The sequence below is a fragment of the Sander lucioperca genome, chromosome 2 (assembly GCF_008315115.2).
Source record: "Sander lucioperca isolate FBNREF2018 chromosome 2, SLUC_FBN_1.2, whole genome shotgun sequence".
NCBI classification, from domain to species: domain Eukaryota; kingdom Metazoa; phylum Chordata; class Actinopteri; order Perciformes; family Percidae; genus Sander; species Sander lucioperca.
Genome location: NC_050174.1, coordinates 43,434,761 through 43,578,939, shown reverse-complemented (window position 1 = coordinate 43,578,939; position 144,179 = coordinate 43,434,761). Strand labels below are relative to the sequence as shown.

The 144,179-nt window shown below is 40.5% G+C and overlaps 4 protein-coding genes across 6 annotated transcripts; 3 read left to right on the top strand and 1 right to left on the bottom strand.

Moving 5' to 3' along the window:
- The first annotated feature begins 3,360 nt into the window (after positions 1-3,360).
- olfml2a (olfactomedin-like 2A) lies at positions 3,361-38,090 on the top strand. The gene is made up of 8 exons (XM_031300848.2): positions 3,361-3,429; positions 16,850-17,113; positions 17,814-17,921; positions 19,341-19,517; positions 21,510-21,756; positions 27,994-28,284; positions 29,957-30,142; positions 34,837-38,090. Exons 1-8 carry the CDS (start codon positions 3,361-3,363, stop codon positions 35,439-35,441), a joined length of 1,947 nt encoding a protein of 648 aa, XP_031156708.1. The 3' UTR covers positions 35,442-38,090.
- A 16,146-nt stretch (positions 38,091-54,236) lies between these two features.
- LOC116050696 lies at positions 54,237-84,704 on the top strand. 3 transcript variants are annotated; one of them, XM_031300933.2, is made up of 6 exons: positions 54,237-54,356; positions 64,311-64,314; positions 75,780-75,916; positions 78,390-78,632; positions 79,724-79,865; positions 84,499-84,704. In XM_031300933.2, exons 3-6 carry the CDS (start codon positions 75,781-75,783, stop codon positions 84,614-84,616), a joined length of 639 nt encoding a protein of 212 aa, XP_031156793.1. In that variant the 5' UTR covers positions 54,237-54,356; positions 64,311-64,314; position 75,780; the 3' UTR covers positions 84,617-84,704. The 3 variants fall into 3 exon arrangements, with proteins under 3 accessions (XP_031156793.1, XP_035854273.1, XP_031156792.1); XM_035998380.1 differs by lacking the exons at positions 54,237-54,356; positions 64,311-64,314 and adding an exon at positions 72,061-72,237 and having other exon boundaries at positions 75,744-75,916; XM_031300932.2 differs by lacking the exons at positions 54,237-54,356; positions 64,311-64,314 and adding an exon at positions 72,067-72,237 and having other exon boundaries at positions 75,713-75,916.
- Positions 84,705-85,788: 1,084 nt separating this feature from the next.
- On the bottom strand, positions 85,789-91,806 carry LOC116050403. Its single transcript, XM_031300418.2, has 4 exons — positions 91,481-91,806; positions 89,123-89,232; positions 88,813-89,031; positions 85,789-86,330 (listed from the first exon to the last, which is right to left on the bottom strand). The coding sequence occupies exons 1-4, from the start codon at positions 91,804-91,806 to the stop codon at positions 86,194-86,196; spliced, it is 792 nt and encodes a 263-aa protein (XP_031156278.2). The 3' UTR covers positions 85,789-86,193.
- Positions 91,807-106,373: 14,567 nt separating this feature from the next.
- Positions 106,374-114,667, top strand: atad1a (ATPase family AAA domain containing 1a). The gene is made up of 10 exons (XM_031300846.2): positions 106,374-106,475; positions 108,385-108,585; positions 108,806-108,904; positions 109,006-109,126; positions 110,525-110,725; positions 111,262-111,368; positions 112,644-112,733; positions 113,195-113,245; positions 113,375-113,547; positions 114,303-114,667. The coding sequence occupies exons 2-10, from the start codon at positions 108,412-108,414 to the stop codon at positions 114,430-114,432; spliced, it is 1,146 nt and encodes a 381-aa protein (XP_031156706.1). The 5' UTR covers positions 106,374-106,475; positions 108,385-108,411; the 3' UTR covers positions 114,433-114,667.
- The last annotated feature ends 29,512 nt before the right edge of the window (positions 114,668-144,179 follow it).

The window sequence follows — 144,179 nt, the reverse complement described above, 5'->3', positions numbered from 1 at the left end:
TTTCGTCTACTTCTACTGGATAGTCGCCTCGCGTTCAACGGGTTCATTTGCATAAAGATGGGCATCGGCGAGCTTCTTGATGCGCAACATTTTCTCAAATGCAGCACCGCCTTCCCGGAATGCTTTGCGTGCACGTTGAAGTCGCTTGACGTCATCCATAGGAATAGAGTGGAGCGCGGCGCGACAGAAGCGTAGCACGACCAGGTGGATCTGCACCGATAGAGTGGAGCGCGGCGCGACAGAAGCGTCGCACGTCCAGGTGGATCTGCACCGTTACGGTACAGATCCATATGTCCGACACGACTGAAGCGTGGTGTCGCGACGTCATACATCCATGGTTGATGCTCCACGCCCTTGACCGGCAGCTGATTGGACGAACGCCTGACGTGGGTTTGGCTTCTCGAGAATTTCAACAGAGTGTCATGGCGGCTCGTTGAGAATATGATCTCGTATTTTACGAAAATAGTTCACCGAAACGTGTTTCTGAAAACAGTTTAAGCGAGAAATAGGCCATGCAGTTGCTGAATCTGTCTTTATTTCAGATCGACAAAGGTCAGTTTAAAAGTTTTTCGTCTACTCCTACTGGATAGTCGCATCACGTTCAACGGATTCATTTGCATAAAGATGGGCATCAGCCATGGATGTATTAAGAGAACTGGATACAGTGTTCGGCGGGAAGCTCCGTACGTTCCAATGAGAGTGCTCAAAAGCGCATAAAGCAAACATGGAGCTCGGCTCTTCCGCATTGTTGGCCCATAACGCTGGTTGGCTCACGATGGGCATGCGCACTAGCAACAATTTGTTTGCGTTGTCGTAGCAACCGGTAGCAACATGCGCGTTCATGAGCTTCTCTGTCGTGTCTCTTACAAGTAGCGAACTCATGAACTCGCCGTTTTCATTGTCTAAAATATTCACTAACGTTAAACACTGTGTTTTCGTTGTTCCCTATCGTTTACATGCTTAGCTAAATAAACGATAGATGTATTTAGCTAGACAACCAAGGAGATTTAATAATTATGTTGTGCTACTAGCTAGCTACCTACTAACTAGCGCTAGCTAGCTGTTAGCCTGCAGTTTCGTGAACAAAGCTCATCCATGGCTTCAGCTCTCATCCACGTTACAAGCTTTACAGCATACAGCCCTCGGATGTATCATAAGAGAGAACCAAGGCGATGTAATCACTATGTCTGTAGTAACGTTATGTAGGCATATAGCTAGCTATGTATAGATCTTAATACAGCCATGCTAGCTACCCCTGATGTTAGCAACCAGCTAGCTAGCCGATAGCCCGCCAGTTTAGGAAACGCTAATGACGTTACATCCACGTAGCTAACAGGCTTTACAGCAGCTACATACACCCCTGGGATGTATGTATCATGACTTCATAAGATAATACCATTGACGTATTAATAGAACACATGGTGAATTACAACCATTAGCTATATCCATTATTACAGCTAGCTACATGAGCTAGGGAGAACAGTTCTCTTAATACATCCATGGAACAGTCATGTGAGCGGGCGTCCCGCGGCTCTGCTCGCGTCCACTATGCGCGTTCATCATGCCAAATTTAATAATTCTGGATTCGCTTCTAGTGAATGTTAAAAATGTTAAAAACGTAACGTTTTAAACAAGGACCCTTTCAGTGTTCGGGATGGTAAGTTGATATACCCAGAAACAAATTATCCGCTGAAATACAGACGTTTCTTTCGCCATGCAAAGTCTATGTGAAAAGTCTTTCTGGGCCATGGGGTGCAGTACCACCGTTATCCGCTAAGCCCATGGTGGCTTTTAGACTCGGCGCTCTTCCTGGGGGCTTGGCATCGGCCAGCTTTTGGACTCGCAGCATTTTTTCAAATGCAGCGCCGCCTTCCCGGAATGCTTTGCGTGCACGTTGAAGTCGCTTGACGTCACCCATAGGAATAGAGTGGAGCGCGGCGCGACAGAAGCGTCGCACGGCCAGGTGGATCTGCACCGTTATGCAAATGAATCCGTTGAATGCGACTCGACTATCCAGTAGAAGTAGACGAAAATCTCTTAAACTGACCTTTGTCGATCTGAAATAAAGACAGATTAAGCAACTGCATGGCCTATTTCTCACTTAAAATGTTTTCAGAAACACGTTTCGGTGAACTATTTTCGTAAAATACTAGATCGTACACTCAACGAGCCGCCATGACACTCTGTTGAAATTCTCGAGAAGGGAGTGTCGGTACACGATCCGTTCTGCCTGCACGATCCGTTCTGCACATGCGCAAGATAATACTGTTTTACGTATCCATACGACCTGCACGATCTGTTCCACGCTAGCCTATGGCTAGCCTCCACCGTGAAGCTAACGTTAGTTTAGCTAACAGCTAATTCGGCTAACCGCTAGCTGACAGCTAGATTCAGTCTAAAATAACGTTAACTCAAACGTAATGGGAAAAGCAGGCTACAGCTAAATTAAGACTTCACAGTAATAACAATAAAGACAAGTATTGAGTGATTGTATTTGTCGTGACTTTGCCTGGAACGCTACCAAGTCAAAGAGTCGTGACTTAAAGTCGTAACTTAACGGGCTAAAAATTGTGTCTGGAACGCAGCATTTGTCCGGTAATTAAAAACTGTATAAAAATAAAAAATGTTATGTGTAGCTACAGTTAAAATACAGAAGATTTTTACTGTTATTTAAAATTTCCTCATAGAAAGCTGCTCAGTTAGTACATTTCTGAAATGAAGTCAGTTCTTTTATTATTAAAAACCTTTTTCAACACTTTTTTTTGTTCTTTTTGGTGCTTTTCAACTCTCACTAATCCAGTTAACAATTTACGATAATGGCGTTGTGAACAGCTCACTACGTTAGTTGTCGGAGCACAGATAAAGGTCCCATAATGCAAGTCGAAATGTAAATAAACAGAAATACAACCGTGAATACGTTCTACGGACAATATATGTCTGTTAAAATATACAGTCATACAACTGTAAATACAGGATATTTCTCAGAGTGGGGGTTCAGAGTGGAGTTTAAATGGGTGATTATGATTATGATAATCAAATATAAATATCCAAACTCCGCCGTCCTGTACAGACTGGGTATGTTTGTGTTTAAACCCCTCCCATCGGTGGAGGACAGCGGAGGACAGATGATGCGCGAGCTGTAAAACGGAGCGCGCGGTACAGACAGGGGCGCACTCCACAGCACGCACACAGACACACGCACACTGACATCCACAGACAGACGGACACATGATCCTCCCTGTGTGCAAAAGGAAATGGAGTTATTAAAATAGGCGCACTCCCTTACCTCATGGACTGAATGCATTGACGACTGTCGCTTTGGATTTGTGAACTTTACGCCCAGACACTCAGGAGAGAAAAATGTGGAGATACACGAACTTGTTCGCCTGTCTGCTGGTTTTGTGTAAGGATGCGTCTTCACACAGCAAGGTAAGACAATACACAACACAGGCGGGTTTTAGATATGTATTATTTTATTTTACTTTGGAGGATCCCAATACATTATTGCATTGTGTTACTATTGTATTGAAACAAGGGCTGTTCAGAGTCAGTAATGGTCACTATAGGACCCCATAATCACTGAAGATCTATCATTACAACGTCACCTCTTCCATGTCATGGTGCCTCTGCCTCAGACAAATAAGTGACTTGACCAACATTTTCCCAAAACCAGACTTTTTTAGGCTATACATTTTCTGTCCAAAGCCTGCAGATGGTTCAGGGATGTGCCATTTTTCTGATTCGGGGTAATCCTCCCAATGAGGGCTTTTGTGTGACATGAGTAACAATGGGTTTATGTAATGATACCTCCGGTCTGTGCCAGCATAGTGTGGGAGAGATGGCAGTCAGTGGGGTAAAAGTAATAGCTGGCTGCCCTTGTTTGCACAGCTGCTGGACTCCAGTAACCCCTTGCTCTCTCCCTCAGCCTAATCCAGATCCACACACACACACACACACACACACACACACACACACACACACACACACACACACACACACACACACACACACACACACACACACACTGCTAAAAGACAGAATACATGTACAGTACATGTTGTAATACCAGAGGCTCTGTTGCATGTGTATGGCCATGTATGGTGTGTGAGTGTCAACAATTGCCTGCTCTGGATACAATCAGAGGCCAAATCAGCAGCAATGGATCAGTGCAGAGTAAACCCCCATTATAGTAGGTTAGTAGCAGTAGTAGTGATAGGAAGTGGTATTCATAGTAGTAATAGCAGCAGCAGCAGCAGCAGTGCTACTAATTATAACAGTGATAGAAGCAGCATGTGCTAGAGTTAATGGTAGTAAAAGTCTTTGTAGTATATTATGCTGTCAAATGTCTGTTTTGGTCCAGGCCCCTTAGTTCCAATGAAGGGAAATCTTAATTAAATCCAGCTTACAATCACATTTTAGATTGTGTTCTTCTAACTGTGTGGCAACAGTTGAAGTTTGTCCCTTTTCTGTTTCAACATGACGAGCACACACAGCTCCATAAAGAAATGATTTCCCAGTTTGGTGTGGAAGAACTTGACCGAACCCCACCCAACACCTTTGGGATGAACTGAAACACTGAGTGTGAGGCAGACCTGGGGCCCGTTTCAGAAAGCAGGTTTAGTGAAAACTCAGAAAGGGAGGTTATTTAAACCTGAGAAGGAGGGGTTACTCCAGCTCGTTTCAGAAAGAGAGGTAACTTAACTTCAGAGTCAGTTACTATGGTAACTGAGTCTGTGAACCTAACCTGGTCGGGAGCAGGTTTTCTTCAATAAACCTCAAGTTTCTCTCAGTCTCCTCCCTCTGACACAGCGCTCTTTCATTTCCTCATTCATTCATTCAGTCTGTATCAGGCGCATTTTAGCGCAGTTTGTTATCTGCATGAATAAAAAAACGTGTTGGTTTATTAACTATGTTAGGCAGATTATAAAACGTTTTTTTCTGAACATGGCATGTCCTTTTGTTGACGATCCCGTTGATGAAGAAGCTGTATTACTTCGCAGGGAGTTAAACATACGTCGGGAGATGATATTGAGGCCCAACTAGATGTATTTTTATTTCCAGATACCTATTTGAGAGTAGGCCTGCAGCGACGCGTCGATTACGTTGACGCATCGACGTCAAAATTACGTATTTTTGCGTCGACGCTTCGCCACACACACATGTGGGAGACCAAAACATTGCAGGAAACAGCAACCTCCTCACAGAATTCCCAACAAAGCCCTGCAAAAAGCCCCATGAAAAGAAGAAGTCATAAAAAAACAGCTCGCCCTTAATCATCGAGGGTATGGGAATACTTAAAATATAGTCCCAAGTACTAACGTTAGCTAAATTAATTTCATGTTTGTGTAGTGTGTTGTGTAGCCTGCGCACTTAGGTGGTGCTAGCTAACTATCTTAGCTCTCCGTGCAGTTTGTTCGTGCTAGGTTAGTAGCTAACGTTAACGTTAGCTAGCTACTGGCGCCTAGGCAGCTGTGTTTAGCTAACGTTAGTTATCATCTAATGTTGGCTTGAATGGTAGCTAGCTTACAGCTGCAGAACACAGCTATCTATAGTAGCTAACGTTAGCTAACGTGAACGTTAGCTACTAACCTAGCACGAACAAACTGCACAGAGAGCTAAGATGCGTTGGTTAGCCTAGCACCACCAAAGTGCACAGCTGCATTAGCATGTAAACCTACAGAATAGCAGTTAAGAGAGTCAGTTTGATTATGCATCAGGTTTTATGTTGGGACTGTTATGTTGCGTTAAACAATCCAAGGAATGTCTGTACTGTGCACTGCACAGTGTTTTTCTTTTTTGCACTACAACTTGATTTTTTTGAACAAGAGAGTTATGTTGGTACTGTAAAAGAGTAAACAGGCTGGCCTTTCATTTTGTATAACAGTAAAATAATTATTTTATTTTGTGTAAAGCAGAAGATTTTTTGCTGTGCAAAATTGTTTAATAAAATATATTATTAAGAATTTTTTGGTATATTTTTGAGATGCATTATGGTTTTTATTAATCGAGCAACAGAAAAATAATCGTTATATTAATCGTCCAATTAGTCGTTAGATTAGTCGACTAATCGATAAAATAATCGCCCGATTAATCGTTTAATAAATAATCGTTTACCCCCAGCTCTATTTGAGAGGTATCGTTTTTCTTCACAGTTGATCAGATATGTAGATACTAGGGTTGGGCGGTAATACGGTAATACGGTATACCGCAAGGTCTTAAAAATAGCAACGGTATCAGTTTCAATACTGTCATTAAAACAAATGCAATGCAGTTTTTATAGGAGACAAGGATTAAATATTAAATATAATTTATGTAATTATGTGTGGTTGTCATCACATGACAGTGTGGAGGAGAAAGTAGTTTTTTGTAAGTTGTTATGTTATTATTGTTTCAGTATTAGTGTTTGGTATTCAGTTTCTAAACGGTGCACAAGCCAACAGTTTGGTGACGCCGTCTGAGCTTTACGTCATCATTTTTAATTAGTCACGGTAATACCGTATACCGCGGTAAAATAGGGAGGAGGTTTGACGGTATCAAAATTTGGATACCGCCCAACCCTAGTAGATACCTTATCCGTCCTAATATCACTAACATCCACCATCGTGGACATGCTTTTACATCCCAGCAGATTATTTGTGTCACATTATGTTTTTTGCAAATGGCAGTTTTCTTTACAACATCGGTGATGCGGAGTAAAGCCACTGTATGCAGAGCCGTCAGAAAAGTGTACCTTGCTCTGAAACGTTTTTCAAACGTTTTTGTAGTGTTCCCTGGACACAAACCAGTGAGAGCCATTAAAGATAGATAGATAACGGTCGTTAAGGCACCGGTGCCGTATTAGCACTGGGTCTCGGACAAATAAAAAACTCTTCGGATCTACACCATTTACGTGGATGACATTTTCCCATTCAAAACGGCGATTTTCGCCGAAAAGCGACTAGTTTGCAGGTATGTACTACTCTTTGGCCGGCTCGCAAGCCCAAACAAGCGTGTCTGTTGTTTTGTTTCCGGTCTAGCTAGATCCGGTGTGGTGTTGTAGTTTTTCTAACGTTACTAGTTGTTGCAACAGCATGTGAAAAAAACTACAAAGTTTGCTAGGCCAAAAAGAACGTTAATCTCGCGATAAAAAAATTGACGGTGTTAAAATGGGTTTGCATTAATGCCGTTAATAACACGTTTAACTGACAGCACTACAAAATATATATTCAAACTCGCTGGTGGAACCCTGTTAGAGTCCATCCACGCACCTTTGTTGTTGTTCCCCATCTCTCACTCTAAATTATAATTGGTTCAGATGAAGAGTTTTCCTAAGGGAACTGAAAGTTTTAGATTAAATCCATTTAGGGCTGGGTAGCGAATTCAATACTTATAAGGCACCGACTGAATTGCCTCCTTAGTATCGAGTATCGAAAAATGCCTCGTCATCAATTACCAAATTTCAATACCTAAAGAGCAAATGTCATCAGCGTCAGTAAGCCAATAAGCATGCAGCATGCTTCTACCAAGATCTAATAATGTTATAATGTATGTAATGTATAATGTAATAATGTGTCTGACATTACACGTCGTAGAGGCAGGCAGGAAAAACTCTACATTACACACAGAGACTGGGCTCATGTAGTAGGAGCTGAAAAATAAATGACAAGATTTTTGCTGTACTGTGTAATGTTTTTAAGCTTTACCCTACATCATGACACAGCACTATTCCTCATCATGTAGTAGTGTCACAGCTCCAGTCCTGTGGCCACTGGAGATGCCCAGTCGTGGTCTCTGTTGCCAAACTGGTGGCGCTGGCATTGATGAGAGACAAAGCTCGTTTATACATGGAGGGCACCAGAGAGTGACGTGGAAACCAACACATGCACCTGCTTCGTGTTGTGGTTGTTAATAAACCTGAGGATAGTCGGTGCAAGGTCTGCAGGGTGCTAGAGAGAAGGAAACTGCAGACTGGGATGACCACAGCAGCAGAGACAGGGTTCGATAATTAACTAAATTCACTTGCAGCACAGTGGCCCAAAGGTTAGCACTGTGGCCTCACAGCAAGAAGCTTCCGAGCCTTTCTGTGTGGAGTTTGCATGTTCTCCCCGTGTCTGCGTGGGTTTTCTCCTGGGTGCTCCGGTTTCCCGCACCACTAAAAACATCTTCCCCTCCCTCTCTACCGAGCTGATGTGTGATGAAGTGTCATAAAGCTGCCGTGCATCACCCAGGTGGGTGCTACACATTGGTGGTGGTAGAGAGTAGACCCCACCCCCTGAAGTGCTTTGGGTGTCTATGATAAAGCGCTATATAGATGCAATGAATTCTTATTATTAATATTATTACTTACAGGTGCGCTAAGTTGCCTTTAAGCCATAGATGATTGCCACAATTTACTTGAAACAACATTTTATCATGCCATGTTATGCCAACATGATTTCATTTAACTGCGGATGTCACATGGGGCTTGATGAAGAGTCAACATCATCAGTCTGCAGAGAGTCTCTCTGTTTGTGGTTGAAACAAAGCTGCAAGCTGTTGGAAATTAGACACTACTACTTCATTTACACTGAGCCAATGACCCGGAAAAAAACTGCTTTTGGTGTCAGTGTGAATGGATCCACCATACGACCCAGGTGCACACGGCCCTGCACATGACCAGGGATTTACACAGGGCTGATGTTGCTTGGCTTTGGTACAAAATGGCCAACATGGTCATTATATTATAGGTTGTTTGTCCTGTATAGATTGTGGGGATGACTTCCAGCTCCTTTACACATGATTTTGACTGTTCTTGATCCATCACCATTACATTAACTAATTCAAAGTTCCACCATTAAATCTGCATGTATGTCAAAGTGTGTTGCATAACAATTCCTTGAAATAAAGCCAGGGGTCCATTGTAAATTATAGTTAGAAGTAAAAGACAAATGGATGGCCATGCAGGTCCATTGTCACCAGAATCTTATCACAAGCCAATCCAACACAGCCTTGTTTTTATCACAGCCTTATTTACAAATCACATGTTCCCAATTTGTGCATTTGAAAGCATCGTTGGCCTTTCTTTTTCTCAGGCCGTTTTCTCCCACTGTGGAGATCCCTTAATCCTTGAGAGCAAAATTTATGATCACAGATACGTTTCAAATGTAGTTTGTCTCTTATCTGGAGTATATGTCCTAATTCTTGTATGGTCTATGTGAAGTCTCATGAAATCCCTCTCAGGCACCATCACCCTGTAGAGCTTAACCTCATACAGACCTGGGCCCTTGGGCCCTGTTGTGTTCTACTTGCAAACATGGATGAATAAATGCGTGGCATTCATGGTGAGTTATTAAAAATAGACAACTTTAAACCCTCAAGTAGCCTTTGTGCACATACAGTGAACAACTATAATCTCTTGCAAAAATGTGTTCTTCTCAATCCTTCAAAGCAGCATAGCAGTATAAGAGACTTGGAGCTCTCTTTGTGCAGAACGCATTCTCATGAATATGTTGATATGATATTTTACGAAAATGTATGCACACCAATTCGTATGACATCCTACGAAATTACAGCGACTGCCAGCTGGTCACGTGACCACCGGTCAGTTTAGCGGTCTTTACAGTTAAATTTAGCCGAAAAAAGGTGACTGTGAGCCGGGTACAGAGCACCGTGAGGTGCCGGTCCTTTCAGAGGCCATTGCAGTAGAGTTTAGCCAACAAAAAGGTGAGCATCATGCGGCGACAAGTTAAGTGTAAGTGTAGACACTAGTTAAGATTAGAAAAAAGACTGTGGTTTAGGTTAAAACACTGGTCCCCTTAAGTAGTACTCCTTGGACATGAACACCCATTTCCAGGGTGAAAATCTTGTGTTTTCTCATTAACTTCTTCCAGGACATGAACTTCGCTTCCCAGCTTTAAGCCCTGTGTTTAAGGACCCATCCATCCACCCCAACCTTTTTCCTATGTGGATCTTTGAGCTCTAAAACAGCGGCAGTCAATGTGGTGCTAGTCTATATCCATGATGTTCCACTTCCGGGATTGCTCCGGTGCCAGATGTCGCTTTTTTTGCCCGGATGTCGGCTTCCTTCCGCTTTCTTTGTGTTGGAATTTTAAACAAGTTCCTTCCCGAGGCTATTTTGCAGCGCCACCGTAGCTCCGTCCGGCGCTTAGCACCGCTCATGACAATTGTGATTGGTTTAAAGAAATGCCAATAAACCACAGGACGTTTTCTCCCATCCTAGAATGCTGTGTGGACTAGCCAGACCCTCCTCCGCAGCTCTGTGGAGGAAGGTCAAAAACAACAACAGAGCCATATTGTGTTTTTCAGATATCGCCATGGCTATCTCATCTGGCCTTGCATTGCATGCGTTGGTGTTGATGGCCGGGGTCATGTTGGAGGTCCCAGCCTAGTATGCCCAGAAATTACTTCCATATTATTTCTGCACAGTACAATTCAGGTGCAAATTCTAACTTTCAGTTTTGAAGATTGTATTATAAATATGAAGTATACAGCCAGCAGCTTATCACAAAGACTGGAAACAGTGAGCATGCAACAACAAGAAAACAAAGTGTTCAAACAAGACTGTGGCGTTATGGGGGCTTATGACTGACACTATTGTTTAACCAAGAAATAACCTCCCATAAAACCGCAATATGTCCTTTTTTATACTTTCATTTTTATGTCTTTGTACTATATATATGTGTATATTGAATTGACAAGATACACAGTGTTAATTTGTGAGCTTTAGAGGTGCTGGTAGTTAGGTTTTGTTATAGGGACGGAGCCTGTGCTGTTTCCCCGTTTCCAGTCTTTGTGGTGTAGATCAGATAATGTACTGTAGCTGCAGTGAAAACTAAATATGTGGTCATTTTTTAAGCATGCTTTTATTGTATCAGAGTGTGCATTTCCGTCTCCTTCCTCTAACACAAATTCAATGTAACATTGTTATAAATACCAAATGATTAATGGATTTATGAGCAGCTGTCATGCTGAACAATGAGCATTTCTATTATTAGCATATAAATGGCTACGATTAGCGTCTGCACAGTAATAGCAAAACACCGACCAGCAGGTTGAATTTGTAATTCAAAATGTTTTTTTTGTTTTTTTTGCTCAAGTAATGAAACATAGTATCTTTCACTGAGCTTTGATCGACTCTGCCGCTTTTTAACATCTCCCATAAACATCTGCTGTAACTAATTCATCTGGGGGAAACGCATTGGCAACATCTATCATTCCACTCGTTGTTGAGGTCACCAGGCGCACACTAATAATTAGTGTCTCTTTGTGGTTGTGAATGAATTACTACAGCATGTGGATTTTATTAGGGAGCCATATTGACAACTTGATTTGTATCTGTGTGTTTGATGATTTAACTGTTAGGAAATGAAGCAAATGTGGAAATGTGTAACTGAAATCATGTTTAAAGGCTTTCCACAGTCTGTAATGTTGCTGTGGCAAGAGAGGAACTTTCACATAAGTAATTTATTCATTAATTTTAGTATTACAGTACTTAACAAAGAACGATATGTATTATGTTATTATTCTTTTCCTCATTTTTGTTTCATGATGTTCTGTGAAGACTGAAAAGTCAAAGTTCAGAGAGTGTCCGGACACACAAACAGACCCAGCAGGAATGTAGATATGTACCCGCAAAAGCAGCGAGTGCTTGATACACTTTGTGTTCAGCTAATTAACATCCCTGTGCTAATGCCAGTGATGTTGTTTATATAGTCTGTGCCACCGACCCTCATGGTTCATCTCCAGACTGGAGGCCTTAATGGAATCCCCTCTTTGTACCAAGTTGACCTTTACAGTGACACAGTAAGACTGTTTATCATAAGCACCGCTAATTAGATTAAAATCCGGCGGACTCTTTGGACTGGAATGTTGTTCCCGGTTTTGGTCTTGAGTACCCTTGACAGGAGATGATGTGGATTTTAAAGAGATAGTCCGTCCTTTGAAATTACAAGCTTGATGGGTTTAAGACTGATTGGAATTGTTATTCTCGGTGCCTTTTGTGCATTTGTGGGAAAATAGTTCCAAAAGCAAATTGGCTGCAGGTCATAAGAGTTTTGTGTTTGAAGGTTGGAAAACATGCAGCTGAACATTTAAACTTTGCCACAGGATACCTGCACCGCCTGTCTTTTTGGCCCAGTGATTACCCGAGCTGGCAAAGCACTAAGAGGAGAGGATATCCTTGTTTATATGAACAAGGCTGCAGATACAACAGGCCAGTGCTACTGAAACATTGACTTTAACTCTGAGGCTAACAAATACAGCTGCCATTGTGTGACACATCTTGTGTTTTTAGCAATCCGGAGCACAATTGGGGTTTCACTTCATCACTGTCAGGGTGTGTTAGCTGTTAAAGGCTGCAGCGGTTGATCTAATAGAGCTCTCTGCGGCTCTTTTGCTCCCATTGTGCAGACATGAGTTCATGTTTGAGCCGTGTTCTTTTTGACCTGAAACTTGACTGCACTTGAGAGGTCAAAGCCAAAGACTCAAAGCTCAAAGCATGCGTTAAATACTCTGTACTCTTAATTATTAGCATTGTTAATTGTGTTGCCTGTTCTCATGCTGGTAGGTCAGCTTGGCATGAGATGCTGGACAGTCGGTTAGGCATATCAGCACACATGATTTGACAGGAGGAGGCAGCTGCTCTGATTGGCACAATTATTCAGATTTTTTCATGATGAGATGCTGATAAATCTTTGTCCTGCAGTAAAACCTGCGAGGTAGTGATTTAGTCCTTCTTGACTAGACAAAATGTGAAGTGCCAAAGTAAATCTGGCTGGAATTTCTCTGACTTCTCCAACTTAAAGCAACTTAAGCTGATGTTGCTATGCAGCAGTCCGTCTTTGGCTGGGGTTGAACAATGCAGCTCAGCAGGGCCGTAGGCATAGCCTCTGCTAAATAAGTTTAATCTGCTAATCCACTCTGTTTTCATGTGGCTGTAGGATTTGTCAACCTGCTGCCTTTTCGCTTGACATGGGTCAGGATTGGCCCGGCTTTGCACACAGGAGTCCTGCCCCATATCAGACCCCCTCCCAGTATGTCTGCAGTAATGGAGGGGGAAAGTACACACTCCTCCACATCTTCCCCCATCACTCAGCGTGCATTCCTTCACTAATGAGCAACCACCACCTCCACCTCTACCACTTCCCCATATACCTTCAGCCTGCAGCTATCCTAAAAGACTTCCTAAATTGGTCAAACTACAGAAAGCCATTACATAATAAACATGACCAAATTGCAAAAGCCATAATTGTAACTTCCTACGCCACCCGACTTACAATTGCTATATATGTCAGAGTGCCTCTGGAGCAACTAGGGGTTAAGTGTCTTACTCAGGGTCACATTGGTGGATGTATTGCAGTGGGATTCGAACCCAGGTCTCCCACACCAAAGGTATGTGTCATATCCACTGCGCCATCCCCACCCACTTGTCACTTGAGTCAGCGTCGGTCGGGACTAAAGAACATACGTTTTAAAATGATTGTTTTCATTTTAAAACTTATGTTCTTTAGTTCTTGAAGTCTGGAGGTGTGGAGTTAGAAAAAAGTGAGCTCATAGACCTCTGATGCCCACTCTTCATCTGTGCTGCACATGGAGTGTAAAAATAAAACGGATGACACAGGACTTCCTCCCGCTGTACAAAAGGGAAGCAAAAATATTCCGGACATGGGTAACGCCATCTTCTAATTTTGGAGCCAGAGTCTGCGCAGTAGTGATCGTGCGGTGGAGCCTTAGCCTATACATCCGCCCGACCAATCACGAGTCAATCACAGCTGTCAATCGTGATTTTTCACCCCGTTTTTACAACATCAAATTACTAACCAAAACCAAACTTTTTAGAAAAATGAACACTTCAACAAACATCAGCATGATAAGAACTACCTAAAATGACAGAAATCATTTTTGGGAAACATTTATTTGCTGTGTACTTTGACTTTTAAGTTTGGCCCATTTTCCATCTGCTAACATGGAGGGGGTGGGATTTATGATATATACTGCAGCCAGTCACCAGGGGGCGATGCAAATGTTTTGGCTTCACTTATACAGTCTATCAACCCCTGGTGCTGCAGGCTAGAGGCTCCAGTTCGGATTTATGCAAACATTGTGGCACAAGTGGCATTTCAACTAATGATGAATATCCACAACAAACTTCATGGAAATCTAGCCACTGTATTACATTTTTTACCCTCTTGGCCATCCTTAGGTTTTGCTACTAGTGGGACAAAAATGCTGCAGGCTGCACTATGAGTAATGACTGACGTGGTCACAGCTCTCATTTTGGTGCTACAGCATACAGTATTCACATGCATTTCAACATTGGTGCATGCCTTCTTATCAACAGGTATTCAGTATCAAGATGGATAGGATCAAAGCACAAAGCTCATTTTAACCCAGTTATTTGTGTAAATTTGACCACTCGAGTGCATTTGCCAGTCTATGTTTATTGGGCCCAAACAGCTAGCCAGCAACATAGAAAACTACAGATAGACCATATGTGTTTGCGCAGTGTGCCTGTGATGTGTTTGTGCTACAGCTCAGAGTCTGACTGATGTTGACACTTAGCTAGTCTTGACGCCGCTTCATTTCCCGGTTGCTCCGATACCACCTGAAAATTCTCCGGATGTCCCTCATTTAGGCCGGATGTCCATCACCTTCCTCTTTCTTTGTGTTGGCATTCTAAACTCCAGTCGATTCATGAGGACTATGGTTAACTGCTCCTCAGATCTCTGCAGGGTAAATCCAGTAGCTTCAGTAGCTAGACTATCTGTCCAATCTGAGTTTTCTGTTGCACGACTAAAACAACTTTTGAACGTACACGTTCCCCGAAAACAAGTTCCTTCCCGAGGCTATTTTGCAGAGGCAGCGTTGTTCCGTCCAGCGCTCAGCAAGACGATTGTGATTGGTTTAAAGAAATGCCAATAAACCAGAGCATGTTATTCTCCCATCCAGGAATGCTGTGTGGACTAACCAGACCTTCCTCCGTAGCGCTGTGGAGGAAGGTCTGGCAATGCGAGACTACCACTCAGCAGATCAAACTCCAGTGCTATCTATGTCCCTCCTGATTCTGTCCTTTTCCCTCTTGAACTGGAGTCATAAAGCCTTTCGACTCCATGCGCATTGTCTAGGACACGTTTGCGTCCCATTGTGTCTTTGCATTGACATCATATGCCGTCTAAGATTTTGTTTTGCTTCCAGTCTTAACACATTATTATTTAGATCAGCTAACAACAAGGCAGCCATAAGGGACAATTTGAAAGGACACAGCTATTGCAAAACCTATTTAGAAATCTAACCTACAAGGTTTCAGTCTCTTATAGCCCACCCTCCACTGTGAAATAGCTAGGGCCACCCCCTCTTATAGTCAATTAGTCGACTAATCAGTCGTTTGGTCTTAGTTGACTAACATTTATTTAGTTTTTTAATGCTTTTTCATGCTGAATGACTTATTTCCAAGACACTTATGAGCACATCTCTGGTAAACACAAGATTATAGTGGTGCTTATGCACCTTATTCTTTGTGGAGAAACTCGGTTTTACAGATCTGTCATTTAAATGAACTAATCGATTAGTCGACAAAATCATAAGAATTTTCTTTAATCAAGGACAGCCCTAGAAATGAGGAAAGATGGATTTAGATAGACAAAGTGGATACATTCACAGAGTTCTCAGCAGACCTCAGTCTGCCTACTGACCATCATTACCTGAATATTTACAATATGAACGTGAACAAATATGCAGTAAATCTGTGTAGTTGAATTTTTGAATGCAAGCCATCTCCACTGTATGCTAGCTTGCACTTGTCTCACATAGGGCGGGTGAGGAATGTGTGCTCTGGCTGCAATGCATTGCTTTCTGTTTATTAAGTAAGCCATGAGCATGGCCTGCCAAACCTCTGTCATTATACATGGCAGCCAAAGGCCAGCTAGGTATGAAAAGTAATTTATGTTTGTCTCTGAGGCTTTCGTCTGAGTCCCACCTGCTAACGTTCAAAATACGGGAAGCTTGTGGTTATTTTTCTGGAACTCTTTCCTTGCCTTGCTTTTGTTTTGCCGGCAAAAATGGCACTTACCCACTGCTAGTACCAGCTCTACTCGGCTCGGCTCGATGGATAAATATCCAGTGCAATCCAGGTCATCCATGTCTGATGCGTTAAATTCTTACTCAGCCCTGAATAGTACCACGATAAAGATACATTTACACTACATGCAACTAAGAGATACTTATGTATAAAAATGAAAGGAAGATTATATTGACAACACAAAAAAAGGACCGAAAATATTTTCTTTGGATTTGACATTTGTTTAACAGATGTTGTTTGCACATCCTGCACTAATCCATACAGCCTCTTTTTTTTCTTCTTTTTTAATATTCTAAGTGTCCAACAACCAAGGCAAATTCCTTGTAAGTGTTACTTACATAAAGCACTGGGGCCAAAATACATCTGCTGCTACATTATGAACCCCCCCAGACCACTCAGGTCATCTGGGACACGTCTGCTTTCTGTCCCCAGAGTCAGAACTAAACAGGGAGAAGCAGCGTTCAGTTTTTATGCACCACAAATCTGGAACAAACTCCCAGAAAACTGCAGGCCTGCTGCAACTCTGTTCTTTTAAATCAAAGCTGAAGACTTATCTTTTTGTTGCTGCCTTTCTTTAAATAATTGTTTATTTCTCATACTGCACTATGACTTTTATTCTCGCATTTTGATCTGTTTTTTATATTGTTAACTTTAATGTTTTATGTAAAGCAAATTGCCTTGATGCTGATGTGCTATACAAATAAAGCTGCCTTTCTTTGCCTTGCCTTACATGGCAATAAATCCCTTCCTGATTCTGATTCTGACAAATGGGACAATTCACATTCTGTCTTCCAGATCTTTGGGGAGACAGAGCCTGTTCGGATGACGTCAGAAGGCTCAGACTGCCGCTGTAAGTGCATCATGCGGCCTCTAAGTAAGGATGCCTGCCTGCGGCTGCGGAGCGGCACTGTACGAGTGGAGGACTTCTACACGGTGGAGACGGTCAGCTCCGGATCCGACTGTAAGTGCTCGTGCACGGCCCCGCCGTCCTCCCTAAACCCCTGTGAGAATGAGTGGAAGATGGAGAAGCTGAAGAAACAGGCCCCCGAGTTACTAAAGGTGAGGAGCTGAGCTGCTAAATGTCGACTATTTTTCTGAGAATAGCATCTTTCAAAGGATTCTGATGGCATCAGTTATTGTTTGTACACAAATTAGACAATTACATCTCATATATATTTCCATAGTTCAGGATTATAAGGTTTAGGCGCAGCACCAAAGCTGTTTTAAAGCTGAATTAATGTAAAATCAGTGTCAGCACTCAGGCTGTAAAATGGAACTAAAAGAGTAGCAATCAGTGAAAGCAAAATTCCCGTTCAGTTTAAAAGCATAAAAGGTCATTTTTGAACTCTCTGTGACCTGGCTATAGTTGTATGTCATTGAACATCTTTTGTGAACACGTCAGCATACCCCTGCACATTTTTCACAGGCAGGAGAAGCACGCTATGTAGCCTATAAAACAAAAGGCAGTTCCAGATGTCTGACTCCACTTTAAACTTTACATTAAGCCAATACATCTCTGAAGGAAATGATTACATTGAAAAGGGAAGGTCTCAAATAATTAAGCTGGACTTTGAATGAACCCCAAGACTGTGAGCACTCAGTGTGGATGTCAATAGTGGTAATCAGAGCAAATGTTTTGGGAGGGCACTTAGGCTATTACTGCATTTGAACAGAGGCACATAAAGCTGTCAGGTTTTGTGTTCAGGAGATGGTGAATAATAACGCTAGTTTCTTCTCCTTTTATGGCACGAATGACCAGCTCCAATCCATGGTGGACCTACTGGAGGGAACACTTTACAGCATGGATCTGATGAAAGTCCACTCCTACATCAACAAGGTGGTGTCTCAAATGAACACCCTAGAAGAGGTAGGCAAACAACCAAACTCACGCACTTACTCATATGTATATCGTTATAATCGAAGAACCATTATCGAAAGGTGGTTTATAAGACTTTGCATTATGGGCTTTTGGTCCAGGGTTTCTGCAGGTTTCAACAAGTCAAATTTAAGACTCTTCAAAGGGTAACTACCGTTTTTTTCAACCCTATTTTCCTATGTTTTTGTGTCTAAGTGACTGATGGGAACAACAATCTTTGACATCGGTCCAGTATTAAACAAAATCGCTGCAGTCAGCAGCGGCGAAACAAGCTACAATGTAAGTTATTGGGCAATTGTGCAGCTTGTATTTACCTTCACAAAAGTGCTCATTTTGCCAATGACAGGCTCAGATTAATATTCTAAATGTCTGACAACATTATGGAAATGATCCCTTCAGAGATAGACCTTTAAAACCTCTTTAAGTCCTTAATGTTGAACCAGAAACAGCAATGAAGTCACTAGCGTTAAACCCACCAGACTCCATTTAAAAAAGCAATACTTTTAGCATGTATGGAGCCAACATATTTTCACATGTTAAACTATGTGTTTATTTCAAACAAAACTAGAGTTGTGATAGTTGGAATAGTGGAAAGACATCCCATAACGGCGTTTTATTTTGTTTCTGTTTTAGCGAATGTAATTTCACGGCTGTTTTTATGTTTTAAAAAAGGGATCTTACTGTTTAACAGAAAGGTCGACCTCCTTAGAAATCCTTTCAATAATGTTGTCAGACACTTAGGATATTAATCTGAGCCTGTCAGTGGCAAAACGAGCACTTTTGTGAAGGTAAATACAAACTGGACAACTGCCCTATTAACTTACATTGTAGCTTGTTTCGCCGCTGCCGACTGCAGCGATCTCGCTTAATACTGGACCAATGTCAAAGATTGTCGTTCCCATCAGTCACTTAAACACAAAAACATAGGAAAATAGGGTTGAAAAGAAAACGTGAGTTACCCTTTAAGACCTTTTTAAGACCTTTATGAATGAAATTTAAGACCTATATCACAACATAAAAGTACAACGAAATGCAGAGCCACAAAAGTACTTGCAAAGTAAATAAAATTATTAAAATTGAATAAAAGCAACATGGAGTAATAATCTGTACATATACAGCAAATTATATTCAGACTAGCGAAAAAAAGAAGTACAACACCACAGAATTAAAAAAAACAAAACATTGTAATGAGCATTAGAGGTAGTGCTACATGGACGTAGGAAAATTTAAGACCTGTTTAAAATTATTAAAGACCTAGAACACAATACTTTTGCAAATTTAAGAGTGTTTAAGGCCTAAAATTTCTATTTTCAAATTTGAGACTTTTTTAGACTTTTTAAGACCCCACTGAAACCCTGATGTCATTCAACGGATCGTGATTACTGTGATAATAGTGACATTCTCTTGCAGACAATCAAGACAAACCTCACGCGAGACAATGAATTTGTCCGAGACAGCATGACGAGCCTCACCAACCAGTTTAAGAGGTATGAGAACTACTCCAACATCATGATGAGCATCAAGAAGGAGATCTCCAGCCTCAGCCTGCAGCTGCTGCAGAAAGACTCCGCGGAGAGCAAAGCACAGGTTCGAAGAAACACTTTGGGTGCTGTTGTACAAACACGTTAGCATTACAGCAACTACTAACTGGTAGAATTGTAGCACTTCTACTAGTAGTTGTACTAGAAGCAGGGCTGGGCCGTATGGAGAAAATCAAATATCGCGATATTTTTGACCAAATACCTGGATAACAATATTGCGACAATATTGTAGGGTTGACTATCTGTGCTTTCACAAAATATTTTCACAATGAGATTTGTGATGAATAATAATCAGTAATGTGGATATAAGGACTAAGTGGGTAAAGGCAAATATTAGAACAACGAGATCAATCTGGAAAGTTCCAAAAATTACATCACTTCACTGTAATGCAGCCTTTAAAACCAAGAAGAGTAAGTTTATTTGTATAGCAATTATCACAGAGTCACTAAGTGCTTCACAGGCAAAATAAATACATACATTAAAACAGATCAATAGTCATAAAAAGCACAATAAATCATGATAAATCGTAGTAAAGCACAAAAGCATAAATACAAAATAATACAGTCAGCAATGTGGCTAAATGAACGCCTGACTAAAAAGATGCATCTTTAGCTGTTTTTTAAAAATATTTCAACAGCTGCAAGACAACCCTCATGTCATATTACGAAATCCCAAATCTAAGACGATATCTAGTCTCATGTCACAATTTTGATTTGTATTGATATATTGCCCAGCCCTAACTAGAAGTAATAGTAGTTGTAAGATTAGCAGGACATCACAGGTGGGTGTTTTGCTCTCAGTCACTGGCCTCACATATCACAGTCTTTGGTCTTAGCTTTTAGCATTGTGCAAGAATATTTTGCCTATAATATCTTTTATTTTATATCTGTTTATTTAAGAAGGGACAATGCACATTAATTAACATGAGCACTTGAGTCCAACACGTAAACGTGCCAGATTTAGCCATACAGGCTAATTTTCATCTGCAGTCCGTTGTAGGTGGATGCCATCAAAAGAAAACATACAAGAGCACATTAACCTATAAGCACACCCACACACACACACACACACACACACACACACACACACACACACACACACACATATGCACATAAACAACATTAGCAGTAAGCACAGACCCGTAAGCACATACAAGCTTTAAAGTTGTAATCACAACTTTAGCAAATAATGGAACATTTAAGCACATTTACTGTAAGCTGTGTCCTGGCCTGTCCCAATCACATTTCAAACGTTTCTCAATCCAAAGGACTGTACTGAGGGATCGCAGTTGCAACGCAGCTCAATCTCAAAACTGTTGGTACTTTGTCCTGTCTCTGACTCCAGTTAAGTAGTCTTAACTACAGCCCTTCTTTTAGTGCAGCTAGAACAGATGTCTACATTAATATATTACACTCTAAGAAATATCTGTGTATTAACAGTTATATGACTGTATATTTTAACAGAAATTGTCCATAGAACGTTCTTCACAGTTGTATTTTAGTTTTTTACATTTCAAATTGCATAATTTGTCCTTCAATAACTTTTGTCTGCCACGGAGGTTGGTTTTTTCACTTTTCTTGAAATTCTGGACCTTTTTTTCGAGGTTTTTGTCGCTTGCCACTTTTTCCGATGTTTTTGTGGCTTTTCCGGCGTTCGTTTCTTTTTTACGCATTTCTAAAAATGTGTGTATCTACATTTTAACTGTAGGTACACACATCATTTCCATTTTTTTATTACGTGGCAAAGTCCCATTAATGAGCTGCCAGTACCTTTTCTGTTAATTTACCGATTTATTTCTTAGAGTGTATATTAAGTAGTAGTAATAGTAGTATAAGCCTATGCATCATTTGTATGATAATATATATTCTGTTAACACACTGTGAGAAATCATCAGTAGATATATCGCATGTCACTTTTAAAGATCTTTTACACAGAAAGTACACTAGCAAAACACGCTCTTTCATTAGCATCGTCAACATATAAACCACAAGCCAATATTACCAGTTGTCCCGACATAACATAATGTCATGTTTACAGAACACTAATGATGAGAAAACCAAGGAGGCTGTAAAGGCACCCAACAAAAAGCCCCCTGCTGCCAAACTTGCACCAAAACAGCCCAAAGAAAAGGTCGTAAAGCCCAAGAAAGAGGTCATTAAACCTGGGAAGCCGGCCAAGCCTGACCCTACGGCCAAAGCCAAGGTGGTTGGCCACCAGCCTGGCGTGGTGAGGGGCATCACATACTACAAGGCTGCCAAGAACGACGAGGATGAGCACAGAGGAGGTGAGAGTCTTCAGCTTGGCCGGGACACACTGCATACTCTCCCTGCATAGTGGTGGGTTCGTAGAAAGCCACCCTCTGTAACCTAAAGTGAACAATGTGCTTGTACTTTAGCTGAGTTTGCACTCCCATCTGTGTGCGATCATCTGTGAGTGATCCACTGTGAGTGTTGAAAATTATCCACATTTGTTTCTTCAGCAACCTAATCTAACCCCGCATGACACTGGATCAGGATCAGCCAGCAGCCATAGAGTCATAAAGCCAGAGTCAAGATCTTTATAAACTGGATTTAGTTTCCAATAGAGGACAATGCAACGCTTTCCTGAGAATGTTGTTTTACGCAAGTGTAAGATAAGGCTGTGATTGTGTTGCAGACTTGACACTTAAGTGCAAGGCAATAAAAGAGGGAATCCATCGCTGTGTGTAGGGCTGAACGATTAATCATTTTCAAATCGAAAGATAGAAAGATCAAATAGATTTCCCCCCCAAATCTTTCAGCCCTAGCTGTGTGGCACACAAGGTCACCTCAATATAAGATATATTCCGGTGTTGTTTTTAGCAAAGCTGGCGCAGGATTGGATTGATGGTGTGCATTCAGCATGCAGGAAATCCAAATCTTTTATTGACAAAATACATGGAGCTGATGGAATGCTATCTCAATGGAGCGCTGCCATGTCCATGACATGCCTCAGCTTCACTCCTCACAACAATGAATGGGGACCCTTACCAATGCAGAGAAAACATTTCCTGCCTCCTTCCAATCCTCTTTAAATCTAGTTGAGTGAATAGGCATGCTGCGTTTGCACACGGCACACGCACATAATGCTGTCAGACCGTGTGTTCTGCCATGTATGTGAACCTCAGCGAGACCAGCCACCCTTGTCAAATCACTGAAACCAGTCGGCTGCATTTCCATAATCTCTGGCAAAGAGCAGGATGCAGGAACTTTTAATTCATCCTGCGAAGGTTGATACACCTTCCCGCTTTTTCCTAAAATGCCTCTTCAAATTTAGTGACAGTGACACACATTTTACAGGGAGCTGCCCAGTGTAACCACAGTTCTTTACTGTTGGCCACTTGCTGAATGGCACCTTGGCGCAAGTTGTAGGACAAGAGGAAATTGTTGAACACTCACTTAACCTGGCTACTTTTGCCAGCCTGCAAACTTGAGCAGAGGTCCTTGCAAAGTCTGAAAAAGTTGCCTTACCACTGCATGATAACACTGCAATAAGTGCAGAGTGGTTTGAAAAGTCTGCCCTGCATTACCATGCAACTAGAATGCAACGTTGACAATGATAAAAAGCAAACAATGTATTGTATATGTAAAAACCTAAAGAACCATTGTATTGTTTGGAAACTTGTTAGTTGTACTTGGTAATATAGCATAAATGATTTGACATATGGACTATAGTAGGCAAAAGAAACTATCATGGCACTTCAAAAACTAATCTTCATCACAGCATCACAATCTTTTAAAGGGGTCTTTGATCTGTGTAAAAGTAAAGTAACAAAAGTAATACAATATGTGTCCCATCTGCTTTACAGAACACAGATGGATGTCACTTATATTAACAATGATTTCATGTCCTCTTTCATGTAGTGTCCACGTAGAGTCATTAGCTACACTCAACCAGAGATAACAGATTTGTGTCTTTAGCTTTTATGGAAATAAGTGTTGCATTTAATTCCAGGTACAATTTAAAGCACCTTAATCAAAGACTTGATGGCTCTCTGAAACCTCCTACTGTCAATTGTGAAAAGAAAAAAAACAACTCTCAGAATATTGTTTCTACTCCCTCATCAGGTCCACGTGTTTAGTGTATGTGTTTTGGAAAGATGCACTGCTTATCTACCACTGCTGTGATCTCCCCACATCTGTCTGGCAGCACAGGAAATCAGAGTATGTGGACCAGAAGGAGAGCAGACTCTCTCTCTGCTAGGATTATATTTGATTTAGCCTGCTGTCTTTTTTTCTTCTTCTTTTTTTATTTTTTTTATTTTTTACAGCAGACCAAGTGACTAAGCCTAAAAACAAGCCTGAAACAAAACAAAAAAGAAGCAAGCGTTTAACCAATATGGGTTTATGATTTAAAATAAAGAATTATGCACATTTTCCAGTTTTCAGTTTTACTGAATGTTATCCTAAGCCTCTGCAACAGTGTTTAGAACATCAAAGGACACTAAAGGCTTCAGTATGATTAAAACAAACACAATACAACATATTGTCCAACCACGTCTAAAGGCAAAACTGGTTACCTGTGGCCCCACTCAAAGGCAGGGTGAAAAGAGGTGAGATACAGTTAATCGAGCAAATGGAGATAACGTAGCTCTCAGACAGTCTCTCCTCAAAGGCATTGACGGTGTTGCACTTGATTGTACAACACAGTCACATTCCCAACTCGTCATATACTAACACTTGGTCAGGACCCCTTTGGCGTCACCTTTAACACTCTGGGTACTCTTTAGCATCATTTTTTAACGCGCCTGTCAGGACCCTTTAGCGTCACTTTTTGACACTCTTGACCAATCACTGCATTAAAATTCAAGAGTCGCCAATTTTTAACCCTTGTGAATCGAGTTATCCGGCGGGTAGTCACGGACCTCTGGGTACTGGCACCATGCATGTACAGCAGTACAGAAAATCGGCAGACTTTCCCTTAAAAGTCTCATATGGTGACATTTATACTTAAATCTGTACCGTTTATATGTGTCTATTAAACACTTAAGCCCGGTTCACACGGGACGATTTTAAAATTGTCGGCCGATTTTCCAATCCTGAGAGACCCCACACACGGCGATAAAAAATCACGGGTCCAACAGTTTTGGTCGTACAGTGTGTGGTGCGCAGCACACGGCAAAATCAACACATCACACACAAACTGATTTGACTCCCGAGCATTCCCAGGTCAGACGGGAAATCTCGCAAAATCCCTCGAGATCAAACGTGACTTCAAGTAAACAATCATGGCGGACGAAGAGGATGCAGTGGCGATAGTTTGTAGTTGGTTTGCAGCGATGGTCGAAGAAGTGGAGACAACGCGAGCATGGACTATACTTGCTATACTTATCTCCGACGTCCACCGGACTTTCTGGTGCGCCATGCCGCCGGCTGTTTTGATTTTGTTTCCCGGTGCTTTCCTCGCCGCCTCGTCACCTCGCTTTCTGATTGGCTACACGCCACAGTCCACAGGCTGCGTGCTCGTTTGTCCCCGGGGGACACCACACACGAGGAGAAATCGGGCCAAATAAATCCAACATGTTGGATATCCCCGATTTGAGATCGGAGCGTTCCCGACGTCCTTCCGAGCAGACGAGAGCAGTCTTAACACACCACACACGGCAGGAATATCTGATCAGATTATTTTACGATAATCGGAGCATCCTTTAAGATTGTCGGAAGGGGTGAATCGGGGCTAAAATCGGCCTAATTATCCTGCCGTGTGAACCAGGCTTTAGATAATGGAGTTACCAAAAACAAAAGAGTTGAGTTGATTTTCCCACCCTTTTCTGAGTCTTTTTTCTCCCCTCCCACAAATGCTCGGATTCGCTGCTAGACGGAATGTTCAGCCCACTACTAATTCATATTCATGAGCAGAACAGTCTGATTGGCTAACGCTAGCGGTAGCTAGCAAGCTTCGGTTGGCAAGGTGAAAGCTTTATCGTCTATTATATATTATATAAATTGGACTATAATTTGATAAAAAACAAAACAAAATCAACATCATGCTGTGTTGAAGAAGACTTAAACCTAACAATTAAGGCCATGAACTCATTAGGAAAACATTTATTGAGGTAATAAATAAAGTGAGAAGTAGGGTCATTTTCTCATATATAGAAACAGACTTCTATTTGCAACCAGTGGAGTCGCCCACTCCTGGAAATTAGATAGAATGCAGGTTTAAGGGACTTCCGCATTGGCTTGACTTTTCAGGCCCGGAAATTGCTGCTTGGAACGGTCACAGATTCCTACGGTTATTCCACCTTTAAGTAGGTAATTGTTGGATTGTCAGCTTCAGAAATTGTCAAGAGAGAGATAGTCAAGTTGTTATAAATGTTGGTGTTGTTTTGTTGCCACTTTTCAATGGGATTGTAGATGCATTTAGTTTACAAATCTGTAGGTCTCAGCCTTTTTATTGTGAAAAATGATTTTAATGAACATTGTTTCTCCATTAAGAAAGTTGTTACAGCTAATAGACAGCAGAGCAGCCTGGGTTAGGAAGGAAAGAGGAGAAAGAAGATCAGAGAAGAGGAAGGAAGTTAGTGTTCTCTTTGTTCTGCACACAGCACACTATAATGTCTCCTGCTGTCAAGGAGCCATATATGGTGAATGAAATGTTTAAAAGAAATAATTTTAAGACAATTTTGAAACATTATCCCCCCACACCACTGGATCAACATGCCCTAAAGTGTAACATCGTCCTAACAAGAAGTAGCATATGCATTTTGAATGAAAACTAGCTTTATAGAATCGTATTATCAGTAGTGGAAAGTAACTAAGTACATTTACTCCAGTACTGCACTTAAGTAAAAATGTTGAGGTACTTTTACTTTATTTGTGTCTTTTCTTTTCATGCCACTTTTCTACTTTTCTGAGAGAAATATTGTACATTTTACTCCACTACATTCATATGACAGCTTTAGTTACTAGTTACTTTACAGATTAAGATTTTTGCACACAAAACAAATGTAGTTTATGAAATATGATGTTTTATTATAAACTAAACCCAACAATACAACAACCTACAAGTCCAGCTGAAATGATTAGATGATTAACCACTTAGTTGATTTGCAGAACTGTTTTAATCGTTTCCAGTTTCTAAAATGGGAGGATTTTTCTGCATTGAATACTTTTACGTTTAATATTTTAAGTACATTTTCCTGATGATACTTACATACTTTTACTTAAGTAACATTTTCAATGCAGGACTTTTACTTGTAATAGAGTATTTTTTACAGTATCAGAATTAGAATCAGAAAAGCCACAGTTTTGCCACAGTAAGTTACACGTACGTGGAATTGCCTTGGTATTTGGTGCATACATAAACATTAATAAGAATAAACAATAAATACCGAAACATAAACAAATATATACAAAATAGCTGTTTAGCATAGAAAAAGGAGGCCAAATAGGTTGAGTGCTTAATGTAAAAAAATATATAGTAACGGCAGTGGCGCCGGCAAGATTCTATTTCATAGTACCAGAAATGAGCTGTTCTTAAAATATTTAATGTGTATGAGAGCGTGCTTTTATCACATCATAATGAACAGATCATAATAATATTTCACTGAAGTGTTTTGAAAGAGAGAGAGAGAGAGAGAGAGAGAGAGAGAGAGGTGGATGCGCTCAGAGCAGACAGCTGACGGTGAGCCTGTATGGAGATATGAATAACATGATTTTTCTGTGTGCCATGTAAACATCATATCCTGGAAATTATCAGAAAACTTGATAAGCCTCTTAAAGGTGCCGTAGGTAGGATTGTGAAGATCCAGGACTTAGCCAAAAAAACATCGACAACTTCTCAGACCCTCAGTCTCTTAAGCCCCTCCCCCCACAAGGGAGAATGAATACGTGTGCGTGAGCAGTGATTGTCATGCAGTTAGACACCCCCCCCCCCCCCTGGCCCTGACTGGTGCATCTGAACAGGGAGCTGTGGATTTTTGCAAATCGCACTACAGGCTGTAGGTGGTGCCAGAGGAGCCAGATTTTTTTTTAATTACCTGCTTCATGTAGTTCTACTCGAACAACGGGTCAGTTTCAGCAAATATGACAGAAAGTTAGTTTTATAAGGCTTACCTACTGCACCTTTAACCGCAATATTCATGTCCATGTTAACACACATGATTCAAACAACAACAACATGCTATAGCTCCGTCCGTGGGTTCAGCGATACTCAGCATCCAGCAACCAGTTTATCTATGGATCGAGTCATAAAAATGAACATTCTGATTAATAGTAGATGGGTTGTTGGAGAAAATCAATACTGTTAACAGAGCAGAAAGCAGAACAGAGCTGCTGTCGGCTGCTGTTCCTCTGTCCATTTACACATTGTTATTAGATGCGTTGCACGTCTCACAGAAAAGAATGTACGCTCAGTGCGTACAGGATTATGGCTTCCGGCGCCACTGAGTACTGGTATTAGTAATTTTACTTGACGTTAAGGATCTGAATACTTCTTCCATCACTGCTTATTCTTCTCAATAGTCTGGCCTAACTCTGTATGTCTCTCTCCCCCCCCCCAGACCATTCTGCCAAAACGTACACAGTCCATCACATCACGGAAAACCAGTCAGAGGATGGAGGAGCTGAAATGGTTCTGGAAACCATGGAGGCCACTGTGGCCAAACCCATTGCCACCACTGCTGTTCCCACCACCACTACAACTACTACTACCACCACCACAACTACCACCACTACTACACCCACTACCATCACTACACTAAGTACACCAGCATCTGAAAGACCAGCTCCGACCATTGTGCTGGTGCTGGACAACTCCAACAACAACAGTCGGCCCACCCTCCACAGAGCAGGTATGCGCTAAATACTAGTATAGTCATGACCACCTAACTTGAGAGTGTATGGAGACACTTTAGAGAGACTTTTTGGGGATGAGATCAAGGCAAGACCAAGACCAAGGCGAGGCCAAGTCAAGACCAAGACCCAAACCATTGCCCACACTGCATGACACACTTCAAAATCAAAGGCCTTCCTCAAATTGATCTGAAAGATCCACATTCCCATAAAAACACTCACAGAAAACAAATGAAGATTTCTCCTCACTACCTCTTTTTTTGCTGTGTGTGTGTGTGTGTGTGTGTGTGTGTGTGTGTGTGTGTACCATGTTAAATGCCTTGTTAAAGGTGCTCTAAGCGATGTTGGGTGATGTTGACGATCGAAGTATTGTCAAACAAAACTGAGGCTAGCTCGCCCCTCCCTCCTGATCACGTCCCCCACCCCTAAATCCTTCTTGTCGGTTATTGGCTGGAACACTGGAACACTGTTTGTTATGTTTCGTGGGTGCAGGTTGGCGCAGTTTGTTTTTGTTGCCGTTTGTGGAGCCTGGGCTGTCCACAGAGACCGCGTTTTTTTTACAGTGTGTTCAGGGGACAGGCAGCTAGCGGATAGTGAGGAGATGTTTGCTGTATGTGACAACAAACGTGATATGCCTAAAAAACGCATGACATCACTTAGAGCACCTTTAAAATAACCAAAATGCATTGCAGAGGTAATTTTATGTGTGGAAATGTTCCTTTGTTTTATGCAACACGCCTTTTCTTTGTTTTACCATCCACCTAACTTTAGGTATCCACAATTTTTTAACCGTAGATTTGACTGACATCTCCTCCCAGACAGCCACAGCTTCTTCTCCTCCTGTCTCCCGCGTTTACTTTCTTGGAGGGTGTGTGAATGGGGGGCAGGGGAGGGGTGACAGCAGTTGACAGCTTGTGACAACAGTTACAAAAATGACTTCAAATTATTTCTAACTAGAAATGGGTAAAGTTATTGGTTGCATTTGTTGCAGGAAATTTTACATTAAGTCACAATAATGATGTTAACACATAAATCAGAAAAATATGCACAGGCAATGTCCCCGCAGTTGTGGGCTTGACCGGACATGACACACACACGCACGCACGCACGCACGCACGCACGCACGCACACACACACACACACACACACGTAATACAATCCTGAGTATTCTTTAGATAGATAGATAGATAGATTTTTATTGATCCCAAAAATGGGAAATTACAGTGTTACAGCAGCAAAATATCAGACACACAGCACACATACAGAATATACATGAAATAATAGGATACAATATACATGAAATAATAAATAGGATAAAATACAAGAACAAATATTTAAAATGTATACAAGTTGGGAATAAAAAAGGAACTACTTCTTTGTCTGAGTCTGAGACAAGACCGAATAAAAATGTGGTCATTATGAGACAGAGACCTTCAAAAAGTGGTCTTGAGACCAAGACCGAGCTTGAGTACTACAACACCGCTAAATACCCCTCTGTGATTAAGCTCAGTATTGTGTTGCAGGCTGCGACTGCAGTGACAGAGGCCAATTTAGCAGCAGAAAAGCGTGTAGGTTCACTCTGCCAAGAAATGTATCTGCGTGAAATCGATTTAAGCCCATGTTAATTCTCTCCCATGCATACACATTGAATGTGCTGCTTGTTTCTTCCAGGGAAGATCCTTAACTGTGAAGGGACTCTAGCATCCATTGACCAGCCAGAGAAGCAGCACAGTTATGGGCGCAACGAGGGAGCCTGGATGAAGGATCCCCTGGCTAAAGACTCCAAGATCTACGTCACTAACTATTACTATGGCAACAACTTGGTGGAGTTCCGCAACCTGGAAAACTTCAAGCAAGGTGTGCTTATTGTACCAACAAAATGTGACAAATGTATTGTACATGATCAAACAGTGTCTTGCTTTATTTTAACACAGCAAATGCCCCATTACTGAATAGACCACTCCAGTACAATGGTCATTATACACTATGACCAGTCTATTCTTAGGCAGTTGTAGTCCTGACGTGTTACAATTTTGAGGAGGCGGACAACAGCTATGATATGGCCTATAGCAGATGTTTTTTAATTGTGAGGCAAGGCTCCCTAAGGGTGGTGCAGTAAAGTTGAAGGGAGGGGAGGCCCAGACGGAGAATCGTGAGGCAAAGATACTGCATGAGATCAGCAGTGGTTGTGATACACAACTCCTGGAGGCAAGTACAGTACTTTAAGTAGCAAAATGAAATGTTTGAGCAATGAAATGAAATGAGCAAGGGAGGAGGCTTTCTTGATTCAGTTTGAGGGGTTTTACAGTATCAGACTTTGAAAACTCTGGTCTACACCATAGCTTTGAAGCCTAAGCACGTGCTCTAGTCTCGCATTGCCAGACCTTACTCCACAGCGCTGCAAAGGAAGGTCTGGCTAGTTCACACAGCATTCCGGGATGGGAGAAAAATGTGCTCTGGTTTATTGGCATTTCTTTAAACCAATCACAATCGTCTTGGGCGGCGCTAAGCCCTGGACACAATGACGATGCCTCTTCAAAATAGCCTCGGGAAGGAACTTGTTTTGGTGGAACGTGTACGTTCCAAAGTTGTTTTAATCGTGCAACAGAAAACTCAGATTGGACAGATAGTCTAGCTAGCTGTCTGGATTTACCCTGCAGAGATCTGAGGAGCAGTTAACCATAGTCCTTATGAATCGACCAAAGTTTAGAATGCCAACATAAAGAAAGCAGAAGGTGTGGGACATGCATGCGAAATGAGGGACATCCGGCAGAATTTCCTGCGGCACCTGAACAATTCTGGAAGTGGAACGTCGTCGATATAGACTATACGTGCTTTAACCCCTCAGCCCACAACCAAACCTTCTCAGTCTGAAGCGCACATTATCCTTTCCTTGTCCGAATAGCAAATGGGATCTGGGTTGCATGTGCGTTCACTGTCTGCATCCGCATCCTATTTGGTGTTTATTTGGGCCTTTTGAAAATGAAATATACTTACAGGTACATTTTCTTCTTGGTCAAAAGTTAAGAATAACCTTATTAATAGCCGTAGCTAAACAGCCAAAATGTTAACTCCCACACCCTTAAATATAATTTACACAATACACTTTTGTCTCTCAAACAGCAATTATCCATCAGCCCACAGTCTGTATCATGACATCCTTGAACTTTTACAGAGACCTAGTTGGACAACTAAAATAAAAATGTGGCCCCTCTGGCCGGCTCTTTTTCTTGCACACAAACCTGTATGGATTCATTTGTACTCATATTACTGTACAAACTCAAACACTCCTGTGTAACCACATCTAATCCACTTAGAACAACACACTGAGGCCATTACTAAGCAATGGCACAGTTGTCCAATCAAACAACCATATCTGTCCTTAACTGGAGACGTACTGTAAGCCTGGGTTAATCTCCCTTAGAGATGGGGTGAGAAGCTCAGTCATCCGTGAGGAACTCGGAGTAGAGCCGCTACTCCTTTGCGTCGAAAGGAGCCAGTTGAGGTGGTTTGGGCATCTGGTAAGGATGCCCCCTGGGCGCCTCCCTAGGGAGGTGTTCCAGCCACGTCCAGCTGGGAGGAGGCCTCGGAGAAGACCCAGGACTAGGTGGAGGTATTATATCTCCAACCTGGCCTGGGAACGCCTCGGGATCCCCCAGTCGGAGCTGGTTAATGTGGCTCGGGAAAGGGAAGTTTGGGGTCCCCTGCTGGAGCTGCTGCCCCCGCGACCCGACTCCGGATAAGCAGAAGATGGATGGATGATGGATGAAGTAGCACAACATGAAGCTATCTCTGTTTAGCTAGCTCAAGATTTAGGGCTAAGAAATGACCGTTATATAGAGACAGGAAGCATCATGAGGCCGGAATAATAATCAATGATCATAATAGACATTAATAATAGACATTTTGACATGATTTTTTATGATTTTGGGTGGGTCAGCAGCTTCATAAGAGGTTTTATTTCAGTGTTTACAGACTGACCCATATCTTCCCTTGAACATCTTTCGCATCACCTAACTCAAAACACCATTATTGTCCCAACACACTGGTCTAACTCTAGTATCACCCTGTTTTAATGCATAGCTGTGTTTTCACTAATACCATTGATGACATTGATTCATGTTGATTATCCGATGAGCTCTGTGAGACTGATGAGATCTGTGGAATGCAGGTCGTAGTTGTTTCATGGCTCCAGTGGGTGGGAAAATCAACTTCTTTCACATCCAAATCAACTGAGGAATTGGATTACACTCTCTAAGAGAGTCAAGATTATCTCCCCTTGTAGGATTTAGCTTGTTGATCTAGATGTGTTTGGACAATGGGCTTTCTAAATGCACTTACATGTGATGCATCCTGCAGTGTGGTGAGCTCACAGCTGTGTGCGGATGACTAGATTTTTGGAGTGCTGGTGATGCCTGCTGTTCCCTGTGCTCTGGCCTTTCCTTTGAACTGGGCACAGCGGAGAGGGATTACGAGTGTGGGCTGGCCTTATAGATGGGGATAGTGGCGGTGGGGTGGGAGTGTACTATTGCACGTTGTTTTTGTCCTTCACTGGGCTTTCCATTTATTATCATTATCTAAATCGCACTTCCTGAGGTTGGAAGGTTAGAATAGCAGATAGGATGTGATTAGAAAATTACACCTACAGTACACAGAGTGTTTGTTCAGGAAGGAACTACTAAACAAACTGTTTCACTGTCACATGAAGCATGTGTGTGTGCACAGTCTGGCATTGTAAAAACATTTTTCATTTCTACACAAATAGCTAGCTACCAAGCTACATGCATGAAAAAGAAAGTATGGATGAGCTTGACACAGCTGTACAGGCTGTTGAAAGTTAACTTACAGAAATAACAAATCTTAAATCAGCATAGTTTTGTATTGTCTTGGAAAGCATTTAGTTAACTCCAAGCAACTACAAATGGTGATGACTGAAAATGGCATTGGTGGGATGAATATGCTACTCGCTACTGATCAACTAGGGCAACACTGACTACACCGCCTACCATGATTTACTATGATCACAAATAAGGACGAAGTGAACGCAGCCGTATGGGTACGTTGAGCATTGACATGAACCCAAAAGACAACCCAAACCAAAAACAAACCCTATTGGCTGTGAAGACAAAGAGCTAGCACTGCAACTCCAGCCATCTTAAAAAGGAATCACAAGGCAATCATGCAGACTGGATTCAGGTGTGGCTGATTCTCCTGCTACACCTTGCCATTCGGACTGCCTCCTAAACAGCTGCAGGGAAAAATACCCGAGAGCCACACACAGAGTGGGAGGGTCATCACAAGCATAAATGAGCCTTTACCAATTGTTAAATGTATTCAGAGCATGGATTTAACTACCATTAACCAAGAAGCAATTGAACACATAGCTAGCTAGTTGACCTGAATCTAACAACCTCCCGACTTGACTTCCTTAATGGAGCATCGTGGCCAAGACATTTTTCAGAGTAAGGGTGTTGTGTGCTAGCGAGCTAACTATAAAATAAATAAAGCCAACAATGCTGACTCTAATATTGAAATCTTCTGACTGTGGTGAACTTTACAGAAACACCATGTCACAAAACCTAAACCTGTCCTGTGTTTAAGTATGAATATGTGTGTTTCTAGAGATTGAGGGAGTCTAGGCTGCTTCATGATAAGGGAATGTTGTGTCTCCTTTTGAAGGTCGACGGAAACAGGGTAAAGGGGGGACTCACACACACCTTAGCCTATTTCCCAGAGAGAGATAGACTGAACTTGCAAAGCAACAAGATTTGTGTGAGCATCTGTGTTTGCGGTGTTTATGTTATGGTGCCATCATTATTTTTTGGAAAACCCAAACCTGACAGCTTCAGCAGGAGATACAGTGTATGCCTCTTTGAAAGACACAGACATTCAAGAGTTGGGATGGCACTACATGAGACACTGTGGTTAAACTGTACTGCTTAATCCTAAAGAGAGAGTTCATTAAATGCTTCTGTGTAAGTCATCAAAGTCTCCCGAAACCTTCTTCACGTATCCAGAGTCGAGCTGCTCCTGATTTTTCCACAACACTGACTAGCTAATTAGCTAGGTATCAGAAGTGTTTATCAGTGTTTTAAGCCCCCAACATCTCCTTCCAGGCAGCGCTGCCTGGAAGGCACTAGGATTAGGCAATGGTTAGGGTTGGGGTTAGGGTTAGGTGCCTTGAAGTCAACGGTCGCAGTGCTGCCTTGAAGGAGACGTTGGGGGGCTTAAAACACCATCGAGCATCAGAAGTTGATGTGACATTTTTAGCAGAAGTGGGATTACAAAGGTGGAAGATAGAAACTATTAAAAGAAGGTGGGGCAGAATAAAGTGAATACATTCTGACTTTTTTTGGAGCCACAATGGAGCAGCCACTGGTGATCACAGACACTTTCACATTGGCAGTTATTGTCCTTAATGTAGGCAGTTGCATCTGAGGTGAAACAGTGGTCCATAGAGAATGTGTTCATTGGTGAATGAGAACAGTGTATTCACCCATGCTTTATAATAAATAATAATAAAGCTAATGTAATATTCTTGTTTATCGTAGGCCGATGGAGCAACCTCTTCAAACTGCCTTACAACTGGATAGGCACAGGCCATGTGGTTTATAATGGAGCCTTCTACTACAATAGAGCCTTCACCAAGAACATCATCAAGTATGATCTGAGGATGCGATATGTGGCGGCCTGGACACTGCTGCATGACGTGGTTTACGAGGACACCACCCCCTGGAAATGGAGGGGCCACTCGGACATTGACTTTGCAGTGGACGAAAGTGGCCTGTGGGTGATCTACCCTTCCATTGACTACGACTACAACCAGCAAGAGATGATCATCATCAGTAAACTGGATCCTGGAGACCTGTCGTTGAAAAAGGAAACAACCTGGAGAACAGGCCTCAAGCGAAACTCCTACGGAAACTGCTTCATCATCTGTGGTGTCTTGTACGCCGTCAATGTGTACAACCAAAAGGAAGGTGAGGTGAACTATGCTTATGACACCCACACCAACACTGAAGCCATCCCACGCCTGCCATTCACCAATGAGTACTCCTTCACCACCCAGATTGACTACAACCCCAAAGAGAAGGTTTTGTATGCCTGGGACAATGGCCATCAGCTCACATATCGGGTAAACTTTGTCGACCAGTGAGCACAGCTAGTTTGTGCTACAGATCAGGTCATTGTATGCCTGCCAGTATGGCACCTAAATAAAAAGATACTCAGTATTTGACAGTCTAGAAGCAGCCATATTGGACTCAGGATGACAGATAAACCTACACCAGCCTTCCAGAACTAATGCACACTATTCAAACACCTGACCTCACAGTGTACCAAAAATACATATCTCAAATGTGTACTGGGATGTGACTGTACAATATGTCAATAGAATGGAAAATGAACAGTGAAAATAATCTCACAGGTTGAGTTAAGACTCATCGGGCAGATTTTAGGAAAGCAAAGAGATTTCTTTATATTTCATTTATGAAATGTCAGCAGGCTGGCTAACTAGCAGACAGATATAGCTATAAATGGTTAGTTTTAAATTGACATAGCATGTGTTACATCATCTGTTACGGTGGATTTTGTGTCCAATTTGTTTTACAGTGGAGTCACTTAACGACCACTATAGACAGAAGACATGATTACAGTGTCCAATAACTCTTTAAACGTATATTTGGACTTCTGAGTGTTGTATTAAAAGAGACAGGAACATCAGCTAATGAGACAATATTTATTTTTTTAAATTGCTACCAAGACGCATATTGAAGAAGTGAAATAGTCAAGAGTCATTGAGACTATATCGTCCTGTGGAAAGAGAAAAGAAGAGAGTTCAGTCAGAGACACTTAAGAATGTCGAGAAATTGACCATACAGTATGTGCAATTGGGTTAGATATGGCGGAAAAGGCTCTGCTCTTTGAAGGAACTCTTAAAGCATCCAAGCAACAATTAGGACAATACTGGGAGAACTAATCTCCCCTGACATACCCCCACATAGATGAACTTTAAATCACAGTGAAGTCAGTGAAACGTCATTAAATGAAGTTAACTGTTCACACAATACAGTAACGTGAGCTATTTAAATAAGCTGGACACATGGTTAAACGTAATTAGCTCTTACCAGTGGATCGCTGTGTGTACTTCGTCCATAGCAATCGCGCCGATTGGTCTTAAAACGTACCAGTTAGAGAGCAAATGTCGTAAACATTTTCTTTGTAAATCTTCACAATCATTCCCTGAAAGAACTAAGCATGCTTGCCTTATTGCACGATCCAAAATGTCTTCAAAACTTGCCATTTTCAGCGTGTAGCTTGCTAGCTTGAAGTTTGTTGTTGTTTCCCGATACAAACTGAGTTTGAGAACGGCAGCACACAGAGAGTGGAAGGGGATTGACATCTGGCGCATGAGTCACGCGCGGGATGTCAGGCCATTATCCTGGAGAAGTACTTACATTAATCCAGACTAACCAGTGGCAAACCGCCTTGACAGCGCTGATTTTTGAGGACAGGAGAGTCCAAAACGGAGGAAGCTATCTAATGTATTAAGCTGTGTTTCATCAACTTTTATTACCCTCCTCTTCCAGAGTATAAACTGCTCCCCGAAACAGACAATTATGAGACAAGAGTTGATGGTACAATGTATTGGTCTGTTAGCGGCTAAGAGCTATTGTGACAATAATATAAGCAAGTTAAACAGCAAAGCTACACAGTCTTGTGAATAGTCACTATTTCAGCAAGCTTCTAGCTCTGACGATTTCATGAGGACATGTGGAGGAACTTCCCTTCCCAGTTATTGAAGGAAATGCAGTGTAAGACATTTGTATTTACCTTCAATATTCAGCCACGTTTGCTGTCACTAAGTTTGAACTCTTCAGTTTTAAGTTAGGATAACCTAACTAGCTATAAGTAGCTAACCTGTTAGCTAACGTAGCGTGGCTAGATTTAGCAACCATCATCAGGCTTCCTAATGTTAGATATCCCGTGTTTTATGGCTTCAAATATTTTTACACAGCGAGTTTTACTTGGCTCCAACCCCCATCATTTAACTCAATCAATGAGATTATTTCTGCCTCCAGAGTAGTTCTCCTTCTGGGAAATGTTTGTATAACTAAACTATCAACTATTTTTTTTTCATTTGCCCATCTACTCCATCCTATCACCAAGCACTTTGATCATTGATTATTATTCCGGCCTCATGCTTCCTGTCTCTTTACCATTGATGTTGTTTTGAGGGATGTGTTGAATATATTATGAACCCCAAAAACAAAACAATGTACACAATTGTCTAAGCTTAAGATTTTTTTTTAAATATTTACATGAATTCATTTGACAATATAATACCACTTTTTTTTCTAATTTCCATGCATCTTGTTGAATTTCTATGTTGTTGTATTCAAATATGCAGCTTTCATCATTAATAGCAATTGCCTAACCACTACATTTGTCGTAATTGAGTATTTGAACATTATTACCTGAATGGAAAATAACAAACGTGATCATGCTTATACGAAAGGTGCACTGTACCATTAGCTGTGCCATCTTCAGTAATGAACACCATAAACCATGAAAGTTTTTTATTTGTGATAATGACTGACCGTACCGTGTGAGCACATAATGAAGTGGTGAAGTTGCTTTAAAACCAATGAGGTAACTCTTACAGCACTTCGTAGTGTTGTTTTGGTCTTCTACACCATTAACGATTCACAACCACATTAGCTTGTTCTTTAATTATCAGGAGTGTTTTGTTAAGTTTATTCATAAAAAGGCATGCTGATTGCAATAAAGTATTTTTTTTCAATTGCAAGGTCTTCATACAGTATATAAATAATAATGTCATAAAATGCAACACTTGAAACCAGCTGTTTGTGTGTCCGTGCTATGAGAAGAAAATTCCATAAAAGTCTGTTGCAAGTCTTACAGTATAAGTCAATCCGCAGTGACTCGCCTTGCCCAGCTCGTGTTGAAGGGATGATGACTCAGATCTTCTGATTTCTGGATTACAAAGCTCTTATGAGCTGGTTTTTCTGGGGTAAAGGTCACCATGCTCTGCTTGATCTCAATCCCAAAATACACTCAAAGGAGCTGCATTTGGACATGGCTGCCTCATTTGTTGGCTGGGAATTTTAAAATCTTGAACTTTAGTTGCAAGTAATGCAATTCTGGATGGAGACATTGAAATATACCAAGAGCTAAATAGTGGGTGTGGTAGGTCCATGCATGTGGTCCTCAATTAAGAAGATCTTAGTGCACTGTTCTTTTTTGCACACACATAATGAGGTTCATTAATGAGTGCAAGGCGAGGCTGTAGGTTTGATGAGCACAGCACTAATGGTGTGTCCAATCATGAACTCTGTCACGAAATGTTGACATGTAGTTGTAATGGAACAATGATGTCCACCCTAGCCATGGTGATGAATACTGACAACTCACATGACCTATGCTCCTTCAGTCCCTGTGCCTCATGGCAAACACAAAGGCTATCCTGTTGCTAAACCAGGACTCAACTTGATCCTGCTCACATCAGCAGGGCCTCTTGTTCCTCACCATCACATACTCATCATGTACGATCGTGTGCTCATAGTGGCTGGGATGTAAAGCCTTTGTCCCCATGTTTCATGCCACTGTGAAGCCAGAAACTCCACTATTGAGCCACATAATTCATGTTTAAGAAGTAATTGGGTTAAAGAGGCTCTCCTTGACTCCCTCACAGGCCTCTGCTAGACCTTCTGTTACACAGTCCCTCCAGAAAACACGATTATGCAATCGCATAATTCAGTGCATAATCAGCCAGTCATGGCTGATTATTTTTCAAATACGCCGCACTTTCCGCCAAAATATTTCCGTATTTTTCGTTGCAAAAAAGTCACATATATCTTAGCAGAAAGTTGAAAAATGTTGCGTTTACTTTACACAAGAGCAGCCATTTTCCCCTGTTGTCATGGTAACGTTATGAAGTGACGTAATTAGGTGACGTGAACATCATTGAAAAGCTGCAAACCCCGCGATGAAGCCATGATGAAACTGCAGTTTTTGCAAGTTCCCGCAATTTTTGCAAGTTCCCGGAAGGAATGGTTACATAATCGACTCACATTTACAGATCAAACCGTTCTCATTCACAACTCGTAAGATACTGACGTTTGGTTAGTGGCTCTCAGCGCCAGATACCGACGCAAAAATCACCCTTTAGCGTCTGTATGGAACGCACCGGGCAGAGCAGCAGCTCAACTGCGGTGCTTTAAGATGACGTAGTATTAAGAGAGACAACGGTAGAGAGCAGTGTTGGGAGTAACGCGTTACAAAAGTAACGCAATTACAGTAATGTATTCCTTTTTGCTGTAACGCAGTAATATAACGCATTACTAATTAAATTTCGGTAATATTATACTCGTTACAATCTCAGTAACGCGAGTTACAACGGATTTTAACGCAACATTTAGTGGTGCATTGTTTTTTTTAAAGAATTCACCAACACCGCATATTTCTTCACAGAAAAAAAAAAGCCGTATTATTTTCCTGTTGCTGTATTCGATGGTTGAGATGACTGCAGAGACAGATACATTTGCGAGATGGATATTATTTTCAGGAGTTATTACGCTGCGTTGAAGTGAGCTGTCCTGTTTCTGTTCCCGTGGTCAGAGCCAGAACGAGAGACGGTACGGACAGCATGTATGTCCCAACAGGTGACGGTACGTCAGCGGCTGACAGATATAAACATGTCGGGAATTAATGTTGAGGCTTGCTACACGTAAATATCATTGCATTTTTATCAGCCGTGGAGAGTAACTCTGCCTGTAGTGGAATGGCTTCGAATGACGACCAAAAACGCTTGTCTTTTACTGTGACCATTTACTGTTCAATATGTTGCAGTTTTACAAACAAGAAAGTGAACAACTGGAGCCTGACGGACATGTTGCATCTCAGTAAGCTAGCAAGAGTAGGCTACACAACAGACAACGTCCGTGTAACCTACTTCAAAATAAAAGCACTTCCTGTGACGTTTCGCAGTAAAACTAAATTACTGTTAAATAAGGTTGTGTAGGCTACCTTTTCACAAATCAGCTGTAAATCAAGTACTGTAAATAATGTAAATAGTGAGTTTTAATCACACTATAATTGAACATTTCCTTTAGAGTGTTTTAAACTAAACAACATGAATTTCTTATTCAAGTGCTATAAACAAACATTTTACAACAATGTCGTACTTTTAATTGAGTATTTTAATTTTCTCCTACTTGCCTGTTATACGTTTTACTTATCTATTTTTTATAGCTTTAGTTACTTTGCATATTTATATTGATCATACAAAATATGAATAATCTATGATGTATTAAAGTGGATAAAGAGGAGACTTTATTGATCCGGTGGTGAAATTCACAAGCTAGCTGCCAAATCAAATTTCCCCTGTTATTTTGGTGAAAGTAATTCAAAAGTAATGCAAAAGTAGTGTAACGCATTACAATTCAGAGACAGTAATATTGTAATATAACTAATTACTCTCAAATGACAGTAACTAGTAATCTATAATGTATTACATTTTGGAAGTAACTTGCCCAACACTGGTAGAGAGTAGTATGAAAGACCGGAAATCCATGTACGGAGTTAGGTTGGGGTGGTGGATTGGTCAAACAAAACAGGACGTTTACCCAGGTGACCGGGGTTTGTGTCCTGCTCTTGTCCCACGTGTCACTGAGCCGTACATTTTGTACCCCCACCCACGATCTTTTCCTAAACCTAACCGTCTCATGCCACATGTCGGTTAAATGTACGTCAGTAACAAACGCCTTACCAAGCGTCCTGACCAAGTGTCACTTTTTGACATGCTGGAAGTGAGAATGTGTTGTACAGATACACACCCAGCACTGCAACAATTCATCAAGACCTCTGCGTATTAGTCTCATAAAGAAAAGCCTACACATCCAGCCAAGAATATGCTAGAGTCTTGAGTTGTGGAGTTGAGTCGCATGACCCATGACTTCAGACTTGACAAAATCCTAAAAGACTTCCAGCTCAACTCTGACTTATCACAAATGACTTGTGACTTCCTGCCTTTTGACGTAGAATGACTTGATATTCTCACCAAGCCCAAAAATGAGAAATTTTGTTGTAAAAAATGGATTATATCGCGAATCGCTCCTGACTACAGATACTTTGAATCAATCTGAACACAGTTGCACAAGCAGGAGGAAAGGGGCTGTTTGGCAATGCAGTCCAGCACATTATCACATTCATTCAATTAAGCATTCCGTTAATCAGACTACTACTTTGTATCTTTCCTTAATTAAAATTACAAACTTCTCCAACAGCAGATCATTTCAGCTGTGGCTAATTCATTTTGATAGCGTAATTTACTTTTAGCTGTTGTCTTGTTAATGCTCTTTGTACTGCCCAAAGATCATTTGTGAAGTAAAAGAAGCATCACAACCTTTGTGGATTCAATGAGGGATTCATACCTAAATTAATTTATTGAATCCCACCCTTAGTCCAAAGTATAACACACCAAAATACACCTGATCATTTTGCATTTAATTATCCTTATATGTACATGAAAGTAATAAATACAAATTTCAAAAAGCAATCATTATTTCTGTAAATGTACTCATTCTTACACTGTATTTTCTGTAACATTGTATCTGGTGAGGGGGGCATAGTGACTTGTTTAGGACTCAAAACACAATATTTAGGACTTGGGACTTGAATTGGTGCTTCATGGTGCTGACTTGGGACTTCATAGTTCCGAATTGAGAATTCGTAACTCACAAAACACTGGCTTTGTCCCACCTCTGCCAGAATCATTCTAAGGGATTGAAACACCAGACGAGAAATGACGTGATGATTTGATGATTGACGTGGCATCAATCACAAGCTTTCAAAAAAAGTGTAAAGCACTGCAGTGTGATGAATTTTTCACATGGATCGAATAGAAATTTGCAGGATCCCTTAAGGCACATGTGTCAAACTCAAGGCCCGCGGGCCAAATCCGGCCCCTCCCAGATTATGATCCGGCCCGCATATCAATTTAGGTTCACAATACATTTTGGCCCACCTAGTTTTTGTCGCTTTTTCTGACGTCATTTTTTTTGACGATTTCTAACTTTTTCCGACGTTGTTGTCACTTTTGCCTAAGTTTTTGTCACTTTTTCTGACGTTTTTGCCACTTTTCCCAATGTTTTTGGGCGCTTTTTTTCTATGATGGCTGAGGAACTTTTTCCTGACTTCTTTAGGACTTTATGTCGACCAAACTGTAAGTGAGAAGACTATATGACACATGCAATAATACAGTCAAAGATATTTACCTTTTTCGATTAAATAAAAGCATATCAGTAAACTAAACATGTCTGGCCCTTGATGTGATTCTTATTTTCCAGTGTGGCCCTTAGTGAAGTTGAGTTTGACACCCCTGCCTTAAGGTTTACATTTTGAGCTCTCCTTAATAACATATTGCAAGCACATTATTGCATGCATTAAAGTATGTGTAAACGGAAATGGGGCTTCTGACAGCTCAAGTGTTGTGCTCGACAGAATGTAGAAAGAACTTCAACGTGACTTTAATTAAGACCCTTTGGGCTATTTCTTCAGCAGTCACTGAAGAGAAAGAGTTGGCTGAACAGGATCCTTTTCAAAGCTGCATGGAAACTTATACTTGGTCAACCTTCTGTCAATCCCCTAAGCTTTATGGAATCTCATATGTAAAATAAAGCCCGGGGGGGGGGGGTCTAATACTCAATTACAATCCAATAATGAAGTGCTTTTCTCTGCGCTCGTCTATTGTAGCTGACACACACTTAATAATGTCTCATACTCTTTGCAGAGGGGGCTTTCCTGCCGTTTAGGCTTGCGACCAAGCAGCACACCAAAGAAGGCCATTGTACGAGATACAATGGAGGCCTTTGGAAATCATGGAGGAGTGGTGTGTGTAAGGACCTCACAACATTTTGTAGCAGAGGCGCAGACAAAGATGCCCCAAAACACCCACAGATCTTTGGCAAAAACACTGAAAGGCATAGACAAATCTCAACAAAGACTATTTATAAAGGGAAACTATTCTTCTAAATACATCTATAAGTCACCTTGATGAAGTGTTGAACTCTTGCCCCTGCTTCACTATGATCTTAATATATTAGTCTTTCAGATGAGATGATGAGATAACAGGTCGGGCAAATATACAGAGCCTTAAATAAAACACCAAATGGAATCTATGTCTTTCCAAAATCTGTTTTAATATCTTGGCAAGGAAAGGAAGCTCCATCTGTTCACTGGGTGACAGAAAAACAAATCTGTCAACCAACAGGAACAATAGAGCTGCTGCAGCTGGACCAATACGCTTTAGTGTTTTATCTTGTAAAGATAAAAAAAAATAATAAATACATATATGGGAGGAAAAATTGAGCATAAAGCAACATTTTTCTTCACAGTCATACGGTCAATTCATTCAAATAAGGCTGCTTCACAGTGTTAACTACATTCAGTGCACTGCCAGAGCCTGGCTCATAGGAGCTGATAGAAGGAGAGGGCATGTGTCCAGTCCTTTACTGGAGATATCAACATTCTGGCTCTTGTCTGTCATGTTTTGTTTTGTTGTTTTCCATATAATCCTATGGTTTTCATTAGTTTTTATTCAGCCATGCACCCCCTTACATCAATCCGATGTCTCGCCAACATCTCATGTCCGAATAAGCACTCAAGACATTTTTACGTTAAAGTCCCGACAACAATCTTACTACTGTAGAAGAAGTTAACTACAAATAACCAGGATCTAAAATTAGCACCATTTACTAGCCAAGTGGACAAAAAAGTTAATCTTGGACCCTGCTTCTAACATACTTTAGTAATCCCGCAAGGGGAGATTACATTTTAGTTTGGACCAAGTATAAAAACACTTTCAACACAGCACAAGTGTGAATTATGCCATCAGATGTATGTAAAGACAGATGTATGTATGCAGCAGGACATGGAGAGAAATTAAATCCATGTCCTGTTCTCCGGATTAAGATCACTGCAATACGTTTGTTACATAAGTAGCCCTATCATGTCCTATGCTCCAAGAAAACATAATCACTCATAAGCAATGAAACACTGTGAATGAGACTATTTTACATTGTTGGGGAGATTCTTATCATGTCGGTTAACATATATTTTTGCCCCATGCAGTGCAGCGCAAAAGAGGTTAAAAATAAAATTTTATCTTTTACCCTTGTCCCAATTTTCAGCAAGATGCTTGAGATACAGCATATGACCAAAAATACATTACCACTGTCCCATGGGACTTATTAAGTCCCAAATCAATGTATTTTTATTCTCTGCCTGTGAACTGTCTGGCTTCAAAAAGTAGGCAGCATTCTCTATCTGATCAATTATGAGATTGTTGAGAAAATGTATGCATTGTAATGTTTGAAGGCCTTAGTGCATTCTTTGCTCTAACAATGGTCATTAATTCAGTCAAGGCCTGGCCGGGCCTCCAGCTGTTTCCCTTGTGTTTCCCTCTTCTTCTCTGTCTTCTGTTTCCCCCCCTCGTCTGTCTCTGCTGTATGTGGTGTGGGCGTGGCTCCCTTCCTGGCGCTCCCCCCGACTCCTGATTACGGCTCATTTGCCTCACCTGTCCAGTCTGCACAGCTGCCTTCCATCAACTCATCAGTTCCTCAGTACTGTATATCTACTCCGGTTCTCCATCCCTCGTGGCCAGATCATTACTGCAACTACAGTGGTAGTTTGTCATTCTTGGCCGCTTTCGTTTGTGTAATCAGAGTTATTTTTTCATGCTGTTGGCTTTACCTGAACAAGCTGTTTTTTCTTTTGTCTTCAGGATCAGTACCCTCCACTTCCCCTGCCTGCCTGCCTGCCTCGCCTGATCCAATGGAAGTCACAATTGTCAGATTGACTGAACTCTAGCCCAGTGGATTGGGGGGTGGCATCGGGGGGGGAAATTGTATTTCAGGAGGGGCCTGTGCCACCCCGTGCCCCCCTTCTAGCCCCTCCCCTGACCATGACCCTGAGCTCTCTCACCAATCTCGCTCTCACCGTTTATCAGCTTGCCGTACTCTTGTCCTCCACAGCCTTTCACCATCTTCATCACCCTTTGTCACCACAATACATCCTTCATTTAGGTCTGCATACACTCTTTGTCTGTGTCTGGGTCCACCAATTACTGATCGTAACAGTCTTCAATGCCAAAGAAAAGTTCGCTGCTGTTCTCAGAATCAGAATCACAAAAGGAAGTAAGTAGCACTTACAAGGAATTTGCCTTGGTTGTTGGTGCATACATAAACATTAATATGAAATAAACAAACAATAACTGAAGAAACAAATAATACATACATGTAACTATTTAACATTAAGGAAAAACTAGGCTGTATGGATTAGTGCAGGAAGTGCAAAAATGTTGCAGGATGTGCAAAAGTTCAGGATATATAGAATGTGCAGAGGACAGGTATATAGTCCAGGATGTAGGATTAAGAGTCTGTCAGTGGGGGTCTGGGGCCTTGTTAATAAGGCTGACTGCAAAGGGGAAGAAACTGTTTTTATGGCGTGAGGTTTTGGTCCTGATAAACAGTTTGTGTCTAGGGTGAGAGGGATCGGCTACAATCTTTCCTTCTCAGCAGAGTGGATGATACGCTGCAGTCTGCCCTTGTCCTTGGCGGTGGCAGCAGCGCACCAGATGGTGATGGAGCAGGAGAAGATGGCAGTGTGTGAACCATCATTATTTTGGCAGTTTGAACTTCTTCAGCTGCCACAGGAAGTAAATTGTTATACCCCATTAGTCTCGTGCACTAAGTTCCAAATATCATGCAAGGCTCTTACTGTGAACATGCTGTCATGTCTTCATACATCTTCAAAAAATCATAATGTATAACGTAAAAGTCACGTTTCTGAATTGTAAAAGCCATCCATTTGAAAGGTATATAAAGCCAGCAGTTATGTATTCCATGCCTGAAAAAGGGATTCAGTTGAGCATCAACGCACATTCCTGGAAATACTAGTTTGTCTGTCCAGTCATGAGCTTGTTCTGGAGCTTTCAACCACATTTCACAGTGTTCATCAGCAAAAGGAGTTTGGTCAGTTGCCATCCACTGATGGAGATCATGAGATGTGGTTGAAAGTTCCAGAACAAGCTAGTTTGTAAAGTTGCACTTTATTATGAATATTATTTTCCTCACAATTTTTTTCACATACTGTACAAACGTACACTACATTATTTAAAAAAAAATCCTTTAGTATATTATATCACATCATCTGACTCCTTCAGGACTTCTCCCTCCAAATGAACTGAAGCAACACAAGTCAGGCCCAGACCGAGAAAGAAACATGACGTTCATCAGAGAGAAATACCCTTGAAAGAAATCTACAAATTACTTCCAGACCACATTCATACTGGCAACACCGTATATCCTTATTTTTGACAAAAGAACAAATAGATCGAAATCTATCAATATGCATTTCTCCTGGATCAGCATGAGAGGGGAGAGAGAACTGGAATATGTCGGGATGGGAAACCTGATGACGAGTGTTGTGGAGGGGGCAGGGGTGTCCTGGTCTTGCTTTTAGGCCAATAACAAAGTTTTTAGGCCAACAACAATGTACTGCAGGGTTCTGAGACACACCACCCACCAGAAAGCCTAATGCAATCCACATAGCCACACAGTCTATCCCAACAGCTGCCCTTGGCTGGAACTACAGCACCAAAGTGACTTCAGCCTCAGTCAACCCTGCCATCCGTCACACTGCCCCACCCAACACCAGACGCCAGCTCCAATGAGGCCGAATAGGAACACCACTTTGCAGCTGTTGGGGGGGTGAAGGAGTGTTGAGGTGTCGCCTCATCGGAAACAGGATTGATTTGTTCTAAATGTCAGAAAATTCTTTACAGCTGTTGAAGAACTGACTCTGGTAAACATGGGGGTATCCCAGAAACAAGGCACACTAATTAAAGCTGGCGTTATTGAGCCTTACTTCACTTACTATACTTTAACAGCTGATTTCGGTTCAAGCCATTCCACAAAAATAACTCAGTCGTACAGTAACACGATCCTTCTAATGCAGGCCTGTTTATAAGACTCAAGACTGCAAAACTTTAAATTACAAACCTAATCACATTAACTCACAGAGGAGGTGATTTAAAGACTGAGCTGTCATGTTCAGCTACAGCTCATGTACTGTGAAGAATGAAAATATTGTAAAAGAAAAAAGAAAAGAAAAGAAAAACATCACAAACAAAATCAGAGTGATTGTTTTTTTATGTTGTATTGTAGATCAACATGTGTGGACATAATGAAACCAAGAGAGCTATTGCTTGTGTTGATGCACTTCTCTATCAGTGCTGCCATCTGAGGTTTGAGAAGTCATACAAGTATCAGTATCATTGAAATCACTTTCTTCAGCTCAGTGCAAATATACTTAATCACTGATTATGTAGTTTGTTCACTTTTCTTCCTAAGCTAAGTGGTCGCATCACTCTCCAAATGTACTTCGGTATGTTTGTCGGTAAGAGAACGCATCACCGTTCAAATGAACTATGGTCACCGAGAGATAACCCTCTTTGGCGGAAAGGTACCTCAAAAGTGTTTGAGCCGGGATGTGAGAATGTAGTGCAGTCAGTGGTTTCCGGGACATAAGAAATACTTTCAAAATACCCATGTTTAAAAATACAAAGACAGCTAAAATACACAGACCGTGATACGGTTCATACATAAGTTAACAATTTTATTTTCTTGAGAAGAAAAATCAAGTCCTATTTAAATGTAATCTCTCAGCAGTGTCATTGGCCATGCCATGTTGTAAATTCAGATGTATTTTGATTGGCTGTCAGTGTTTCTATCGTTCATCAAATTGCTCTGAAAGTGATCCCAACAATATCGTTTGCCACTGTTGTTATAGCTGTGGTGTGGACTCCGACATCCACTTGAGTTAGAACGATTTTTAAAACTATATATTTATAGTAATCGTTATAGTTATCGTTCTGTGACAGCCCTTTAGAGAGGAAAGTTTACTGCACCGAAGGCATGCAACCCCCTGTTATGAAATGATGCATGCAAATGCTCATCCTAAGAAAACCCATCAAGCTGCTATGAGACAATGGTGCCCCACAGTTCCTGCAGTGGCCAGGGCACCAATTTCAAATCAGCCATGTTCCAAGTGATATGTGGACTGCTCGGGGGTGCACTTAGTACCAAGGCCGGAAGAATCATAAAGGATTCAAGGCATCTGAACAATGGCCTCTTTGAATAGTTGCGATCATAGAAGTGATACTGTGGTCATAGGACCCAAACGGAGATGCTCACGAGGAGCTACTTCCCTCAAACCATCCAAATCCTGAACGAGGACACTACCATGGCTCCAGATAGACTACCACATCTCTGATGTTCCCTGTTACCTCTAATGTCTGCATCATATTTAATATTATATACTGCACCTTATAGAAATTTATCTGAACCACTTGCAATTACTCTGTTTATGTTTTATTTTTTGTTGTATGTATTGCAATTTTCAAATTTGATATCTTATTGTTATTTATGTCAAGCACAGTATCATAGGGGGCAACAAAGCGTTTCAGTGCACAATGTAGAGATATCTTCAGTATTTGACATATAAGACTGTACATGACAGAACGAAAATGAGTCTAGGCTGCACAGAATTTCACCTCTGACATCACAAGGAAAACATAGAGGTGGCTGAGCCCAAATTGTGATGGCTAGCACTTTTACACACGCTAACAGCGCAAACAATGGCAGCAGTGCTCCCACTGGCCAGCTAATCCCCGAAGCTCTGCACTGCGCACTACCTGGGCCGGGCTCCCATAGCAGAGTGGTGCTCATAAGGCGGTTACCAATAATAACGCCATCCCAGTCAGAATGGTTACCCTTGACCTCCATATGAGCACCCGTGTAGTGCTGGGGGAGTGGAAGAAACGGGGACCACTAACAGCGCTAAGAACAGCAACAGTGCTTACAGTGTCAATGCGGGATAGCTCACATGGCGGCATGTCGGGATGTCATTATCCGTACGGTAGTCTCGCATTGTCAGGCCTTCCTCCACAGTGCTGTGGAGGAGGGTTTGGCTAGTCCACACAGCATTCCGGGATGGGAGAAAAATATGCTCTGGTTTATTGGCTTTTCTTGAAACCAATCACAATAGTCTTGGGCGGCGCTAAGCGCCGGACAGAGCAACGGTGCCTCTGCATAATAGCCTCGGGAAGGAACTTGTTTTGGTGGAACATGTGTACGTTCAAAAGTTGTTTTAGTCGTGCACTAGAAAACTCAGATTGGACAGATAGTCTAGCTAGCTGTCTGGATTTACCCTGCAGAGATTTGAGGAGTAGTTAACTATAGTCGTCATAAATCGACCGGAGTTTAAAATGCCAACACAAACAAAGTGGAAGGTGATGGACATCTGGCCGAAATGAGGGACATCTGACGGAATTTCCGGCGGCACCTGAAGAATCCCGGAAATTAAACGTTGTTGCGCGGTAACTGCCCCAACCGGGACACTGGCGTCATCAACAGTAACACCGTATGAGTACTGCTCTTACACGGCAGCCAAGTCATCCCGGTGATTGTAAGCTACCACCCATTAACACTGTTAGAACACTGTCCGGTAGTGCACAGTGCAGAGCGGCGGGGATTAGGTAGCCAGCGGGACATGAACACAAAGGGAGGTAGAAACGGGGAGGGCCAACAGTTTCAAATGTAGAGACTAGCATACACTCACACAGATGGAGAATGACTTCATTCTCTATTCAGGATGCCATTACTCCACTATATCTAAACATAGCAAATATTTGTTTGCTGCTTTATCAATGTTCTGAATATCGAGTAAAGCCTCTAACCCTAACGCTAGCTAAAGCTGACGCCTCCCATATTATACCAAACTATAATTCATAAACTCGTAAACTCAGTTTACTGTACACTATATTACGTATAGATTGATAAATGCACTTTTGACACTTTTGATACAATGTGCTTTTGTGGTGCTGGATATTGTCGGCCAGCTACAGATTGGAAACTGCCATCAGTCCTTGTGTATTTCAACTCTAACACTATCTAATCATATTTGTATTTTTAGATAGTTTTTCATGTGTGTAAATCAATTGTTTGTGTGCAAAATCTAGCTTGCCTCAGATTACACCAAGTGTTTGGAATTGAATCTAATTAAATTGAGTAGTTTGCACTGAACTATATTAATCGCCACTCAATAGTAGTGTTGGTTGAAAGAAGAACCTTTAAAGGTGGAAATACATAATTCCCTTGAAATGGGCTGTCTTTTAGTAGTTAAGGTGTTTGAATTAAAGCCACCGTGACTTTCCAGCACCACTTTAGGAAAACTGTTTGCTCTGAGTTTTGTATTTAGTTGTAACTGTGCAAAAAGTGAATGGCATTTAGCAAAGGCTTTGATCTAGGCTTTTGTTGATGGTGCCACGCAATCCCAGACATACTTGACATTCAGCACAAAGCCAGTTACTCCCCTGGCCTTGAGGAATGCTGGCTGAGTGACAACAGCCTGAATATAGGCTAATAAAGAATGTGAGCATTGTTTTGATGGTCAGATCTTCTGCCACCATTGCATGCACCACAGACAGCTGTTGCCTGGAGGCTAAAGGCTTTGACGCATTTTTCTCCTGCACTGACACACAGGCTTTATTCATCAGACAATACGAGAGGGGACTTCTGGTGGGGATCTGGGAAGCATCTGAATCATTAAGCTGATGAGAAAGCTTGAAAAATGAGAGTTTTCCCTCAAAGTGTTTAGTGCTGAGAGGGTGTTATGTCTATACACACATGGCCTTAATTGGACAAACTCTCCAGTGGCGGTTCTAGGGGGGCAATGGTGGCCAGTGCCGCCAGAATATTAAGCCTCGACCCCCCTCTGGCCCCCACTAACTGTGGCAAATATATTCATACATTTTTAACCTTTATCCCCAAAGAGGCGATATTATTCATGTGCAGTGATAAATAAAATGTAGGTTAACACTGAATATTCATTCCTGTGTTTATGGTCATATGTGTATCGTAAGTCTTTTGTAGATCTAAAACCTATAGAGGGTTAGTGGTATGTAACACTTGTGCTTAATATATTTGGTAACCCTAAAGTCGCATGTGGCTCTAGCCTGGCCCCTACATTCGAAATGGCCAGTGAAACTATCCCACGCTGCAACAGCCAGGTGTCCTTTCAATGTGTCTTTTGACCTGTACCTGCTGTGTTCTAGTGTGAGTATGGACGGTGATCCTGTGCAACATGTTTCACATTTTGAGAGGAGAAGGAATCTATTATCATGTCTGGCATCAGAGACAGAGCAGCATGACAAGAGTCACGTGGCCACCTCTCTGGGTCAATCCCAGCAGAAACAAAACAGTTCAGAGCTTGCCATGATTTAACCTAACTATAAATCATTATAAATGCAGTATATTATATTGAAGCTAGTCTCGCATTGCAGGACATATCTCCACAGCGCTGTGAAGTAACGTCTGGCTGCACCAGGGATAGGAGAAAAAAAACGCTCTGTGTTGTTTGCATTTCTTTAAACCAATCACGTCTCGGGAAGCAACTTGTTTTTGTGGAACATTTTCCCCACGCACATACTTAAATACCAACGCCATGTTAAAATAATGATGTAATTTAATATGAAAATTAAAATATTAATTTGAAAATGTTAATGAAAACTCTATTCGCTGCATACATGGTTAAAAGTAATACGCTTTTACAAGTGTATTGCCATGTTTACTTTGTCAATAGCAATCCCGCCCATCGGTCCCGAAAGTCCCAGTTAGATAGTAAATGCCGTAAACATATTCTTTGTAAATCTTTACCATCATTCACCGAAAGAACCAAACAGGCCTGCCTTGTTGCACGATGCAAAATTTCTTTAAAAGTTGCCATTTTCAGCGTGTAGCTTGCTAGCTCGAAGGTTGTTGTTGTTTCCTGTGGCAAAGGGATTTTGAGAATGGCATCAAACAGAGAGTCACAACCCAGATGTCAGGCTTTATCCTGAAAATGTACTTCTGTTGATCCAAACTATATTGAAACTTAATAATAACTGAATATTATTCTATTTCAAATTGCCATTATGGAGCCAATTCACCCAGGTGGATTATTAGAGTTTCATCCTCAGCATTATATTATACATTATTTAAAGTGAAAAACAGACTGTTGCTGTCCTCTCCTATAAATATTTTATATAGTGATACATGTCATGTTTTTGAAAAGAAAAGGTTTCAGTGCATCTCTGGGTTGTGTTATACTCTCAAAACAACATTCTCATTGGTAAAATAAACATTCTCCAACTCTCTTGTTCAGGGTTGCAAAAGCATTCCTTGCACAGATTGAGAGATTGCCATTCCATTAAAGAGCTAGCACATATGTACACAATCATTCACAACTATGGGCAGTCAGTTTAACAGTTTTCAAGACACCTAACCTTGCCAGTCTTTGCACTATGATAGGAAACTCATGGAGACATGGGGAAAACATGCAAAGACAGAACCCCTTCAGCCAGCTAATGCTAACCACCAATCTGTCACCCTTAAAGTGTTGAAAATTACCCATTTTTGAAGAGTGACACTACTCAGAGCACAGTCACACTCTTGACAGCGAATGTGATGCATTGAGGCCAGCTGCTGCTTAAATCAATTTCACCCTGATGTCAGAAGGGGGAAAACCCTGTGTAATCCCCTCTGGTTGGTTCACACTGACACACATCCAGCAGTTGGCATTTTGAATGCACTTAATGCCTCCAGATCAATGGGGAAATGTCAAATATTCAACACCTAAAGCTGCCTCTCACAGATGTCAAATTACCAGCGCTCCAACTGTGGAGCTGACAAAAGACAGCTCGGGGAACTGACCATGTTGCGAAACATGAAGTGAGGTACATTATAGCCTTATAATGACTCATGCTTTGTTTAATGGAGGCTGATGCATCTTAAAGCCACTCTTGCATCATGTTCCAAAATGGAACGCTGTTTACATTTATCATCATCTGTGCTCAAGATGTGGTTAATCTAATTAGTAGGGAATGCATTTGACACCCTGCAAACACATATGGAGCATTATGAAAAACAAAAGGGAATCATATCTCTGCCCTTTCACAGGTTGCCTTGTGCACTGACCGAAGAGAACAAGCATTCAGGACAAAAAAAGAAGAAAGCAAAAAGAAAAAAAGAAAGCAGCCTGTGGTCATCGTCATGGTTTACACACCACAGCAAATATTTCTGCTGTCGGCTCATATGCAGAGCTTCAGTTCTTTGGATAAAAGTAAGCAGTAATTCTACCTCTAGAGACAAGGGACGGGAACACAGACGCCCAGACTTCCGGCGTGGCAGTGATTTCACCCATAAGGTTAGCCATGCCAAGCATATCAATGAAAGGAATCCAGTTTCTGGATGCTGCTGTCCCCAGAGGTAGGGATCATGTGGCGGATCCCAGCACACTGAATGATAAAGAGTCAAATATGAAAGTAGATTTACTGCCAGATGTTGGCAGAGCATGCTTCATTTCACTTGTAAAACAGAGAGGAAAGCAAAGTGAGCATGAATAATTCCAGGACATTCTTTCTGGGGAATTGTCTGAGTTGCTTTATGGAGAAAAATGTCAGCAGGAGTGGATGCAGAGGACACAGTTCTGAAAACCTGAGTGAAAATGAGTGTTAACAGAAACTTAATTAGAAAGGAAAAAAAAAATCTGTGACTTTTTCCTATCACATATTAAACATCACAGGCCATAAAGAAGAACATACAGTTCTTCAACCTGTTTTCTCCTTATGTCAGACGTCTATAGGGACAGTTTTGGCTAAAACTGTCAACATTTCCTTTTAACCACAAACATGTGTAATGATTGTGGTTGTAATGTAATGATTTCAGTTAATTAAATAGTGTAAAACTAAAGGCTAACTTATAGCCTTTCTGACAGTAATGTATCCATATATGACGCTAGATATCGTCTTAAATTTCGGATATCATAATATTGTAATATGACACAAGTGTTTGTCTTTTCCTGGTTTTAAAGGCTGCATTACATTACAGTAATTTAATTCTCTGAACTTACCAGACTGTTCTAACTGTTGTATTATTTGTCTTTACATGCTGTAATCACGATCTATATTTACGTTTGTTGTTATGTGGCGCCCACTAGTGGCTATAGCAATTATGACAGGAGCAAAGCAGGAAGTCAGATGACATGAAGTATAAGAGTTCCATGTAAGGAGGCAGGTTGAGGTGGTGGATAGGTCAAACAAACAGTACTTTCACCAAAAAGAAAAAATACTTTCTTTGCTAATTGTTGTAATTTTGTATTTCTTTGGATAGTTATTCATACGTTTTTACATTCATCTGTGTGGGAGTGACACATGTTTTTATTTGAAATTTACTTTGAAAGTTCCATCACTTCCTGACAGGCATAGCAACAGTAACTATGGAGGGTGGTTCTAAGAAAACCGTCAACAGAGCGTGACATCACTTCCTGTGGGGCAGTTGTCCCTTTATCTAACTCCTCATTTCCACCGGTTGCGGAACGGCTACGGAACGTCTCCGCTGCAGAATGGCTCCGTGCTCTGCTGTCCGTCAATACCCACCAGGTCCGGATTTGTTGCGGTACAGCTGCGGCCATGACTGACAGCTGAAGTCACGAGGACCCACTAGATTTCGCGAATTCAGGTAGAATAGAACCACAAAACCAACAACAGTTTGTTTCTATCCAGAGGAGTAGAGGGGAAACAACTCTGTGCTGTGTTTTCAAGGTGTAGTGCAGGGAAATATTATCCGCCGTGAGCATGGTGTATTTTATTTTGAAAATTAACCGAATGTTTTATTTTGTTTCTGTGCTCGACTTCCTGTCCCGCACAATCTGAATTGTGCTGAATTGCTGTGGAGCTCTCCGGCGTCCGGCAAAAATAGAAGCTCTGCGTATCTACTCCGGAGGGCTGCGGACCGCTCACTCTAGTTATTCCCCTCTTTCAGTAATGTAAGCGTTATCTGGCGATTGTTACGCATCTTCAACAGCAAGAAGGCTCTCTGGAAGTGACGTTGAAAATTACAGCTTAGTGCGTCCGAAAAGATATACAAACTGTTTATTTACACAAATGTATGTTGATTGATAATTTACATGTTGAGTCTGTAGTGCAGAGTTTGCGATTTCGGACGTGACCTGTGTTTCGTAGATACATCTGTCTGCAGTATTTCTTTTAGTTACAAAACTAAAGAACATGGATATGGTGTGCGCCATAGATACGTTGGAGGAAGGAAAGGCAGAATCACAGGAACTCAAAGTAGACAAATAGGCCTATGATAATCTCACCGAAGACCAACCGACCATTGCTGATTGGAATGTAAGACTAGCGCACCAAACCTAGGTTGAAAACCTAAAAAGAATCCTTATGGATGAAAGGTATGAGATATCTCATTTGAAAAAAGAGTTTCAACGTCTGAAAAAAAATCAATGGGGATGTATCTGATGAGAACTATCTTTTTCAAAAAGAGGTTCACAGCCTGAGAAAAGTCATTAAGGGTACACGTTAGGAGCTCTGTTATCAGATCTCATGGAGCTCCGTAGAATCTTTTACACAACCATTGAGCATATGTGCAATCAAAATGCTGTCCTCAAAGCAGAAAAGGAGGATCTAAGAGCACCTTACGGAAATTATTGAGAATAAAAGTAAAACAGAAAACAAGGATCTGAATGAGCACAGAACACAGAAAATTACCTGCTCCAGATGAATTGCCTAGAAAATGAGAACAGTAGAGAAAGGCAGAAAGATCTTCCCCCGCAGGCAGGAGAAATCCTCCCGAAAAAGCGTTCGGTTTTTAAGAGACTTAAGGGTTTCGAGAACAAGCAGGGTGAGCCAGATGATGAGTCGTCGAATAGCACTGAGATTGAACCACAGTCAGGTTGTTCCGACATGGACGTTACCATGAAGGAAACCCAAGAAAATTACGTAAATTTAAAAATCAAAGTCTTCAAGGAGAACACTAGAGAAAGAGAGACAGACCTTGCAACACAGGCAAAGGTCTGCTCTAGACAAATCCTCAAAATAACTGTTTGGTTTTGAAGAAAATTAAGGGTTTCTACACACATGGACATGGAGTCCTGCACTAAAAACATTAATAAGATGCAGGGGGAGTCAGATAAATTAAACTCCCACGGATCGAAAAATGTCTCCAAAAGCAAACGAACGGGTCTCACAGTAAAGTCATCATGCAGGAGGAGTCAGATGATGACTCAGAAATCAAAGGCGATTCCGACAGGAAAGACATTGAAAACAAGCCAGGTGAGTCAGATGATGAGTTGTCGACTACCAGTGACAATGAGCCCCAGCCAGACAGCTCTCATAAGAGTGATAAGTCAAACAGTAATGTCGTCATCAATAGATTAGAAAATTACTCAGAAAACAGTAGTCTCAACTGCCGCAAACGGAGACCTTTGGCAACACCGACACTGACGCCAATATTTCTCCTCCTAATTGGGTCTTATCGGTCACAACGTCTCGTTCTCTGAAACTAAGGCCACGTCCACACGTACCAAAACAATCTTTTTTCCCCCCGTCTTCCCTGGCATCGTTCCAAGAAAATTAGCATCCAAACAGATCCATTTGTAAAAGACTCAACACGCTACTTCATATTCCACGCCTATAGGTGGCGCTGTTTCTGCTACAGAAATTCACCAAAAACGGAGAAGAAGAGGTGCATAAAGCTTGCGCACTGTATACAAAAAGACAGTAGAAGAAGAAACCAAACACAAGCTAGCTAGCTATATGCTACAGTGCCGTGTCGTCGTGGGCATTAGGACGGATGCATGTGTATGTATGTGTTGTTGTTATTATGAGACATCGTTGCGGGGTAATAGGTCGAAGGCAAGAGGTCGAGGGGTCTGGCGATGACATAATCAATACACAAGTATGCGACTTTGCCCTCAGAGCTCCATCGTGTCAGCGGCAGTTGGTAGATGTGTTTAGCCGCCAATAGGTGACTGCGAGCCGGCTACAGGCACCGCTAGATCACGGTCCTTTCAGAGGCTATGGTTGTTCAGTTTAGCCAGAAAAAGTGAGCGTCATGCGGCGATGACAGTTAAGTGTAGGCACCAAAACAACTTGGTTAGGAAAAAGATTGTGGTTTGGATTAAAACACTCCCAAGGAACGAGCGTTTCCTGGTTAAAAGTATTTTGTTTTCGCCGGGAAGTGAACTCTGCTCCCCAACTTGAAAAAGCCGTGTTTTATGTTGACACCTCGTTGTGCTATTTCATTGTGAGATTATTTTCCATAAAATATTTAAGTTCATAAATAAGGGTTTTGGCATGCCTGACAGAGTGGCACTGTCCATGGAAGGGGGTTTTAATTTAAAGTTTTGTTGTGCATGATCAAAAACCAGATACAGAGCACTGACCAGGGTGAATGCCAAATCTACATAATACTACTTACATTATGTATGTATATATGTATCTATACTGTATTTTTCTATCCTGTTTTTTAATTTTTATTTGTACTACCAGAACCATCTGTAACACCATAAACACACACAGCCTGTAGCCTACAATTTAATACTGCAGTTTGGGACAATTACAAAGCAGCAGCCTACAATGTGAGAAGAGCGGTAAAGGAGGAAAAAAGGGAATTCAGAAAGAAAGTTGAACTGCAATTCCAGAAGGGCAAACTGGGTGGGTGCTCACACCTATCTCCTTTTCTGAGCATGACATCAGAAGGGCTTTCAAGCATGTGAACACCAAGAAAGCAGCAGGACCTGACGGTATCAGTGGGCAGATCCCCAAACAGTGTTCTGACCAACTAGCACTGGTATTCAAAATGATATTCATTGCCACAGTGGATCTATTACAGTTTGCCTACCATCCCAAAATTCTGTCTATTTTAGTACTTTTTCCGCCTCTGCTGATGGGGAACATTACTGCATGTACGGAAACAGCACTGAACAGGACAGCAAGGCCCTGCAAAGAGTGGTTCGATCGGCTAAACATACAATATGCAGTGCCCTACCCTGCCTAAAGGATATTTACACAACAGCCTTTTTTACCGTCCTTTTCTCTCTGTCGAGGTCGGGAAGAAGGTACGGGATACACCAGGCCAGCCCCTACAGCTACAGGAGGATGCCGAAACAAAACCTCCAACAGAACAACACAAAGGATGTGTGGAGTGGCATGACGAGCATCACTGGCTACAAGGCAGACTGGTAAACAGACAACAAGGGGGGACCTGGACTGGGCCAACGCTTTCAATCTGTTCTTCAATAGATTTGACGAAGGGGCACCTGTTCACCTCTTCCACCATTTTCCTGCTTCAACCTTCCTATCCTACTGCTTCCTCCCCCTCCTCACCACCTGTTCTCCTACCATGCCTGTTCTCTTGTGGATAACAGTTATTACAACTGACTCATGGGACATAATGTGCAATCTCACGGACATAATAATGACATTCTGAATTAACCATGCACACTTTAACTTTCAGTTAAACGAGCTGAGATCTTCATCTGACAAGAACAGCCAACAGTAATCAATAACCAATCAATAACCAATATCTGATCAGCTTGATCACACACACACACACACACACACACACACACACACACACACACACACACACACACACACACACACACACACACACACACAGAGAGGTTGGGTTGGGTTACAGGGATAGGAATCCAGACCACAGATTTGATATTGTACATACATAACCTAACCCAACCAACCTTAACTGATCCTCTCTTATTTATATTTTATGATCCATACAGTTTTTTGGCATCGTATATATATTTTGGATAGGCACCTTATTGTTATTTTATATTTGTACTCTTGTACTGCAACTGCTGCAGAGCAATTACCCTTTGAGATAAATAGAGTTATATCTTTATCTTTCTCCATGTTGTAACTCTACTAATGCTACTTCTTTTTACTCTGTGAAAACCTTTTGTGTGTCTGTCTGTCCTGGAAGAGAGTTCCCTTGTCTCCATTTTTGTTTAAGTTTGTCTTTATACATTTCGGGGGTCTAGATGGAGAGCCCTCTGAGACAAAATTGTGATTTTGAAATGACTGAAATGAAATGATTTGACTCTGAAATGGCAGCTTGTCAGGAGCTCAGAACAATAGCCTTTGTACAATACAATGCATTTTTTGATCCAAAGGTGTTTCAAAGGGATTTAAAAATGTACTGATGCTGGATTCAACCATAAAAAGCAAAATCATAAAAATGGCATAACTGGAGATACAGGCTGGGGCGTAGCACAACATTCTGGACCCTGTACATTGTCTATGGAACCATCCACACATCCACATCTAATTATTCTAGTATCTGTGTGGGCCCTCTTCACATAAGGGCCCTACTCAGTCCCTTTTCCCCTTAGTCCGAGGCCCCTGGATAGACATGTGCAACAAAGATGTCTCATTATATTGGATATGCCAACTAAGAAATTTCTCAAAAGTGTCACATTGCCTGTACTGGTTGTTGTAGTTTTTTTTTTATTTTTATTTTTTTAACAAAGGACATCTGGAATACTGAACCGTGTTAAGATGGTTTTAATGAGAACCCTGACCCCTTCCTACTCTTTTTGCACATCGTGTCGCATCTGCTATGGACACCAATATACGTACACCGCCAAGTTATCATTATGACTGGGAAAATCAAGGTCCAAAAATGTCTATATATATATATATATATATATATATTTATCAATTATTGATACAGCACAGGGAAGGGGACTCGAGTTTGAGACTTGAGTCGCACTTAAGTCGCACACACAGTGACTTGAGACTTGACTTGAGACTTGTCCGCAAAAGACTTCAGACTCGACTCGGACTCGAGGTGCGGGACTCGTGAGCAATCTTTATTTTTAAAAAACGTCTGTGGAGCTGAATGTTATAGAATGTTACTGCTAATTTCCACCGGTTGCGGAACATCTTCGGATCCGCTCCAGAACGACGGCGGAGTCATTAGATTTCCTACTCCGTCCCAGCTTCGGCGATCCGCAGCCCTCTGGAGCAGATACGCAGAGCTTCTATTTTTGCCGGACGCTGGAGAACTCCGCAGCAATTCAGCACAGGGCAGATAGTGCGGGACAGGAAGTCGAGCACAGAAGCAAAATAAAACATTCGGTTAATTTTCAAAATAAAATACACCGTGCTCACGGGGGATCATATTTCCCTGCACTACACCTTGAAAACGTCATAATGGGCGGAGACAGGCCTGAAGTCGCAATGGAAACAAACTATTGTTGGTTTCGTGGTTCTGTTTATAGAAACTACATCCTGTTATATCGCACGATCATACGTGAATTTGCGAGATCTCGTGGGTCCTAGTGACTTCAGCTGTCAGTCATGGCCGCAGCCGTTCCGCAACAAATACGGACCTGGTGGGTATTGAAGGACGGCGGAGCACGGAGCCGACATGCAGCGGAGCCGACACGCAGCGGAGCCGACACGCAGCGGAGCCGATCCGCAGCTGTTCCGCAGTTGGTGGAAACCCGCCGTAACTCCCACTGTCGTTCGCTATATGTGATGAAAAGATGAATGAGCATTTGTTTGGCGAACTTGTGGTCGTAGATTAGGTCGCAGGTGATACAACACTCATTATAACCATGAGAGACTCAAGACTTTTCTTGGACTGTAACTCACAGCCTTGAGACTTGACTTGGACTCTAGCTCAGAGACTCGAGACTTGACTTGGACTGTACTTGAGACTTGACTTGGAGTCTAGCTCAGAGACTCGAGACTTGACTTGGACTGTAGCTCACAGCCTTGAGACTTGACTTGGACTCTAGCTCAGAGACATGTGAACATCTCTGATACAGCACTGTTGCAAGAGCATTGTATTATAAGTAAAACAACACTGATCAATAAATCAACTGTAAACTAAAACAGATTTTTTTTTATTGTTTTCTAAGTAATTTCTTTCTGCAGTGAACTGTTTGTTTATTTTGTGATGTGAACCTTTTCTTCACATGGTGTTGAAATCCAAGTTTGATTGCTCTACCTAGTGCGTCAAGAGACACAACACACACACACACACACACACACACACACACACACACACACACACACATGCTGTGCTTGTCTAGAGAACTTCAGACTGGATTAGTTTGCAGTAATGACTATCCATATCTGATAAGTCAAAATGCTGCATTAATAACCCTGCACAAGTCAACAAAGCCAAATGCAAGATGATATCAGTCAACAGCCCTTTTTTACTAGAAATGCCCTCAGCCCAGCCAACTGCCAAGGCTTTTGATCAGCTGACTTACAAATTAAAGCAACTAAACTTGTGTTTCTTGTGAGTGTGAAAAGGACACGAGACACCTCATACATTAACGTGTCATTGAAATTTATAACCAATCACTTGTTTGGCTGGTTGGAGCAGCTGTGTCAGCTTGTAAACACCAGTTGTGTTTGTGTATTTCCATTGGCTAAATGACACCACATGCAACTGTTTGCAGTAGCTTCTGTGAAGTTGTTGGCCACTTTCAGGGTGGGATATTGCAACAGAAGAGCACCATTAGCCTTTATTTATCTGCCCTGTATTGTGTCAATCATAAATACAGAAGAAGAGTCCTGAGGGGTGTTCCTTAAGCAAGTTTGCAAGGCCAGGGTTTGACAAAGCCTAGTCTATATCGACGACGTTCCACTTCCGAGATTGCTCCGTTGCCGCCGGAAATTCCGCCGGATGTTCCTCTTTACGGCCGGATGTCCCACACCTTCCGCTTTCTTTGTGTTGCCGTTTTAGACTTTGGTGGATTTATGAGGACTATGGTTAACTGCTCCTCAGATCTCTGCAGGGTAAATCCAGACAGCTAGCTAGACTACCTGTCCAATCTGAGTTTTCTGTTGCACGACTAAAACAACTTTTGAACGTACACATGTTCCACCAAAACAAGTTTTTTTGCAGAAGCACCGTCATTTTGTCCGGAGCTTAGCACCACCCAAGACAATTGTGATTGGTTTAAAGAAATTACTTGAAATGAAACAAGAGCACATTTTTCTCTCATCCTGGAATGTTGTGTGGACTAACCAGACCTTCCTCCGCAGCACTGTGGAGGAAGGTCTGGCAATGCAAGACTAGACAAAGCCTGAAGCCCTATTTAGAGATAACGGGTACCACAACAATGGTTATCATCTTACTCTGTTACTACAATTGATCCATGTTGCATGGTATGTTTGATATGTTGCTATTTTCATTTAGTGTATAACTGAAGTATTGCGTGTAACCATAGACTGTATAAAACTGGTTTAACACTACAGCTGCCAAACCTTAATGTTCGAGTTTGTTACGTATGGTTAGCGTTATAGTAAAAAAACGGTATATAAAAAAAGGTTTACTATATAATCGTTTTTACTGTATTGCAAAGTCATTTAGAACCTAAACGAACCTTTTTAGTGGCACATTTGGTTGCCAAATTGAGGGTTGCAGACTTTACCCACAGTCCCACACTCTAAAACCGCAGTGTGCATGCATGTTCATGTTTGGGTTTTGAAGACCACAGCAGTGGTTCAGTGGGACATGAGTAGTTAGTTTTTGGATTCCAGTGCATTTTCAGAAACAAACACACATTCCTCTGCTGTGGCGATTACTAGTCTCTCATTGTGAGAGATCAGGACCCATGCTCCTCCAACAGAACTGACCTCACAATAAGAAATGTGGGGAACAATATAGGGCTGCACTGTGCACAAGGTTATATTCCCAGAGCTAGCGCATCATGTGCAAAAGCATTGCTTCCACTTTGAAAAGCACCACATGGAAACAGTTTTTATGGTTTTTATGTGAAATTTGGAAATTCATCTGGGGTCAGAGCACATCAGGAGATTTATAACACTCATACTGTTCACACTGGTAAGAATGTGTGGAAATCCTGTTAGGCTCCTCCCAGGAGAAATGTCTTACTCCACTCCAAAAACTTCAATCTGTCCTCAGTGAGTGCAGGTAACACCAAGAGGCCTGAACAATCTCACATTCCCACAAATTCCATCAACATGCCTCCTCCCAAACGATTTGAGCTCTCTAGCCAAGTAACAAAGCCAAAACACACACTAACGTTCATGTAAGATGACAATTATGAAACCAAACATTTACTTCAAGTCTAACTTGAGGATGTATGCTTGTAAAACCTTTCTTGCGTCATGTTTATGACACATACTTACATCTAACCAAACATCATATACATAGTGTAATGAGAAGAGTTGAGTAATTTTACTAAATGTAATTAAACCAATACTGTACCTGGTTTGCAGTTATTTGGTTTTCTATATCAGTGTTCTAAATTGGGGGTATAGGGACTTCTCAAAGGGGTTGTAAAATAAATCTAAGGGGTCATGAGAATATTAATAAAATAGGAAAGTAGAAAAACATTTTTCTGCTACAGCTTTTTGTTTAGTATTTTTTCAAATATTTGCTTATGTTCTAATCTTTGCAAATGTTGTCTCTGATTCGAGTTTTCCGCTCCCTTGTAAAAGAGATTCTGGATCTCAATGGGAATATTTCTGGTAAAATAAAGGTGGCAAAAATCTATTTAAGCCCGATTGTGTTTGTTGTTTAAAATAACCATGACGGTGACCAGGTTGGCTCAGTGGTAGAGCAGGCGCACATAATACGTCGAGGTTTATGCCTTGACGCAGAGGTCCAGGGTTTGAATCTGATTTGTGACAAACTTCCTGCGTGTCTTTCCTCACTCTCACCTAGCTGTCCTGTCAAAAATGAAAGGTGGAAAAGCCCCAAAAATAATCTTGAAAAAATAGCAATAGAAAAAATACTCTTGATGAAGGTCCAGAGGGAGCGAAATGTTAGTTTTCTGTGAATAAACGGTGAAGCTATAGCAAGAGCAGAGTCTGGAATTTTTTCCTTTGTTCCAGGCATTCTGGTAAAATAAAGGTAAAATAAAAACAAAAAAAAACTGTGAATCTTACCTCCGAAAATGATTTAAATGAAAATATGTGAGAAAGATTACTCTTTGGTTCAACTGGTCACAACTGGTGAACACATGACGATCGCACATCGCTTCACGGGGTGACAGGTCAAAAGGGTTGGGGCTACTACATCCTGGAAATAGTTGTTAGTAGTGTCACACAAAGTTTTTTGCCCCATTTGCAGCATGTGATGTTCACATCACCATTATCACCATGCTGACGTCGGTCCATCCATCCTTCAGATATTTTGGAATATTAGGACCCTTCCTGTGGCGCCTCCATCAGGACAAAATGTCCACTTCTATACAGGAAATGTGAAAAAAAAGTGCAGTATTACATCTCGCTCCACCCTCAGGACACATTTTATTACGGGTGGCCTGCTAGCAAGGCTTTATACTTTTGGACTTATTTTACATACAGTTTATGTTCTGTTCCTCTGGTTGATGCAACCTCCTGCCCACACCATTAGCATTATAATTAATATCAATTCAACACTTGACCATAAGTCAATGCTTGGTTTCCAGACCATGTTCCACCACCAAGGTCCAGAAAAACACACCACAGTATAGTATATCATATATGTAGCCTACAGTGTGCTTGCTTCAGTAACATTCTTTTTGATTTTAAAGCTGCAGTAATAATTTTTTTGCAACTAGGAGGTGGGAAGACTCAAGCTGCCAGACATACAGCCTTGACATTGTCTGATGAACTTGCTATGACCAACATGTTAGCAGACTGTTGCCTACACACAATTCCAGCAAACAGAGAGCAACATTATCATTCCATTGGAGTCTTGTTTTTGTCAACCAGAATAATTACATCTGAAATCTTCAGTTCTGCAGAGTTGATGATAAATAATTGCGAATTAATCAATTTCACATTGTCAAAAGAGACAATGTCAACAGAAAACACTATATTCAATAATGCAGCTTTAACCTAGCAATGAAGACCATCTAATGTCCGACAATTTTTTCTTTTATGGCTACTTACAGATTGGAGATTTTAAGAAGAAAAATGGTTTATTCATTTATTGCTTGGATAGAGAGAAGTGAGTGACACTGGCAATAATAAATATTGTCATTGCAGTGAGTTTTGAGTTTTATGCAGGTAGTGGTCATTCATTATATAACATTTCCTCACCTCATGTTCTTATTGCCTGTTACTTAAAGTGTGTGTGTGTGTGTGTGTGTGTGTGTGTGTGTGTGTGTGTGTGTGTGTGTGTGTGTGTGCGCGGGCGGGGGGATGACATTCTTGTCTTTGTTTTTATAATGTGAAGCAATTTGTGTTACATGACTTTAGTATGAAAAGTGTTTTACAAATAATGTGTTGCGTATAATAAAGTAACACTTACAAAATAATGTTGCCCAGTTTTGTTTTTACCTTGTTGCTTGGCCCAAATTGAAGTCTTCCATGCCTACAGATCATGTGTCTTCATGTGCTCTGTCTGTCCCCTTCCAGTTTGCACCATGTTTACCTACTCTCCCATCACAAACACTGCTTGAGGTTGCATCAGATTTCACGCTGCTGCGATGCTGCTGTGTCATTAGCCCAAACCTGCAACGGAAAGGGTGTAACAATGAAACGTTTTTCCCAGCTGAAGCAACACAAGCTCACAAGAGATGTAATGGAACACCTCATCAGCTTTGCAGAGATCCAAGAAGAATGGGTGGGAGTCTTGACCTAGTGAAGCTTCATTACCCCCCCCCCCAACCAACATGCTGAGTCTGAGAAAAAGCACGATGATATCATGGTTCAGACCAGGAAAACCCCCCAAATTATGTTGAGAGGGACAAAGCATGAATATCCTTTAGACAAGGGCAGCAGTGTGGTGAAAATATTTCCACATTCACACTCATCAGCTCACACTGGGACTCTTTTCACAGAGGGGATCCCTCTGAAGAAGGGGAAGTTGGGGAGTAATTGGTCAATAGTGCCTGTGTCAAATATGAGATAAGTGAGGATTCACTTGGATTTTAGTAACCTAATCTGTTTCATGGTTTGCCACTGGATCATTGGTGCTCAGAATGCAGCAGTTATGCAAAATGTGTCCAAATCAATAGAACTCAAAACAGCTTAAAGACAGCTCAAGTTGCTACACTGGAAAGACATTGTTGTTCTGTAGTTTTAAGAGGGCATTACATCACATCTGTTTGGGGGTAGGTTTTGTTGCCAGGCATCTTTGTGTCAGTGGGGAAATTTGGTGACATTTCCAAAGTCTAGAGAAACGTGCTATGGTTTATTGGCATTTCTTTAAACCAATCACAATCTTCTTGGGCGTCGCTAAGCGCAGGACGGCCTCGGAAGGAACTTGTTTTGGTGGAACATGTGTGTGTTCTAAAGTTGTTTTAGTCGTGCAACAGAAAACTCAGATTGGACAGATAGTCTAGCTAGCTGATTTACTCCGCAGAGATCTGAGGAGCAGTTAACCACAGTCCTCAGAAATCCACCGGAGAACGCCAACACAAAGAAAGCAGAAGGTAACGGACATCCGGCCGAAAAGAAGGACATCCGGCGGAATTTTCGGCGGCACCAGAGCAATCCCGGAAGTGGAACGTCGTGGATATAGACTATTACAAGACAGGCTGAATCGAAGAGGGAGCTCTAGCAGGGATAGTAAATAAAAAGCTATTTTTAGATGAGGAAAGTTAGTGAATAAAAGAAGTGAATAGAAAGAAGATTGGATGTGAGGGAATGAGTGGGTTAGGTTTGTTGAGGTGGGGTGGGGTGAGAGAGGAAGTGGGAAAGGAATGAAAGAAAACTATTTGTTGATACTGTTTATTAATGCAGCAACCAAATCTTCCCACAGGGATTATTTAAGTTTCCCATGAAAGTAACAAATAAAACTGTGGAACAGAAATCTGTCAGTCTGAAAACCAGTTTGTGATGTCATCTTATCCGCCAATAACTGTTATTGAGCTGTCATTTATCTCAGCAGTTGCTCCAGTGGATCTGTTCAACATCCAACTGTGTGAACTGGTTAACAGCAGGTACGAACCACTACAGAGAGCTTGATGCTTGTGGCAGCAGTGGTGAAAGGTCATGTAAAACATTGTCCCCAAAGGCCTGTGGAAAGCATACACACATGCTTTCTATTATAATCTCGTAGATGAGGCTGCTTTTCTAATGTGCTAAACATAAACATCCTTATTGAATCAGTTCCAAAGCTGCATGCCTTTTTGTTTTAAGCAAAATAAGATTAAATTAAGAATTAAAGTCGAAAGACACGCGAACACTGCCGTGAGGCTGCAATGTCTATTACACCACACTAAGTTAACAGACTATTCATTTTACTGTTCTCAGACGCTAACCAGTCGTGGAGCTGCAAATGAGCAAATCATGATCAGATAAGGAAAAACACCCCCCGAAAGGGGATCAAATAGAGAGAAAAAAACTCAGGAGGAGCAACTGAGGAGGAATCCCTCTCCCAGGATGGACAGACATGGAATAGATGTTGTGTGTACCGAATAACCAACATAATAAAATCCTAGTATAGACAATCCGGATGACAAAATCATAGATTGTAAAAAAAAATATGAAGAATAATGGATCCAGTAGAAAGTCAAGATGTTTCTCATGTACAAGTAGAAATGTAGGACTGGAGGGGTTACCAAAGTTATTAAGATGTATCCACTGAGGACCATGACCATGTAGAAGTAGCAGTTTTTCAGAAGTGTTGTGGCTTATTACACAGCGCTAATGGCAACAGTACCAACAGAGTATTAGTGAGCTCGATGTTTAGCTCACTCATTGGGGCAACCTGGATTCCGCCGGAGAGCCATGCTCATCAGCAGTAAAGGTAACCGTCCAAACAGGGACACAGGCGTAACCTCTGTATCAGTAGTCGTGTAGTCTGGCATTGCCAGACCTTGTCCGTGTGGGTCTGGCAAGTCCATACAGCATTCTGGGATGGGAGATAAACGTGCTCTCGTTTATTGGCATTTCTTTAAACCAATCACAATCATCTTGGGTGGTGTTACGCGCCGGACGGAGCTGCGGTGCCTCTGCAAAATAGCCTTGGGAAAGAACTTGTTTTGGTGGAACGTGTACGTTTCAAAAGTTGTTTTGGTCGTGCAACAGAAAACTCAGATTGGACAGATAGTCTAGCTAGCTGTCTGGATTTACCCTGCAGAGATCTAAAGAGCAGTTAACCATTAGTCCTCATAAATCCACCGGAGTTTAGAATGCCAATGAGAATGCCGAAATGAGGGACATCCGGCGGAATTTAAACGTCGCCGATATAGACTAGTAGCCGTGTAAATAAGCCATGTAATAAGGGGGATGATGTAGAGCCACAATGGACAGACATCTTCACTCTAAGAACCATATGTCAATAGTAGGGCAATACAAATGAAGTGAAAATGGAATAACAGAATGCTGCTTCCACAGTAGATGCACATGTGCCCTATTTGACAGACTCCTGCTCAGATAATTGTCCCTGGAATGACAGATGTCAAAACATAAAGCCAGCTCGTGGGCAGTGGTGGCTGTACTGTCAGCTCAGCTTCTGTGTTTGGCACCAGATCTCACCTGGATACCATCAAAAAGCGAGCTCTGAGCTGCTGATGTAAATGAAAACAGACAGCCCCTGAAAGCCACAAACCCTCCTCTGCTGGATTAGGTCCCAAGTTAAGGTGAAAGTGAAGACAGACGCAGTGCAGACTGTATGAATTCCTTCTGCACCTGTCCTCCTTTTAAGTTAAATCAGTATGACGTGGTGATAAAAGCATCGCAGAGGAGCCCCAAATCCACTGAGTAATGTTAAGTTGACTCCCCACGCATTACCTTTTATTTTATTCCCTCATCATTACCCAGGGCTGATAACAGCCTGGATTCATGAGGCAGCCTCTTGTGCACATGGATCATCTGTGAGTATGCAAACTCCACTCCCTGTAGAGGCTGTGCAGTTGTTTCTCACATGTACTTGCAACAGTTGGAGCCACTGTAATGCCTAGCAACCCACTGGATTTCATACACTATATATATTTGGTTTTCATGAATAGGATAGTGGCTTAATACTCTAAGTAGTCAGACATTCAGATAGAATGAGTATCATTCTGTGCTTGAAAAAAAAAAAAGTCTTACCATTTGTACTACTGGATATTATTTCAAAACAGATCATTTTCAAACTAAATGTTACAGACAAACGGATGTCATGGCGGACATTCATGGATGTCTGGAATCAAATACTGCATGGCATTTAAAAATAATAATAATTATATCCTACATTGTAGTTATCACTGTGCTTTCTTTAGGAAACAAGGAGTGAGGGGAATTTGAACAGTAATGATCCATTTAATCCATCCAACACAGTTAAGCATGGTTCAAAAGGGTGGACCTTAGTGTCTTCATTAATTCATAGGTGTGTTTTGGGCGTAACATGCAATAAACCAATCAGAGTGTCATCTCCCATTCCCTTTAAAAGCCAGGCACATTTGTACCTTGGCACATTGCTCTTATGATGGCGGATTTGCACCGTAATATTTTTATTTGTAATCTTTTGCATGTTTGTGTGTTGCTGCGTTTTCCTGTGTGTGTAACAAGCATAGTGTGGGCACGCTGTGCATAAGCATAGGCGCATTTTACTAATTTGCTGTTAAAATAACAATGAAATGCTGCGCTACTGACTTTAGACCAGGTTTTTGTTGGTCAGTGGCGCGATCACTTCCCGCTGCCTCAAGATGGCAATACGCCAAGAATTCACCTGAACACACCTCCCTGTAAGACCAGCACGCCCATGGGCGCAAAGATGGGCGCAGGTGCATTTGCTATTTAAACAACGTGGCCACTGGACGGGAAATTGACAACTGCGTTGGTCTTAAACTAGCAAAGACACTGCGCTGTGCCGGGTGCAAGATAGGGCCCTAAAGGTGATCATGCCTTTGCCATAGTAGCTCCAACCCTTTGCTACTGATACAGAGGTTTCCTTTTCTGCTGATGAGCACGGCTATCTGGCGGATCATGCCCTGATGAGTGAGCTAAACATTGAGCTAACTAATACTCTGTTTGCACTGTTGCCATTAGCGCCGTGTAATAAGCCACAAACACATCACTTCACCATTAGCGCCGTGTAGTAAATCATAACTATACTCTTCATGCTTTACAGTTAAAGCAAGAACCATGATGTTTATCTATACCTTTTTTTTCTCTCATGCAAAATGGAAAATGAGCACTTTGTATACTTAAAGCTTTAGTGCATACCTTTTTTATATTAATGAACGTCCGTTACGTTCAAGCCATTGCCAAATGAATTGATACAAAGTTAATTAAGACTATCAGCTTCACACAACTCTCTCTGTATTTCTCAGTATGGCTATGTTCAGAAGATTGTCGTCCGGCGACTTTCGCACACAGAAAATCGAGAGAAGATAACGACCTCTTCTGAAGAGTCCATCATGTTTTTTTAATCCTCTGTGTCCTCCTTGGTTACAAGCAACTGTGTTGAAGAGGGGAGGGGGTGGTACGCGATCATGGAAGGCTTGCATCATAAGGATGCACAGACAGTTTTGTTCTCATTCTCATTCTCACTTAGAATTCCACATGGGAGAGACAGAAACTACGCACTTTGTGAAAAACAGATTGAAAAATAAGTTTGAAAACGTTTGGACAGACTAATAAGGAGATGTTATGGAATTGCAAATTGGGAATTGAAGCATCCAGTGCTTTTGGAGGTTCACTTACAGGGACTTTTATCTGCTGCACAAATTGAGACCATTCTTTAATGAATCTGTCCATCACAAATCACCCAACGTTATAGAAATGAAATTGAAAAGTCCTGTTTTGCTAAGGTCCCTGAAGCTTATCTTCTCAATTGTTAGTGATTGGTTCTTACATGAACACACACTTTTCTGCCAAAGTTAGAAGAGGTTGGGTTATTTCACTTTAGAGATTTGTATAATTCTTTTTTTCCCCCTCTGCGCTCTTTTTAGTGTTAAGTGCCAGAAAAAAAGATGATGTTTCATACTTCCATACACCAGTTGGGTTTAGCAACATTTCCTGACAGTTAGTGGGTTGTTTGGTTACAATCAATCAATCTGATCAAACCACACCCACACAGTCCTGATGAAGTTGATTTTTTTTGGGTGAGTATTTGAGTGTAAACTACAAACAAATTATACATTTAGAAGTATTTTTATGTTTATTTAGTAATGGATATCTAATGTTTTAAAAGTATACTTGAGATGTAGCCAATTTTTCTGGGGCTTTAAGCTTAAAAACTGTCCACGCAGTATTAGTAGAGCAGGTATTATAGTTGCTAATGTTATTAGTGTTAATGTTAACTATTAAACACGTAATGGATCAGATCATGTTTCAGTAGTGAAATAACCAAGTCACAGCGATGAGTCTATTGGGCTGACAAATTTTAAATCTATAGCTTTCACTTTGTTTTCTTTAGTGTAAGTTGTTGCTGCATATTTGAATTTTGGCTTATAAGAAATTTAAAACTAAAATAATTTGTTGTACCCGTAGTAGAGATTTTAGTCCAAACAAATCTGATTCCAGCCCCTTGTAATAACTCTGCAATGTCTGGCTTGATTGAGTTACGGCATACTTCTCCTTATTACACATAATATTTTGCATTTGAGGTTAGTTTACTGCAGTTGGTTTGGATTCCATTCTCACTCTTTAAAAACCTGTTCCACAGCTCTCTTTGGCAGAGGACTGACAGGCTTATGTGCTAATGTGTTTACTTGCTGCTGCCATGTTCCAACAGCCCTGTTCCCAAATGACCCAAGGAAAGGGAGGATACACACCAGAGCTCAAATAAACCACTCATGCTTGCTAAGTCAATCAGCTGTTTTTAGCCCAGTGTTAAGCTGGAACTAACTACCCCCCCTCACCCCCCACCCCCAACACCCCCCCAACACCCCTACCAACCACAAACAAACCCAGAGAGTGAGCTCACAGTCCCTTAGCAACAGCTGAGTGTATCTACAGTAACAGCCCTGCTGGTAAAATCAGCGTTTGGGTGTGGATCCATATTCACAGGAACATTACAAAATGGGACTTCATTCAAGATCTACACGTATGATTCCTCAGGGAGCCCTGCTGAAAGACTTGAATGTCTGAATGAGAGCAGGTAAGAGCAGTCACAGAGCTTTCATCATTGTGGGAGAGCTGCTGAAAGGCAGTGTAATGAACTGTAAGACCAGCCCAAACCACAGACACATGCTTTCTGTTAAAATGCTGTTGATAACCCCCCTTGTCCAAGTCACTGAAACAAAACAGCCGAATCAGTTCCAGAGGTGTGTGCCTTCTGTTTTTCTTTAAAATGTGTCAGGCCGTTTAAATGGGCTTGTAAAATGTGCTAGCTGTGGGAACTGTTGTGCAGTATTGTCCCAGGATAGAAGGAAACGTCTGCCATATCCTCTTATGCTGAACACAGAGTTATTCCCCCAATCAGTCTATCAATCAATCCACACCATGTTGTACTGACCGTATAACTAACTCAGTAAGGATATGCAAGTTAGTGCATTTGATGAGATTTTTGCAGGGAATTTTATGACATTGCCTGTTGCTGGGCAGAAACAGGTTTGTTCAAAAAGGTGCTTAGTTTTTAGGGTTAAATGTATCCAAAACAAAGACAAGTAAATAAGATCAACTTTATTAATCTCATTTAGGAATTCAAAGTACTTGACAACCAGCAAGTTTGTGAGTTAAAAAAGGAGGACCTGAGTGCAGGAGACCAGTCAAGCAGGTTGAAGAAACAAAGAGCGAGCTTTAATAACAAAAGCTGAATCCAAAAAGACAAGAAATGCTAAACATTGGAGAAGTAAACACTCTCAAAAATAACAAAAGAATCCATAATATCTATCTGAAGAAAAGCAGACAATCTGACACTGAAACAAGAGAACCCCAAAGACTAATACACATGAGGTAACAAGGGACAGGAAACACATCAGGGTGGGGCAGGCATTTATAAAGGCAGGAAGTAAAACAATGGTGTATGAAAGGAGAACAACAAAATAAAACAGAAAAAATAAAACCCGGGAACATGACAAGATGTGTTGCCAAGAAGTGTTGCCAGCAATGAGTGCACCTTCTTCAAAACGTTTAAAGGAACACGCCGACTTATTGGGACTTTAGTTTATTCACCGTAACCCCCAGAGTTAGATAAGTCGATACATACCCTTCTCATCTCCGTGCGTGCTGTAACGCTGTTTGACGCCCCCAGCATTAGCTTAGCCTAGCACAGATCATGCAGGTAACTGGTTCTGGAGCCGACTGCTCCGAATAAGTGACAAAATAACGCAAACATGTTCCTATTTACATGTTGTGATTTGTATAGTCACAGGGTGTACAAATAATAAGGTCACATGAGACACAGCCATATTCTAACCATATACTAAGTGGGATATTCTCAGAAAGTGGAAGCACTGCTACTTGGGCGGAGTGATTAGCGCAACACCGAAAAGCACAGTTACTTCCATCAACAAAACCAATGTGAATAGCTAGTTAGTAGCGAACGTGACTGGTGATCATGGCATTATTTGTACACCCTGTGACTATACAAATCACAACATGTAAATAGGAACATGTTTGCGTTATTTTGTCACTTATTCGGAGCAGTCGGCTAGTTGGAACCAGTTACCTGCATGATCTGTGCTAGGCTAAGCTAATGCTGGGGGCGTCAGACAGCGTTACAGCACGCACGGAGATGAGAAGGGTATGTATCGACTTGTCTAACTCTGGGGGTCTCATTTACCTCTACATGGCATTCATTTTCTGTCTATATCAGTTTTTCTTTCTTTTTTAAAACAACCATCCACTTCTTATAGGGAAAGTAAGGTAATCAGTCCCTGCAGCTGCACTCTGCGGTATGTAAACTCCAGCTCAGAATGCCACATATACTGTAAAGTGCATTTGCCATAAAGCTGCGGTAGTCCTGCAAGCTGCCCAGAGTGCAAAAATACAACCAGCTTGGTGTAACTGTAAAATGAAATACAAAAGCTCTTGTTCTAACTAATTTTTTTTTACATGGGGTGTTTGTGTTTATAATTCAAATTTAAAACACTATCAAAATTGTATGGATTTTCTATAAGTGTATACCGAAATTTGCAAGTTCTATAATAGTTTTTTTGGCGTTTGTGTGCCTTTATCAGAGTTTCTGATAGTAGAGAGATGACAGGAAAAGAGACGGGGAATGACAGGCAACAAAGGTCGCCGGGCGGACTCGAACTGGGGACATTGCGATTTATGGATGGTGTGCCATCATGAACGTGTCAACCAGAAAATTTTAAATTATAAGGAAAAAGGAAAAACATGATCTGTAATGGTGATTTTCAACACCTCTTAGTATTGATACTCTGCTGAAAGGGCTTACAGATGTAGTTTGATGACAATAAAAAGGATGTTACCAAACCACCCCAAACAACCCAAGTGAACACTTATGAAAGATTTTAGGATGATGCCCATATTATGAAAAAAATCACTTTTTCTGGGATTTGGGGTGTTATTTTGTGTCTCTGGTGCTTCCACACGCATACAAACTTTGAAAAAAAAACATCCATGCCGTTTTGAGTGCGATACAGGTTTCTGAATGTGTCCTGCCTTCAGTCTCCGGGTGAGCTGTTCAAAGTCTGCACGGCTTTCTACGTCACTAGCCGAAACGAGGGGCCTAGGGGGCTAACCGTTAGCATGCTAGCTCATTCTCAATGGCAAAACACTGCTACAACACACACAAATTCACCCTAATCTACAAAATAAATTGTATAGAACTACTTACATGTCCCTGTTCTGCAGGTATTCCACGCAAAGTTGGAAGTGCGCCCTCGTTTAGAAGAAGTCTCCCAGCTAATCCTGCCTTGTACAGGCCGAAGTTGGAGAAACAGGTAGCTAGCTCACGTAATCCTTACCTAGCTACTGGGCATGTGCGACTGACAACAGAGATGTTACAGAAGTTGAGAGGTCTCACTCTGTAGCTAAAACAAAGACCTGACACAGGGTGAAAAGAGGAGCTGCAGCAGTGTGCAGTACAACAAAAAATATGGTGTTTTTTGAAAATTAAACCATGTAAACCTATTCTGATACAATCTCAAATTACAATTATGAACCTGAAAATGAGCATAATATGGCCACTTTAAAACACAAAATTAGGAAATATCTTTTGGAAGAATGCTGTTCATCCCTCCAGTAGAGTTGCAGAGACTTGGAGAATTTAGAGCAGAATTGTTCTGGAGGCTCGTGGTAACAACACCTTACTAAGTCACTATGTTGGTTTTTCCTTTCACTCTTTCTCAGCCATCGGTAAATAGAAGTTCTACAGATTGCAGATTTATCAAGAAGAGCTTCCTGTATGAGGTGCAAGGAACAGTTAGACCAGACCATGTGCTTGACACATTACTTGAACATATTGAATCCATTGTAAATCCTGACCTCACTTAGTGGATTCAAACAGAGCCAATTTTATTTAGGAATGCTTCAGCTGCATACAATAAATTCAATGCAGATTCTAGAAATCTAGAAGCACAAGGAACACCCAACTATAACATAATCTGTAGCTTTGAACTCCATTCCAAGGCCTTTCACTGACTGTGCACCATCTGTGTTGGTAGTAAAACTTGTTGGATGTGTGATGAATGACAGGAGGAAGCATCAACCAGAGTGTGCTGCAGGGGACAGCATGTATGTCCACAGCATGCAGAAGAGGAACTTTCAGTCCATACCCTTTCATGAGAGCACAGTGTTCACTTTGCTTCCACCAAGACCCCGGTCCGATGGAGACACAGTGCTTTCCTCGAAACTCCTGAGCCTGCAAGGTGACTACATGCTACCTGTCACCGTACCCTCAAACTACATGACATGGCATACAATTATGTAATGCCATAATGTGTTTTGGGCTGCAAAATATACCGTTTTTTACCGTCATCGCAATATTAACTGTCGCAATAAACATATCGCGAATGGCTGCTACATATCGTGAAAGACCCACCCGGTCTCAAGCCAGTTCGTGAAATATTCACGTTATTTTGATTTATTTATTTGTGTACAGGTCACGATTTTCTCTTTTATTTCGTGTACAGGTCACGATTTTCGAACGTGACCATTACACGAACTGCCATTACACTGGGCTGCTCTGGGGGACGCAACAACGGGGAAATTAAATGCCACACCGACCAACCTCCCTGCGCGGATTTTCGCCTTATTAATACTACTCGCTACCGTAATCGTTCTGTGATCACAAAATATGCTTCCCATTGAAATACATTACTATAAAATCCTTGCTCACTGCACGAAAATAACAACATTAACGTGTTCAGTACACAAATCAATAGATTCAGTAACATGACCATTTCACGAACTGCCATGAGACTGGGCTGGAAAGACACTCAGAGAATTTTAGTGTTATTTGAAAGAAAGTATACAGTATATATTTTAAATGGTGCCTTTCATATTCATCTCAATGATCAATTTATTCAATAAAAGTGTTGGAAATGATTTAATTTCATTTGTTTTAAATTCAACAAGCAATTGTTGCATTTTAGCAGAATACTGAAACAACGCATTCTCATGAACGGGTTTGTGGGATAAGAAAAGAAACAAAAAGTTATGCACACTCAAACGTATGAGATCATACGAAAACTAGGAGTCAGCCGGCTGGTCATGTGACATCGGCTACAGAGCTCTGTGCTACAGAGCTCCGTGCTACAGAGCGGCAATGCTAGCTGTTTAAGCCGCTACAGAGCTATGTGATGCCCCCTACAGACCTCCGTCACAGCACGTCGAATCAGTGGCAGTTAGTAGATGTGTTTAGCCGCTACAGAGCTCTGCGACACCGGCTCCGTCAGGTCAGCGATAGTTGGTGGTTCAGTTACCCGAGAATAGGTGACTGTTTGCCCGGTACAGACCAAATCTACATAGTTCTGTTTGTTTGACCCATTCACCACCCCAACCTGCCTCTTTATGTGGAGTTTGACGCTCTTATACACAGTGGTGGAAGAATTATTCTGATCCTTAAAAGTACTAATACCACACTGTTAAAATACTCTTTTACTTTTTAAGTAATGCAGAAAAATCCTCACATTTTAGAAACTTGAAATGATACAAACTGTTGTGTATTTAATGGTCTAATCATTTCAGCTGGACTTGTAGGCCGTTATATTGTTGGCTAGTTTAGATTATAATCAAACATCGTATTTACAAACTACATGTGTTTTGTGTGCAAAAATCTTAATTTCTAAAGTAACTAGTAACTAAAGCTGTCAGATGAATGTAGTGGAGTAAAAAGTACAATATTTCTCTCTGAAATATAGCGGAATAGAAGTAGAAAGTGGCATGAAAAGAAAAGACTGAAGTACAAGTACCTCAAATTTGTACTTAAGTACAGTACTTGAGGAAGTACTTTACGTTACATTCCACCACTGCTTATACAACATTGTTTCTTCCTGCTTTGCTCCTGTTATAATTAATACGGCCACTAGAGGGCACCGCCACTATAAACCTAAATATGGGTGGAATTGCTGCTTGAACAAACGACTTATGGGGTCGTTTTTGTGGTATTTTTGTGGTATTTACCATTATTCTATTTTATCTTCACATGTTAAAGGAACATGCCGACTTATTGGGACTTTAGCTTATTTACCGTATCCCCCAGAGTTAGATAAGTCCATACATACCCTTCTCATCTCCATGCATGTTGTAACTCTGTCTGACGCTCCCACTGCTAGCCTAGTTAGCATAGATCCTGAAGGTAACCGGTTCCAAGGCGAAGCAGCTGCTACTTCTGCTACTTGGGCGCAGTGATTTGCTTGCAGCACCCGAGAAGCCCAGCAAATCATTCCGCCCAAGTAGCAGAAGTAGCAGCTGCTTCATCTTTCGGAGAATATAGTTCCCAGTTTGTCTACGGTTAGAAGATAGCTGTGTCTCATGTGACGTTGTTATTTGTACACGCTGTGAACATACAAATCACAACATGTAAATAGGAAAATGTTGGTGTTATTTTGTCACTTATTGGGAGCAGTAGGCTAGTTGGAACCGGTTACCTCCAGGATCTATGCTAAGCTAGGCTAGCGGTGGGGGCGTCAGACAGAGTCACAATACGCACGGAGATGAGAAGGGTATGTATGGACTTATCTAACTTTGGGGGATACGGTAAATAAGCTAATGTCCCAATAAGTCGGCGTGTTCCTTTAATGTTGTCAGTATTACCACTGCTGGTTTTAGAGGTAATGTTACTATATACAAAACAATTAATATGATAAATTGTAATCCTCCTATCATTATTTCTGTCAGTGCAGGGGTTCTGTTGTCCCCTACAGCAGAGGCCCAGCAGTGGGAGGGTGACACGCAGGGTGACACCACCGAGTAGAGAAGGAGGAGAGGGGAGCCTGACAATGTTAAGCAGTCTCAGGGGAAGGCTGGAGAGCAGAGGAAACCCAGCTTTAAGGTCCAGTACTGGGAGCAGACCTAAGAGGACTCCAGAAGGCGCACCTCCCACTGTATGCCATCCCAGAGAACCAGTCATTAAAACAGCAGGTGAATAAATCACATATTTTGATCCTCTCTGCTAACTTTACTATAGAACAGGGTGCACCATTATATTGCTATATCTGTCAAACACACATTTCTCACTTATGCATCTGTGCTATGGGTGTATTTGTTCAAAGTTCAAACACACTGTTCTTTTATTAAATGCTGAGGGTCCCAGTGTGATTCTTTGATGGTTGGATGTGCTTGGATGTTGGAGTTGTCTGTTTGATTGATTAATGCTCCATTTCCTTTTAATAACCTTTCATCATACTTCACATGCCCGCCTGCTAAAAAACAAATAAGACCTTTATTATAGCCGTATAAACAGATAACTGAGGACTTACCCACATCTTAGGCCTATAGCTTTCACTGAAGATACCACAAAACAATATTTGGTAATGTCAGACCCTTACATTTTTTTAGTCTAATGATTTTTATTATATATTGATATCATATGGAAAATATTTCTTATATTTTTATTTTATTAAACCCTTATTTAACCAGGAAAATTCAATTCAATTTTATATATAGTATCAAATCATAACAAGAGTTATCTCAGGACACTTTACAGATAGAGTAGGTCTAGACCACACTCTAAAAATTATAAAGACCCAACAATTCCAGTAATTCCCCCAAGAGCGAGCATTTAGTGTGACAGTGGCGAGGAAAAGAACTCATTGAGATAGAAAATCTCTTTTCAAGAGTGTCCTGGCCAAGACAGGCAGCAGTACAGTCACACATACACACAAACACAAACTACACAGAAACATTAAAAACATAAAACAACTAAAGCAGCAAATATTTCCCAAAGTCCACAACAATCATGAATATGTACGTTAGGCAAACAAATTTACACCCAGATTTATCTGCCTCCAAGTCAGAAATACAATAAACACTCGCATAGCATAAACATAAACTAAACTGTGATTTGATGTTTCAGTGCAATAGCACAAGAGTTGCTGTTTGCCTTGGTTAACATTAAGTATTCATGAGTCAAAATCAAGCTATAAATGACATCTGCAGCATGAATGTGACTGAATTCAAAGCTGCATCTCTGACAGTGACAACAGACTCTTTGAAATACATTCTCCTTCCAGAAACTCCCACAACCCCCTGCGACAGCAAGAGGCAAGCTCGTCACGGACATCCCGGCGCCGGAAAGGTTTCCGAACTCCATCTCTATCTGCCTTCATCGCTCTGTGAGGATGAGGAGCAGGACGCTGAGACAGAGGAGATGAGGTATGAGTTCTTAGAGGTGGTGTTTGGGAGGCGGTGGCGAGTCATAGGAGATAACCATCTGCATGATTTTTTATGAGCTTTTCCCCGGATATCTTCCACATCACATCTGTGGTTTTCACTCTCCTTTCCAAAATCTGGACCAGAGCTCCAAAAAAGGTCTCAGAAGTGATGTCAGTTGGAGGGTGGGGAGACAAAATATATTTTCCCAAGCAATTAGAACAACTGGAGTGCATGTAAAGGCATGCCCACTAGGTCTAAATGGGATCTGTTATATCCATGGAAACATTCCATGCAATGAAAAAGCCAAAGAGAAGATGACGTTTCAGGATGTTCTGTGAATCATGTAGAGCTGGACAAAGATCAAAATCGCAATATGGACTAGTGCAATATCCAAATTGCAGAGGTGAGGCACAATATTTGTTAAAGGCAAAATATGTGTCGAACCATTCTGAATGAAGTATTGTGGTGCTGCAGAAACGTCCCATCTTACAAATCGTTTCCTACAGACAGAAGAAAACATCTTTGTTTGGTACAGATCCTCGCAAAAAAAATCACACTATAATCTTTTTAATTTGTTACATTTTAATATTTTTTAATACTGAAAAATACATCGCACATCTGCAACGTGAGACAGGTGCGTCGGAGGGGGACAAACAGGTCAAAAGTTGCGAAGAAAACTTCCACACACTGTTATAACTTACGTATATCCAAAAATATATAAAGTTTAATAGTAGACAACGTTTCAGGCTGTATTTTTCAATGAAAATAAGAATAATGACACAAAAATGATCATTCCCGCCAATATCGTGCATCATATCCCAATCGCAATATCATCAGTCCAAATAATCGAAATTAGAAATATTCCTATAGCAGCCCTACACTAATACATATATGTAAAATAGATCCAAAGACTGCCTGTAATGTGAAAGGGGTTGCTCGTGGTGACGAACCCACAGAGGTTAAATTTTATTTTATTTATACTGTAGTGTCAAATCATAACAGAGGTTTTCTCAGGACACTTTACATATAGAGTAGGTCTAGACCACACAGTAATAGGAGGTCTATCAACCTATCTCGCTACAGTTCCTATGGCGCTCTTTCAGCTCATTATTTTGGTTTTCAGGACTGTGAATTTACTGTTTTAGTTCAGTCTCAACACTCATTAACGCTGTTTCAAGCAGCAGCAGGCAGCTGTTTTCAGTCGAAAAAGCTCTGATGCACTGTACACTACCTGCTCAGCTCCAGACAGCACACAGACACAGTTAGACAAAGCTCTACCTGCTTATTAATGCATAAAAGATAGAAAATAAAGATTAAAAAAATCCTTGGTTGCTGCTATTTATCATTACTCTACAATTTAAGGGGATAATACCTGGTCAAGAACAGGCTTTGAGGATCACAAGCATCTTTCTGAGGGGTTTATTAAACATGAAAGCTGCAGAACAAAGACGTAAAATTGGGCTTGCTCAGCAGAGCAAACATAGCTACCCAAACAGCACATACAAACCAGGAAATGAGCAGAATAACAGCAAATTGAGCAAAACAAGTGTGTGCTCAGTCAGATTATCACCATTGTCGAACTGTGTGGGGAATGTGAAATTAAGAATGATGTCAAATTCTAAAATTGTGTAATTTTCTGGCTTTGCATCTGTGCCAAGTAGTTGTTGGATGTGTAAATAGGCAACTTTATAAGGTGATAATATGTCAGTGTTGTGTTTACAGGGTGTTGCACTGCCCCCAAGTGACCAAAAATATATATTTCAGTTGACAATAAAACTTACAATTCATAGATACATCGTAATATTTTGAATCTCATGTAAGTTACATAAAAAGATGTATTAAAAGGACATTTAAACGTCACACTTTGCAGTCAGTAAACTACTAGCAAATTCAACATGAACATTAGGATTATTACCACAAATAGGGATCAGACAATAAAGATACGACTATATGTATTATCAGGACATACATGTACATACAAGAATACATGTCTCAGGCCCTAGTAGTGGCCCTTGTATGTGACACTTTAAAAGTCGGTATGAAAAAAATACATTATGATTTTCATGTGATGTTAGGGGAAGGCCTCTGGGTCATGTAAATTTAAAAGGGTTTATGAATGTGCTCAGTAGTTTTAAAAACAATCTACATTTTAGATAATTAGAAAACATGTGTAGAGAGGAAGAGGAAAGTCACCATAAGCATTAGGAGAATTAGCATTAGGAGTGGGGGGAAAATCCATACATAATACTGCAGTATTGCAATATTTTCCACAAACAATACTGTATTGATACACCGACGCCAAGTATTGATCTTTTGTTACATAAATTGCACACTTTCTGACCATGCACCGCTAGTTGCTCGGCTTTTCTCTTGCACACAGTCCAGTTGCTCAGAGTTTTTCACATTAACAGATATTGTTCAAATATTGTTCAGATATTGCTGTACACTACTGCATGCAAAGGGAGAGTGTAATCAGACACAAGAATCAGCTGTGTCAATGAACTCACCTGGCACTGCTCTCATCCCCACACCTCACTCCATGGAGCTGATTGCAAGCCACCTCCACAGGGACATAATTGAAAGCCTCTAAACGCCCACACAGGTGATTTCAGTTATTATCAGGCATGTGCGCACACTTCGAAACCGTTCCCTATCACGGAAATAGTGCACTATATAGTGTGTTCACCATTTTGTAGTGGTGTTCGAATTCTCCGTGGTTAATTTAATTCACTATATAGTCCACTATAAAATACCCACAATGCACTGCTAATTTGAGTGTACGTACGATGTACCCTACATTTTACTCCCGTATACCACAATGCAACGCGGCTGCAAGCAGAAGTCACCCCGAAAACTGAAAAGGAAAAATGGAGCGGGCTTTCGTTTCTAAACAGTGGAAATGTAACATGCAACATATATACAACATTTTACTATCCTCCTGGGTGCTCGGTTTGTTTCAGGGATGTATTAGAAGTATTTATGTTTCGGTTTGTTTACATGATGCTGGGCGCGCCCACCTCCATCACACAAACAACGGGCACATCTACTGACACAAGTCACGCAACGATGTCTTTTCAGTGAGTGTCCGAAATCTCGTTTTGTCGTTCCCTATATGGTTCACTATAGAACTATAGAAAGGCAACACCACCTTGCAGCTCTTATCCCACACAGTTGAGTTTTTCTTTCCTTATGTGGAGGTGAGTGGTGATGAACAAAAGACTAAACTACCAGTGCCTCAAGTTTACAGCTTATTTGCCAAAAGACAAACACTGTGTTGTTAACATGCATGTGCTACTAGCTAATGTAATAAGTTAGCTAAGGTTTAGCTAAGGCAATATGGCCCTACAGGTGAATAAAGTGCTATTTGTGTCTAATAACATCATCACATCACAATCGCCACATTGATGTGCAAATTAGGTAATATATAACTAATTAAAATGCACTAATTTGCATACATTTGACATTTGACAAGGCACTGCAGGTGAATAGGATGAACAAAATAACTTAAAAATATCAGCATAGAACTTCCCCAGTTAATGACTTACATTAGGCTTTCTACACGTAAATATCATTGCATTTTATCAGCCGTGGAAAGTAACTATGCCGTACTTCAGTACAACTGTAAGGTACTTTTAATTGAGTATTTTCATTTTCTCCTACTTGCCTATTGTACGTTTTACTTCTCTATTTTTATAGCTTTAGTTACTTTGCATATTCATATTAATTATACGAAATATTATGAATAATCTATGATGTATTAAAGTGGATAAAGATGAGACTTTATTGATCCAGTGGTGAAATTCACAAGCTACCTGATGGTGAAAGTAACTCAAAAGTAATGCAAAAGTAGTGTAAAGCATTACATTTCAGAGACAGTAATATTGTAATATAGCTAATTACTCTCAAATGACAGCAACTAGTCATCTATAATGTATTACATTTAGGAAGTAACTTGCCCAACACTAGTCACCAAGGTAACCACCCACAGATACAGTTCATCTTAAAGATTCACTGTGTCACATACAGTACGTATGTTTAACATTAAAACATGATTTATAAAATCATACCAACAATTATTTGTATAGCTTAGTTTTCTATGCACTTAAAATATATGTATAAAGGCTTTAGGTTTTTATTGTAGGCAGAGTTAAATATGCAACTTAATTTTATAAAATATGTAGTTGGGGGTTCCTGCATTGTCTATAAAGGGTACTTCACTTAAAAACCGTTGAAGACCCCTGCTCTAGTTGAAGCAGTAACAGGCAGCAAAACATCCATTGTTTTGGCATAAACTTATGTTAAAAATGTGTTGAAAAGTTCAAAAAAGGGTCACCTGTTAGTCATTAAATATGTTAGATTTTTATTCATTCAATTCCAAGTTAATACCAAGGTAATTAATACCAAGGTAATCATAACTTTTATATCAATACATGCCTAACTTTAAAGAAACAGTGCAACAGTTTGGGAAATCCTCTTATTTACTGTTTTACAGTCAGAAGATGTCCTGTACAGAGATAGGTCCATGACATATTTAGCCATGACTAAACAATCATCTACAGCTGTCAAAAGTGAGGTAGTGTTTTGGGACTTGACTACTACATCACTGCATGTTGTGTTTCTGTGCTCCCTGCAGGACTCCAGCAGAGGAGACTAGCGCTCCGGAATCCGAGGTCAATCCAAACAATGTAAACCCTCTGGTGTTTCCCAATCCTTCACACACCAGACAAGACCACAGCTCAGATCACAGCTGAGATGTCAAGTTGTTGAATCAGTGACTTCTTTTAAATCACTTCTTAAAAGACATTTTTATAGACTTGCTTTCATGTGATGCTGTCTTTTTTTAAATATTTTTTATCCTTTTACCTTTTCTCTGTTCATCACCACTTACTGACTGTCCTCCTATAACTTGCTATTTCCACTTATCTTCACTTATTTTTTTTTTTTTAATGTCCTTTAGAGCTGCTCCATCTTTTGTTGTGTATGTGTACTGATGTGCTGTGTATATTTGTTTTGTTCATGCTTTTATTTCTTCTGTTAAAGCACTTTGTAAACTGCTGTTTTTAAAGGTGCTATACAAATAAAAGTTATTATTATTATTATTATTATTATTATATTATACAAGTATAAAGGACAACAGAGCTCAGAACTGATAAAAGATAATAGGGCTCCACGATGTGAGGAAAATATCTTATTGCGATTACTTTGACTGATATTGCGATTGCAATATGATTCACGATAATGGAACGAATGATCATTTTTGTATCATTATTCTCATTGGAAAATATTAAAATTAAAAAAGTTAAAATGATTATAGTATGATTTATGCAAGGATCTGTACCAAACAAAGATTTTTTTCTTCAGTCTGTAGGATACCATTTGTAGGCCATAATACTTCATTCGGAATGGTGGACCCATATTTTGCCTTTAACAAATATTGCCCCCCCCCCCCCCCCCCCGCGATTTGTATATTGCACTTGTCCATATTGCGATTTCGATAAAATTGCGATTAATTGTGCAGCCCTAACAGATAACAGATTGAGCCAATTTGACCTTAAAGAACCTCCAGGTGGGCAGGACAGAAGAGAGCAATGGGAAAAGGCCTTTGCTGACCAGGTCTGCAGCTGGATAAATGGAGGCCCCACACTCTGGATGAGGCTCATATTGACATACTGGGGAGTCTACCCAAAATAGAAACTACACCATACCAGAGTGCATTAGTAAAGAAAATATAAGCTGTAGTTTTCTAGTTCATCTTTTAACCAGAGCTTTTAATCAGTTTGGATGTGTATTTCTTTACTAATTTCAGGTACATTTGTTGTGCTTACAATGAAGCACTTTTTATTAGCTGTATACATATATGTTTTTGTGTTACAGTGTAATAATGGCTGGAAAAAGTAAGAAGACAAGAAAAAAACTTCATCAGTAGTTGGTCAAAGTATTTGTGGAAAGTAAGTTTCCTTTTTAGCAAATAAAAATAGATCTAATCAAAAGGTCACTTTGTAGGATTTTCACATTTTCAATTATTATTGTGTGTTTTTTGCATAATGTATAATTAATACTTTAATTTTTCAAAACGTATTAAATATACTGACACAAAACATGTGATTTTATGCAAAACAACCTAACCAAAAGAAAGGTATCATGTACTGATTAAGTCCACACAATGCAGTGTAAAGGTTTACAGAGCGCAAGCCCGTCCCTTTGAGCAAATTGAAAAAACAAAACCATGCTGACTCTTGGCCATGGGACATGATGACACCTTCAGGTCAAAATACGTGACACGTTGAGATAACTTGCAGTGCCCCAGAGGCACGCAGCTGCTTATCGTTCAGTGTGTCGTCTCTGTATAGTGTCTTCTTGCTGGCCTACTCTCAGTACAGAGGTAGCAGATCATACACCAAACACTGTGCTCTGGAGAGATCTGTACTCCACTGCTGCTCCGAAAAGGCCTGAGAGCACAGGATCCTGTGGGCAGAATGAAGGGGAGATTAAAGTCCTATGGAAATAGAAAGTTACTGAAACTGTGTGTTAATGTCATTTTAACTGTCAATCCTCGAAGTCCATTCCCACCAGGAAGAAAACAGATACAAAAATTCAGAATAAAAGTCAAAAAATGTCTCAAATTCTGAGATACTAAGTGTAACATTAGAAGTCAGGGTTAGATTAACTCAAAGTTATGAGATACTAAATCAAAATGTTGACATTTTAATAAACTATACAAAATCAAAATTATAAGATAACTCATAGTTATGAGCTAGTAAATCAGGATTTGGACTTTTAATGCCAAAATTATGATGGAAACTTAAATTCATAGTAAATCTAAATTATGAGAGATGAGAAAAAAAACAGTATCACATTATTTTAACTATTTCAACTTTTCTCTTATCAATATATAAATGTCATGGATTTAGCATCTCTTATGTCAAATATGTCTTGTGACTTATTATCTATTAGTATATACAGTGTATATATATATATATACCTTTCTCGACCAATATTCACTAAATTATCTTTGGATATATTAGTGGCTCCCAGAAAGTGATGGAAGAAGTATGTAGATCCTTCACTTAAAGTGCTCATATTATGCTTTTTGGCTTTTTCCCTTTCCTTGATAGTGGTACATATCTTTTTTCTGCAGGTTTACAAAATAAAAAAGCCCAAAGTCCTCCCCAAAGGGACTTACCATCTCCAACAGAAAACACTGTTCACAAACTGCTCCAAACAGCTCTATTGTAGTCCAGCCTTTACTTCCGTGACGAACGTGCGTCACTTTGTAACACGTTATAATGCTCGCCTAGCTGCTAGTGTGGCACTCCCTCATACTCTGCTTCTGACTGGCTAGTAGTCCTTACCTAGGTACTGCGCATGTGCGACTCCCAACAAAGATGGAATAGAAGTGTGATGCCTCATTCTGTAGCTAAAACAGAGAGCTCAACACACAGGGTGAAAAGAGGAGCTGCAGCAATGTGCAGTACAACAAAAATATGGTGTTTTTTGACAATGAAACCATGTAAACCTATTCTGGTACAACTTCTAAATACAATTATGAACCTGAAAATATGCATAATATGAGCATTTTAAGTCAAAGTTGCCATTCTACATTTTAAAAATAATCCATTACAAGTAAAGTCCAGCATTCAAAGGGTTATTGTCAGCTACATTTATTTAAGGTATTAAAGTACTACTTATTATGCAGCCAAATGGCTTCCGTCAGTGTTATATTATTATGTATTATAATATTGCATTACTAATACTAATGCATTCATATGTAGCTGCATTTCAATGTTGCAGATGGAGCTAATTTTAACTATTTAAAAAACCTTTGGGAAGTTAAACTGAAAACACTCATATTTTATAAGATTATGATTGGTAAAATTATAATCTGTAACATGGTCTGACTATATAAATGTAGCTTTGTAGAAGTATTACTGTAAGTAGCATTAAAATGGAAATACTCAAGTGCAAATACTTTAAAATGACTCCACCACTGTCCCCAGAGGACAGGTTCTAATAATTCTGGTGATTCCATGATTTTTTCCCTCATGCCCCAAGATCCATTAGATTTCCTTTAGAATATGCTGTATCTTCAAAATCTCCAGGGGCTTGCTCAGCAAGTTTAATGGCAATTAAGGCTTACATTTGCTGAGCACAAATTATTTCAATCCTCCATCCCATAGCTTGTTCTAATCCCACTCTTAAACCTAAAGTATCAGTTGCTCCTTCATGGTCCCAGAGGAAGAAGCCTTTCATTTTGGAGATTGCATATTCTTTTTCTGTAACACCCTCCTGGAGGCCATGGTGTTTTTATTCTTCCTAAGTCTATAGTAATGCCCATTGCCTTATTTCTATTTGTAAATCACATTGTGACATTCTGCTCCTGAAAGCTGCTATACAACTAAATTTAATTAAGCATTGCCTTAGTTCATGCTGGACACAGAAGTCATACGCCCGCTGGTTGAATTATCATTTCTATCAATCACACACCAATCACAGCCATTCTCACATCCATTTCAATATGACTCCCTCCTCACTGATCCTTGCTTCACTAATGCTGCCTCACTCACTGCTGCTGCTTGCAAATCTTGCCTCCACCACCCCACCCTCCACCATCCTAGTTCAGAAGTTTTCCTAAGTTTCAGTTTAGCATGTTGCTTGGCTAATCCAGGGAGCATTATTAAGAGAAGAGCCATCCGCTCCAAGCACAAGTGTATTTCCATATGTTGCGATAAATAGTTACATCTATGACGAGAGTGTACCTGACTGAACTTACTTTCTTACTACTGGTAAGATAAAACCGTCCAATAACACTATGGTGCTGTGTAATAAGCATTGGAGTCTGTGTAGACTGTAATGCCTGGAACAGGTATTTCAGTCGTGTTCTCTTACAGTAATTCTTGCACTTCACTTTATTTGCAGTATCTAAATTGAATGTAATAACAAGCATTACCAAGGATGAAGTATGCAGCTGCACTGAGGGAGAGGATGATGAGGAAGATGGTGCCTAGACCCAGATCTCCCATGGCACAGGCATTTGGACAGGCACAAGGGCTCTCTACCCAGATCTGCAAGGGCTCCCCAGTGCGGAGTTTCTGGTCCCGGATCAAAGACATAGACTGGTTTGGATTGCAGTGGTAATGCACTACTGTCAGCGGCTGCCCGGCATGAACTGGAACAGAAGAAGAACATCAAAATGATCAGTGACATTAATTGTAATATGTTCTTATATTATATATAAACATGTTGGTGTTTTAGCTCACCAAAGTATGAGACAGACAGCATCTTCAGGGTGTCATTGTAGTGGAATTCATTCCCTTCATGTCTTCCATAGCTGATATATCGGCTAATGTATCTGTTGAGCCTGTGATACCTATTCACATGGCAAGATATAACATAATAATAGGGGATACACCTGCCAGATGAGTAAAGCAAACAGATTGGAACACGTTTCAAAAGATACAATTCAAAGCTCAATTCAATCTAAAAACTTGCTCTACTCCCAAACATGTATGTGAGGGCCAGGGGCCAGACCTTTATGGGGCCCTAGGCAGAAATTCAGCCCATCTCTCCCCCACCCTGACATCCATTAGACAGACACACACAGTGTACATAACCATTTTCCAAGTAATTGACAAACTGTTTTATAATAAACATTTCAATGTTCACAATGTGCACCACAATCATCTACGGTTAGTGAAAAAAAATGGTTTCTTTATAATAGAAAGTGTCTTCACATTTACAGTTTGGGTGCCCCCTTGTGGTCACAACACTAACTGCACACATTACATACAATTTCATCAGATAGATAGATTCACCTTACTTCGAGAAATGTGGTGCCATGGTTCTACTCCACTACAATATGAAAAAAAATATTGTACTTTTTACTCTTTACTCCATAACTTTTAGTCAACAGCTATACTTACTAGTTACTTTTCAGATAAAAAATAATATATGATAAGCTTAAAATACCATGCATTGTTAAAGATTAAACTAGCTGGGCTCAATCTTTTGTACTAAAAGTACATTGAGCTGACGGCATTTCTGTACATTACTTTTAGGTTTTGAATGCAAGACTTTCACTTGTAATTGCATTTTATGTGTGGCATAGGTACTTTTAACTGAGTAGAGAATCTGAACACTTCCACCACTGTCCAAAACCAGAGGCATTGACACAAGTCACATAAATTGCCTCTTAACTTTAACATGAATTAACCTGAACTTCACTTTGCTTTGAAGTGGAAATTGCAGCAATAGGTAATTGGATTAGGATGGCACCAAGATCTTGGTTGCAGCTGTCGCCGTGGTCCTGCTGCACTCCCTGCTACATCCTGCTACGCTCTGCGGTGCCCTGCAATGTCCTGCTGCGTCCTGCTGAACCCTGCTGCGTCCTGCTACGTCCAGCTATGCTCTGCTGTGCCACGCTACATCCTGTAACGCCCTGCAGTGCCCTGCTATGACATGAACTACTACGACTATCATTTGTAGTCACTGTTCTATTATCTTTATTGTGACTATTATTGCCACTGTTCATCACATCCCCAACCGGCACCGTCAGACACCGCCTACTAAGAGCCTGGGTCTGCTGAGGTTTCTTCCTAAAAGGGAGTTTTTCTTCGCCACTGTCGCACTAAATGCTTGCTCTTGGGGGAATTACTTGAATTGTTGGGGCTTTGTAAACTGTAGAGTGTGGTCTAGACCTATTTTATCTGTAAAGTGTCTCGAAATAACTCTCGTTATGATTTGATACTATAAATAAAATTGAACTGAATTGAATTGAATTGAGTTAGTATGACAGGATAAAAAAGTATAGCCATTCTGCTTAGGCCTTCACCTGGATTCAAGACTTGTGACTAAAAAGAAAAACAGATAGGAAGAATCACGACTTCATACCATATTCACAGTCAGAGTGGACAAACTGCCGGCTAAACAGCTTAACATGTTTATTAACATATCCAATCAGAATGGAGCGGTTACAGAATCTGAATCTGAATATTCACAATTAAAGGCGAGGTTGGAAACATGCTTACAAAAAAACATTTCTTTTGATTGAAGTCAACAATTGCGAATAACAAAAATAGTAGCTAGATATACAAATAACTATTATATACTTATTTAGCAAGATAAAGCTATTGATATTAGTTTTCCTTATTGTTACTAATCCAATTTAAAAAAAAACGGTCCCACTTAAAGTATTGTGTCTTATTCCTCTAAATTTGGTGAGAAAGTATATACAGTATGCGTCAGCGACGATTTTAGCCATTAGTCGATCTCGCCTAAATCTCGAATTTTCAAAAGTCATTGATACTGCATTTGGGAAATGTCTGCTCTTCCATAGCTACATATCCAATTTCATTTGTAATACTACCTCACCTTTGTAATAATGGCCCTGTGGCTCAGCATTAAAGGAAGTTTTCTCAGAAATGTTGGTGTCTTCTATCCTTACATAATTCAATGCAGAATAACGTTTAAGGGTGCTAGGCACAGCTAACGCACTGATCCTAGAATCGCCCCTGGTACGCAACTCCAACGGAATCCAACAAAGTCATGCTTCATCGAAAAGGCTAAAAAAGTCAGTATAACTACATAGGCACATATTTTGAATGTCTTGTCTACTCTACCTGACAAAAAGACATGCAGCGACGTTGGTACAGTCAGCTCCTGTCAGGTCCTCTGGCTGTGAGAAGGGCTGGCAGGGGCTGAAGGACAGGAGGATTTCTGCACTGACTGACATGTTCTCTGCTGACACAGGCATCAAATACCCCAGGAAACCCTCGGCATCTCCCATAGCGTTCAGGTTTATCACCCCGCTCCCATCCTTCATGATACACTTGCAGTTGTTGATTTTGAAGCAGCCCGACTTCTTAGCGGAGTTCGGCTGAGGAGAGAGAGATGAGGACATTTTAAAACAAACTAAGAGCATGAGGAAGACAGTTTGAAGGCTCATGGTGACAGTGTGCAGTGCACAGGATAGTGACAAGTTGTGTGTTGTTAGGTAATTAAAGAGCAGCTGACAGCATGGTGATGGTAGCAAAGTAATTAGAATAGATGTGATGTGCCATTCCGTGCATTCCTAAGGCCCACCGTGTTCAAATCAGTGTCTTTCCAAATGCAGCAAAACACCTAGCATAACAGAGGAAGGTCTGTGGATTATACAGAGTAACAAGGATACTGTTCCTGAAAAAAAGGTGATGCACTTGAGTTTGGCAAATATAATTTTGCAGTGCTATAAAAACTACAAACACAATTCCAGGTATCTCAGAACCTGGACAAATAAATCCAAAACTATCTGCATGACTAGATATTGAAAGTATAAACAATTTATTTGGGTGGACTGATCCTGGCTTAAATTATTATGAGAATCTATTCTTATTTAATAATGATACCTACATATTTGACCTGGACACAACAAACATTAATTGTATAACAATCCAGAGGTAACAATAGACGTCTGCAAGTTGTGATGCTTGTTGCAGTGATAGTGTGTCAACGTTGGAATCCATTCTAACACTTTCTCAATCTTCTTTTCACTTATCAGTTGCATCCTTTTCATCCCCATTTAGCCTAATCTGCTTTTGATTCTATGAGTCTTCACATTAAATTAACAAAATGCTGTACTTTTTATAGGAATGGGTATTAAACAGCCTTTTCACTCTTTGTGTCATCATAAAAGGTGTCCATGTCATGATAAAACCAGTGCAATGAAGTTCAGCATTTACACACGTTACATTAACATGCTTCTTCGATGCCACCTATAGGAAATGCGCCCATATTGTAACTTTTTACAAAGTTTTCTATCAATACAAAGAACAGAGAAGTTCAGATTAGAACACACACAGAGAAAGTGTGACTTAATTCCCTGCTCGGGACGCCATTACTGTCAGGACCGGTGACCAGAACTTAAGCGCAGACCAAAGTGAAGTTTCAATAAAGGTGATTTTATTGAAATGAACAAACAGAACGTGGTTTGAGTGGCAGGAGATTCAGATGAGTCAGAGAGAGGGAACGGGGTCCGGGCTCCAGTGCTCTGGATCTTGCGGTGCTGGCAGGTAGATCTGGGTCCAGGCTCAGGACGAGATGGTCTGAGGTGAGACAGGGAAAAAGCAAGTTAGCAACAGGTATTTCACAATAGTGAAAGTTCAGATTGGCTACCGTGTTCTCATACTAGTTGAGTCAACAATCCGGCGGGGACTGGAAGGTTGGCCTGGCTTATAAAGGGGAGTTGACAGTTGATGAGGAACAGGAGTGCTGAGTGGTGTGATGAGCCACAGGTGTGAAGGCAGGCGCTGCAGTGACCACGCCCACCCGTGGCTTCCAGAGCATGTGGGAGAGAGCAAAACACAGAGACGGACGCCAAACCAAAACACACCAAGCACACCGCAGGCACACCAAAAGGGAGAAAAAGAACACAAAAACTACATTCACACACATACCATGAAGGAGGCCAGGGTCACGGCCAGCGGGCCGTGACAATTACTCCACTATATCTCTACATAGCAATAATTTGTTTGCTGTTATATTAATATGCTGTATATCAAGTACAGACCCTTTAAGGTTCACTTACTAGCTTTATCCAGAGCTTTCAACCACATCTCACCGTCTCCATAATAACCTAGTACAGAAACCTTAACTCAATTAAGTTTACTAATATTCCCAATGTAAAATAAATCAACAACTCATAATAAAATGATAGATAGATAGATAGATAGATAGATAGATCATGCCTCTGTGTACTGTAGCACCCTCTGCTGAATGAGGTCTGATAATACACCATACACACTGGCTGTATACTGACTTGATTGGGCAGTGTATCACATATTGTGGGTTAATTTGTTAAGACGCTGAAGAGACACTGATGCCAAACTCCACTGAAACATCAGCGATTTCAGGAAATCTTTGCTTTTTGGCAATGCTGATAATCAAATAATATTTATGGCTTACAGACATGCTTATTGAATTCAATTTCAACCAAATTTTAAATATAGATTCATTCGTGTGACACACATTTTATTATATTTCACCATTTATGTACCCTTGCTAAAAAAAGAGAGGTTTAAAGAGGGAGATTTTCATATGAAGTCTGGCATGAAGCCTTTTATTTCAGCAGAATTTACGGTAATATACGGTCTTAGTTTAAGCTTTACCACTTGTGTACCCTTATTGTGGGCAATTATGACTTACTATCTCATAATTAGGACTTATTATCGCATAATTAGGACTTAATATCTCGTAATTTGGACTTATCTTATAATTTGGACTTAATACTCATAATTAGGACTTATCTTAAATTAGGACTTGTATCTTATGATTACCAAAACAGATCTAACTAGAGGATGGAGTGTATAAAAATGATCAAAGTGTTGATCAGGTATTGTCTATGCTACTGTGTGTGCTATCACTGTTCTGAATACATGGGCTCATATGTTTTGGTCAACATGTGAATATGGTAAGAGTGCGTTTCGGGGCAGATCACAGTGTTTTAGATGCCTGCAGATGTTAACATATACTTCTAATAATAATAATAATAATTATTCCATCCATTATTCAGTCACATTAATATATCCCAGAGTCTCAGACTAAGAAAGAAATAAAAGCTGATGCAGTGCTCGAATTACGTATTCTATATTATATTATAATATTTATTATATTATTATATTATATTTATATGCACACGGTAGGCCTAGGCTATTATCTTGACACACGCACACAACAGACAGAGAGATTTTTTTTTCTTCTTTTAATTAATTTCAACATAGTATTGATTGTAATATTCCATATTTCATTTCAATTTCGCAATACAAAGAAATAGACTGAACGATTTAGTCTGAGTGACATTCTCAATTTCACAATGAAATAAAACGTAACTGATTTGAACCAGACCACCGTCTCAGATATCCTCAGTGTCAGACACAATAATGCCATAATGTCTTTAACTTCTACACAGGGAAAATGCACTAACTGGCAGAAATGAATAAAGCCATTGCACACCCAAACTATGTTCTAGTCTTATAATGTGCACGTAGTGATAACAACACCTGGGTGTTCAGTCGTCTCGTGTGTTGAACCGTGGAAATAAATAGATGAACAATTTTGGAATTTGCACTGAGATGTTGTCGGGAAGCCTATTCACTGAATATTCCGCCATCAGAGATTGCATTGTAGGCTATTGCTGACAGGTGTTTCAAAATATCTGGGAACTTTTCCGGAGCTCTGAATGGTAGAGGATAGCTACAGATTTATTTATTTAAGATGTATTGGTGGTATTTACCTCAAAAGCACATTAAGCTAAAAGCAAGGTGACTTCTTCGGACTTGCGAGTGCTGTCAAATCGATCGTAGCCTATGCGGTTTGCTCACATAGCCTAGTGGTGTGGTGGTGAAGTGCAGTCATGCTGCGTTCATGAGCGTAGGGTAGGCTCAGGTCTACGTCCCGTAGTAGCCTATATTTTATATTTTAATTTAACGTCTTTAATGGTAAGAGACCACACAGGGATGGATAATGAGCGTTGTTTAAGATCAAATTACAATGCCACATATTAGATGTGAGAGACCCCCTCAGATTTTTGACTTTGTTGCTTTCATGGGAGCCAGTCCTTACTCTATGGGAGCTCGGCCCCCTCTGGCGCCCACGTTATTCGAGCACTGCCAGAGACACAAAATAACACCCCAAATCCCAGAAAAAGGGATTTTTTTCATAATATGGGCACTTTTAAGAGATATCGATAATTTGCTCAATCCAGCTTTATGTCATGGCAGTGCGGGCAGTGTGTGTAAATGAACGCTGTTTGGCTTTCATCTGTGGCTAAAGCGCACAAAGCTCGTAGCAAAGGAGGGCCGTGTGGAGGAAAGCCACACACTGCCCACATTGCCATGACACAGATTGTAATTCCGGAAAAGTATTGAATCAACATCATTGAACAAAAATAATATAAATTCTTATATAAGCAAAATCATTCAGCACAAAATTAAGTAAATTACTTGAAGAAACATTTTATAACTATTTTACCTTAAAATAACAGCTTCCGAATCATTTTGATTCTACAATTACTTGTAACAGGGAGAATGGTGGATCTATCATTCCCTCTGCGCCCCGATCGCCTGTTCTCACCAAGGGGGTAAGCTTCTCCTTGGACCGCGTAGATCCTATGGCGCCATTTTGATGCTACCAAGCCATCACCTCCCGTTAGCATCCCATTGACTGCCATTCATTTTGGCGCCACTTTGACAGCGAATAACTTTACATCTGAAGCATTTAAAGACTCTATTTGTCCATTGTTTATTTCTAAAGAAACACAACGGTCCATGTACTTGGTGGCCAACGGATTTTCGTTTTGAAAGGAAAAAAACAAAAACGAAAAATGGCCAGTTTCCCAATTACCATTAGTAAATAGGAAAACAAAAAACGGAAAACAACCCATTATTCGTTTTTTGTTTTGATATTAAAAAACGGAAAACGAAAAACAATCTCGTTATCCGATTTTCTTTGATGTATTTGTAGATGGAACTCGGAAATTAAAATGTGTGTATAAATCTTATTCCTTTGTCAGTACCCGATCCGTACCGCCTGTAAAATCCGTTCTGTGCGCTGCCTGATCAGTTCTACGCTTGCGCGAACACCGGCAAACTTCACAGCTCTATGCACGCATTGGAGTAAGGATGTTTGGACACGGAAGAAAACATTAGACAGTGACAGTAGACCGTTATGATGGCAAAGATGAAGTTTACAAGGTGTTTTCTGGAGTTGCCTAAAGTATCTGTTAATGATATACGGAGGGTCGTCCGGCCATCCAGTACAACACCATGTAGCAAATTAAATAAAGGCTTCAAATTTTACGTTTCGTAATTTCTTTGCAACTTTGAAGGTAATTTGCTATCGCTAGCTAGCCTGAGCTAGAAGCCTTGCTTTGGTGTTTTAAAAATCATGACTCCGTCCTGCTTCAGGTTAACCATCTTTTAAATAAAGTTTAAGCATGTGTATACCTCTCACTGTGTTTGTACTTTTATGAAAGTATCAGGTAAAAACAGGGCTACAAATGAGATCTCTGTGAGAGACCAGCTAACTCCTAGCAAACTATTATGTAGCTCAATGCTGGACATTTCACCCCTAATTCCGGTCACTTTACTGTATTTGTATTTGTTTAGTATTTGGTTTAGAAGCCTTTATTGGTGATTTTTTACGGTACAAAGTCCTGCTACATACGTACATAGCTAGCTATATATGCTCCGCTATGTCGCGTTAGCATGCAGCTACAATAGTTAGCTATGAGTATGCTAACGTTAGATTGTAGTGGAACGAAGCAGCACTTTCTAACGTCAAAAATTGCGGACCAAACACTACACAATCGGACATGTTTCAGCAGGAATGTGACCCGGAATTGGGGAGAATTTAACAACATTGCCAGCTAAGATGACCGTTAGCATGTAGCTACTATAGTGTTTACTGCCGTTAGCATGTAGCTACTATAGTGGTATACAGCAGTGGTGGCTGGGAGAGCTGTCATCCCATCTTCAAAAGGACACTTATGTACGTTTACACTTCATCGCATTAATAATAGACAGTCTATGGTTATTAGTCAAGACGAAGTATTAGGTAAAAACATTAACGTAAACAACACAACAACGATGTCGCTACACGGTTTTGGATCAGTGACAAGTTTCGAATGTTTGTAGCTATGACTATTGTATAATAAAGATTTAATAAAAAAAGATTTAATAAAAAAGTTGTAATGTTTGGTCGTAAAGTGTTGACACATGTTACTTATATACAGTTTATCGTGCAGGCAGAACGGATCGTGTACCGACAGGGACATTGTTAGTTTTCTACTACGTAATTATGCGCATGCACAGAACGGATCTTACAGGCGGTACTGGCCAATAAATGCTATTGAAGGGCGGGTCTTGGCGTGGCGGGAGTAACTTCCGGGTCACAAAAAAAATACCAATGCAAAATTAAAGAATACGACTTATACACACATATTTTAATTTCCGAGTTCCATCTACAAATACATCAAAGACAATCGGATAACGAGATTGTTTTTCGTTTTCCGTTTTTTAATATCAAAACAAAAAACGAATAATGGGTTGTTTTCCGTTTTTTGTTTTCCTATTTACTAATGGTAATTGGGAAACTGGCCGTTTTTCGTTTTTGTTTTTTTCCTTTCAAAACGAAAATCCGTTGGCCACCAAGTACACGGACCCATGTAGCAGTCATGCACCCTCAGGGACTGAGAAGCTTGTAGCTTCGTGAAAATGAACAAACTGCATTCATCTTGTCTTTATCTTCACCTAAACTGATAGTATAAAACATGCTTTCACATTTAAGTCACAACACAAAGCAGTTTAATCCCTAGTCCTCTCAGGAAACAATTTCTTAAATGCCATTGGAGGGTCACAAAAAAATAGATGTACGAGTTGTTTGGCATTGTAAGATGTCCACTTCTATTATAATGAATTTTCTATTTGTCAGAGAATGCCCATGCTAGTAGTGTAAATGAAAATAGCAGATAGAAAATAGAAGTTTTGGGGAAATTAAAATGGTATTATGAGATGACATTCTCATTTTAATTTTGTCAGCCGATTGCTTCAATACACTTTCATTCTGCAAAAAAGGGTATCACCAGGACACACGTGTCTTTAAAAAATTTGGTTTAAGATGTAACACATTTGCAACCACATATGCTCAGTTTTAACTGATCGACTAGATGTTAACACCACACAGAATTTGGAGCAGAATATTTTCTGTTTCTTCTCCGTACAATACTGCACCGACAGTGATAGCTTTAAAGATTTCTTTTTATAATATACATTGTAATGCTGCTGCTCTCAATGATAAAACCCAAGTTATGCTGTGTTATGTCATGTTATGTGAAGATGTAGCCTCTACATTTTTTAGCAATACCAATCTTGACATTAGAAGCTGCATTTGTAGTATATCATAGCACTGTGCAATGCCCTATAAACTGTTGCGCAGCTACTACTGGTTATACTTCAAGGAGGGATAATATAAAATGTTGCTATCCTTATAGAACCTCAACTTACACCCATGATCAGTTGAGAAGAGGTCATAGTTTGACTTAGATTTAATCCTGAACTTCACTGCACTGCTGTCAGCATTCATTATCATTGTTTATTATATTTAATATTATCAATTACTTTGATAAACATTATTACACAGAAAGCCAGCATGGTTTGTTTTGGCTGTTAACAAAATGGAACTGCACTGCTATATGTGTTTGAATGAACACTCACCACATTCTACTTCAGCACATTTCTCTTTATTCTACTATTATTCTTGTATTGTATTTTACTATTTTTATTCAAGGCATTAAAGAACAATAAACAATTATTAACTATCACTATAGATTTTTATTGAAAGCGGCTTTAATCAACGCATTTATTCTGACAATAACTACTCAGCAGTTTCCTCTCAGCTCTGTGGAGCTGCTTAGTGTCTTTCAGCTCATTGTTTTGGTTTTACAGCCTGTAAATGTACTGTTTCTTTTCAGCTGCTGCTAGCAGAGCTTGAAAAAAAACACACACACTGTGCCAGTACGCAGCAAACAAAGCAACTAGCTGCAGTTTGCTGTTAAAGAGATATTTCCCACAGGAGGTAGGGGAACATCAAACTAAATAGAAATCCTTCTTTCACTACAAATATACATGTACAGTGTAGCCCATCCAGTATGTATGGTTATATATATATAGACAAAACTATATCACCTGTGACTGAGGGTGTCTAGCCTGAACCCAAGGTGTTATTTGGTAGGGTTTTTAATCAGCCAAAGTAAATGTTGTCTCCGGATCCCCAGGTGGTGCGGAGAAGGAGGATGGAGGGGGGGAAATGGGAGGGTGCAGGCAGTGACAGTGATGTCCCTTCTTCCATTAGCCAATCCTGGTATGATGGAGACAATGCTAAATCTCCTGATGGAATCTCTGCAGCGCCACCAATGGGCTCCATGCACGCAGCCAGCCAACTCCATCATCCGTTCTCCCAAATTAATTATAATGGAGAAAATGGCTTGCACTGGCCAATTGTTTTCACTCAACGAGACAAGTCTCACACGCTCTGAACTTAAACGTCCTCCTTGTCAGAGGACCTCTGCCATTCCACACACCGATGCCGTTGTTCTCACACCTATGCACACACCAGCATCTTCCGCCTGACACGCCTGGTGCTTTTCTTATTAGAGTCTACCTGAGGAATAGGGGCTGTTTGCTTCAATTTAATCTCCATGTCTCTGAATGCTTCATTCCAGGTGGAGATTGTGCTTGTGCTACATTGAAGCAATAGTTCAACATTTAACACTATGTGTTAATTGGTGAACTTTAAGGGAGTTGGTAGGTGGATATTTTTACGTTTGGACACAGTCAGGTTAGCTGTTTCCCCCTACTTTCAGTAGTTATGCTAAACTATGCTAAATTAATATTCTGCTTGCTCTAGCTACATATTTAGGGTACAGACAAGCCAAAAAGCCAATTTGTGTTATTCCCCCAATCGCAAACTGAACCTTTAAATCAGAGTGGAAATAATAAGAATAGAATAGGCAGTGTACAAAACCACAAGGATTTTAAATTATGGGTCTAATTAAATTAATCGTGATGACTCTGGTAAAGGCCACACGCCGAAATGCTTTTGTCTAACAATGAAGTTGATGTGCATACTACAAGTGTTGCTGGAGTTTTACCATCTCATTAAAACAACTAAATATTCAGACCATCCTAACCCAAACGCAGACGCAGTTACGTCCTCATTTTAGTAGTTTTAAGTGATTTGTTTTAAGCAAAACCCTCATGTTTTACTAACCCTATCTAAGTATTTTTGTTTCCTAAACTTAACTAGATCCATTTCACAACGTTGACTATGTGTTAAAAAACTACGAACATCATGATAAATAGAACAGTTATGTGATTAAAACTGCCATCACGGTCACGTGGTGTTACGGTCACATGTTTAAAATGGCCACCGTGCAACGGTCATATATGTTGTTTTGGGAGTCATTGGCAATCAACCTATTCTGTTGTGTATTTAAAAGGACATGTACAAATATTTTGAAGTACACATGCTACCACATTACAGGAATATCTATATCCAAACATTTAATACCACCTAATGCTCTCCTCTCACTTAGGGTTTTTGGTAAATGTTACCTAGCTTATCCTCCCTCATAAGCTAGTGGTCAAACTGGGGGACCTGGGGCTTCTACATACCACCTGCATGTGGATAAATAGCTTCCTCTCTGACCGCAGACAGAGGGTTAGAGTGGGCCATTGCACATCCACGGCCCTAAGCCTCAGTACCGGCTCTCCCCAGAGCTGTGTGCTGAGTCCATTGCTCTACTCCCTCTACACACACGACTGCACCCCTGTCCACCACAGCAACACCATGGTGAAGTTTGCGGATGACACCATAGTGGTGGGGCTCATCTCCAGGGGGCGGGGCGAGTCTGCCTACAGAGATGAGGTGGAGCGGCTGTCAACATGGTGCAGGGCCAACAACCTGCTCCTCAACACCTCAAAAAGCAAAGAACTCATCATAGACTACAGGAGAAAGGAAACAGAGATCCCAGCATTAATCATCAACGGGGACTGTGTGGAGAGGGTGGCAGATTGCCACATCCTGGGAGTCCACATTGAGGAGAGCCTGTCCTGGAGCGTAAACACCTCTGAGATCTTGAAAAAGGCCCAACAGAGACTGTACTTCCTGAGAATACTCAGGAGGAATAACATCACACAAAGACTGCTGGTGTCCTTTTACCGTGCCTCCATTGAGAGCATACTAACATACTGCATGTGCGTATGGTACACCAGCTGCACAGCAGCACAGAGAAAAAGCTCCAGAGGGTCATCAACATCGCCCAAAAGATCATCGGCTGCTCCCTCCCCACACTGGAAGAACTACACAGTTCCCGTTGTCTCAAAAAAGCCTGTAACATCATAAAGGACACACATCATCCCGGTCACTCCCTGTTTTAACTGCTGCCTTCAGGCAGACGGTACAGATCAATTAATGCAAGGACAAATAGACTCAAACATAGTTTTTATCCCACTGCAATAACCACCCTTAATGCTGCAAAAAATGTGCAGTATGGAAGCTGTGAAATAGATCTATGCAAATGACAGAAAGTATGCATGTCTGTAGTTGTGCAGTATGTTTATACTGATTTTATGCAATGACTGTGTGTTAATACTGTTTTTATGCAATGACTGGATGTGTATGACCATGTGTGTTCATGTATACTGCTAATGCTGCTATGTTTCTATTTATTCTTTTTTAAATAACTCAATGAATTGATGCACTGACTGGAGAGCACTTTAAATTCCGTTGTACATGTGACAATGACAATAAAGACCTATTCTATTCTATTCTATTCTATTCTATTCTATTCTATTCTAAATTGGATTCCAGCTTTATTAGACTAACCAGTCTGAGATACTTCTCAGACACAGTAGCATTTAATCTCTTTAAAATCTGACTCTGTAAAAGAACTGGAATCATTCCAATGAATATATCAAAATTGTCAGAGGTGAAACAAGGAGCAGAGATCAGAGTTTGAAGAGTGAATTAAAATGGAATCTCATAAATGTTATATTTTATTTCCGAATGAATCATCCGATGTCGAGCCCCTGCTGCTGCTGCATTCAATGATGATAGTTACAATGATCACTTAGTCTACTATGGTAATGTGTAATATGAACGCACAAAAGGAACGATACATGGAACAATTGACGTTTTCTTTAATACATCTATTACGCAGGCTCATAATTTCCTCAGGAAACATTCATTAAAGCTGTTCAGTCAATCCAACATAAACTGGGCCAGTTAAATGTCAACAAACATGTTGCATGCGCGTTACCATTTTCATGCCTGAGTGATTATATCATTCAGGGATTTGCACACCAATGGATGGATGTGGATGTGAGCTGAAGTGCACTAGCATGTGGTTTTAAAAGCAGATGAGGAGGACCAGCAGCCTGTCACAGATGACAGGTGAGAACAGACAAGAGAGTTAAAGTAACTATGTGTTATTATGCTACACAATTAGTCGTCTTCCTCGTGTCACTGTTACTAGGTTTAACAATATAATCATTGTCAAGATGTTGACTACCGATACAAAATACTGACTACATCTGCCACCATTATCAGCCCGCTGTCAAACAAAAAAAAAACAAGAAAAAACAAGAAAACTTTTTACTTTTTAAAACTGTATAAAAAAAACAAATCTTCTGTTTTGATGATATGAAATATTTCAGAACATTTGTATTATACCACAAATTTCCACCTCACTGATTCACCTAACAAACTGATTTCCTCTTCAGATCAAGAAGTCTGGAACCTGCCTAATCTATATGCATGAATAGGGAATGCATAGCCTTCTCCCCCGTCTCAGGTGATGGAGGAGAAGGAGAACACAAATTATTACTCTTTCTTTAAGCAGTTTTTTTCTTATGCTGTATCCATGGTGGGGCCCACGGAGTTGAGAAAGTTGGAGAAAGTTGTCAGTCTGGAACTACTGTACAGCTGTAATCATCTTTTTCTGGCGTGTCGACTTGCGTGACTTACCTTGGCAGATCGAACAAAGAGTGCAGGATGCCCGAAGAAGCCTCAGCACCATGTGAAATCCCTTTGTTGAGCGATATTGAGTCTCAACCAGACATCCCTTCTTTCATGTATCTATCGTCTTCTCATCCTTCTGTTTTTTCATCTATGCCAAATGACAATAATAGGCTTATTTGTCATATAATAGACATGAATCATTTATACGCCCCTGAACAGTTGGCAGCTGATGATGCCAAACAGTGCAACCAGGAAGCAGAGTGGCAGGAAGGGCAATAGTTGAATGCACTACATTGTGTTGTGGAATTTTTAACAGCAACTGATCTATGAAGCATTAATAAAAAATAAAAAAAAAGTATAAAACATCAATCAAGCTATTAGTTATGATTTATTGTGCAAACCCTTTATAACTCCTGACTTAGTAGAAAGTGGTGCCATATTAATAATACAAATTAATAATTAAACTCAGCCACTACAGAATAAACCACAAAGACAGTCCACTTCTGTTGAAAAGTGGATATACTCAGATGAGTGGTCTACTTCCAGCACTTAGTGTTTTCAAAAATAAATCCTTTGATTCCTCTGGGTAACAGGCAAATAAATAATCCACTTCCAAATGATTATTTATCCTGCAGGAGATTATATCTCTTCCTGGGAGATCTAAAAGGTAATTAACTGCTGTGTGGGCCAACATTTACTGAATTGTTAAATGTTCAAATTCGTTCAGTTAAAAGGTAGATACACACTCACTTAAAGGATTATTGGGAACACCTGTTAAATTTCTTGTTAATGCGATTATCTAATCAACCAATCACATGGCAGCTGCTTCAATGCATTTAGGGGTGTAGTCCAGATCAAGACAATCTCCTGAACTCCAAACTGAATGTCAGCAGAAGACCCCACCAGGTACCACTCATATCCACTAAAAATAGGAAAATGAGGCTACAATTTGCACGAGCTCACCAAAATTGGACAGTTGAAGACTGGAGAAATGTTGCCTGGTCTGATGAGTCTCGATTTCTGTTGAGACATTCAGATGGTAGAGTCAGAATTTGGCGTAAACAGAATGAGAACATGGATCCGTCATGCCTTGTTACCACTGGGCAGGCTGGTGGTGGTGCTGGTGTAATGGTGTGGGGGATGCTATCCTATCAATATGGGCCAACATTTCTAAAGAATACTTCCAGCACCTTGTTGAATCAATGCCACAAAGAATTAAGGCAGTTCTGAAGGTGAAAGGGGGTCAAACACAGTATTAGTATGGTGTTCCTAATAATCGTTAGGTAATAATCTTTAGGTGAGTGTATAGTCACTGCCCAGTAGTCACACAAATGAAAGAATGGCAAATTATAACCTGGCTAGTACCCCATTGAAAGGGAATCATAACTTATGTGGCAAAACAATCAGTTGCCAGCCTGTTTTCTCCTAAGACTGCAGCTTGTGAAAGCTGCAGCACCAGAGAGCTTTATTTCAGCGTTGGCATGGTAGAGGTTTTGGTCTTATCCATTTGAGAGTGGTTGTTTTTGTGCGAGCCGTTGTGGGAGCCCCGGCTGCACTTTGCACATACACAAGCCTGCGCTTTCATGCCCAGACCCATCAAAATGGCCCTGTCAAGCTGCTATCTCATGGGACTTGCTGCTGCAGTACAGGGGGATTAAAGCTTATTATGAAGCATTTTCACAGCCAAAGGTGTGGGAAATAGCAGCCTGTGTGCCCTACTATGACAGGAACTACTACGACTACCATTGTGGTCACTGTTCCACTATCTTTATTATGACTATTATTGCCACCATTCATCACAACCCCAACCGGTGCCGTCAGACACCGCCTACCAAGAGTCTGGGTCTGTCCGAGGTTTCTTCCTAACAAAAAAGGGAGTTTTTCCTCGCCACTGTCGCAATAGCTACTGCTAATGCTTGCTCTTGAGGCAACCACTGTAATAGTTGGGGCTTCATAAACTACAGAGTGTGGTCTAGACCTACTCCTAATCCTAATCTGTAAAGTGTCTCAAGATAACTCTTGTTATGATTTGATACTATAAATAAAATTGAATTGAATTGAATTGTGCCATTTTCACAACAAGGATGAACTTAACTTTGCTGGACACTTAAACTGTGCTGTGCAGAATGGAATTTTGCATCCAATTTGGACAACTAATTGGTCTATAAAGAGGGAGAGGTTTTGAAGTTTTTAATCAACACAAATGAACCTGCAAAAAAGAAAAAGAAATAGAAAAGACAATCCCCCTTTTCTAGCACATTGTTCAAAATCCAGTTAATTATGCTTACAGAGAAGTGTGGTAAACTGGGCCCGAGTGTACTACATCTCCTGTGGACTGTGAGGTGAATGATACAATGGAAACGGTTATTGTTTATTTTTGTATTCAGGTTGATGTAAGAGCTGTAACAACATTTTCAAATTTTGCACACAATCTGATAAATTGCTTGTAGGAGGAGTCCATTTGTTACAGTCTTATCTTTGAGGCTGCTGTTAAGAAGACTGAAATATTTGCATGAGACAGCACTGGAAATAAGTGGAAAACAAACTTTATTATTTCCATGAACTGTAGTCTACCAAAACATTGTAGTTTATTACACGTTGTGGCATAATGGGCAAAAAAGTATATACATTTAAATAGCTTTAAGCATATTTTGCATACATATTAACACATTTTAAAATAAGTGTTTTTATGATACATATTATTGATTACATAAATTAATATAAAAATTCAAAAATTCCCTACTGATTTTCTTTCTTCAAAATGTCCCTCAAAGGTGCAATGCCACATGCACATTTAAGCACCAGTAAACAATAAATGGTTGCCAGTCCAAATACTGCGCACTACTTTTTTCACCTACTTCTACCTGCCGTAGTAATGGAGATGCTGTCCATGGTGCTGATATTATCTGTGTGCAAGCATTGCCCTCCAGTGGCTGACTGTGGCTAGGTGGGTAGAAACAAATCCCGGAACTAAAGTGTTTGTTCCTACCCGAGTTACAAAGCGTAATGCACCTTAAATGCCAGTGTTTTCAGCGTTATTCAGTAGCATTTCGCTGTTCTTTAGTAAGTATGACTCTTTTGTCTTTTATCTGACAAGGGGCGTTACATGTATGTGTGACAGCAAACAGAGTATGGGTAAAATGTACAAAGCCCTTAGGTTTATATAAACATTTCACGATGCTAAAATGACTGTTTGGTGCTTGCTAATTTCAGCTTCGTTAGCATAGACTGTATAGTCTAGCTATGTTCGTTAGCTTTAGCTTGCCTGGAGATGCTAACTGACGAATTAATAGGATTTCTTTCTCGGTAGTAAACCATACCGTAAAATAGCGACCTTGTGTTGGTATGTAAGGTTAAATGACCTCAGCTCAATTAGCGTTAGTAGCAAATATTGTTACCAAGTGACATACGGGTTAGCTTCTGATTGGGAGAACTATCTGACGCCAGAAATTTAAACAAGCTCCACAGCACAAATGTTTAGGACCATACCTCATTGCACCATTTCTTATTATTATTATTATTATTATTATTATTATTATTGTATTACCTCAAAAATATGCTTAACCATTAATGGCGAATCAACCCGTGTCATGCATCAATTCGGCATACGTCTTATCCAACAAGGAGTATGGTAAGTTTAGTATGGTTAAAGAAATGTAAATTTAATGATTTGGTTTAACCTACTCACTGCCATTCACGATGTATTTTGATGGTCAGCCAGGAGCAATTGGTATGGGTAAAATGTGATTTACACTTGCAATATTGCCATTTAATTACAGAAATGCACTGCAAAGCAACATAAATTGTGTGATTTGTTAAATCAAGCAACATGGGATTCTAGTTCCCACCACAGGGTGGAGCATAGTGTTTTCCCTACCATTGTTTTGGGGAGCCCCCCCTGAAAGAATGACAAAATTATATAATTATGCTATATATTTAAAAAAAAAAAAAAAACGGATGCCAAGATAAAGATATGTTTTCACATTTACAGGCAATTCGCTTCTCGTTCCTCTCCTTAAAAGTTCAATTAATTTTAATGAATGTTATGGGCTGGCTACATTGCACTTGTAACGTATGCGGAGCGGACGTTCCAACACTAGGCTTACACTTAAACTGGTATGAGAGCAGCGCGTAGAGGTGCGAATGCTCCGCGGAGCGTAAAAATAGGACAGTCTTCTATTCATATATTTTGTGATATTAAGTGATGTGACACGTTTTTTAGGCTACAACATTTTTTGTCCCATACAGCAAACATCTCCTCACTGTCTGCTAGCTGACTGTCCCCTGAACCCACTGTAAAACAAAAACGCGGTCTCTGTCAAGAAGGAGCTGGTTGAGCCATCACTGCAGCAGCATTAGCCAGTAGGCTACTTCCACAATGCACGTTCATGACTCAACCAACTCCTCCTTGTCAGTTATTGGCTGGAACACTGTTTGTTATGGTTCATGGTGCAGGTTGGCGCAGTTTGTTTTTGTTGCCGTTTGTGGAGCCTGGGCTGTCTACATAGACCACGTTTTTTTTTACAGTGTGTTCAGGGGACAGGCAGCTAGCGGATAGTGAGGAGATGTTTGCTGTATGTGACGAAAAATGTTGTAGCCTAAAAAATGCGTCACATCACTTAGAGCACCTTTCGTTTGACCATCACTACCTGCATCCTCTGATAACAGCTGATGTTTCACAGCGCTGTGCCAGCTCAAAAAACTGAAGAAACAACAACAATCCCAAAGCAAAAGCTCCTACGCCGTGTGCGCGCAGCATGTTTAGCCAGTTAAAACATACATTCCGCGGCACGTACGCTCTGCTAACGGTCTGCATACGTTCAATGTAGCCAAAGTTGCGCAACCTTGCCCCTATTTTCAACTGTTTCCAACTGTTGCTAAATAGTTGTGTGATATGTAAGTCAATGTTGTTTTTATTTATTTTCAGAAATTATGATTCTTATCTTCTCTGTTACACATTTTTTTTACCCAGCTAATGGACTGACATCAGCTATCAGAGATGCTGCTTAAGGATATTCCCAAAGAGGCCCTGATGCGGCCGTTGTCCAGGAATGAAGTGGTGGGCATGTTGTTGAGGTTGACCATCTTTGGCGCAGCAACCTACTACAGCATCAAATGGGTTGTAGACGCTATGGACCCTACCTCCAAACAGAAAAACCAAGCCAAGAAAAGGGTATATTGAACATATTAAACTAAACTAAACTAAGCAGCACATAACAAACATTTACAGTATATTATGTAAGATCAAGGTGGACATAGCCATTTGTCCGAGTTCTCTGCTGTCAGTGTAGCAGATATGATTAAGAAATGAAAGGAATGACTGGAGCAGCATTTTGCACACCATCAGTTATCCTTTGGTGTCTTCAGCTGAGTTGTGCGTCTCCTCTCTACAGGCAGAACAACTGATGAAGAGGATTGGCATTGAGGGCGTCAAACTAACAGAGTATGAGATGAACATTGCAGTTCATCTAGTTGATCCTCAAACTATGAAGGTAACGGCTGTAATTCTTATCCATGACATTGAGGTTATCAAGTGTCGTGACATTTCTACCCTTTTTATCATTGCACTTCATTATAATCTGCCTTCCTGTAGGTGTCCTGGAGAGATATAGCAGGTCTGGATGAGATTATCAATGAGCTGCAAGACACAGTCATCCTGCCCTTTCAGAAAAGACACCTTTTGGCTGGATCCAAACTCTTTCAGCCTCCTAAAGGTACCGCAGCATGTCATCTAATCAGCTATTTAATGGTCAAATTTGACACATAATCTTTAAGGTTCATGCTAACACTATAGGATCAAATAAGATGAACTTCTTATAGTAATTGTGAGTGATGTATTAATGGATTGGAAACTACACACTGATGGCAGGCGTTATTTCATCTTCAGTGCTTCTTTAATTTAAATTTAATCTTCAGTTTTTGTTCAACTTTAATTTTAAGGAGTTTTCATCCACATTAGGTCACCTGTTAAGAAATTCTTTTTACCCAATTTGTCAGTTTTGGGGAAGAGATGTTTTATTTCATTAATCGTTATTTCAACTCACTGCACACTTCTAACAAAACACTTGACACTAATTATGAGATGTGATCTGTAGAGTAATAATACACGTTTCATGATCGAACAGGAGCAGTAACAAGGGAAAATCTTATACTACATGCCCCCTTCTCACAATAAATAATTCAAATGCTGTTGATGGTCTGCTAATACTGTCAGCAGACACTTGGTTTCTTAACTGATGACCTACCAGACCTGTACTAAGGCCAGCTTAATGTCTTACTTATTTCAGATTTTTCTTTTGCCTTTAGTATGCTTTGTAGTGAAATATGTGTTATGCTGAATTGAGGTCAAAGGACTGACTTGAGGAACACTATTTTGCCATACAATCTACTTGGTTACTTTTTTTCTGTATGTTCAGGGTCACCCTGCTTCTTTAGGTCTACTAAGAATGCATAGTCCCTGTGATTTAGATTTAAGTATCCAAGAGCTGCTGCTTGAAAGTAGGAAGCGACTTTTGTAACGGGAGCAACACTGTTAACTCAGTATGGAACTGAAAAGTGCTGAAGAAAGTTAGCCTTTTAAGCTCACGGTCAATATTTATTTCTTAATATATAACAAAAACAATGTCAACCAAGTCGGCGTTGAAATTTCTGACTGCGCTTTCTTTCACAAATGCTAATAATTTGAGTTGAAATGCATCAATGGCACGCTAACTGGGTTTTATGATTCATGACTTTGACAAACTACAGATATTAGAATTTGTTATAAAGCCCATCGGTTTGTTTATTAGCCATTCTCTTTCTCATTATTGTTAGAAAGTCATTTGGTGCATTATGCCTCCATTTAGAGCTATGTGCCCAAATGCACCCAGCACTATTTCACACAACTATCACAATAGTTGATATGAGTCACAATATACAGGTATAATAAGGTATATAAACTGTTAAATCATGTAAAATGTATTGTTTTGCTCAAACAGGATGTATTTTATAAACGTACACATGGGATTTAATATATGCTTGAAGTCTACTAATTGTAGTATTTCAAACAAAAACATAACCGGAGGTTGAAAGAAACAGTATTTCTTAATTTTGTTAATATTTTGTCCTTGCAGGTGTTTTATTGTTTGGTCCTCCGGGATGTGGGAAGACCATGATCGCCAAGGCAACAGCCAAAGCCTCGGGCTGCAAGTTTATCAACCTTCAGGCATCCACGCTGACCGACATGTGGTACGGCGAATCGCAGAAGCTGACTGCTGCGGTCTTCTCATTGGCTGTCAAAATCCAGCCCTGCATCATCTTCATTGATGAGATGGGTGAGTTTGATTACTTTGGAAATGCATTAGTTTATTACACTGTTAGATGTGATTCAGCTTTATTTTTACTCAAGCAGAATGTATTTCAAACAGCTGATACTGATATTGTTATGATGTTTTTACAGTTTTCATACCAACAAAAAAAAATCAAGGGTTTTTGACAGAAATACAATTTTGTCAGGCTGGAAAAGCAACTAAAGCAGCATTGGAAACCTTTCTTTTTATAGGTTTGCAGCTCCTTAAAGCATATTCAGTCTTAGCACTTTAACAGATGTCTAATTATAATGTCCCCTCTATCAGTGTAGACAAATTTCAAAGCCTGACGCTGTGAGCCCCAATTGCTTTTATCATTCTAGTACCAAAAATGCTAAATTCTCATGTGCAATTTATATAATAAAAGTGTAATACTAAGTGTCTGTTTATCGATACAGCATTGTCACTGTATATCGCGATACTATGCTATATCGAGGAGCAGATGAGTTTTGTGTAAATGCTGTCTTCATCCTTGTTTTTGCTCCTTGTCTCTTGTTTGTTAGAGTCATTCCTGAGGAACCGTTCCAGCCTGGACCATGAGGCCACAGCCATGATGAAGGCCCAGTTCATGAGCCTGTGGGACGGCCTGGATACTTCCTCAACCACCCAGGTAACACAACCAAAGGACTGACAACCTCAGCCTGTCAGTCAGTCAATAGGACATAGTGAGCGCAGTGGTGCCTGCCTGTAACACAGGAAGTCTAACGTTAACCCATACCGTGACAGCTTTCACCTCGCCGTTATATACGCTGTCTGCGTGGAGTTCTGAAAAGTGTAAACACACTTGCAACCGCTTTACCAGCATTGCTGTGACACTGTGACTTTAACAAAGTCGACGTTGTTTCGCTCCGTCGGCACCACAGCTGTGCGTGTGCGTGCGTGTGTGTGTGTGTGTCGGCAGTCGGAGCTCCACTCTCTGTCAAGATGCAGAGACGTCAGATAAGCTCGCGCTTATGCGCTCTCGGTACCAAAATTTGGCACCGTTTGATTTAAAGTGAATCCGTCCTCGGTAGTACCGACATGCCAATAGTTAAGCGTGTCTTGCTAAGGCGGCCGCCTAAGCTGCAAAGTGCTGCGGGAAACCCTGTACTTGGTTTACAGCTGTAACTTTATGCACACCAGTCACGGTAATTGTGTCCTACGCTGTGTCGCGCATCTCTGTGATAGTCAGTCAATCAAAAGTTTGCCGTAAACAAACATTCAGTGCAAAGTCTATTATCCGTCCTCGTTGGCAACAAATGCATTGGATTTATGCTTAGTTATGTGTGCACGCAATTTAAATGGCCATGAAGTTTAGCATGAGTCATACCTCCTACGTTGGGCTCCGTGCGATAATCCAGCGATCCAATGCTGGACAGCCTGTAACGTTAGCATTAGCACGTACAGTAGCTCCTGCGTGTCTTTACACAAGCAGCTGACCGCAAACGTCCTTTAGCGTAGCAGAAATCCAAACGGCTACAGGCAGCTCTCCTCCCGAATGTTTCGTGGCTTTTAAATAAAGTTCAAAATGACCGTGGGTTTTGACTAATTTTGCCAGTGACTGTGCTACAGATCTATGCTGTTAGTGACAAAACCACATGATCAGCGACTAGTCGTCTTTAAGCTCAAAACATCATTGTGGAGGAGTAAAGTCGACTAGTCCATGCAACCCCTAGTACGTACCAGATTAAGTACATCCCAGATTAAGTCCCACTTTTCTAATGACGAGAAATCCTACCCAATACTGTTTATTTTGAAGACGCTTAAACTTTACTAAATCTAAACCTACATTGCATGCAGGATATCGTTCCTGTTCCACATGGTGCCTGTCCTGTGTTTGAAGAGTTAATGCAATAGGTGGTTTTGACGGCATAATGTATTCACATTGTGATTCTAATGATTGTAGGTGATGGTGATGGGAGCCACAAACAGGCCACAGGACGTGGATCCAGCCATTCTGCGCAGGATGCCTACCACTTTTCATGTTGGCCTGCCAGTAAGACACGTACACACATACCCTAGCACAAACAGTTGTCATCTATGAAAAGTAAATTAATACACATGAATTTATATGGTATGTAATATGTTGGAAGAATCACATTTACTGTCAAATGTTTGGGGCAGTTTTATCCCAGAATAAATTCAAGTGAAATTAATATATTTGTAATACAGTACAATAAACAGCACCTAATCATGTCAGATATAAATATATGTAAGCTGTTGATGCAGGAGAAAACAGTAAATGAGTACAATTATATCTTAAAGCAGTACATGTATTTACACCTAGTGTTTATGTATAATGTGTTCAGGCAGTTGTAATGGCACTTAGGCAGTGTCTAATCATTTGAAAGTCTTTAAACTGGTGATTAGTTGCTAATTGACAGGTGCCTTCTTTTTTTGATTCATAGGTTGCACATTAATATGCTTTGAAGAACCACTGTCCTTCTGTCTTTGCAGAACACAAGACAAAGACAGGACATCCTGAGGCTGATCTTAGCAGGAGAAAATGTAAGATGTGATTTCTTTTTATTCAAGTCAGCTTTTGTCAAATCACATGAAAGTAAATCCGATCCCCCACGAACACACAGGTTAACTCTTTAAATTTGTCTCACGTTGCTGTCCTACTTCTCTACTCAGCTGAGCAATGCCATTAATCTAAAGGAGATTGCTGAGAAGACAGAGGGTTACTCTGGCAGTGACCTCCGGGAGCTTTGCCGCGACGCTGCCATGTACAGAGTCCGGGACTACGTCCGCAAGGAGCAGATGAGGCAGATCGCTCAGCAGCTACAGGACTGCGAGGAGGAGGAAAAGTATGACTCATATTCAAACACCCACAGATTTCATAGCCTTTGGGTCCACTGAGCATCTGTTTGTTTAAATACAGTACCTACCCTAAACAGTCATGGTTAGACAAGTGTGGGTTTTTTGACAGCAATATTATTTTAAGTGATGTATATCCTGGTACTCTCTAACTTTACATTTGACTTAATCTTCCCACAAATGAAACATTCTTTTCAGTTTTCAATGTGATATTAAAAGTTATGAGTGAATACACATTACAATAATTTCAGTTTCAGGCCTCACATACAGAGTCACTGGAGTGTTGATCAACTTCACAAAGTACTGTATGAGATTAAATTGGAAGGTATCTGAGGTAAATCTGGTTGATTTTAAAAGCATATATATATATTTATTTTTATTTTTTTTTTTTTATAAAAGGCTAAATATCTCATCTGTGTAACCCATGCTTCAGTTGTTCCTAAGCAACTAGTAAAATCAGTCTTGGAGCAAGGCACTATTGCTACAAAAATAAAGATTTTTAACTTGTTATGTTCTCAGCACTCTAAACACTAAGGTACTAAGGAATAAAAGAAGGCAGAACACATTGCTGAAGGCTCTCTACAGACATGCAGCCTTACTGTAGTTCTCAGTAATCAATGCACTGAGTTGATCCTGTAGTCTTTTTTTAAAACGCCCATTGAGAAGTTAGTTTGGGTCATAGCTATTGGTAGCTGTGTATAGGTCACTGTGTCTGACCTCTGACCTCTTTTGTCCTTTGCTCCAGACCTGTGGATGAGGACCGGTTGCGGCCAGTCACCCAGCTGGACCTCCTTTTCGGCCTGGACAAGATGAAGGAATCTAAGCGGGCCACCGTCTCCATGTTGCCCATTGTGTCAGAGGTACCCCTGGACTAAACATCAACACTGCACCACGGCGAGAAACATTTTCTTCTCGCTTTTGTCCGCAGTGTGTTCCAACTCACCAACAGAGGCCCCTCCAACATGTCAGAGGTGCAGTTGAAAAAGCCAGAGAGCAGCCATATATTTCTTAACGTTTATTTATCCAGGCAGGGTTTGTTCTGAGCATGCTCCCTTTCAGCACAACCCTGTCACATGTGTACAGTTGCAATACATTTAGAAATCTAATGTCTTACTGACCACTGACGTCGAGTCAATCCGCCTCGTGCATGAAATGTGCGTACACGTTTGCGTACAGTGGCATTCATCAATACTTGTTTTTAGGTAAGATCAAAATTTAAAGGTGCAATATGTAATGCTGACAGCTAGTAAAATTCAAAATGCTGGAGAGAGTCGTCTCCCCCGCCCCCTACTCCCCAGACTCGAAGTTCAAGGATGTTGCCAGGCTGAGACCGCAGCATCCACAACAATGTTGCTAGACGCTTGTCTCACATAGCCAGACATTACTTCACAGCGCAGTGGAGTAGCTAACGTTAGATGCTGGCTATATTGACAGTCATAAAAGCCCGTGCTCACACGGATCTCTGCATCCAACTGACGGACACACTTTTTCGGCTTAGAATTACGGTAGGAACCGCTAGAAACACAACAACCTCGCCGTCCTCTCCACCTGACGGACAGACACACTTCCTCGGTTTAGAAGTACGGTAGGAACCACTAAAACACTTCATTGGCTTAGAATTACGGCAACAATCACTAAACACACTGCAAACTCACCATCCTCTCTTCCCGATTTACAGCCCTCCCTCTTAAAATAACTCACCGTTCTCGGCTACGGCCGCTGAACAGGCTACACGTTGTAAACAGCCGTGGCCCGCTTGCCTGGTCCTCTGGTAACGTTAGCAGTTAGCAGGGTTAGCATGGCGACGTTAGCCAGGATCAGTCGGAATCACTTTACTGGCTGTGTCTCAATTGTTTTTGCGAGTAACCAACTCGGGTACTCTAGCTATATAATTCAATGTGAGTACACGAATGTTGAAATTATATAAAATGCCTGTCCCTTGTAGCCGTGAGAAATTAGCCTGAAGCTAATGCTTACCTGTTCAGGAGGAAATTGGCCAACTCGGCGTCCTTTTGGGCTCTAAGCTGTCGCCGTCTTTCAAATACATCTCCAATATTTACCCAGGGTTTGTTACGTCTCTGGTCACGCAACTGTTAGAAATAGAGATAGAGTCGGATAGACTCTATCTCCGTTGATCCTGTTTGTTTGTTTGCTGCTTTCATGGCTGTACTAACGTTACAGCTGTAGCGCACTGGGTTTACGTTTTTTACAGGTATATCTGGCAACCCGGCCTGGCTGTCAAACTGGGCAGTTGATAACAACACACAGGCCAAAACACAAACAGAAACTCAATCACGGAATGGAAATTTCAAAAGGAGAAAATACTGGCATTAGCATTGTTGTCAGAAAAGGTAGTATTTCAACTTAGCATGTTTCCTTAATATCTGATGACGCTTTGGGGTTATTTTTGGATTTATTACAGTAACTATATTACATATTGGACCTTTAAGAGTGCCCTGGACCACACATAAGCCAATACGCACAAAAGCCAACCTACGTTTTGTGCTGTGAAATATTAATTACGAGGATGAAAAATCAATTTACTTCGTGAAAACACAATGTTTTTACAATTATGTACCTATTTTATCATTTTAAAAGTTTACACAAGATGAAGTGGAAGCCTACATGACAAGAAAATTAGACTAATATGCCCACACACACATACACACACACACACACAAACACACACACACCTGTCCCGCTGGCCGGGGGGAGCGCACAACTCCTTTTTGCTACAGTTTGGTGGGTATGCGGTAGAATCAAGGTGCTGCTGGAGATCGGGGGGATTAAGTGTTATTACATGATAGAATTTTCGTAAGTCTGCATTATTAACTTTCATCATAAATCTAGCTTTTAATTTAAAATGATAACCAGAAACTGATGTGCACTCGCTCAGTGGTAGAGCGCACTGTCGATATACTGAAAGGCAGGTGGCAGGCTTTTATACACACCTGAAAAAGTGGACAAAATGACTATGGCCTGCTATGTTCAACACAATATTGCAATGCACCATGGTGTCCCACCCCACCCCACCTGGCACCACCTCAAGACATGGGTGATGGTTTCGTGGAACCTGAGCACAGCCGTGGCGTTGAAACCCAACAGCGACTCATTTTGTTACATTGTAAAGGGTTTTTATTTCTTTGAGAGTGTTATTAATTTGTCAAAAAGTGGATGACATATGCTGAAGAGTCTTTCTTAACGAAACTTCTATCTCTGCAGAAGAACCTTTTTTTTCTTCGTCTTTTTGCTGCCCTTTGGTATTTCCTATTCTTAGTAGGTATTTCCGTTCCTTGTTCTTTTATTTCTTCTTTTGTCCGAGTTGGTTTGTGGTTTGCATACGGCACGTGAGTCTGCTGCCCTCATATGGGATTATTGGGACATTTCCCTATGCTAATTCCAAATTACCTGGCCCGTACGTCCAATTTCAGATCAAATGCATTTCATTAACATACTCACATGGGCAAGAACAGACTGGCAGTCAAAGCACGTTTCATACATTTTCAGATTTTCCTCTTATTGCTTTGTGTAAGAACTAATACAAGAGAAAATTACGAAAACATAGCAAAGCAGGCTTTTTCTGTCCGTTTAATATGTGTAGACAAAAACAGATAACAAACCTTTAAGTCTCAAGTAGAGATGGTGTCACCACTTAAACCCTGTAATAGGAATCACAAGCTATAAAGACCCTGAGCCAGGGGCAGCAATAAATGACAGTTATAAGCCATGATATCAATATCATCTTTACCCTACTACTAATAGCTGTGATATTATGCTTACCTGATTTATCACCACGCAGTCCTCAGCAGATGTATCATGGGAATGGGAATGTGGAAGCTCAATGCTGGGTTAGGCTTAAAGACTTGGAATGCACCTGAAGTAACTCAATCCAGTGAATGGTCCTCAGTGCATTTAGTGCTGCTTTGTAACAGAAGGTCTTCTGCACTTTTCCCCAGGCAAAACGACAATAGCTGTTAGTACTTAATGTTCAAATCATGGCAGTGTTTTTATAGTGCCATGTTTATTGTGCCATTATCATTATAAGTCAGTTTCCATTGTTCTGCTTTGAATATTTTTAATAATGAACTTATCATGTCACGCTTTGTGCATCAATCAATGCTGTCGCTGCAACACATAAGTGTTTTTTTCTCTGTCAGTTACTTTTATTCACACTTTAAGGAGAGCATAGCTTTAAAATTCAAATGCTTTTAATCAGCTGTCAGTCTCAAGTTGTTGTGACATGCTTTTTCTGACTTTCCTCTGTATAAAAAGCCTCATTATTCGCCACATGGTCACAGCATGTGTTCATGGATCTGTTCATGGTTCTCATACAGACCTTTCTCCCACTCAGTGTGAGCAAGCCAGGGCATTTCAGGTCATTCAACCATGACCACGTGGTGGTGCTGCAGCTACACTTGTCTTGTTACTGACGCAGGTGTAGCAGACTGACAAATGGACTGCTCACATGCAGAGCAGTTTTATAGCATTATGGTGCGATAATGAAAAAGAGGAGCCTGCATACGGCATTATTGGTTCATTCAGTGATATTTAGACTAGATCTGTTGCTCTTTCTTAGAGTACCTGAGGTGACAGTGAAAGGTCAAAGTGTTGCCGTGTAAATTGACGATTGTGTCGCCGCTGGTTACAGGTCTTAGTTTCCTTTCTTGGAGAAAGGAAACATTTGTGCAAATGCTTTTTCTCAATGCAATATCACCTCATCAGGTCTTGTTCTATGGTCCATATGCAGTTACTGGGTATTTACACTGTCAAATATGTATGTGTTAAATATGATGTTAATTATGTACTGTGAAATGTATTTATTAAATGACACTAAAAACAAATAGCATTCTTTTTACCAGAAAAATGTTACCTCGATTATTTCAGCATGGATTCCTGTTGGTCTTTGTCCTGCCCTTGTTTACATGTATTACATGTAATAAATGTCATCATTTCCAAAAGATAAAGTCCAACTTGTGGAGATTTCAAACAATGTATATTATAATGTCCAAACCTACTTATTACTATTGGTGTAACGGACCATAGTTGATCCGTGGTCCGTACGGCTCAACACTCACGGTTCAGAATGCATGTGAACCGTGGACCAATTGCAAAGTTTAACCATAATAATAGTGTGTGTGTGAAATGCATTTTTACTGTCACTGTTACTTAAAGTAAGCTGATAAATCTCTATGAAGGGTTGCCGTGAAAAGATACCGGCAACGAAATGTTCACTTCATGTGAACGGCGCATGTTAAAATCCTGCTTTAACGAGCGGTATCTAACACGGATTTTGGTGCCACTTAAATGTCTGCACTACTCTCTCTGATGCTTTGAAACTGACGTTACAGGCAACAGAAGCATCGCTGCATGTCACACTATTAAATACTAACTTAACACTTAGCATTGGGTAACGTTAGCCTACCGTTAGCTAGTAGCTGGATTAAACACGCTTTCAAATGCTGACAGAATTTTATATATATATATATATATATATATATATATATATATATATATATATATATATATATAAATAAATAAATAAATAAATAAATAAATTTCATATGTATTTAACTAAGTCCCTTCCCACGAGTCTATTACCGTAATTCCATTGCTACTCTCCCTCAGTTGTGCGGCTTCTAGTGCATTTCATAAATTAGAGCTTTTATCCAATCAGATTTCCCCCCTGTGCTGTCTCCTGGTGAAAAATACTACTCTGAGACCTTCAGAATTTTGTGTAAATCCCTCTGCTGTTGCAGCTTTTGGTTTGGTCTAATGGATTTTTCTTCATTTTAGTAAAATGGTTTTACAAGCTATTACTGCTTGCTTCAGATAGTTGCTGCTGGTGTTAAAGATTTGAGCTGTGCCCTTGTGTGTGCGTGGTGGCATGTGTGTTGTTGAGCCCCAGCAGCTTGGCTGAAATTTGTAGGGAAGCCTGTTGATCGCCGATTGTGTTATTTTTGTTTTTGATTGCTTTGTGGTCGTCGTATGGGTAAATGTGACTGGTTGTTGTGGGGTTGTTTTGTTTCTTTGGTGGTTACATTAATTTTGACTATATGTGATACAGCATCCTGCCATACTGCGTAAAAGTGATGTCTTCAGTCACTGTGTATTTATGTCTCTGCAATAGTGTATTGAAACTCTCTAGGTGTTGACCCTTGTGTTAAATCAATTTATTCCACGCGATAATATCCTGTTGTCATGGTGAGGTTATTCAAAGGTGGTTTAATTGCTGTAGGATAGTACTGAAGGCCCAGGTGTAAAATACACGGCCCGCCACTGATCTGGTTTAAGCTTCTCCTGGCCGCAGTTCAAGCTCTTCAACTTTAACTTTAGTATCCCAGAGCGCTCAATTTGTCAGCTCAGGCTGCTCTGCACACCAGCATGAAATCTGCTGCAGATATTCAAGATCCCTACAGAATAAATTCAAATAACTTAAGTGATCATCTGACTATTCATCAAATGCCACCATCAAGTCAAAAATTTTATTTGGTTTATACCCAAATACCTGCAAAACTAATGATATTACCATCAACCTCAACTGCACAAAACATTTTGTTTGCTGTTAAACTCTTTGAGTCTCTCCCCTCTGGCAGAAGGCTAAGGTCCATCAGGGCCAAAACCTCACGCCACAAGAACAGTTTTTTCCCATCCGCCACTAGCCTTATCAACAAGGCCCAGAACCCAACCTGACACTCTCCACAGCCCACCTCTGGCTCTACATGCCACTGTACTTACTCTGCTGTACTGCTCTTTCTAGTTTTATTTTTAATACTGTGTGTATATATATTTATACTTATATTGTTTATATTCTAATACTTGATTTTCTTAACCTTCTTATATTTAGAGAATGTTTGACATGCACCTACAACACCAAAACAAATTCCTTGTATGTGTAAAAAACGTACTTGGCAATAAAGCCTTTTCTAATTCTAATTGGCAAATGTTAGCATGCTAACAGACTATACCAAGACCTTAAACACGGTAAACATTAGGCCTAGAAATATACTGAACACCAGCATGTTAGCATACTGTTATAATCATGTTGATATAATTTAATGGGAATACAGTATGTAATACATCATTTACAACTTCATGTCCAAAGTTATTGCAAGGGTCTATGAAAAAAGAGAACAGTAATGTTGGAGGAGAATATACCCGGCGGATTTATCAAAATTTTTTACAAACTTTGTCTTTATCAATGGAAAATTAGCCATCTATAAAACATTAATACATGCTCAAAATATATATTAATAAAGAGTGTGTGTATTTGTGTGTCATTTCTCTGCTCTGCGTGCAAACAGCAGGCTCACTATCGTTAATGATGACAAAGCAGTATTTAGCAGAAGGTCTTTTTAACTCCTTAATCTCATCTAAGTCCCAAAGCCTGTGGTTTGGAAATTCCCCAAAGGCTGGTGAAATTGTGTATTTTCAAGAAAGAATTATGTGATGCCAAGAAGTGCAGATATGTTGCTGTTTGTAGTGTGGACAGATGGTAAGGTCATATTTAAGTTCATTCTTTAATGAGGCAAAGTCTGGAGTGTTCCCTCTAAGTTCTGCAAGGATTCATGTTTGATCTTTAACTCATCGATTAGTTATTCATAAAGCTATCGATGAGTTATTCATGAACAGGGAGTCCAAGTGAAAGTCTCCACTCTAGCTCTTTTCAATTAGAGGACAGCTCCCAGTCGATAAACATGATGGAAGAAGCTCTCCCCCGCAGCACAGCTGGCTGGAGATGTCAAAGACTTCCCGTTGAGAGGAGAGCTCAGACGCAGATAGATTCACTTTTGCCTTGCCCTGGTCTGTCGGTACAGGAGCTTTCAGCGCTGGTCTGATGGTCTCAATCTTTTTTCCATAGGAGCGGTGGAGAGAGTGTATAATGGCCCCACTCTGCTCCGTGACAGTCCTCCTGAAAGCTTTAGTGCCATTGGACATGATCGAGCGAGCCCAGAGAAACCAAAGGCAGCTGTTATCCCTGCCACATTTCTCAGCAGGATATCCTGTTGCCTGCGGATGCTCAGTTTTATAGCTGGAGTAACTCACAAAGCCATATTTCATAAGCATATGAAAGGCCGAGCAGCTTTACAGTAAATAATAGGATTCAAGGAGTCCTGGAAAGAAGCTGTTGGGCTAGGACCATGTTGATTTAGCCTTTGAGTTTTCTTTGCATCAGTGGGTAGTCACATCAAAAGGATAGATATGTGCAACAATGGTCCTGGGTCAAAGTAACCACTAGGACTTTGCTTCGAGCTGAGGGTTTAAACAGGCACCTACTTTGGCTTTTAAGTGCACATTTAGCTCAAACAAAGGTTCATCATGCATCTTCCCCACTAATCATTCAGATGCTAAAGACTTAGTCTGGATCAACAGAAGTACATTTCCAGGATAAAGCCTGACATGACAGGCTTTGCCCCTTCGCTTCCGCTCTCTGTTTGTTGCTGTTCTCGAAAATCCCAACGGGAAACAACACCAACCTTTGAGCTAGCAAGCTGAAAATGGCAAGTTTTTAAGAAAATTTTGATTGTGCACTAAGTAGAGGTGTGAATCTTCACTGATCTTTTGATTCGATTACGATTATCATGTCTTCGATTCGATATCTCGATGCATCGTCAAATACATTTTTCTATTAAAGCCATATAGGATATTTAATTCATAGCTTTTCAAGCTTCAAAAACAAAACATTCTGCAGTGCTCTAATACTAAATAAATTGGATACATAAAACTACAGCACTGAGCACATGGCACTGTCTGAATGTGCAAAACAACAGAATATGTAAACAGAAAGGTTGTTAGGCCTACATTAAATTGTAAACAGAAATAATCGATTATGGCCCGGTCGATTATCGATGCAGCATTGTCCATGTCCACGATTCGATGCATCGATTATTTGATTAATTTCAACACCTCTAGCGATAAGGCAGCCCTGCTTGCTTGTATCTTTCGGTAAAGATTGTTAAGATATACAAGGAATATTTTTGCGGCATTTACTATCTTAACTTTAGAACCGATTGGCGTGGACGAAGTACACACGGTGAAACACTTACTGTATAGTTAACAGTTAACTAAATTTAATATTTAAATTTATTTATTTAATTTAATATTTTCTTTTGCGGGGTCACCAATTTCTTACGGAGACTATCTTCTGTCGCTGCGTCTGGAACTTAGCGCAGAGTATAGTCTATATATATATATATATATATATATATATATATATATATATATATATATATATATATATATATATATACACATTTTGTTGTGCCTACTTGTATAATAGGCTCAAAGTGCTTTTTAGTTTAGTTTACGTAATAGTTTTGACATTTTGGGAAATACAGTTATTCATTTTCTTTCCAAGAGTTAGATGAGAAGATCGATACCACTCTCTGTCTGTCTGTTATCTAGGAAGTTACAGCCAGCAGCCGCTTAGTTTAGCTTAGCATAAAAACGGGGAAATAGCTAGCTTGGTTCTGTCCAAAGGTAGCAAATTCTGCCTAATAATGCTTAGTTACGTTATATTTTGTTTGTTTAAATAACAACAATACAACAAAGTGCATTAGTGTGTTTTTACAGGGGTTTTGGCTATGGCTATAAATATTTCTTGGCCAGGCACAGTGACTTCCTGGAGTCTCCAATGTATGTCTAAAAACCTCACGGTGACAAAACCAAACGTTTTTTTTGAGTTGCTAGGCAGGTTATTCTACCTTTGGAAAGAGCCAGGCTAACTGTTCCTCGCTGTATTCAGTCTTAATACTAAGCTAAATTAACAGGTTGCAGGCTGTAACTTCATATTCCTACAGACAAGGAGAGTGGTATCAATCTTCCCTGATGCCTGATTTAAGGAGAAACTATACATATTTATTCATTTCATGTTATTTATATGGTAGCGTGGCCTCCTTAAGTATGGTTGCAGTTGTGGAGATAATCCTTAGTCACAGTCGATCTTCAAAAAACAGCAGGAGCTAAGCAGCCATTTTAACTTGGCTTCAACCATATGTCTTTTTGCATTTATCCAAAATGTTTTCACTAAGTTTGTATGAGTCCAATGATGGTAGAATGTTATGAAACTAAAGGGGACCAAGTAAGAATGTGAAAAATACCAAATCAGTAGCTTGTTAATGACAATAGTGAGTATATATTGTATCTAGAAATGTAGTCTGTCACAATTACTTCACTTTTAAACCATCCATGTGCATGTGTGGGTGCTGTTTCCCACCCACATGTAGAGATCCTGCAGCCACAGGGTCTTTAGAGCAGCCTCAGTGGGTCGGGACTCTTTGGTTGCACGTCGTCCGTCTCTGCTGGATGAAGAGGTCTTGCCCTACTGTACATTAACCTCACTGACCGATCTCTGCAGGAGCTGAAGGGAATACTTTGATAATGCTTTGGTGTCATTATCTGTGTGAGTGCTGCTAGAGTATCACAGTAAAAGCCACTGACATAAGCCAGAGGGGCCTCACTCCTCCTTCACCAGGATGCTGTAAAGCAGTGTGTGTAGGAGACACATGGCATGTAGCAAAATGTAGTGGTGATCATGACAAGGCAAATACAATTTGAACATGTGAAAACAGGAGGCCAAATGATATTTTGGGAACATATGAGATCTACAGTGTATGTTTAGTAAAATTCTTGAAGACTGTAGGCTTCATTAAGCCCGCCTCAGCTCCATCTACGCTCCACCTCTTTGCCCATTGGAGCTGCCCACTTGACCTTCATTTTGGCTCCTCAGAAACGTATGGATGACGTCACAGGAACAACATCCAAGTCTATAAGTAACAACCTAGTATAGTGCAGCAGCAGATTTCTGCCCTATGTGATTTCAGTGTTGATTTAGCCTTTAATAAAACCGTTGGTTTCCAGTAACTGAACTGGGGCTGTGCATGAGTGAAGCCACTAATGGTACAGGTTTGGTTGAATATATGCTGTCCTCTTTTTTTTCCCCATCTTTAGTTTTGGCACACGGTAGTCATAAAGCAACAAATTGTACTCTCCTGACTCCAGCTTTTCTCTCACCTCTGCTGCCTCACACCTAACTACATGAGAGGCCAGGCTGGAGAGGATGCTGCGCCATTAGCAGATGTAATCGGAGTGTCTGGCTGCAGCACACCAGATGAAAGGTAATCAAAAGGTGTATGGCTGTCGGGCTAGGTGTCAAGAGAAGGGTGAGCTTTTAGAGCTTACTGATGCTGTTATTGAGCATCCCTCCTTGGACTAAAATAGCTCCAAAATCAGAGGCACAGCATATCTTTTCCAGAGCTAAATTGTTAGGAAGTAGTGTGTGGGAGAAAGTCACTCAAGGATGAATTGTGACACTACAGGTACAGCCTCGGATGTATTTATATCAGTGAACAGAAGCTTATCTGACCTCTAAATGGTACAGTAGTTCAATTTATTTAGTTAAAGATGACTTTTTATTTTATTTTAAAAAGTTTGGGAACCCGGGTTACTACTAACTCCTCTTCGGAGCAACTAAAACCGAATGCGCACAATTCCTGTAGGTAGCTAGCTTCTGTAAGAGTCTTTCAATTCTTTTCTCCCCATTCTTCCTTCCCCCAACACCTCTAGCTCAGAAATATTATTCGGCCTCCTTGCATGCACGGCATTTTAGAGATCTCTTCACAGTTTTTCAATGATATTTAAGCAGAGATGGCAAAAGGACTCCCTTCCTGTACTCAAGAAGAAGTACAGATACTTGTGTTAAAAAAATACTCTGGTAGAAGTACTGATTTAACTTCTTTACTCAAGTAAAAGTAACAAAGTACAGGCTTGGAAATTTACTTAAAGTATAAAAGTAAAAGTAGCCTTGCGAATGACAACCATTTTTTATGCAAAGCTACCTGGACCACACAAATGTTACTAGAGTGCAAGCTGAGAAACTTCAGTGGGCATGGAAGAAAGGCTCTTTATATGCCATTGCCTACATTTTAAATGGATGTCTGTAAGGGTGCTCCGATCAGGATTTTTGGGGCCGATCACCGATTGCTGTGAGCAGTATTGACCCATGCCGATCACCGGGTCTATTTGAAACCTTCTATTTATCATGTCATATATTTATCATATATTAATTTTAATATTCTTAACAACAATGCATAAGTATTAAAATTAACAGAAGATAATGAATTGTGAATTGTCAACGGTTTACTTTTATTGACAGGAAACGTTCAACATTCCACTTCCTCTGTTAGAAACACACCTTAAACAGCTTAGAGCTTAACATATAGCTAAAGCCTTATTCGGAATAAATTACAAAACAACTGTGTTCTTCAGTGTGTCTTTAGTGTGTTCTGAGCAGGGTGGGGCCACTTAAATTTTTTGCCAGCCACTTTTTCCAGAATTCAAATTTATAAAAGAGAGTGCACTATCATATTTTGAATTGCTTTATTAATTATGTTTTATTATTAATACATATTTTATTAATATAATGTATTTATTATGTGTCAGTAGCTTGTTGATCTTTACATTGTAAGTTAATTTCCTATCCTGGCCTGGGACACACATTCATACGGTTTGATAAAGGACTTATTGGACTTTAACTTATCATTGATTTTACAATAACGAGTGTAGCTCATGGATGTATTAAGTGTAGCTGTCCTCAATTTAGGTCATCCTGTACGTCTCATCTCCGGTTTTTCCTGCATCCACCGTGTGTGTGTGTGTGTGTGTGTGTGTGTGTGTGTGTGTGTGTGTGTGTCTCTCAACAGTACAGGACTGGATTAAAACGGCAGCAGCTTTCAAACGACTTAACCATCGTTACAGTCTACATTGACGTTAAAATGTAAACAGGTTGGCAGGACGGTCTGAAATGTTGTGCACGGTCTTTCGCTGTACGTTTTGTCAATGCGCCACTTGTTTGAAAAGTACCTTCTCTTTTTCTTTACTTCGCCCTCAACAGCTTGTACATCCATAGCTACTGCTGACTCCGCGGCGGGCCTCTTAACACCGGGGATATGTCGCCACATTTTTTAACAGATAATTTTCCTTTCGTCTGTACCTCAGTTTAGCTAGCTAGCTAGCTAGTTACACGGCGTCCCGGACTAGCGCTGAAAACTAGCTACTCGACTATGCGTGGTCAAAGCCCCGGCTGCGAACGGTTTCATTTCCTGTAAGTTCTTCACAATAAAAGTCCTCCGTCATTTTGGTATTTGAATGTTTTTATTATGAAGCAGCAAAATCCGGAAATGTTAGGGATTCATTAGCAGTAACGTAACGTGATTCCTATAAGCATTGTGCATTGTTACTTAGCAACAGCATTCTTTGACAAAAACTGTCCAATCCATTACAACAAGGCTAATTTCCCACCCTGGTTCCGAGGCACTTTTTTTGACCAACTCGGGGAGACTGATCAGTCCAACTGCTTTTTCTGCCAATGGTCGTCCGTCTGGTTGGTGTGTAACTTAGCTGCGTATAGAACATTTTCTCACGAGTAGTGCGTCATCTGATCGGCCTATCTGATCAGCCTTTATGGAGACCACCGATCAAACTATTTAAAGCCTTTATCGGCCGATAACAATAGGTTCCCGATCAATCGGAGCACCCTTAGATGTCTGCCAATAGGCCTAAAACATCACATATATGATTATTGTGACAGCGACTCCATGTTAATAAGATTCTGACTGAGTAGCAAGATATGAATTCAATTGCGATTCTGTGAGAATTCACAGATCCAGTTTCTCTTTTTTAATCTTCTCCTTAACATTTAAAGGAATCTACATGTACAGTGAGGAAAATAAGTATTTGAACACCCTGCTATTTTGCAAGTTCTCCCACTTAGAAATCATGGAGGGGTCTGAAATTGTCATCGTAGGTGCATGTCCACTGTGAGCGACATAATCTAAAAAAAAATCCAGAAATCACAATATATGATTTTTTAACTATTTATTTGTATGATACAGCTGCAAATAAGTATTTGAACACCTGTCTATCAGCTAGAATTCTGACCCTCAAAGACCTGTTAGTCTGCCTTTAAAATGTCCACCTCCACTCCATTTATTATCCTTGAGGTCGTTAGCTGCATAAAGACACCTGTCCACCCCATACAATCAGTAACAATCCAACTACTAACATGGCCAAGACCAAAGAGCTGTCCAAAGACACTAGAGACAAAATTGTACACCTCCACAAGGCTGGAAAGGGCTACAGGGAAATTGCCAAGCAGCTTGGTGAAAAAAGGTCCACTGTTGGAGCAATCATTAGAAAATGGAAGAAGCTAAACATGACTGTCAATCTCCCTCGGACTGGGGCTCCATGCAAGATCTCACCTCGTGGGGGTCTCAATGATCCTAAGAAAGGTGAGAAATCAGCCCAGAACTACACGGGAGGAGCTGGTCAATGACCTGAAAAGAGCTGGGACCACCGTTTCCAAGGTTACTGTTGGTAATACACTAAGACGTCATGGTTTGAAATCATGCATGGCACGGAAGGTTCCCCTGCTTAAACCAGCACATGTCAAGGCCCGTCTTAAGTTTGCCAATGACCATTTGGATGATCCAGAGGAGTCATGGGAGAAAGTCATGTGGTCAGATGAGACCAAAATAGAACTTTTTGGTCATAATTCCACTAACCGTGTTTGGAGGAAGAAGAATGATGAGTACCATCCCGAGAACACCATCCCTACTGTGAAGCATAGGGGTGGTAGCATCATGCTTTGGGGGTGTTTTTCTGCACAAGGGACAGGGCGACTGCACTGTATTAAGGAGAGGATGACCGGGGCCATGTATTGCGAGATTTTGGGGAACAACCTCCTTCCCTCAGTTAGAGCATTGAAGATGGGTCGAGGCTGGGTCTTCCAACATGACAATGACCCGAAGCACACAGCCAGGATAACCAAGGAGTGGCTCTGTAAGAAGCATATCAAGGTTCTGGCGTGGCCTAGCCAGTCTCCAGACCTAAACCCAATAGAGAATCTTTGGAGGGAGCTCAAACTCCGTGTTTCTCAGCGACAGCCCAGAAACCTGACTGATCTAGAGAAGATCTGTGTGGAGGAGTGGGCCAAAATCCCTCCTGCAGTGTGTGCAAACCTGGTGAAAAACTACAGGAAACGTTTGACCTCTGTAATTGCAAACAAAGGCTACTGTACCAAATATTAACATTGATTTTCTCAGGTGTTCAAATACTTATTTGCAGCTGTATCATACAAATAAATAGTTAAAAAATCATACATTGTGATTTCTGGATTTTTTTTTTAGATTATGTCTCTCACAGTGGACATGCACCTATGATGACAATTTCAGACCCCTCCATGATTTCTAAGTGGGAGAACTTGCAAAATAGCAGGGTGTTCAAATACTTATTTTCCTCACTGTATGTGTGTGTGCTCAAATATGGCTTCTGGAAAGAAAATAAAGGATAAAATATGAATTACTAAACAAACATTAATTAAGAAGTCCCCCATACTTTTAGAGTTATGCAGCACATTCGCCAGGAGTCATTCTTGATGCCTACTATCTCAAACATCTCTCTCAGATAAGGCCAAGGATGATTGGGAATGTCTTGCTGCTTGTTTGCCGAATCTGGGATCTCCGTTTTCTTCATTTTCAATCATGTCACCGTCCATACTACTCAGTAGGGATGTAACGATGCACTCCGAACCTGTTGAATATCGATGAAAATATGTGAAAATTCGTGTCGGTTGAGATGTTAAAAGAATCGCGATACACGTTTTAAACAGAAGGGGGCGCTGAAGCAGTAGCCTATATTCTGACCTCGCTTTACAGGCGCGATAGCAGCGAACAAGCTGTAGCTTTTAACAGAAGCAAAAATGGCGGCGGCAAGTGTAGATGACGTTGATATTGAGGATGCCCCAAACTCATTCAAATCGGACGTGTGGCGGCATTTTGGCTTTCCGAAGACTAAAAATGAAAAAGGTGAGGTGGTAACGGACAAAACAAAAACTGTGTGCAGATACTGCAAGAAGATGTTAATATACACCAATAGCACAACAAACATGATGCAGCATACAAACCGTCACCACAGTGAGAAGCTCCAGTCACCGCCGTCTGCACGTAAAAACCTGTTAGTGGGCCAAACCACACTGACCGGCGGATTTGCAACCCCACTCGCGGCGACGAGTGCGAGAGCCAAAGAGATCACAAGGTGTATCGGCGTTTTCATGGCAAAAGATATGAGGCCGTTTTCTGTCGTAGAAAATGAAGGATTTAAGCTACTCGTCAACAAATTGGAGCCCAAATACACCATCCCATCACGCCCCCACTTTAGCCAGACTGTCATGCCAGCGCTTTACAGGGAAACAAAATCTAAGGTAATTGAGACCCTCAGAAAAGCATATAGTGTATCAATTACAACCGACGGCTGGACCTCCAGGGCTACCCAGAGTTATCTTACGGTCACAGCCCATGTGATAACCAGTGAGTGGGAGATGGTTAATTTTGTTCTCCAAACTCGCCCATTGTTCAGTGCTCAACGAAGTAACGAAGTATTTGTACTTTGTTACTTCCCATCTCTATTTAAGTCTGGGTGGCTATTCCAAAACCTACATCCATCTTTCCTGAAGGGTACTTCATGGTTGATTTTGAAGTATGCTTTGGTTCATTGTCATTCATGCTGAAAGGCCCAACCTCTCTTCAACTTCAATGTCTGGACGGACTTTAGCCTCTAGAACAGCCAACGTCAACTGGCGGCCCACGGGCCACATCCGGCCCGCCAAAGCGTTTAGTCTGGCCCGCAGAATAATCATGAATTCAGAAAATGTGAAGATGAAAAAATGCGTTCTGTTATTTAGCATTTCAAGCATTTACAGCAGGTAACATTACACAGGTAGAGCACAAACCCAGCCCCTGTATTTGCATCTCTATTCACATGCCGGGATTCTGTACAGCGATGCCTGCGCTCCACACACACAGCTGAGTCGAGATGTGTGTGCGTTAAAACACGCAGTACCTGACTGGGAACGATACAAAGAGGATTACCAATGGCCGCTGGGGCAGATCAACTCACGCTAGTCTTGTTACTGTAAGTAGGCTACAATAAAACCTTTGTGAGTAAAAAGAGTAAAAATGCACTCACCTGTATAGACAGGCATAAACATGTAGAAAGTGATATTTCAATCTGCTCTGTCTGCTCAGTCCACTCTTGTCCAACGCGCTGTTTTACGCGAACACAGCTCTACTCTGCAAATAGCGAATTTTTACAAACAAGCTAAAACAAAAGCTGTCTGTTTGTAGTCTAACTGTTTATCTTAGTTTGCTGGGAATCTGGAAATTTGGACAAATTCTTATAAATTTAACTGCTGGCTGAACGAGCCATCATCTCAGCTGGAGCGGTAAACCTATGGATGTATTATAAGACCAAAACAGATGCATGTGGCTACTTAATTTGCACGTGAATGACGCGATCGTTATGTTCGCGTTCTTCATTGTTGATGATGATGCTGGTTGTATTATTTTGCAACAGCATCGTTTCAATGCAAATGGGGCATACATGACGAATGCATAGCCTGCTTATCAGTCCATTCATCATTCACCATTACCTGACAACAGCCATTTCTTTCTGCAAGCTTCTTCCACCAATCAGGACGCTGCATACTACAACCATGTTTCCCTAATCACAGACTTTAACTATCACTCCTCACTGAACTGCCTTCTAGTCTGAGATCTTTTTCTAGTTAAAGAGCTAGTTATCATTATGGAGTTTCCATGTTTTTTAGGAGTTTGCTCACACTAATACATGTAAAAAAAATTTAAATATAGCATTAATTCAGTAAGAAAGTGAAAATTTCAAACAAGAATAGGCGTATTAGGTATAAATTAATTTTATTTTCTTTATTTGTAAGTCCGGCCCCCGGAATGTCTGCTTAGAAACATTCTGGCCCTTGGAAAAATGTAGTTGATGACCCCTGCTATAGAATGTCTTGATATTTGTTGGAATCCATTCTTCCTTCCACCCGCACAATGTTTCCTGTGCCCACTGCTGCCACACAACAATGGATCCAGCTCCATGCTTAACAGTTGGCAAGGTGTTCTTCTCTATAGATATTCACCCTTTTTTTCTCCAAACATACCTTCTTTGATTGTGACCAAAAAGTTCAGTCCACAGCGCATTTTGCAAAAGGGTTCAGGCTTCTGAAGGTTTTTTTTTTTTTGCATACTTCAGATTATTCATTTTGTGTTGAGTTTGTAAACGTTCTTTTGCAACTTTGCCATGTGTGTTCACAACTAGACCTGTGACTGCTACTCTTTTTTTCGCAGCTCTTCTGCAGTGATGTGTGGGTTCTTCTGATCATGTCTCATCAGGTCTGGGGCCATTCTATAGGACATTTTTCTTGGTCTTTCAGATCTTGCCTTGACTTCAACTGTTCTAGTTATCTTACATTTTCTGATAATGGTAACAGTGGTTATAACAGGGTGGTCCCACTGTCAAGTGGTCACATCCAAACAGAAATTGGCTGACCTGGACACAATTTAAGGTTGACTGAATGAATGAAACAAAATGGCAATTCAGTCAGATTATCAGGCTGCACGGAAATCACATTTAAAGCTGCAGTAAGTTTTTTAAGTTTATTTCCATGACTGGTAGCAAAAGACAAGTAGGTATTTTTGAATCTCAGAAACATATTTCTTTGATCTAAAATACATCAAAAACCAACTGTACTTTATGGACTTCTGAAGGCGAGACTTTACTTGCAATTGCTAAGAGAGTCCCCATGCGTGTCATTCCTTAAGTTGGTTAGATTTTTTTATATTTCTGCCATTAATGATGAGTTGTAATTTACTTGTAGTTATTCATTCATTTGTTGTTCCTTCTGCCCTCTGCTTCTCTAATTGAGCATTGTTCTGGATGTGAGAAGAAAACATGAGGAATCTGAAAATCCTTTGGATCAAACCTGCAAATGTGAAATAGAAACATTTAAACCTTGTAAACACACAAATATCTTCTTTTTTTTTTTTTTTTTTTTTTTTTTAAATCTAAGCCATAAAAAAGACTCGTGCTACAGATGAAATCATAATCAGCTTCAGACATTTAATTTGATGCCATGTTTTAGAGTATCTTTAACCTCTCATGTCATTACAGGCTTTGGCATGATTGCATTTCAATTTCAGATGTGTTTTCAGATTATTCTTTTATTGGATTTAAATTAACTCCTGCTCTGCTAACAATAAGGTGCTGTATTTTTAAGACATGGTATAGGGATAGCCAATCATTTAAATGCATGTGATTGTGGTTTCCATTTACGTACTATATTCCCCAAATTTCAAAATAAGAGTGCAAGAGTTATCCAAGGCAATGGCATCCAATATTAGTCCTAATAACATTATATAACCATAATAAGAACAACATCATTTGACCTGGTTAAAATGGCATCAGCCTGGATTATAGTTATTGTCAGCACACAAAGAATAGGACCCCGGTTACCTTCTATTCATAACTGATAACACATGTTTCTTATACAGTAGCTTCACTGACTCAGAAATCTTAGAAATCTGCTGCTGAAAACATTCTGTATTAGCAAAGTATCTAATGAAGGCAATATTTCCTCTAAACATCCAAACCAGTACACTACAGGTCCATAAAGAAATTGGCATACTGCATGTTTTTCTTGATAAATGAATGTTAATTTAAAACTATGTTTAGTTGTGTTTTTCAATGAATAAGCTACTTTCTAACAGGGGCACAATAACACAGGTGCTCACACCCCTCTACAAAAGGCCTAATGACACCCTTGCTGTCACCGATTTCCTTCCTTCCTTGTATGCTTCCCTTCTTCAGCTTCTTCTCACGGGGAAGAAAGAAAACACCAGAGCATCCGATCAGAATACCGGACAGCCTCTGCCAGACCTCAGTGACACACACATTCCCATGTTCCACGTTCACGTCAAAAGGCGGCTGGTAGTGCATCTAGCTATGCTAATGAAAGCGAGGACAAAAGCACAGCACCCACTGAAGAGAGCGGAGATGGGATAATGATCCCTAATTAATCATGCGCTGGGGTCATGCGGCTCATCTCTTCACCACCAACACAGGAGCAGGAGGGAATGACTCACTTCCCGATGAAGGCTCCACATAGGCAGCTGAATGAAGTGAGACATGGGTATCTCAGCCAGACGCCTTTTATTAGTTTCAGCCAGAGAGGCAAATGTGTGAGCTGCTCTGGAAGAAAAATACGGATTATTTATGCATGTCCAATCATTTATAAATGAATGCACATGTATATTTGACAAAATGTCTGTTTTTGCATTAAGTATTTATCTCTGACAGAAGTTCACACTTAGCAGAGCATTAAAACACATCATGCATAAAGCCACTGACTGAGTGGACAGAACTAATTATTATTTTCTATTTATTTGCTTAAACCCACAAATTCCAGTTTGTCCTCCCATCGCACTGTTGATTTGTTGAAACTCAACTATGGATGTTGAACATTTCAAAACACTTGGATACTGGTACACCACGGATAAGAATAGGCAGTTCTGAAGAGTCATCAGTTTGCTGTCCAAATGTGGCCACTAAAGAGTTGCATTAAACTGGTAATCAAACAAGTGCAGGAATCTTGAGGAAACAAGTGATTTAATATGGGAAGGCAAGGCAGCTTTATTTGTACAGCACATTTCAATTCAGCAACAGGGCTATTCAAAATGCTTTACATAAAACATTAAACAGTCCCTCCAGGATTTCGCGGCCTTTTTTTGAGATTGTTGCGGCCTAAAATGGCTGATTTCGCAGGAGCTTTTGTAAAAAATTGCAATAAAATTTGCGATGTCTTTGTTTGTTGAAGTTGCGGGAGACAGTGAAAGTTGCAAAAAAGTTGTGATTTTTTTTTTTGTATAGTTCTTTAAAAATAAAAAGGAAACATGTTTTGGGGAGAATAAAACTATCCTGGGCTGAGTTTTCCTAGTAACCTTACCAAAAAGGCTCAGGATGCTGTAAATGTTGGTATAATATGAAAATGGCTGGTGGATTTAAGACAAAAAAATAATAATTTATTGAATGAATCAAATTTGAACATGTCTGTCAGTGGCTTGTTGATCTTTACATTGTTAGTTAATTTCCTAACCTGGCCTGGGACACACATTCATACGGTTTGATAAAGTACTGACTTTAACTTATCATTGCACTTACAATAACGAGCGCAGCTGTCCTCAATTTAGGTCATTGTGTCGTCTCATCTCCTTTTTCTCCTGCATCCACCGTGTGTGTTGTTTGTGTGTGTGTCTGTGTGTGTGTTTGTATGTGTGCAAGCGTCAGTCGCAGGGGGAATGGAGCAGTAGCCCCACCCGCTGCAGAGAGCCGACAGCCATGATTGAAACGGCAGCGACTTTTAAATCATTACAGTCTACATTGATGTTAAAATGTATACAGGTTGGCAGGACGGTCTGAATTGTTTTGCACGGTCTTTCGCTGTACGTTTTGTTGGTAAATGAGTCACACACACGTCTCGTCTTCATATCAAAAACAAGGAAATGATCAACCCGTTCTCACTCCCGCTTGGTCATTGGCTCTCAGAGTGCACGTGGGACGTACTGCTGTGATTGGTTGAAGTCGCGGGAAACTTCAGGTTATCGGTCAAATGTGCGGAAAAGTTGCGGTGATTGGTCAAAATTGCCAGTCGCACCAAATTCGCGGTGATTAGTTGAATTTGCGTGAATTGGCGCGATCGCGACATCGCGAAATCCTGGAGGGACTGATTAAAGAGCAGTTAGAAACAAAAAACAAAATTAAAAAAAAAATTAAAAACAGATAAAAGATGAGAATAAAATGTACAGTGCAGTATAAGAACAAGTTAACCAAGTCCAACTCGGGCCTCCCAGAGGACTTAAGCAGTTCCAAACTGGGCCTTACAAAGGACTTAACAAGTTAACCGAGTCCAACTCGGGCCTCCCAGAGGACTTATACTTTAACTTTTTTTCTGTTGCAACTTAGGTTCCAAACCTGGCCTCCCAGAGGGCTTTACCAGTTCCGAACTGGGCCTTCCAAAGGACTTAACAAGTTAACCGAGTCCAACTCGGGCCTCCCAGAGGACTTATGTTTTCTGTTGCAACACAGGTTCCAAACCTGGCCTCCCAGAGGACTTATAAATTGACAATTATTTAAAGAAAGGCAACATCAAAAAGAAAGGTCTTCAGCCTTGATTTGAAAGAACTGAGAGTTGCAGCGGATATGCGGTTTTCTGGGAGTTTGTTCCAGATATGTGGAGCATAAAAACTGAACGCTGCTTCCCCCTTTTTAGTTCTGACTCTGGGGACAGAAAGCAGACCTGTCCCAGACGATCTGAGAGGTCTGGGTGGTTCGTAATGTATTAGCAGATCAGAAATGTATTTTGGCCCTAAACCGTTTAGTGATTTATAAACCAAGCAAAAGTATTTTGAAATCAATTCTTTGAGGCACTGGAAGCCAGTGTAAAGACTTCAGAACTGGAGTGATGTGATCCACTTCCTTGGTCTTAGTGAGGACTCGAGCAGCAGCGTTCTGAATCAGCTGCAGCTTTCTGAGTGATTTTTTAGGGAGACCTGTAAAGACACCGTTACAGTAGATATATTCTTAAGGTGGTAATAGGCTGACTTTGTATTAATGTGGCTGTTGAAATTCAGATCTGAGTCTGTAGGTGTGTCTCAAATCGCACACTTCTGTACTTATACTAGCTATTTGAGTACACTCAATCTGTCACTCGTCGAAGTGTGGTAAATGCAGTGCACTACAAGTACCCGGATGATGCACTCATAACGGTCAAAAAGTTGAGTGTGGATCGATGGACACTTTCCACCCTCAACGGTCGCCATCTTGGCTACGTAGCGGAAGGGGCGGAGCTAACATAAGGTGAAAAACTTTCAATAATGGCGGCCGAATACGCGACAGCGAGACCCACGGAGTATTACAAATGTAAGTTGAACATTAGTCTTTTGCTATACTTGTATAACATATAAGCCACCTGTTTATGTATATTTGGTTAATTTTGGAGTCGGTGATGATTTCTGTACCGCGAATTATAACGTTAATTTGTACCGTAATTTGATGTGCTATCAAGCTAGCTTTCGCTAACCTTAGCTAGCTAACAGCGGCACAGTTTAACCAAAGAAGTTACGGGTACGTCTATACTCTTTGGTTTAACCACTGGCAAATAAGTTATAACCTTGCTAATGTTACATGTGTTGTGGTATACGGTTGTTTGTTGTGTTAAACTATCGTCCTCACTGTAGACGATTTTAGCGTTAGATGTGTGATCTTGTAGATATACATTAAGCTGCGAGCGTTAGTAATGTTACAGTACGTTAATGTATGCTATGTTATAACGTATTAACAATGCTGTTTGTGTCCTGACTTATATAATCGTTAGGGACACAGATGTGGCCGTCAATGCTGCCAACTTGAGGGAAGTCCTCCTCTGCTGGAAGGCGAACGACCTGGGGGAGGAGAGAGAGGATTTCCCTGCTGGTATTGTGGACAGCACGGTGCACAGTGGCCCGGGGCATAGCAAAGGCTCTGGCTAAACCACGATAAGAGGTACCGCTGGCTAGCCAAAAGAGGAAGACAAGGGCCTCGATGACGGGTCCCCAGCCATGGTCACACGCCGTGCCGAGGATGTACCGTTTAAGGATCCCCCTGGAGAGTCTGAAGTCCACCATCATATCACTTTCCCCATCAAAGTACAGGGCCAGCAATGAATAGAACAATGGGATATATTTAAATGTCTATTGGGTTGCCTCTGCTTTCACTCTTGTATTGTCACTGTAATTAATAGCTATTGCAATAAACACCCTTATATAAACATATAATATGACTATTTTCTATGTATGTTCTTTATGTCAGTTGGACACCATTTGAATTGCTCAGATTTTGCTAAAATAACTAAAAATGGCCATTTTGGGTTATTTTTGGGCAAAAGTATGAATATCATCATACCAGTAAGTCTACGGTTGCATAAAACAGAGGGAAAAAACAAGCAACAATAAAAACAATCACACATTTTGATGAACAAAGCAGAAATGTGTTTTTCACGAGTGACAACAGTGTTGGGAATGCTCTGCCCTGGTACAATTCACAATTTCACAGAAGAAGAAGGAGGACTGAGATGTTGTGATGTCATTTCATGTAAGTACATAAGGCAGTGCGCGATTTGAGACAACACTCCCCCGTCAAATTTTACGCACTATGCAAGTAAGTACGTAGTGTACGAAGTGCACTTCAGTTAGTACACTAACGGAAGTGCGCAATTTGAGACACACTACATGACTACACCAAGATTTCTGACTTTGTCTGTTGTTTTTAACATTGTCGTTTGAAGCTGAGCGCTGACTTTTAATCGTTCCTCTTTTGCTCCAAAAACTACCACCTCCGTTTTTTTTCATTTAATTGAAGAAAGTTCTGGCACATCCAGTAGTTAATTTGTTCTATGCACTTAGTCAGTTTTTGTATTGGACTATAGTCCCCTGGCGACAAGGTTATGTAAATTTGTGTGTCGTCCGCATAACTATGGTAACTTATTTTGTTGTTTTCCATAATCTGAGCCAGTGGAAACATGTAGATATTAAACAGAAGAGGCCCCAGAATGGAGCCTTGGGGAACTCCGCACGTCATATTTGTATGCTCAGATGCATAATTACCTATAGACACAAAGTAGTCCCTATTCTTTAAGTAGGATTCAAACCAGTTTAGTCCTGAGCCAGAAAGGCCAACCCAGTTTTCCAATCGGTCTAGTAATATGTCATGGTCGACCGTGTCAAATGCAGCACTGAGATCAAGTAATACTAGGACTGAAATTTTGCCACTATCTGTGTTTAAGTGGATGTCATTAAAGACTTTAACAAGAGCTGTCTCAGTGCTGTGGTGTGGTCGAAAACCCGACTGGAAGGCATCAAAACTTTGTTGTCGTCGTTCAGTGACAGGAAAAGGTTGAGTTGTTGAAAAACCGCTTTTTCTTTGATTTTACTTAAAAATAGAAGGTTTGATATTGGCCTATAGTTGTTCATTAGTGACGTGTCTAGATTGTTCTTTTTTAGGAGTGGCTTGATTACTGCAGTTTTCAGGGCATGTGGGAAGTAGTCAGTGGTGGAAAGGAATGAAGTATATTTACTCAAGTACTGTACTTAAAAACTATTTTGAGGTACTTGATTTTATTGATCATATTTACATTTTATGCTACTTCATACCTCTTCTCCACCACAGTGATCTGACAGCTTGAGTTAGTAGTTAGTTTACAGATTAAGATTGTATTTACAAAACATACTATCTTAACTAAAACTTAACACTTAAATAGTTTATATTAACTTAACACCTCAACCAGCCACAGCATTCAAATGCTGCTTACACATTATCGCATATAATCCAATGTTATATTACAATATAACATTGAATTGAGTCTTTCTGCATAATGGCGCTTGTAGTGAACTCTTTTTACACTGTTGTATTTCTATTTTTACTTAATACATCATTGATTTGTGTCAGCCTTGGCTGCAAGTTTTCCAACCTCCCCTTAGAGCAAAGGATTAGAACAGGAATGATAGAAACACTAACAACTATCAAAAAAGCTTTCAAAGCACTGAGGATGTGTACAGTAATTGTGTCAGTTACTTTAGAAATGTATGTGCATGAAAAATTTTGTGTAGTATGTTTAGAGAAGAGTCCCGCACACTGACCATTACGCAAGCAATAATTTATTTAGAAAAATACAACGTTTCGGTCTCAGACCTTCATCAGGTACATTTTTTTAAAATAAGGTAAATTAACCTGATGAAGGTCTGAGACCGAAACGTTGTATTTTTCTAAATAAATTATTGCTTGCGTAATGGTCAGTGTGCGGGACTCTTCTCTCGCACCTGCCCGACAAAAGAGGTGTGCAAAAAAGCTTTCTTACATTGCACTGTGTAGTATGTTTAGAAATGGATGAGGAAAAGAGTAATAAGTATGTTAGGCTTTGTGTTTTTGTACCTGATGTCTAAACTGGCTTCCTATCGTCTTTATTAATAAAATATTATGTATATGAAGTTAAACATTACATTATACATAGTATTTTTTATAAGTGTAGTGGTAATGTTATCTATACTAAAGTGAGATATTTTGGTACTCTGCGCTTCCATTTTGTGCAAACTTGAACACCAATGCAAAATGAATATAAACAATTGAATATTTAGAGGTATGAGGTGTTTGAAGCTTAGATCTTATTGTGTCTATTTTGTTGCAAAAACTAGCAACAAGACTGAAAAGGTTTGCTCTTGACATAATGTATAAAACTTTTTATATTGTATTTGCTCAGCACTGTAATTACCTTTTTCTTTTCTTTTCTTTTTCTCCCTCTCTGCTATCCAGCTGGTAGCTTGACATTCCATTGCCGTGAATTGCTTTCATAACTTCTGACAGTTTGACAGGCTCTGTGGTTGGCTGACTGGTCCACACTGGTCCATCACCAGTAAAATAGCAGGAATGAAATAGACAATAGTAGAAACAGACTTGACAGGACTCGTTGGCTGTGCATTTCACAACGTTTTAAATTCATGGCACTGCGCTGAAAGATAAATTGCAGCAAAAGCTTTTTAAAATGATAGCAAGCTGAGTTTGGATCCTCAGCAGCTTTTAATAAACAAGGCCTTGTGTCCAGAGCATAACAATGAGCTATCAGGAGAAGCACTGTATCACATCTTGCATATCAAAGCTGTTTTGCAATGTCTCCCATCTTTAACATTAACATTAAAAGGTTGATTACACTTTCATGCAGTTATTTAACCGGATGAGTACAACTGTGTCTCAATGAGGGAAGGATTTCTAGAACAACTTCTAAGTGGGAACGTCCACTAATAAATATTCCATTCCCATTCAGATGAAAGGGATTTTAGAGGAAGGGACTCTAAAAATGTTTGCCATTATACAGCTATTATGTAAATATTTGAACATGTTCATGGTTTTAAAGAAAGTTTTTAATGGGTCAGATATGTGGGGACACAGAAAGAGTCAGTCTGGCTTCTTATTATTGTTGTTATTGGTAACAGGCATATACAAATGTCCTTGTTTTGTGGGTTATTGAATTTTTATTGTAAAGACAAAATACAACCATCTGGCACTATACTTCATCAGCTTCCCTTTATAATTATAAATGGAACAGACTTTTGCTGCCTCAGAATGGTTTATATGAAATAAAACACTCAACACATACTCATTTCCTGAAAGTATTCCCATACAGTAGGCTGCATCCCCCTCATGAAGCCTGTAGACCTGGCAAACAACAACTAGAGCTGCTTTATTGACCGACTAAAGCCCAATTTATGGTCCTGACGTGCACCTCTCAAAAAATTTAACAACACATCGCGGCGACATAGGCTGCAACAACTGTGATTGGTCCGTGTGGCTGGGCTTAGTAGGTTTGCATTTCACCCTACTCATTTCCGGGTTCTCCTTCTCCTTAAACAACATGAAATCAAGAAGAGGGTTAACTTTGCTGCTATAGCTTTCCGACCATGGTTAGAAAGCACGGGGGAGACACTTTGTTTTTCCGTCTCCCCCTCTAGAGTCGGTACTCGCTCCGAAGCAAATCCCCGTCACTCTCTCACTCACTGTACCACACACTCCCCACGCATTCACACATACCGCTTGAACGACGTAGACACCAGCGCACAAGTATAAACTTCAGGCCACTTACGTAGGCTACGGCGAAACTTGTCCTTTAAATGCAACTTTTGTGATCGGTTGCGCCAAATTGGAACTCAGCTGTGTCCGCTTATGTCCTCACTTGACATTTCAATGTGATCTGCCTGATCAGGTAGTGATCGGATATATTTTTGCATTTTATTTGTGCATCCAAAATGGCGCTGGGTGCAAGAGAGAGCCTTCTTCTTTTTTAATATTTTGTTTATTTTTTAATGTTGACAGGGCCCATATACGAGATTCACTTTGTTGAGGAGAGAGCAGTGGAGAAAAGTGATTGACGCAGCTACACCAGTGACCACAATGCTAAAAGTCTCAGCTGTGCTCCAGCCCAGAGCCATAGAGAGAGAAGAGTTGAGACACTCTTTGATCTCGCTAGCGGGGTGGTCACGTGGTTCATGTAAGCCTGTATAGTTCCAAACACACACCGCGCTGTCATGTTCTTCTATGGGACTGACAGCAGCGATTGCGATATTGAATGGTAAATATAAATGAAAACACATACCCAAGTACTTGTTTGACTGTTATTGCATTATTGCATATTTGTTTTTTTTTTGTTTTACATTTGGAGTGGTAGGGTGACAACTGAAAGCCAGAGTTTTACTACAACATTCACTATAAAAACACTATAAAGGACAACTAAAAATGAGAACCCACTACAGATAATATATATGTAGTATAATACTGGTCTGTAATACAAAACATGTTTTCTTAAAGGCATAATCTGTCATTATTGTAATCAATAATCACCCAACAAAAAGTTTAAAACACAAGAATAAAAACCTTCTTTTACTTCCAGAGTGATTGTCAGGTCTTTTATATACAGATTAGGGCTGGACGATTTTGGCTAAAATCATAATCACGATTAATCGAACAAGTTACCTCGATTACGATTATTGAACGATTATTTTAAAAAAAAATTCTTTTCTTATACTGTAAATATGTTCACGGTTATTTTTTCTAGTGAAAGAGTGCATAATCCTATCTTTGTGATTCTAAAATAAGGAAACAGCACACAGATTATTATTATTATTACAGCAATTAATGCTTATTTATTAAATATTTCAAACAACTGAACTGAAATCTACAACAGTAGATTTTACAATGAAATAAAAATGTCTTATAAAAAAAGTAATTTAAGTTTTAATGTAAAAAAAAAAAAGTTTCTTAAAAATGTAGAAAATAAATAATAAATGTCTATCATAAGATTAACGGTTAACTGTCTTTTCAGAGTTAAACTCCACAAGCGTGTCCTGCGGCTCGCCGGCCGTCACACACACACACACACACACACACACACACACACACACACACACACATATACACACACACACACACACACACACACACACACACACACACACACACACGTCCACAGCGCAGCAGGCAGAGGCGGGGTCTGTTCCGAGTATAATAAAGCCCCGTCTGTGTTGAGCAAAACATTACGTGAATTACTACGAGAATCGACGTGCATTTAATATAGGAAAAGTGCACAAGTATTAGCATCATTTGTTGTTGTTGTATGTGACGCTAAGGTCTAGTGACGATGCTATAAAGACCGTTGCCGTGCTTGCGTCACTCCCTTACCCCTCCTACCAGTCCCTATGGCCACTTGGCCAGTGGGAATGCAAACGGAAAAAAAGATTTTGGGGGAGAGTAGTTCTTAGAAGTGCTTAGAAGTGTACTTTTCCTCTAAAAAGTACAAGTAGGCTACTATCCGATCGGAAAGCACCTATGGTCGCAGACTGGACGGAGCGGAGTCACGTGACTACACACGCGGCGGCCGTAATATGTTTTAAGGGGAAAGTACATTAACACACAGTGGGTGGCCGCGGAAATATTAATAGGATTAAAAGACCGAAATAACCGACTTGGTAAAATTACGTCGGTTATAGGCTCTGAATTTCAGTTACGATTATTTTTCGATTAATCATCCATCCCTAATACAGATGTACACTAGAATAGATAGCTAAAGTCAAAACAGGGCTTTATCTTGAACTATGATCAAATAAAAAAAACACAAGCTGCTTATTTTCCATCTTAAGTCAAACAATAAATCAGGGGTCTCAAACTCAATTTACCTGGGGGCCGCTCGAGGTAGAGTGTGGGTCAGGCTGGGCCGCGTCAAGTATTCAACAAAAGTATTCTTTGTTTGCTTTCTTAAATAAATCTTGTTGCCTCAATAGACATTTTTTAAGATTGGCGACTCGGTTCTTTCTCTCATCTCCATGGTATGTTGTATGCTCCTCAGCATGTCTAGTTGAGTAATGAAGTCTGATGTCATATTCCTTGTACACTGCAACTTTCTCTGTGCATATGAGACATGTAGGGGTGCTCCTGTGCTCGATAGAAAAAATATTCCATCTCCCACTTTCACTGAAATTGCCTGTGCTCGTCGCCAACCTTTCTCTTCACGGCACGTTTTGAGAGAGACATGACTGGAACTGGGTGATGGCATATATTTTCCGTCACTCTGGAACATGTTTCAACCAAGTGACTAACGTTGATACTTCCCCAGGTACTTCACAGTTGGCTAGCTTGACAACCGTTGACAACAAACGCCACAGTCACGAGACTAGCTATGTTAGCCCGTAAGTGCTAAACAAATAAAATAAAAGCGTGGCAAGCGCGGCACACGCAACGACTCAGCAAAAAGGTGCGTTTCAGAACAACGCGCGGGCTGCACTGACACTAAACTTTGATGTCAAGTAGGGGGGCCACAAAATATCATCATACGGGCCTCAATTGGCCCCCGGGCCGCGAGTTTGAGACCCCTGCTATAAATATTATATACTTAATAAATGGACTAGTTTATATTCTTATTATTATTACTCTACAATATTAAAAGTAGCCTAACTACAGCCCACTTCTGATGAGGCATGAGTTGACCACACAACCATGATAATTTTAAGACTAAGCCATACACAAGTATCTGATATAATATAGAGTGTTGACAATTCAAAAGAGGTAGCTATTTAATCAATTTACCCCTGGAGATACCTTCACAGCTGGCAAAGTCGAGCTAACAAACTAGCAAACGAGC

Bases quoted from the DNA above. Each gene is read 5' to 3' on its own strand.
- LOC116050696 (XM_031300932.2), top strand. The intron at 78,633-79,723 runs GTGAATAAATCA...TTCTCCTTCCAG, and splicing joins ACCAGTCATTAAAACAGCAG to AAACTCCCACAACCCCCTGC. The intron at 79,866-84,498 runs GTATGAGTTCTT...TGCTCCCTGCAG, and splicing joins GCTGAGACAGAGGAGATGAG to GACTCCAGCAGAGGAGACTA.
- atad1a (XM_031300846.2), top strand. From the start codon at position 108,412: ATGCTGCTTAAGGATATTCCCAAAGAGGCCCTGATGCGGCCGTTGTCC. The intron at 108,586-108,805 runs GTATATTGAACA...TCCTCTCTACAG, and splicing joins AAAACCAAGCCAAGAAAAGG to GCAGAACAACTGATGAAGAG. The intron at 112,734-113,194 runs GTAAGACACGTA...CTGTCTTTGCAG, and splicing joins CTTTTCATGTTGGCCTGCCA to AACACAAGACAAAGACAGGA.
- LOC116050403 (XM_031300418.2), bottom strand. From the start codon at position 91,806: ATGAGCCTTCAAACTGTCTTCCTCATGCTCTTAGTTTGTTTTAAAATG. The intron at 89,233-91,480 runs GTAGAGTAGACA...CCATGTGAATAG, and splicing joins GCTGCATGTCTTTTTGTCAG to GTATCACAGGCTCAACAGAT. The intron at 86,331-88,812 runs GTAATGCTTGTT...TTCTGCCCACAG, and splicing joins AGCTGCATACTTCATCCTTG to GATCCTGTGCTCTCAGGCCT.
- olfml2a (XM_031300848.2), top strand. From the start codon at position 3,361: ATGTGGAGATACACGAACTTGTTCGCCTGTCTGCTGGTTTTGTGTAAG. The intron at 17,922-19,340 runs GTAGGCAAACAA...ATTCTCTTGCAG, and splicing joins AAATGAACACCCTAGAAGAG to ACAATCAAGACAAACCTCAC. The intron at 21,757-27,993 runs GTGAGAGTCTTC...CCCCCCCCCCAG, and splicing joins CGAGGATGAGCACAGAGGAG to ACCATTCTGCCAAAACGTAC.